This window comes from Podarcis raffonei, chromosome 8 (genome assembly GCF_027172205.1).
Source record: "Podarcis raffonei isolate rPodRaf1 chromosome 8, rPodRaf1.pri, whole genome shotgun sequence".
NCBI lineage: Eukaryota > Metazoa > Chordata > Lepidosauria > Squamata > Lacertidae > Podarcis > Podarcis raffonei.
The window spans coordinates 59169355-59292373 of record NC_070609.1 but is presented as its reverse complement, the minus strand read 5'-3'; the positions used below and the strand labels follow the sequence as shown (position 1 = coordinate 59292373).

The following is a 123019-nucleotide window of genomic DNA, read 5'->3' as shown; positions in this document are numbered from 1 at the left end:
GACTCATGTTTGTAGCTTCGAGAACACTGTCCAACCATCTCGTCCCCTGCCGTCCCCTTCTCCTTGTGCCCTCCATCTTTCCCAACATCAGGGTCTTTTCCAGGGAGTCTTCTCTTCTCATGAGGTGGCCAAAGTATTGGAGCCTCAGCTTCAGGATCTGTCCTTCCAGTGAGCACTCAGGGCTGATTTCCTTCAGAATGGATAGGTTTGATCTTCTTGCAGTCCATGGGACTCTCAAGAGTCTCCTCCAGCACCATAATTCAAAAGCATCAATTCTTCGGCGATCAGCCTTCTTTATGGTCCAGCTCTCACTTCCATACATCACTACTGGGAAAATCATGGCTTTAACTATACGAACCTTTGTTGGCAAGGTGATGTCTCTGCTTTTTAAGATGCTGTCTAGGTTTGCCATCGCCTTTTTCCCAAGGAGCAGTCGTCTTTTAATTTCGTGACTGCTTTCACCATCTGCAGTGATCTTGCCAGTTGCATATATGCTATATGGTAATTTATCGACCTAATAGGCATCTAAAGCCATTTGCACATAACAAAATATGTATTTTATCAAAGTAATTGTTGAACCGAAATACAATTAAGAAGTATATTAATAGTCAAATAATTATTAAGCTCTAACTTAAAATGATGTAGGTTTTATTTTATTTGTTTTTTATCTTATATTTTGGAAATGTACATCCAGGGTTTTTTTCCTTTAAATTTTTTGGGGCCCTAAGCTATAGCTTGTTTAGCTTATTCGTAAATAAGCACTGCTCTTAAGACATAGGAATCTTGAGTAAAGATATCTCTAAAGACAAAATCAATATATATTTTATATGCAACAACAGCAGCAAGAATACTGATAGCCAGCCACTGGAAAGGAAATCATATCCCAACAAAAAGAGAATGGTTAAGTAAACTATGTGAGTACCTGGAGTTAGCTAATTGACAGACCTAATAAGGCAAAAACCCAAATCTATGGTACAGAAACTGGGATTGTTTAAATGAATATTTACATAAACAGGGCTCAGGCACGAAAATTTGGTTGTGTTTAGATTAACCTTATGAGGACTATAAAGAATACAAAGATTTAATGAATTAGGGAAGAACTTAAGGGAAGGAAGTGAAGAACAGAGGTAAAGGTGAACTAGATAATAAAGGACGTGTGGTTTAGGCAGTGGAAGTCTTTTTAAATATTTTAACTAAGATTTGTATTTTGTAATGTGTGTAAGTACAAATTTGGTATTATTGTTTATGGAAAGTATTTTTTCCTTTTTTCTTTTTTCTTTTTTCTTTCTTTTCTTTCTTTATCTTTTTCTATAGTCTTCGTTTGGCAAATATGTAAATAATTATGTGTATATGGATATGTTTGAAATTTGATTTGATATTCTTGTTAATATTAAAAAAATTAATTAAAAAAATTAAAAAGACATACGTTTTTCAGTGGCTTCTAGCCACAATGTCTCTATCACCTCTGCTTTGAGCGGCAGTATGTGCCTCCAAATCCCAGTTGCTGAGAATCACAAGTGGGGAGAGTTGCTGTTGCGCTCAGGTTCTGCTTGTGGGATTCCCAAATGGGCAACTGGTTGGTCATTGGGGAGACAGGGTGGTGGTTTAGATTGGTGCAACAGCAGAGCTCTCCTATGTCCAGCCAAACAGGGAGCAGGGTTGGGTACAACAATATGAATACACACACACGCAAAGTGAAACATAATGCAATAAATAGAATGCAATACAATGTTGGGAGTATATTGTTTATGTATAGTGTTTCTGTTATTTTTTCGTTTGTGTCATTTTATTTCGTTATATATATAGGAAAACATATACATATATAGAGAGAGTGTGTATATATGTGCGCAAAAGAGAGAGAAACTCTCTTTGAACAGAGCATGAAACTCTTAATCTGAAGGTTTGAGCCCCATGTTGGGCAAAAGATTCCTGTATTGCAGGGGGTTGGACTAGATGACTATCGGGGTCCCTTCCAACTGTACAATTCTGTGATACAACAGGACTTACTTCTAAGCAAGTTTTATTTAAATCATTTCAATACTGCTTTATATATTTTTTAAAAATTCAAAGACATTGCCAATTTAAATTAATATATCAAACAAAGCATTACAATATATCAAAATAAAATTATATAGTCGACTAAAGTTTTTTTTAATGATTGCTTTATATGTGTGTGTTTGTTTAGCTGTTCCTATTTTAGTTGTAATCTGTCTTGAGTCTTTGCTATGGAAAAATAAATAAATAAATAAATAGACCAGCAACCAACTAGGCGGCCACCGGATTCCTCATTCCTCCTTATATAGAAATAATCTAAAGGACGCAGCAGAAGTAGGGTTTCGTTAAATGCCTTGCCTTGTGTCTACTCTCAAGCTCACGATGGTAGGGTGCAGCCTCAGTAAGTGGTTTGGCAGGGATAGTTAAAAGAAATCAAGGGCTATAGTCTGTATAGCCTGTAACCTTCCAGGCTGTCTGAAATAGACTAGCTGAGAAGGATTTGGAATTGATTAGAACTGCCACAAGGGGGCAATGTAACATTTCAAATCCTGTTGGAAAACTTGGATTCCAGGGCAATGTCTATCCCACCTATTCTCTTGTCTGTTCCATCTACAAGAAAAAACAGCCATCCTTTGTTTTTCAGCCTGAGAAGGAGAAGCATCAAATTGCACAGCAGCCAATGCTTCTGTTTCAGGGAGCTTATAAGAGGGGAAACACAAACAATGGGAAACTAGGAAGTGTGATTTATTTACAGCGGTGTGAGGTGTGTCCTTTCATTCCAGGAACGACAGGACTCAACCTGGCACATCTCTGCCCCAAGACAAAAGTGTGGCAGGTCTTCATCTGAAAGATGTGTTTGCAGATGGCACAGCCTTGCCAGCACACTCCAAAGAAGCTCTACAGAGGCTCATCAACTGTTTTGCCCAACGCTACAGGGAGTTTGGCCTCACCATCAGCTTGACGAAAACCAACATCCTGGGTGAGGAAGTTGCCAGCACTTTGCACACTCCTGTCTCAGGGTTCAAATCTCCACTCCGCCACGAAGCTCACTGGGTGACCCTGGACCAATCACAGTCTTCTGTCAGCTCATCTCACTGGGTTGTTATGAGGATCAAATGAGATGTTATGTGCTGAGTTGAATAGGATCCAAAATGCAGCAGTCTGATTGGTCCTAGAACAATAGTATCCAAAATGCAGCGATTGGTCCTAGAACAATAGGATTCAGAATGCAGCACTCGGATTGGTCCTAGAACAATGCAGCAGTATGATTGGTTTGCAGGAGCCACCCAATCCGGCTCCAGATGGAAGTGAATCCACAACCTGATTGGCCTACAGGAGAATTAGCCAATCACGTGCAGCCCATTGTGTAAATAATGTATATAAAGCAGATACTTTGAGGGGACATTCATTCCTCCTCACCACTATGAGCTGAATACAGAGCATGAAATCCACTCTCGACTCTGAGTATATTTCACCTGAGGAGAGGAAGAACCATGTGTGCCACCTTGAGCTTGGAGAGGGAAAAGTGGGATATAAATGCAATGCATAAATAATTTTTTTGTGTGTTTTTATATTGTTAAACCACCCTGTCCCCCTCAGATGAATGGCATTATATAAATTTGAAAAATAATAGGAAGAATTAAAACTTTACCCATTTGGTCACCTGGAAAAGATTTACCGTATCTTCACCCCAGGTGACCAGCTGCATCCCTGTTTGCAAGTCCCAGACTTGTTGATCTAGAGATAGGCAGGCCACAGAGAAGATGTCTGATGGGACTACACCTTCAGAAAGAACTTGTGTAACTAAGAGATGGAACTTTGGAAGTGTGTGTATAACTATGGTGCGGAATAGATGTCATTTTTTGTGTTTTGTTTTTGCTAGGTGAGTGACAGCCTGCAGTAAACATATGGTTTTTTTGTTTTTGTTTTAAGTGTCCATTAATGAAGCCCTTGGAAACAGGCACTCTGCTTCCATGGTCAGATTCTTGCCTGGTAATCCATTTTTCGATAAACAACCTTATTAGTTTGATTGCCCACAAACCACAATGCTCTCTGTAATTCTCAGAACAAAATGAGCTGTCTCATTAAGTAGATGCAAGAAGGCACTGCATTCAAATGATTAAAGGATAAATCCTTCCTGAGTTGGAAGTAATAGAGATTTTATTGGTTTTTGTTAGTCTGAGCCTTGCTCTGTTGAGGCTTCACTTTCTGTTACAAGAGGTTTCCTTTGTAAGTACCTAATTTCCACAAAGAGATGTAGCAAACATGATTTAGGCTACAATCCTTTTTGCTCCATGATCTGGGAGAAAATCCAATTGAACTGAATGGGGCTTTCCTCTAACTCATGGGTAGGCAAACTAGGGCCCAGGGGCTGGATCTGGCCCCGTCGCCTTCTATATCCAGCCCGCAGATGGCCTGGGAATCAGCGTGTTTTTACATGAGTAGAATGTGTGCTTTTATTTAAAATGCATCTCTGGGTTATTTGTGGGGCATAGGAATTCGATCATTTCCACCCAAAAAATATATTCCGGGCTCCCCACAAGGTCTGAGGGACAGTGGACTGGCCCCCTGCTGAAAAAGTTTGCTGACCCCTGCTCTAACTGGAAATGTATAAGATTGCACTGTTAAACTGCCATCATAAACATGCTTGCTAGGTTGAATAAGCCCCATTGTGCAATCCCCCTATTACTTCTGTATTTCAAATCTTTATATCCAACCTTTCAGGATACTGATCCTCTGAAGGCAGCTTACTAGCAACACCAATGAAAATGCATAATTAAAAATACAATACAGTAGCATAGATTATATCAGGATCCTTCCCACAAGGCAGATGGTAGCCTTTGTGGGGTGGCGAGGGAGCAGACCAACCAGGAGATGCAACTTTGCAAGCTCTCTTTTTTTAACGCCTTGCATGTATTTTAACAAAACAGCATGTTTTCCTACCTTCCTGGATTATGTTTCAATATGATGCCTATTGCAATGTGCCATATACGTGGGGATGGAAACGTGGCCTGTGTATGGTTTTTTGGATGCCTGCTAGTTCAAGGCTGGCCAGATTAGAGCCCACTAACATCATCTTTTATTAATGCAATTTGGGTTTAGCAACATCAAGGGTCTTGATCTCCCTAGGTCGCCTGAAAGCTTAGCTACCGATGAGAGGCAGGAGGGAGGCAGATTGTCACACATTCTAGCAGGCCAAGAACAGCTAGTTCTTGGGAGATGAAGCAACCATGTGCAAGATGTGCAAGGGTAACCTGCTATTTCTTGACAATCTCTTTCTCTCTTTCTTCCTAACTGAAAGTCTTCTCCAACATTTCCCCAGAGCTCTTGTGGGGGGGGGGGGGATTGATAAAAGAAAGAATTTATTTGGCAACATAAGCCATCACTTCCCCCTTAGTCCTTCAGCTCTCCTATAGAATAAATGTGATCGACACAAAATCACATTGTTTCTGGGATAGGAACACGGTGTTGATTACTTCTTTGAATGAATAATTGGTTTTGCTTTGTACGAATATGTTGCTTATCATCATTAAATGGTCTGTACTGAGAGTGCCGAACCCCCCAATTCAGGGACCTGATGGGGAGCCCTGGGTAATTTTTTATCCCATCCAGGCAGCAGAAACAACAACAACAACAAACAACAACAACAACAACAACAAACCTTTTTAAAGTACAGTATTAACACAACCCTGGGCAATAAATCACAGATTAGCTGTGGGGACAGGGGTTATTGTGTGCCTGGATGTGTCCCATGTATGTGTGTGAGAGAGAATGCCCTGTTTTGAGACTGACTTCTCTCTCTCTTTGCTTCTTGGATTCTGTTGCTGACCCCCTTTTTATTCTGATAACAAAACAGTCTTTAAAAAAGGAATATTTTGGGGAGGGGGTTCCACAGCTACTATCTGGAATAAGGGCTGGCCCTATCATTAGGCAGAGAGAATGTTGTCCTGCTGCCAGTTGCTGGGAAGCAGAAACCTTTCGTGCTCAGGTTCCCCCGCTCCCTGCCCCTGTCCTCTGTAGGTAATAGAGTTGTGTATGCCACACAGACAAAAGGAAGTACTTATTTACTTCCTTATTTAGTCACTACCTCAAGATCTAGCGATGGATGCCAACATAATGGGCACTGAAAGTGGCTTACACAAATTTGTGCAGGCTAAGGCTATTTCCAAAGCCTACTAGTTGTCATCATGATGGCCATGTAGTACCTTCAAGATCAGAGGCAGTATGTCCCTGAAAACTAGTTACTGGGAAACAGAAGAGGGAGAAGGCTGTTCTGCTCATGGGCATCTCTGCTCAGAGGCCTCTGGTTGGCCAACATGAGAATCAGACTAGACAGATATTCCTAAAAAAATTAAAGATCTTATTTTGTATCCAACAGTGGCAGCGAGAGTTCTTATAGCTAGAAGATGGACGAGCGACATAATTCCTTCTAGACAAGAGTGGGTGCGAAAATTGACTGAATATGCTGAATTAGATAGTCTATCTGAAAAAATAAAAAGCAAACTGAGAATTGAATTTGTATCAAAATGGGAGGCCTTCAGAATATATCTTAAACAAAATTATACCATGTTAAACTCTGTAGCAGCTTTTGAGTGATCCCAGCAGTTTTTATTAATTGCTTATATAAATATAAACATTTATAAATTGTGAAAATATTAACATAAATAGTATTTTGATATGGCAGTAAATTTATGCAAAAAGAATTAAGGAATAAATGGGAAGGCAGGTATAAAAGATAATGAGATTTTTTACTTTTATTGTAACATGAAATTGTAATCACAAATTTTTGTCATAATTTTTATCTTAATAACAGATTGTGTAAATTTCCTTTTCTTTCCTTTTCCCTTCCCTCTTAAGTTGTACCCCCTTTTCAGTATTGTTCAGTGAAGTTTTTAATGTGTGGCATTTTGATGTATTTTTAATCTTTGTTGGAAGCCGCCCAGAGTGGCTGGGGAAACCCAGCCAGATGGGCAGGGTACAAATAAATTAATATTATTATTATTATTATTCCCGTTTTTGTATGTAATAAGCATGGAAATAAAATACAAAAAAATAAAAAAGAGAATCAGACTAGACAGGCCTTTGGTCTGATCTCATGTGCTTATCTTATGCTCACTTCTGTGGTGTCCTCATTTATCTTTATATGTGGGTGTTCATCAGTGTCTAAGTATGTGGAAGCATCTGAGGACATCCACTGAATCATATGGTGTGTCAGCTTAATGTCTTCTAGTAATAATGGCTCATAACATGATGTACTATACACCCGATTAGGAAGTCTAAGTGACAGGTTTATTCTAGAAAGTGCAGGGGCTGTTTGCTTGGGCAGTGGAAGCTAAGCCATTGGGGCAAATGGGTAACTGCCCCGCCAGCTTCACACTGCCCTAAACCAGCTCCCACCTGACTGCCTTCTTACTTACTCCTAGAAAGTGGCCCTGCCTGGCAGTTTCCTCCTCCTTTTATGCCTCTTGGACCTTGCATTTAACAGACCCCCGCTGCACAAAAGAGCTGCATTAAAGAATTTCTAACCAAGAAACATGCAAATTGTTTTATGATGTCCCTTGTCTCTCACCTGGTTTAGGTTTCAGTCTCAGCGAGTGGTGAATACGTTCTTAAACTTGCAGTTGCACTTTAGCAGTAGGGAAAGTAGTATCCAGTCTGTGAATGCAGTGGCTGGATCCTTTTCCCCAGCCTTAATATTTAATTGTCTTCTGCAATCACAGAGGTCCTCAAGCTGAAGTTTTACATTGACCTGTGTGCATTTGATTTGATTTACAGCTGTTCTATTCATGATGTTTTGTTCAGAGGCTCCATCTGCTGTTTTTGCTAAGTCCTATAGAGCTTCTGAGAGGCAAGCTGTTTCTTATTTCAGAGGAGTTGTTGTCTTCCACCATTCTTGAAATACATTATTGCTCAATTGTAGAACAAGCCCTGCAAAGGTGCCATAATCTTCTTGAGGTTTTTCTTGCCCTGTCTCCTTAGCCGTCATGTTGGGAACAGAAGAGCTTGAAATATTTTCACTATTTGTGTGACGGAGATAAGGGTCAAGCACCCAATATTTATCACTCTAGGATCCCTGGCTCAGGACCTGTGGTAGCCATTTTGTAAAAAAAAAAAATGTTTAAGAGGGATGCACATTAATTTCTAATAAAAGACCACAGGTAGGAAAGGATAGTAAAATCAGGGCACCATCTTCTCCAAAGACATTACAGTGGTACCTCAGGCTACATACGCTTCAGGTTACATATGCTTCAGGTTACAGACTCCGCTAACCCAGAAATAGTACCTTGGGTTAAGAACTTTGCTTCAGGATGAGAACAGAAATCGTGCTCCAGCGGCGCGGCAGCAGCAGGAGGTCCCATTAGCTAAAGTGGTGCTTCAGGTTAAGAACAGTTTCAGGTTAAGAACAGACCTCCAGAATGAATTAAGTACTTAACCTGAGGTACCACTGTACTGCCTGCCACTACTCAGCTTCTTCCTCCTTGGATTCAATGTTGCCCTTGTACAACTTATAAGGGAGGAGGTCAGTGGGGTCAAAACTAGAATCCGGTGGCTCCAACCATCACTGACACTGGCTCCTCCTACTGTTGCCCCACCTGCTTTTTGCCCTACCAGTCCTAATGGGGACCAGCCTCCACTGCCCATAGCTTTTTCTCAAGCCAAGAGGAAACAGCCACTAGTTATCCCAATGCTTGCTATTGTGAAGGTAATATATAAAGTCTGAACGGGGAAACCGATGCTCTGCATGCCAAACTTCCCAAGATCAATCCAGCATCTATAGTAAGGAACATAGGATGCTGCCTTATGCAGAGTCAGACCATTAAGCCATCGAGCTCAGCATTGCTGAGTGGCAGCAACACTCCAGGGTTCCAGGTGGGAGCTTTTCCCCATCCTACCTGACTGTTAAAGTGCTATAAATTTGCTTTAAATGCATGTTGTGACCAAGGACATCTTGCTTGTGGCACCAAGGCTTTGAGATTCCTAACTGCAGGAGGCTCATTTGGTTCCCTCTATATACATTTTAACATTGAGTTAAGCTGTTTCGTTTTGACTTCCCTTGGGAAGACAACTAAGGTCTCTCCTTTTTCTGTTTGCATATTTTAATTAATGGGTTTTCTTGTCTTGGGTTTGTTTTGGTGCTTTTGCTGCTGATTGCTGCTTGCTTTTTTAAATTAAAATACAAGTTAGGGTCCTGTCAAACTAAATATTACTCAGACTAGACCCATTGAAATTAATGGGCCTGTGTTAGTATTGCCTATTAACTTCAATAGGTTTGCTCTGAGTAGGATTAGCACTAGAATCAACCCTTCATTGCTGGCCATCTTAGGATGGAGGGTTCTACTTTGTGAGGCAGAAAGATGGGCTAGAAATATTTTGCTCAATGATTTTTTTATATTTAAAAATTGCTTATATTGTTATTGCTATTTCTGTCTATTTGAAAGGGATGCTGCTGCTTTTGATGTGGGGGTTGTATACCTTCATTTCCTATTACCTATTTTGTTATACCTAAGTGCTTTGTGAGCTGCCCCTTGGGTACATAACATTTATCTCAAAGGGGTGGAATGTAGAATAAACAAGTCAACCCTTGGTCTATGAAAATGGCAGTGCTGTTCAATAACCATACCTAATCCAGACACTGCTTTTTTATTAAACTAGCTGGAAAGCAGACAGCGAAAAATGTCTGGAAAACATGCTTTCCAGAGCTTCCATAAATATCCTGACTCTTGACAGGATATTTATTTTGTTTTGTTTTGCTTAAGTGGCCTAATAGGGCTCCCAAGGCCGTTCCTTTGCTTTCTTCCTTTGTTGCATGTACAAAAGATGCTTGATTTCCACCTCAAAAGTGTGTCGAACTTCTGTGTTAGCAAGCCTTGATGGGGGTCACAGTTCCTTCATTTATCGTTAGAACACTGTGTCCCTGGTCCAGAGTTTGTTGCTATTTCTGTGGCTTTCACTGAATAGAAGCCGAAGTACATTAGGAAAACATAAATATTCCAAAATAGCAATAGTGGCTTTTTCATTCACACCATACATTTAAAGCAGCATGATACCACTTTAAACAGGCATGGGCTTCTGCCAAAGATTTCTGGGAGCTGTCATTTGTTAAGGGCACTGAGAGTTGTTAGGAGGCCTCTATTCCCCTCCCTGTTGTGTAATAATTAGGCCCTCGTCACAGGAAACTCTGAGAACCATAGATCTGGATGGGGAATAGGGGATATCAGTACTTCAGTGGATCCAGCAAGGCTCTTTTCAAGCCTGGCATGGTGCTTTGAAGTTCAGAGGTTTGGGGAGGAAGGGACTTCAAAGCACCCTATCACCCAATTGACAGGTGGGGCCTGTCCCTACATGTAAATTTAGAGAGTGAGGGGTAAGGGAATGAAGGCAGCAGTGGGTCAATACAGTTCCCACCCCTGGTGTAAACCCCTAATGCAAGAAGACTGGTTTAACGTGCAGGGGGAGGCATCACTGGTGTTGGCTGGGGTAAGGAGAGGGTGCTGTGTAAGACTTAATGCCTAATAAAAGCCATGAGTTGAGAATTCCCTGTGTAGCTTTCCACAAAGCAAGAGGAGGACTGTAGAAACAGGTGCCCCAGCCAGGGGTGTCCAACAGAGTACAGCATAAAATAAATCATGCAACCAAAGTGATGCATAAACAGAGCCAGTCCTACAATTAGACAGACTGAGGCATCCGTCTCAGGCAGTTGATTCAGGGTATCATGAAAGGGCAGGAAATTGTTATTTCTGGCAGCAATTTGGGCTACATAGGCAGCAGCACTTGCAGAGGGAGCAAGTGGAACCTGCAGCAAAATATTGTAGCAGTATTGAAGGGGGGAAAGAAACCAGAAGCTTTCCGTGCCAGTTGGTGGCCATTTATTAGACATATTAATACATCTGGAATTGGAGAACACCATGTCAGCTACATTAGGGCAGTTCTGGACTATCTGATTGCTTTCCCTTTGTTAGAACTATGCTTGTGTGTGTTCTGGTTCCTTTGATTGATGGAGACAGTGATGATATGGGAGCCAATGTGGAATAGCAGTTAGAGGGTTGGACTAGGACCTGGGAGCTCACAGTTCGAATCCCCACTCAGCCATGAAGCTCTCTGGGAGCGCTCTTGGGCCGGTCACTCCGTCTCAGCCTCACCTACCTCACAGGGTGGTTGTGGAATTAAATGAGGAGAAGGAGAACCATGCACATCACCTTGAGCTCCTTGGAGAAACAGGTGAGATATAAATGCAGTAAATAAACAAATAAGATATACAATATGCCTGCTGAAGGAATGGTAAAAATAGACAGTAAACAACCACGAGTGAAGATCATACAATGGAAAACAAGAACACTTCCCTGGCTTCTGGTGTGAGAAGTGGAGAGGAGATGTTTATATTTTCTCATTGTTTATTATGTTCATTTAATGTATATCATTGCAAAATCAATAAGGTTTTTTTTTGAGGGGACTTTTTGAAAATAGCCACTTATTTCTTTTCAGTGTTCCTCCCTTCTCACTGTGATCAAACTTCTCCCTCTTCCATTTCTCAGCTGCCTCGGGTGAGAGAACTAAAGGCTGCAGAGCCCTGAGATAGTCCATTATATGAAGGTTTTTACTCAAATCTGCCATTGTAAAAAGAAAACATACAATTTTCTATTTATACCTTAAACTCTTTTCTGGAAAACAATAGTATGTTCACTGGAGATAACCCTGAGAGAAGCTTCTTTTTGGACTTCCTATGTTTTCATTGTTTTTTTCTTTTGTTCTTTTATTGTTGTAATACCTGAAAATCAATTTTTTAGATTTTTTATACCAAAAAATGCATTTTCCTTTCAATTTACTCCATCCTTGCTTAACTCAAACTCCTGCCATTATTTTAAACCACCATTTCCCCCTTTTGCTCCCCTGCCTTCATGGAAATCCAAGATTGCAATGCAGCACTACAGATCCTCCAATGGGGGCTGTGCGATGGCAACCTTACATTTTTATATGTATAGGGAGATACAATCATGATAGCAGCTGAACAACATGTTCATGCAACACAGGCACAAAACATGACTACTGTAGGAGCAACTTTTATTTTTACAACATGCAGTTCCAGTTCAGCTCCCTCTAAATAACTGCCCTGATATTTTATGAGAGTCTGGTGTGTGAATACTCTTACAAATAAATACAAGAATAAAATAATACTTTTGACGCACAGCCCCTCTGGTTTCTGCACTTCAGCTCACACTCTATTAGTCACCTTTCAATGCTCTTCTATAAGATAACAATACATTCCAGGACAAAAAGATGTTCCTGATCCTAGAGAATTAATATCTCGGACCCACTCCTTTTCAGCTACAACCATGCCTTTCAACACAGTATGGAGAGCATCATGTTCCCGTTAGCTTCTCAATCCAATACGTAGCACAATACATGAGAATTGACATTTCAGCCTTGGTTTTATAACATACTCATTCCTTTGTGATGTGTCATGTTAACCAGTATTGGCTTGCCTGCAGTAGTCTAAGCTAAGCTTCAGCCTTGCCTCTCCTAAAGCTTGTCACTGAAACTGTCAGCTACTTTATGCTAGTTGAGAATATAAATATTGGGAAGTAGAAGCGCATTGTATTGTTCTTGCTGGAGACAGGGTGGCTTCTGTGCCAGGGGTGTCTCGGGATTCAGGTAAAAGGTAGGTAAAGGACCCCTGGATAGTTAAGTCCAGTCAAAGGCGACTATGGGGTTGCAGTGCTCATCTCACCTTCAGGCCGAGGGAGTCAGTGTTTGTCCACAGACAGCTTTCCTGGTCATGTGGCCAGCATGACTAAGCTGCTTCTGGTACAACGGGACAATGTAACGGAAGCCAGATTGCACGGAAACGCTGTTTACCTTCCCGTCGGAGTGGTACCTATTTATCTACTTGCATTGGCATGCTTTCAAACTGCTAGGCTGGCTGGGACAGAGCAACGGGAGCTCACCCCGTTGCAGGGATTCAAACCGCTGACCTTCTGATCGACAAGCCCAAGAGGCTCAGTGGTTTAGACCAGTGTTTTTCAATCACTGTTCCGCGGCACACTAGTGTGCCGCGAGATGTTGCCTGGTGTGCTGTGGGGAAAATTGAAAAATTCGAAAGATTTAAAAATAAAGTATTTTATAATTTTTCATATTTCTGTTTACTTACTATTTCATAATAAAGTAATTATAAAATACTTTCTTTGTGTTTATTTGATTCCTATTCAAGAGAATTACTTTATATATAGTCAATATAGGCACAGTCTTAAATTTTTTAACATTTTCTATTGGTGGTGTGCCTCGTGATTTTTTTCATGAAACAAGTGTGCCTTTGCCCAAAAAAGGTTGAAAAACACTGGTTTAGACCACAGCACCACCTGCGTCGCTTGTGATTCAGAAGAAGAGGTGGTAGTTCTGGGGAGCGACATGGAGAGGACTGGGGAGCAGTTGTGTCAAGAACTGGGGAGTGGATCTATCTCCCCACCAGAGCAACTGACCTTCATCCAAGGCCATGTCAATATGTCCCCCTCCATTTTCTTGGACCTGCTTTATTTCAAAATAGTGATGACAACATAAATGCTATAACAAGGAGTGCTTAAAGGAGCTATTAAACTCTTTAGGTTTACCAAGGCAGAGCGGGCTGTGGATATTCCTCGGGGGCACCTCTGAGCACGGCAAAATAAAATGGAAGCGAGGCTGCATCTTGAATAATTGCAAAATGTGATAGTATTCACAGCTCAGACAATAGGGGAAACAAAGAATTGCAGCTCTCAAAGGCACCAAACACATCCTGCCGCTGCTCCCCTACTGTTTACAGCCCACCCAGAGATTCGCTTGGCAAGGCAATCCGCTGTGATTCAGAACCTCACACTCCTTTTTTTTGCCATTGTCCTGCTGCGATGAAGCAGGTCTTCCCAAAGGGAATGTGTTGATTATGTAAAGGTTACACATCCCACGCAGTGGAGGTTGGGAGAGTAAATTTGCACCTGGCAGCTCTGCGTAGCATCATCAGCCTTCCAAACTCTTGCAATTAGCTGCTATCAACGGAATGCCTATTTATTGCCGTTTCACAATTGGATTGCAGTTCCTATGATTGGAGCCCTTTATGACCTTCAGCATCCCTGAAACACAGGGTTACATTGAGGGGGCACATCTGGACCTCAGGAGAGGGCTAGAAGGAGCTGTCTCCATGGCCAGACCAGGCATCCCCGGGAGGGGGAACCCAGGTACAAACAGCATCCTGTAACCAAGAAAATCCTAGTTGGCAATCCTACTACATCAACTGAGAATTACTATGAATGAAAGAAGAGCTCAGGCCAATAGCCCATCTAGTCAATCAACCCATTCTCACAGTGGCCAACGAGATGTGTGTGAGAAGCCTGCAAGCACTCTTCCCTCCTGTGGTTCCCAGAAACTAGTATTCAGAAGCATTGCTACATCCAAACATGGAGGCAGAGCTTAGCCATCATGCCTAATAACCATCAATAGCCTTCTCCTCCATGCATCTTCTTTTGAAGCCATCTAGGTTGGTGGCCATTACTGCCTCCCACGGGAGTGAGTTCCATAATTTAAGTATGTGCCACAAGAAGGGCTTGCTTTTATCTCTCCAGAATCTTCCAAGTTTCAGCTTCATTGCATGTCCATGAGTTCTAGTGTTCCTGCCTCCCGTTTCCCACAGTGGTTCACCAGATACCTATGGAAAGAGGACAAATGGGAGGAAATGATGGCAATAATCTTGATAGCCATAATCTTCCATTTAACAATGCTGTCCAGGGTTGTAAAGACTGCAGAGAGAATAATTGGGTGCACTCTTCCCACCTTGGATCAAATCTTCGCTTCCAGGAGTCATAAGAAAGCTGCAGAGATAGTGCAGTTTAGTGCGCACCCCAGAAATGATCTCTTTCAGCTTCTGCCTTCTGGAAGAAGGTACAGGGTTATAAAGACTAGGACTAGCCTCCTGAGAAACAGTTTCTATCCAAATGCGATTTTGGTTTTAAATGCAGTGTAAGGTAGTCTCTATGGGAGTATATTGTACTTAATTATAGGGTATCAGAGTTTTTAGGGGGCTAACCAGGCTGAGATAGCAGGGATAGCAGGCTTGTTGGTTTTTGAATGTCTGATGTAGAGTTTTCTCAATTTCGTTGTTTTGTATGGGACAATGACAATAAAGATTATTATATCATATCGTATTCTTTGAACTGCCCTGGGACCTGAGGGTATAGGATGGTATATAAATTCAATAAATAAACAATGCTGTTGTTCTCTAGCAACTGGTAATCTCAAGGACATCGGAAGAGGCTGCTGGATCAATCCAATGGCCCATCTAGTCCAGCATCCGGTTCTCACAGTGGCCTTCCAGGTGTCTCTGGCAAGTGCACAATCCAGACCCAAGCACAAGACCACTCTCTCCTGCATTTTCCTGCAACTAGAATTCAGGAACATCACTGCCTCCAACAATGGAGAGAAGAGCATAGCAGTCAGGTCTAGTTATATCCTCCATGCTACCTCTGATCCTGGAAGTGGTGTAGCCATTGTAAATAATGACACTGCGATTGTTGTTATATAGATGGCTGAATATATGAGCTGTGCCCAGAAACCAGCTGAAAGGTTCATCGCTGATCAGCAAGTGAGCCAACTGCAAGTCCAACACACTGTCCCAGTTAAAACAAGGGTGGGAGGAGTCCTAGCAACAAGGTGTCTAAATCCACATGTTTATTCCATGAATACAGATTGACACAAGAGCCAGGCCTAGTGAGCAAATGTATCAACGTTTCCAGCAGTACAAGGCAAGGTTGCATTGCAATTTGTACAGCAGAAGGCTGTCTGAACAGTTATTGAAATCAAAAGTTAATTGAGGCCAGACTTGAACATCTGAGCTCTTTCATGTCTGTCAAGGACCGTGGAATGAAAATGTCTACAAGGAACAATACATGCGGTGATGGCTAAACTCTTGATTTCGAAAATTTGCCCTCTGCTAAAGCATCCAATATAGAGTGGCCACGTGTCCTACTTTTTTATTTAAAGAGCTGTCAGAGGTAGTCTGACCCAAGCCTAGTTTAAAGACAAAGCTGTCTATTGTAAGGTTACCAGATTTTTTTCGAAAAATCCGGAGACACTTTTTTTAAAAAAGAGGGGAAAAAGTTATTTTTAAAAAGTTGTGTTGTTCTTTTTTTTAAAAAAAGAAGTAATATCTTCTCTTCTGTGGTCTCCTCTGTCGCACAGCCTTCCTCTGGGCCCTGGCCTGCTCTCTTGAAGTCCTAGCCGCCGTGGAGTAGGGCAGGGCCTGGGCTTGGCCATGTGTCCTTGCCCTCCCGGTGCTCTCCTACCTCTCCTCAGCGGCAAGGTCGGGGCTCCCCTCTTTTTTCTCGTTCCTCTTTCTTTCTCTTCCTTCTCCTTCTCCTCTCCTCCTTCTCCCTGCATTGGCTCTGGGGTTTTTCTCGCCCCAGAGTGCCGCTGGGCATTCAGCCGGGTGGCTGGGCGCTCTTGCTCCTGGCTCAATTTGGGTCACAGGGAAGGGGGTCAGCAGTTCCCCCAGCTGATGCGCTGGGTGTCCCTGGTTCCCCCTCGGCACTGGCAGTGGCAGTCTCAGCAGCCCGGAGTCAGCCTGGTAGCACAGTTGGCTCTGGCTGGCTTCAGGAGCTGCTCACTGCCGTGCCACCCGCCATTTTGCCTTGCTGGAAGTCCCCATATGTTGTCTCTTGTGCCATTGAACCAATCATGGAACTTTCATTCCCTACTAATAAATCTACAACACTTAAAAAATAAATCCAGGGACATTAAATGCATTCCGAGGACAGATTTTGTCCAGGGACAGATTTGTAAATCCGGGGACTGTCCCCAGGAAATGGGAACATCTGGTAACCATAGTCTATTGACAGTCGGTTCCTGCACTGGCATACTTTGGTCTTTCAGCAGAGCCCTGTAAGAGCCCCCCACCCCCCGCCACTTGCCTTCCGTTTTGAGTGTGCACTATGTCAAAGTTGCGATGCCCTGCGACACCCCCCTTGGCCCAGCACCCAGTTCAGGGGAACTGGCTGTGCTGCCCTAAATCCACCTCTGGTACCTAAACAGCAGGCTGAGGAAGCACACAGACCACATGGGCACTGTCTTTACCCCGCGTTACAGTGATAACAATTGCCTTTCTATTGAAACAACAGTTTTCTCTAAATTGGCATTGATGCTTATAAATCAGCACTTGCAAATTTTGTGCAAATCTCTGTCTTCTCTTGTAGGGATGCATAAGTGGCCTCCCTAGTCCAGTTGGCAGGCACTGTCTGCCTCCCCCTTCCCCCTCACTTTTGACCTTCGTAAAGATGTCAACAACAGTTCCGTACTGCAGATGCTGAAGGGGCATCTTTGTGAGGTTACGAAGTGGCTAGCCCAAGGCTACAGACAGAGTCCATGGTTAAGCTGCTAGAGTTCCCCAGCTCTTGAGAGCACAGTAGCTACCTGAGTGCACATAGCGACTTTCTCTCATTGGATTGCAAGGCCCATCAATCCCAGGCAGCAAAGTCAATGGGCAGAAGTGATGAAAACTGTAGTTACAGCAGCATTTGGAAGGCCACAGTTTCCTCTCCCCTTCTTTAAGTGAGCTCAGTGCTATTGTGGTCCAAGGTTGCGGCTCAAAGACGAGTTACTCTTCCTGCAGCAGGGTCCCGGCCTGAAACCTCTTAGTTCCATACAATCAGCTTGAAATGGGAGGTTTGGAGTCAATCAGAGTGAAAGGAGTCTAGTGAACCAGTGAGGATTGGCTCCTAGGGTGACGGTCTGGAAAAGGTGTGTAGGAAGAACACCAAGGAGGAGTTGTTCTGTGTGCTCCAAAGTAAACCTGCCAACACAAGGTGCTTCAGTTTCAAGGGAAGAGTATACAAATTCTGTCACATATAATGGAATTTCGCAGAAAACACAACCTAAGTCACGCGGAAGGAAGATATTGGAGCACTCCAAATCACTTGCCCATGTACATACACAGACCATGGTAGGTCTTGCTATAAGGTAGCACATGCATTGTTGCAATGCATCCCTATTTATTATGATTGTTGCACAATCATAAGTTTATTGTATGATCTTAGATGAGGGCATGGCTATGATTATCATAAAGGGACCTTCCATGTCTGAATTTGCCTTAGTGCTTTTCTTAAAAAGCAGAGACATCACCTTGCCGACAAAGGTCCGTATAGTTAAAGCTATCTTTTTCCCAGTAGTGATGTATGGAAGTTAGAGCTGGACCATAAAGAAGGCTGATCGCCAAAGAATTGATGCTTTTGAACCATACGAGATGAATTAGAATGAAACACCATCTCTCTGCTTGAACCGCAACGCTATTAAAAACTAAAAACTCACAAATGATGCCTCCCATTCAGCAAGCAGACATAATTATGTCAATTGTACCGTGCCCAAGAAACAGGAAATATGGGGTCACATTACCATGGAGACTCGGATACTCAATCTCTATTGACAAAGAAGGTAACAAAGACAGAACGCTTCCATAGATGGCATTGCAGCAGTTTGAATAACAAGGAGAAAGAAATGCATGCATCCAACACATCAGCTGACAACAAAGGGAACATTTAGGTGAGGAACTGATGCCTCTCCATATGTCATTAGACTCCAGCTCTCAGAATCCCCAGGCAGCATGGCCAGGAACGGAGAATGCTCTTGCTCTCAGGTCCAGCTTGTGGGTTTCCCAAGTGCCTCCAGTAGGCCTCTGTGAGACAAGGATGCTGGAGTAGATGGGTCATTGGCTTGGCTCTTCTTATGTCCTTACGTTCTTATGATGGGAAACATAGTCCAACAACATCTAGAAGGCCATATGTTCCCCATCCCTTGATTTAGGTGAATTACACCAAGGTTTGAGACAGTGGAGCCTGGTCCCTTAGGGCAAATGGAATGCTGCCCCACCAACTTGATGCTGTCCTCACTCAGCCCTACTCCTTGATTCCCTACCTACTTACATCCAGTAGAAGGGCTGTCAACTTCCTCCTCCTCACTCTCAGCAATGTTCTTTTAGAACTCAGCCAGGAGAATGAAGCAAACAGAACTAGAGGCCCACCTATGAGGCAAGGGGAGGCAACCACCTCAGACGGCAGGCTCCACAGAGGCAGCAGATCTGGCCTCCGAGGAATGCATCACCCGCTGCTGCTGCCATGAAGGCACGCTCTTTGGAGGTCAGATCTGCTGCCCCCACCCAATGCCCCCTCCACAGACAGGACCTGCTAACTGGACTAGGCAGGCCACTTATGCACGCCTACTAGAGAGGCCTCTCTGCACTGCAGCATCTGCTGCCTCGTTCTGCCTAATGGTAGGGCTTGACTCTTCGTACAGAATTCAAACTGAGTTATGCTTAGTGCAGAACCATTGAGCTCAACGGGGCTTACATTACTCTAAGCATGAGCCAAATCTGTAATGTGCAATATATAGATATGAAGAAGAGTGAGGGGCTCAGGCCTGGTGTGATCATTACCTCCTCCACCCTTAAATCAAATATCTGCACAGAGTCATGGTTATTGAGCAATTTAGCAGCTCAAGAACCAGACTTGCTGGATTAAAGCTAAGCATCTTGCGGCACATCTCTGATCCTCCGAAAGCTGATCAAAAGAGCTATGTTGCAAAGTGTTCAGTTTTGATCATACAAATTTAATCCTCCTGCTAAATTTGGAGGAAGGGTGTTGGGTGGAGAGTCTAAATTAGTCTAGATGTCCATTTGTATCAGCAATATTCAATTTTAATGGAAAGGATAAGGTTTGCTAGCTCTTATAATTAAATGTAGCGTCCGTTCACGTTGTGTTTTGTATTCTCATTGTTTCAGCTAATAATTAGCTTGCCATTCTGTCTAATTTCTGTTTGAGAACCCCTACCAGTTCCTCATGATGTTCTAAAGAGCTCTCTAAAGCCCTCCCCGTTTTCCATCCCACTGGTGTGAACAATGATGGGTTATTAATTTCCATTGTTGCCAGGATGAAGTAGGAGCATCTCTCTGCCCCATTCAAATCTCCACCCCATTCCCCCTGCCCTTTTGCCACTCACTAATTATTAAATAACCACCAAGCTTTCAATCATAAATACCTGCCAGGCTTTGAACAGGGTGGGGGGTGTTTCCCAGTTTTAATTAGCTCTTTTAAAAGTTCAGGGAGATGAAATACAGAGAGTACAGAACACAGAATTTAAAAGATGCGAGTGTTCATCCTGATAAGGGTATTATTTTACCATCTTTGTATTTTTATCCTACCAGGTGACCGTGGGCCAGTCACTGCCTCTCAGCCTGACCTACCTCACAGGGTTGTTGTGCAGGTAAGAATGGAGACAGGGAGAAGAGGAAAGGTGAGGTATAAATGTATTCAATCAATCAATCAATTCAGATGAGGTCAACCCTTTGCTGAATGAATGACTTCCTAAGAGCTCCCAGCGGTCATAGCATACTGTGAGCTTTCCAGGGTTTCCGTCTAGTTTTCCTGCACGTGAACGAGCCATGCTACAGTTCCCTTTATCCAACCATTAACCAGAATGGCTCTACTTAGTGTGGCCTTACTGAATGTGAATCTACTCAATGCAACATCACCTGATGTCACTTCCCTTACTGTGACCTGGGGAGTGATGCTGCAATGCGAAAACCGCATTACAATCTTATTATACAGTAAGCTAGTAAGAGAGAGAGATGTAGTCTAGCCGTTTGCTGCCATCATTTCATTATTGGTTTCAATACCTTTTATCATTAGAATGGTGTTATTTTACTTATGTGGATAAATCCCTGTCTCAATTAAAATAAATTGGTTGCCATCTTTTAAAAATGAAAGTTTAAAAAAATAGTTTTCAAAACTCCCTGTTTCAAACTCCTTTTGTCATCTGGGAAATTAAGAGTGTATACACATTCATCCAATGCTGCTCAGCTTTGTTGTTGTTTAGTCGTTTAGTCGTGTCCGACTCTTCGTGACCCCATGGACCAGAGCACGCCAGGCACTCCTGTCTTCCACTGCCTCCCACAGCTTGGTCAAACTCATGTTTGTAGCTTCAAGAACACTGTCTAACCATCTCATCCTCTGTCGTCCCCTTTTCCTTGTGCCCTCAATCTTTCCCAACATCAGAGTCTTTTCCAGTGAGTCTTCTTTTCTCATGAGGTGGCCAAAGTATTGGAGCCTCAGCTTCAGGATCTGTCCTTCCAGTGAGCACTCAGGGCTGATTTCCTTCAGAATGGATAGGTTTGATCTTCTGCTGCTCAGTTAACAAGTGCTAATTAACCCCAAGCACTCAGGAAAATTAGAAGGCTCATCAGTTGTGTTCAGATTTGGTTTTTTAAAATGATATATCCCACTTGAGGCTGCCGGTTTTAGTACTATGAGACATCAACAAGCATGAAATGTACAAAGCAGATAGAGCATGTTCTTATGGGTGAAAGTATGTTTTATGCAAAGGGTATATGTGATCACAGCAACAGATCAGGTGTTCACAAGAGCCTGACTCTTGTTTGAATGGTACCTCACATGGATGTAACAACCACTATATTGTTTTCTTTAGCAACGATCATAGGACGCAATCATGTTTAATAGGAAGCAATACATAAATGAAATGAAATAGATTTCTGCCAATGCACCCTTGCTTCAGCTCCAAATTAGCACCATTCCACTGGAACATATTGGTGCAAGCCTGCCAGAAAAGCAAGCAGACGGGTGTCAGTTCCCTGTCATTTGAGCCAGTGTTCCTGCCATAGTTGGCATACTGAACATGCTGTCAAGAAGATGGAACATTTTCCATTTCAGCTCAGAGTGAGCACTTTACAGAACAATAATTGCCAGTGCTACAGGTGATGGTTTCCCCCAAGGAGCACAGATGTGTGCCAAGGCAAAACAAAGTACCTATTTCTCCCCACAAGATATGGTGATGGAAACTAGGGCTGTGCACAGGCCCATGGATCCAGTTTGGAGTGCAATCTGGTGCCTTGGAGTGGCCTGTTCTGACTCAGGATGTTCCGGGGCTAACCCAACCCAAGCTGAATCTGACTCAGTTCTTTCTCCATGCCAATCCCTGCTCTCCTCACCTCCAGATCACATTGATCCAGCTGAAAATGATCATCAAACATGCAGAAGACACCAAACTGGGAGTAGCAGCTAATACTGCAGAAGGTAGAATCAAAATTCAATATGTCATGAACAGATTGGAGAACTGGGGAAAAACCAACAAAATGAATTTCAGTAGGGACCAATGTAAGGTTCTACAGTTAGGAAGGAATAACCAGAAGCCCAAGTATAGGATGGGGGACACCTGGCTTGACATATACATGTAAAAGGGATATAGCTTAAAACGAGACAACAGTGTGATGCAGCACCAAAAAAAAAGCTAATGCAATTCTAGACTGCATCAAGAGATGCATAAGACCCAGATAAAACAAAGTAAACATACCACTGTATTCTGTCTTGGTTAGACCCCACCTGGAGTCCGGGGTCCAGTTCTGGGCACTGCAAGTTAAGAAGGAATGTGTGCATGGGAGGGTGACAAAGATGATAAAGGGTCTTTGGTTAAGCCATCTTAACCAAAATACAAGTCAAGAGATCTATCAAAATAATAGATCTATGGGTCAGAACATTAAAATTCTGAGTCACTTAAAATGGTGTACAGCCATTGCGTAAATGTAGAGTTGAAAGGGACTCCATTCAAAAGCAGCATTGCTGCTCACCGCTGAAAAGTTTCTGGGGTCCTGTTGGAGGAGGGCTGCAGGTGGCAGCATGGCTGGGTCATGCCAGTGAGGGGCTTTAACTGAATTCTCTCCACAAGTAAACGATTCAGTAATTTGCAGCCAACTCCTCCTGTCATTTCCACTTTACAGTGCAGGCATGTAGAGGAAAGAGTCACTCCTGTAAACAAACTAAGATTTTATTATTTGCCTGGAAATGACCCAAGGGCAGCGGAGATGCTGTAACCACAAATAAATCCATGTGGACGCAAAAATGTTAATTTGTCAAGCGCAGCCAAGTAAGCAGATAGGAAATGAGTGTGATAGATTTTCTCCAGCCACTTAATTAAATTTAGACTTTTCTAATGAAAGCTTTTTGATTTCTCTGGCTGATAAATCGTTGGCTGCAACCTTTCAGAGCTGGGTTGAACTGAAGCACTTTCTTAACTACCAATCTCTAACATTTATAGATCAATCTTCTTAGTGCACCACAGGGAGTCAAAGCTCAAATCTGGCTGTGAATGGTTTGTAGCCTGTGATCAAGTAATTCCTGCCGCCTTACTCTTTTTCATAAAACATCCTCAGACACTTCCAGCCAGCAACATTTGCATGCCGAGGTCCTTTCTACTGAGTCAGACCCCAAGGGTTGCCTTTAATTGTGTCATACTCAGATTAGAAGTATTGAAATTATTAGGCATGATTGACATAGGTCCATTAATCTCAAATGGCCTACTTCTTAGAAGTACAGCAGCAGGGATCATTCCGTTAGTCATGTAAGGGTTAACTCTGTTGACAATTAGTCAGCCAAACAAGGGGAGTGTCAGCCAAGCAGTCAGAATAGCATGATCCTTGCTGAGGTAACTCATGCTCTGGCTTTCTGTGTAGGTCGTAGGGAATTTCCCCCTATATGTTGAAAATCTTCCTGCTACAAACTGGACTTGAACTATTAAGAAGGACAAAAGCTCTCTGTTTATTTCCGCTCATGTTATACCCTGCTTTCGTTCAATTTCCCACAGTAAAGAATTATCGGTTTCTTTTCTCTCTGGACTCCATATGCATTATTGAAGTGATTCTGCTAACACAAGTCTAAGTATGACTGAGCTGAATACAACCCTAATGCAGGGATGAGAACCTAGCAGGTTCCCAGATGTTGCTGGAATACAGTTTTCATGCCTATTCAGCATGCTGTCTGATGGGAGTTGAAGTCCAACAATATCTGAAGGGCTTTAGGTGCCGTCCCCCATCCCCCACCCTAATGGGTCCACCAGTCCAGAATCCCCTGCTCTGACTGGCATCAGCTCTCCAAGATCTTGGATACAGATCATTCCCAGCCCAGCAGTTGTTTTTTGAGATTCTGTGAGCAGAATACACTGAGGATTGAACCCAGGCTCTGTAAACTAAGCTAAAGGTCAATTGCAATAGACACAGGCAATATACATTATACCCTGTAGTATGGCTTGGTTATTGGGCATTCCTGTGAGCCTAGCGTATACTATTATTGCCATTTCTTTGTCTTTTCATTGCTTTTCCAGAGATTTTTTGTTTTCAGGATACATACAGAAATGTTCCTTTTCATGGCCTCAGAGAATTGCAAGTATATATTGTGAATATAGTGCTTTCCAGGGAAAGGCTGCAAAAGGATATTGTGGAGTTGGAAAAGGCAAGTAAAATTATCAAGAGGATGGAGCAACTCCTCTATGAGGAAAGGCTGAAGCATTTGGGATGTTTTAGCTTAGAGGAAAGGCAAGTCAGAGGCGACATGATGGAAGTTTATAAAATAATGCATGACACAAAGCAAGTGGATAGATTAATGTTTTTCTCCCTCTCTCATATCATCACTAGAACTCAAGGGCATCCAGTGAAACTGAATGTTGGAAGATTCAAGTCAGAGAAAAGAAAGCCCTTCTTCACACAGCACATAGTTAAACTGAGGACTTTGGTCCCACAGAAAGCAGTGATAGCCACCAACCTAGATGACTTCAGAAGAGGATTAGACAAATTAATGGAGGAGAGGACTACTGATGGTACTAGCCATGATGGCTATGCTCTGTCTCTACAGGCAACTGGTTGGCCACTGTGAGAACAGGATGCTAGACTAGATGGGCCATTGGCCTGATCCAGCAGGCTCTTCGTATGTTATTACGCAGGCAAACAGCTGAAGGTGCAAATAGACAATCTCCTAACCCCATCTGATCCACAGAGACACCCCAGTACCCCAAAACAGCTTTGAGCCTCCAGCTAGCTTTTTGGCGATCTGTCATATGCTGTATCTGTCTGTGCCTCTGATCCCCAAAATGCTTCCATTGTTCCTTCATATACACACCTGAAGACCAATTCTTAAGCTGGGAGGAGGGTTGTTCTCTTCTGGTTGGAAGTAAAGCAACAGCACTTGCAATAACTTGCCTGGACTAGAGCAGGGGGTGGGGGCAATAGACAGAGAGGTAACATACTCCTCCCTCACAGATTCCTTGTTATGTAACCACCTGTTTTTCCCAGGCTTCACTTCCTTCCTACTCTTCAGTCACTAGTCTTAGACCTGACTTTTGTTAATGTCATGGCACCATGACACCAAGCTTGTATTCAGAATTTCTCTGTCTATCTATCATCTACCTAATTTGTATACTGCCCTTCATCCAAAGGCCGCAGGGTGGTTCACAACATAAAAATACAACAAAGTGTATAACAAAACAAAAATAACTGACTCGTAGTTACATTCTAGATCCCCCCCCCCACAACTGGACAGAAAGGCTGGAGAAAGAGATGGAATCTCTATAGACTACAGCAATTCCCCCTCCCCAACTCTCATCTACCCTGATGCTGCCCTGAGTAGCCAGGTGAGACCAACTCCACTCTGCTCATCCACCCAGTTCTCAGTGATACAGACCAGATCAGCCTCCTCATCCATAATCAAGTCATGGATGAGGGAGGTCCTACTTAGACCCTTACCAGGCCTGCCCAGCTTCCTACACCCTAGCTCCTCCTACCCAGAACCACTGTGATTGGGGACCCCCTGATCTCCCCAGTTCCTCTCTTCCCAGACACATCCCACATCAATTCAACAACAAAAACTCAACTTTAAAACACATGATTTTAAAAAGCAGTTAAAGACGATTGAAAACATTTTAACCAATGGGGAATAATATCAGCAACAAAACCCACTACACAGTACCCCAACTTTAAGCATCAGGGGTTTGCCAGGAGTTCCTTTATAAAGATCCTTTATTCTTTCAACCAGCAGTCTTACCACATTATTTTCTTTCTGTAATACGTTTATATTAAATGTGACTGCATGTCATCTAGCAAATTCAATCTCGCACTTTAAATGCCATTGTACAGCAGCCATCAGATGCTGGCAAGAATGAAATATCACTTCATGGCAGCTACCAAATATTGAACACTATTCTTTGTCCCCTTTTGTCAAACACTAAATCCAAATATTATGGGAAATTTAAATGTTCATGGAATATTTTTGCCAAACAATCAAGTATGCAGGGAGCATGTGGATATACTCAACATCCACATATGCAGAAGAAAAAAATTGGGGAAGTGTTTTTCTTTAAAAAAACAACAACACGTGCACACACAGCGATTTTGTTCTCAGACAGCTGGGGTTGGGAGAGAGACAGAGACTTATTTTCCTCAAGCCATTCTCAATGTTAAACCACTTGAAGACCTCTAGCACGTCTCCTCTTAGTCATCCCTTCTCTAGCCTAGACGTGTCCAGCTCTTTCAACAATTCATTATCAGACTTGGTTTCACCAACCTGGTTGAACTTCTCTGCACCTGCACCAGTTTGTCAGTGAGCTTTGTTGGTGTATGAGTGGCAAAAAAGAGGGAAAAACTGGCTTTGTGGCATCATCCTGTTTCAGAGTTACTTGCCCAGAACAAAGCTTAAGGCAGAAGAAAATGTGTTGCAGTCCAACATCTGGGGTGGAGGCAGCCAAGTTCCCCAAGCCTGATTCACATTGGATCGGCTGCAGTTAGCGTGTTCCTTGGTCACCTGTAGTCTGGCATCATCTGGAGGGCCACACATCCACCTCCTCTGTTCTAGAAACTTGTCCATTTGTGCTGACTTAACCACAATCACTTCGGTTTTTCCAAAAGTTTATAGGATAAGTCTTGTGTGTCCCCCCCCCATTGTCTAGAGGGGAAAGCATGGTCCCCACCCTCTGCAGCTGTAGACATTTTCCGCTGGACAACAGGAGCCATTTTGTACCTTGCAATGCTTTCAATTGAAGTAATATGCTGCAAAGCTCTGGAATCTACAGGGAGGGAGAATCTGGAGGGAAAAGGACCAAAGTCCATATAGTGGGGCCAGGGCTGGATTTAAGACGTTTGGAGTCTCTAAGCACTGAAAAGATTATAGTATCTAACCCCCCCTATGTAATTCAAGCATAACAACAAAATTTTAAAATAACAAAGCATGGATTTATTGCAATGCATGACCAGATTCTTCACGCTATTTTGATCTGCTTTTGTTGGACACCCCCTGGTTTAGGTGGGGATAAATAATAAAAAGAGAACAGAAAAATGTGGGAAGAGTGTGGCGTTGGGAGATAGGACGTGTATCAAAGTTCTGATTTTCCCCTACTGCACTTGGGTGCTCTTTGTTGTCCTTATGTCTTTGTCGTCGTTTGAAATATCAAATTCTTTCTTTTAAAAAAAAAAACTCGCTCTTTTTTCTTTTTTTGCTGGTGACCTAAGCATGTGCTTAGTCTGTTCACTCGGTAGTGCAGCACTAAGCGGGAGAGGGACGCGGACACACACACGCCCCTTCCCCAAGTTTCAAGCGTACAAGGGAATGGCATTGAATTGGATGCAGATTCTGGCAGATGCACTAGGTAGGAAAGCAGGCTGTATCGCCTCTCCATCTCCGCCGCTTCTTTTTCGGATCCCCCGGCCGCGTCCCTCCGTTCATTTTCCGTCCTCCCCCACCAGCCGGAGGGCGGGGGGAGCCCATCGACCGCTGACTCACTCAAGCCGACCAAGTCCCGCGCTCAAGCCAGAAGCTTCACTCGCCCTCCCAAGTAGAGCGTCTCAGTAAAGGGATGAAACCTTCCTTCTCCTCGTTCTTGTAACACGAATACTTTTTTTTTTTTTGAAATCGCGCCCTTACAATTTGGGGGTCCCCGGCCGCCCTGCCTCTTCTTCTCTCCTCCCCTCTCCCTGCAGCTATGGCGGAAGAGCGGCTGGATACCAATTTTTCCAGCGTCTCAGCCTCGCTGGGCAACGGGTGCGCGGCCGGAGAGGAGCGGCACTTTCAGCACCACGGACAGTTCTCCGCGCCCGTCTCCGCCCTACTGGCCTCGCTGATGGGACTCGTGGTTCTGATCACGGTGCTGGGCAACGCGCTGGTCATCTTGGCTTTCGTGGTGGACAAGAGCCTCCGGACCCAAGGGAATTTCTTCTTCCTCAACTTGGCCATTGCTGATCTTTTAGTAGGTGAGTGAAGCCAGGGAGCTCCCCACAAACAACAACTTGAGTTTGGGGCAGGGGCCAGGACAGTATTCTTCACCCTTGGCCGGTTCAGCCAATCGTCATGAGTGATGGGAGTTGGGTCCCCAGATGTTTCTGGGCTACAAGGTTGAAGGACGCTGGGCCAGGGGATCAAGAAAGTTGGATCTGGTGGAGTGAAATCTGGCCCCAAGCTTCCTCTCTTGGCCCCTTTTCCCCATGGGGGACACACTAATAATTATATATGGAAAGCCCCCAAAGTTTAAAGTCAGCCAATGAAACTGTGTTTCAAGTTCCAACTTATTTGGAGGTGTGACTGATTCCTCAAGCAGCAGAAACTTCATGGTTGCAGCCCCAAAGAAGCAGAACACCCTTTGTCATTTTTCACCATCTTTCATATGGCTCCCTAACCAAGTGTGAGCAAACTAGTTTTGCTGGGCTTTTGGAACAGAACCTCTTTTAATAAGTTGCCTATTTCCTGCTGATTGGTGGGGTTTTTAATACTGTTTTTCCTGTGTGCTAGGCTAATTTGATATTTATATTTTTAATTGTTTTAATGCAGTTATTTACTTGGGCACCACTTTGGAAACATTAACTGAAAAAGTGTGTGTGACAAAATCAGTGCAGTGTAGTGGCTGGTATGTCAGATTAAGCCCCAAAAGACCCATATTTCAAATCCTCACTTATCTATGAAACTCACTGGGAGAGGGCCTTCAGCCAGTCACTGTCTCTCAGCTGTACCTACCCAACATGGTTGTTGTGAGGATCAAATTGAAGAGAAGCATGTGGCTCCCTTGAACTCTTTGGAGCAAAGGCAGGGTTTAAATGTGGTGTGTGTGTGTGTGTGTGTGTGTGTGTGTATAACACAACAATAATACACAATGGGGATTTTGGTGAAGGCAAACCCAAGATGAAAGTACTTGGCAAAATGAACCACGCTGTATAAATGATAAACAGTAAACTGCAGCCAAGATGCTTCCATTGAAATGACCTCTACATGGCTTTATCTTTCTCAACCTCAGCCTACCATGTATGTAAGTGGATAGAGGAAGTCACTATGCAGGTGTATTTGTAAGCACAAACAAGATTATTTTTGCATATACATTATACAGATGATCAACAACAGATGGTTGGGTTAATTGTATATGAGCAAATTCATAGTTTGTAGTGTATCAGTAGACATTGCATTAGGTTGCTTCCACCACTTCTCAGTAAGTATTGTTTGCTCTCCAAGGAACTCATGGTGGTGTGTATGGTTCTCCCACTCCTGTCTTCATCCCCACAACATCCCTGCAAAGTAGGTTAGGCTGTGAGGAAGGGACTGGCTCAAAGTCACCCTGTGAGCTTCATGGGCAAGTAGAGATTTGAACCCTGGTCTTCCAGGTCCTAGTCCAGTACTCTAACCACTATACCAGACTGGCTCTTAAAGGTGGCTTTTATTTTTATGCGGCATCTAATCAATTGCAACATCTGGAATAAGGGAGGGCTTTCCACTCAGGAGTGATTATCTTGTAATACCATGCAATATATGAAATCGCTCGTGTATTTGAGCCTACAAACATGTGCTAAACTAAATCTTTAAGGAACCTTTAGTGTACTATTTAGTAGCACTGGCTGTCTGTTTGCAGCAAATGAAAGTCTGGAGAAAGCAGACTGAGAACTGATTTCTGCTGTACAAGCTGTATGATTTTTTTGTGGTATAAGAAAGGTTGCAGAATGTGTTTGTTTCATCTCACTACATACACCAGGAAGACACTGCCATATTGTATTTTTTGACACAGAATGGAAAATAAAATATGTCCTGGAAATGGCATACACCCCCAATGGCATACACCCCCATTCACAAGCATGAATTATTACATATGCACACCATTTATTTAAAGCCCTGCAGTGATGGCATCTGATGTATTGCATAGGAACAGAGTTCCACAAGTGCAGGGCCACCAAAGGAAGACTCCCCCTCTTGTGTCAGCTAACCTCATTGCAGACACAAAACTAGAGCCCCAGCTGGACAACTGGAGTGCAAACAATAATCACCTAGTCCACCCCTGCCTTAAGCATTCTGACAAAATGGAGGTCTCCAACTGATATATGACTGTGCCACCTCCGAATTCATGTTCTGTGTCATGGGGAGGGTGGGATGTATATTTGTTTGAAAGTTCCTCCACATCAAAACCTGTCTGTCTGGTAAGAAAGCTAGGCCAAGACTCCCTCACCAGTGCTGTTTCTTGGTCAATATCCACAGGTGGATTTTGCATCCCTCTGTACATCCCTTACATCCTGACAGGCGAGTGGAAGTTTGGAAAGGGCTTGTGCAAACTCTGGCTGGTGGCCGATTACCTGGTCTGCAGCGCCTCCGTCTTCAACATTGTTCTTATCAGTTTTGACAGATTCATCTCTGTGACAAAGGCGGTAAGGGACATTGCTTTCTACTACTGACACCCTGAGCTTCTTAAGGCCTTCCAAAGTCCCAGGACTTTGGGACTAGGAAGTTGCTTTTGTTTGCTCTCCTGTTACTCCATCAGTGTGTTAATTCCCCTTATCAATGCCTCCCAATTATGAAAAATTGGTTATATGCTGTGTAGCTCCGTTTTTCTCTGTAATTGCTGAGGGCCAAATTCCCTAGGGGTAATCTTTTCAGGGGCTGCATAATATTGGTGGATGAGGCCAGAGTCAAAGTGTGTGGGGACTCTTATCTTTCTTCCGCCTCTTCCCTTTCTATCTCTGTGTGTGTCTTTTATCTCTTTCTCTCTGTGTGTCTTTTATCTCTTTCTCTGCCCTCCCTTCTCCCCTTCCCTCTCTTTTTATGCCACCCTTTTTCTCTTTGTGCCTCTCTGTGTGCCATCCCATTCTCTCTGCCACCCCAATTCCCTTTTCTTTTTGCCATCTCTCTCTTTCCTTTTCTCTATTTCTCCCAACCCTTCCCTTCCTCTCTTCCACCCCTTTCTCATTCACTCTCTCACTCTCTACCTCTCTCTCTCCCTGCCATCCCCTTCTCTCTCTCTCTCTCTTCCACTCCCTTTCCCCTCTTTTCACCTTTCCTCACTACCCACCTGAAATTAGTGCAAGGACCACATAAAATTAGCCTTGGCAGACACATGTGGCCTTAGGACTGCAGGCTGCCCAATCCTGCTCCAGATCTTTGTCGATAGCATTTCAGGACCACACCAGCCAGCGAGCCTTAATAATTTGAGTGACCTTCAGGGAGCTGTGAGAGCTAAATCCGCAGCAAAACCAACTTTATTCTGGACCTCCTTCTATCATTGAGATCACTTTCCCTTTATCAAAGGGCTTGCAGTGAAAGGAAAGTGCTTTTATTGCATTCCTCTTCCCAACGTTTTGTTCGTGGTGCTACCATAATTTCCTCTAGGTATTAATCTCAGCCCTCACTGCCCTATGGTAATCAGATGCACGCTGTGAGGCTTTCACATTCCTTTGGAAAATAAGCTCCCCTCCCCTCCTCTCCTTCTCCACCACCTCTAGCATTGTAAACACAAGCCAGAGTAAAATGCAAAGTGGCTTGAGTGCATCCATTTCATCCACATGCAAGGAGCTTCTTGGTACAAAAGAACAGCCATGAGAAGTCACTTATCAAAGCAAAAATGTACACTCCTGTCATAGCTTGAATATTAGGAAATTTCTTGCATTTGTCTGTTCAAGGACCTGTAGCTAAAATGGATTTCAGAGGTGTGGTATTTACCTCTCCCCACCTCACCTTCTGGGACCCATAGCTGCTCCTCTGCAAAAGAAATAAAACCCCCTCCCAAAGCCCCCCTTTGCCATTCATTTTCTGCCAAGCTGTTCTTCCTCCTGTCCCAATTCCTTTGTGACCTCCCTCCACCCCTGGCTCTCTGGCACCCACTATTGTGATGCACAAGCCACTCTTCCTTATTCTACCCAACTTCATCACATCATTCTAACTCCCACTAAGCATCCCAGCATCCCTGCTGAGCTAATATCACAGTTCCCACCACTTTCCCCTGCTCTAAGCAGAAAACTTTGGGACACCAGCAGCCATCACACAGATCCCAGCCCTCTTCTCCGACCTATTACATTCATTGCCCTAAGGGAGCAGGACAAACCTGTTTTCAACCTTCACACACCTGGCTGCAGAAAGGCTGAAAATTAATTTCAGCCTCCGGCCGAGAGCAGCAGCTAGTGCAGCTATTCCATGAGCACTTCCACAATCCCAGAAACAACATGGGTTTTTTTTAATGGCAATGGGTTTTTAATGGTATAGTCATCACTTGACTCTTCCTCTTACCTTTCCACCTAGGTGAGTTACAGAGCTCAGAAGGGGATGACCAGGAACACAGTGGTAAAAATGGTTATGGTCTGGGTAGCAGCATTTCTCCTTTATGGCCCAGCGATCATCAGCTGGGAATACATTGCACATCGAAGCATCCTGCCCGAGAAAGAGTGCTATGCCGAGTTCTTCTACAATTGGTACTTCCTCATGATTGCCTCCACGATAGAGTTCTTCACTCCTTTCATCAGCGTCTCCTACTTCAACTTAAGCATTTACATCAACATTAGGAAGAGGACCCCCCTGAGGAGGGAGACGCTGCCACTCAGTCACAGAGGCGGCAAAAGTCGCCCCCGAGAGAAGCAAGAACACCCCAACTTTTTTATGAAAGTGAGCCAGAAAAGGAGTAAGGAGAAGACAGCAAGCAGTTCCTCCTTTGCTGAACCCGCGGTCCAGCAGCTCAGCATTGGTCACCTCCAGAGCCAGCCGGCCGATTTTAACGTCAACCAAGACCTTCTGCCCTTGCAAGTGGATCTTCAGACTAAATCCCCATGGGATGGTTTCTACAAAGCTCTGGAGAGTCTTTCCACCACCAAGAGAAAAACAGAGGTTGCCAACACTATGGCTAGCCGGTTCCGGCTTTCCCGGGATAAAAAAGTGGCTAAATCTTTGGCCATCATCGTCTGCATTTTTGCTCTTTGTTGGGCTCCTTACACACTGTTGATGATCATCAGAGCAGCTTGCCATGGGAAATGCATCCCGCATGCTCTCTACGAAGCCTCCTTTTGGCTCCTGTGGTTGAATTCTGCCATTAACCCCATTTTATACCCTTTGTGCCACATGAGCTTCAGAAAAGCTTTTTTCAAACTGTTGTGCCCGGGGAAAGCTAAGATCCACCCCAATATGTTCCTGTGAGAACATTTAAGATGAGAGAACAGGTTTTAAGAGTGATGTGGGTTTTTTTCATTTGAGAAAGAAACATTGATTGTACGCTAGTCTGAAGACCTAAAGACTTGTCTGCATTCGAAAGATGGCCTTGCAACATTCTACCCTCAAACATGTGCTGGATTTTTATATTTTATTTTGCAGTGCTGCAGAAATTTAGAAAATTCAGTGCTGTTTTGAGAAAATACAAGACTTTGCAACTAATATCCTGCAGTGCTAATGTATGCTCAATGAGGACTGATCGATTATTGATATTGTTGTAGGGAAACTCAACTCATACATTGGGCATCTTAAAACTGGAGCCTTAGCTCTTAAGAGTTAGCAGTCAGTGGAATTCTGTCTGCAATGCTATGAACTGCCTATTTAACACTATATGTTTGTGCACTTAACTGCAAAAAATAATAATCAAGGTTTTCATTCAAGCAGGGGTGGGGAATTATGGGATGGGAGGCCAGATGAGGCCCATGGAGCTTTCAATCTACCCCACTGCCTACTTTCTCCCCTTTTCTATTAGAGCCAATGGAAGGCTGTTTCCAAGCCTGATTGCTGCATTGGCTGCAGGGAGCATTTGCATTGCAGAGGGGCAGATGGGGAGGAAAGGCTTAACCCGAGGCAAGCAGGTGTAACAGGGTAGCAAGATTTAACACAGCAGCTTTAACCTGAAAGGTTTTTAGTTAGCTGCAGATTCTAGTGCAGTTGAATTCAAGACCATTCCCAAGATACGTGCTAAAGCAGATGACGAGTTGCCTTCAATAGTTGGATTATTGTGGCTGCCTGTGTATCAAAACAAACCTAAAGACATACATCTCAAGTGTCAAAAGCCAGGTTAAAGACTTACGTCATCTGCATTTTAGAGCTAGTGTGGTGTAAATGGTTAGTGTCAAGACTAGGACATGGGATAGACCAGGCTTCAAATCCTCACTCTGCCATGCAGCTCACTGGGTGACCTTGGTCCAGTTTCTCAGCTGAGCCTCCTTCACAGCATTGTTGTGAGGATAAAATTGGGAGGGGAAAACCATGTACAGCACCTTGAGCTCCTTGGAAGAATTGGTGATATACAAATGTCATCAATCAATTTAATTAAAATTAAATAAATGAATACATATTCTGGGAGCTGTGTACTAAGAAGTACCAGATGTGCCTCTCTGTGGAGGGAGTTCCACAACTTAGGGGCTGCCACAGAGAAGGCCACCTCCCCATGCTTCTGATGGCAGAGGAACACCCTAGAGCAGGCATGTCCGAAGTGTGGCCTGTGGTAAAATCGTAAAACAAGGTCAGGAACTTCAATCCTAAAAAAAGCTCAACAACCTTGGGGTAACATCATAAGAAAGCACAACATCATTCCTTAAAAAAAAGGTCAACAACTTTGTTCAGCCCTCATGCATTTCCACTTCATCAAATCTGGCCCTCTTTGAAAAATGTTTGGACACCCCTGCCCTAGAGGCTCCCGTCTGCCAATCTCAGCACCCAAGAGGGTCTGTAGGGAAGGAGGCAGTCTTTCAGGTTCTTGGGGCCTGCGTCGTTTAGGGTTGGCCATTGGCCATGCTGGTGAGACCTTGTGAGAGCAGAATCACAGCTGGAGGTTCACAGGTTCCTCCACCCCGATGTGTATAGCTATAACGGACAGCAAAACATAGCTTAGCACTGCAAGTTGCTCCAACACAGCAGTTACTGCAGTTCATCGGACTGGGCTGTTACCGCCTGTACATAATTTTCCTACAGATGGAAAGATTAGCAACATGACCCATTCAGGCCTGCTGAAGTTCAGTTCAACAGACTTCCACTTCCTATGTATTTTAGAGATATTTCCTGTAGTCAGTGTCTCTTGGCATCTCCCACCTCAAGAATCCCATGCTTCATTGTATCATAATAAATTGGCATCATGAACCGTGAACTGGTCTAGCCTTTGGTAGGTCAATGGTGCATTTGTATGTATTTCATAAATGTTTTTAATATTGGAGAACTGGGTCAAAAGGAGGTGATTTGCTCAACCTTAGGGAATCCACTTTGATGTTCTAGTCAAAGTCAGCTTATCGGCTTTCATGATTGTTAAGCACCTTTAACATGTTATGGAAATGCTTTAAGGAAGGCACCTTGCTAACTTGGAAAATAAACACAGAAAGCTGCTAAGATGTGGGTTTATTGGCATGAGCTCTGTGCTTAGCAGATGACAAGATCTGCATGCCCAAAGGGGCCCAATTCCATTTCCTACTAAAAGACCTGGAACTTTCTCAGAGTAGCTGCCATGCCAGTGCAAAAATCTCTGCAGATGTTTCATGGACTAAACAACTCCCCTCTCCCTTAATCATTGGTCATGCCTCCTGGGGCCAATGGGAATTGACTCTAACATCTGGAGAGGGCCAGTCCTGAGCTAGATAGGACCATCTTCTAAGAAGGTAAAGGGACCCCTGACCATTAGGTCCAGTCATGGCCGACTCTGGGGTTGTGGCACTCATCTCGCTTTATTGGCCGAGGGAGCCGGCGTACAGCTTCCGGGTCATGTGGCCAGCATGACCAAGCCACTTCTGGCAAATCAGAGCAGCTCACAGAAACATCGTTTACCTTCCAGCTGGGGTGGTACCTATTTATCTACTTGCACTTTGACGTGCTTTCGAACTGCTAGGTTGGCAGGAGCAGGGACCGAGCAATGGGAGCTTACCCCGTCGCGGGGACTGCCAACCTTCTGATCGGCAAGTCCTAGGCTCTGTGGTTTAACCCACAGCGCCACCCGCTCCATGTATATCACAGAAACACATGAAGCTGCCTACCATTTGGTCCATCTAGTTCAGTATTGCCTACATTGACTGGCAGCAGCATCTAGGTAACAGCATCTCCCGGACTCACTAGGAGATGCCATTGGGGATTGAACTGATGTTGGCCTAGGTGGGCCATTGGCCTGATTCAGCAGACTCTTATGTTCTGCACTTCCTGCTGTAGGTTGACAGCTTGGCAGGATCTAAAACAATCAGATGGCAGCCAGCATTCCCAAGGATCAATGACCTTCTAAAACGGCAAGTGGTGAGACATTCCCAGGAGGGAGGGAGAAGATGCTGTACCACAAGCGGGAGTCTTCCAAGAGCAAAAGAGCCTTTCCATTCACGCAAGAGCTGTTTGGATCCAGGCCAGCATCTCCATACCAGAAACCTTTTGGCTCACCACCCTAACAGCGTCGGCATCAAAGCAGCCAAGAGTCACTTGAAAACATGAAGCAGTAGACCAGTCATAGGAATCGCCTCCAGGTGGCACACAGGAGACTAGTTTCTGAGAAGTTCACAGAGTTTGTAGGAGACATCTGCTTTTCAGTGGCCTTTCTGTTTGATCAGTGCTGAATTTTGACATTAAATCCCTGCCCCCAGGGGCCATTTTACATCCATTTAGAATTAAGTTGTGCTACATGTGGTTACTATAATAATTTTTTCTTTATACCCCGCCCATCTGGCTGGGTTTCCCCAGACACTCTGGGCGGCTTCCAACAAAATATTAAAAACACGATAAAACATCAAACATTACTCATTGCAATGGGTCGCTCCCTTCTGACAATGCTGGATTTTTGTATCTTTTCCTCTGGGCTTTACTATCCAATTCTGCTGCTGTTTTAGTTGCCACTTTCAGTGATGGTTTAACAGGGGGTTGCTTTTAGTGTTTCTGCCCCCTTTTTTCTGCAAGTCGCTCCAGGTATCTACGGGTGGAAGAGCCAACTACAACCAAGAGTAACTATAAATATAAACCTGAGGTCATTCGTGGCCATCTGCTTGCTCACACTGAAGACCAGGCATAGTCAAACTCCAGCCCTCCAGATGTTTGGGACTACAATTCCCATCATCCCTAACTAACAGGACCAGTGGTCAGGGATGATGGGAATTGTAGTCCCAAACATCTGGAGGGCCGGAGTTTGCCTATGCCTGCTGTAGACTGACTCCTGGTGCTGAATGAGGTCAGGGTAGGGACAGACGCAAGACAGGTGTTGTTGATGGCCTACAACTCCCATTATGGCCCTGACCATTGGGTCACAAGTTCCCCATCCCTAGGCTTAAGCCAAAAGGCTGTCCTTTCTTGATTTTTTTTTGGGGGGGCATGATGGGACCTTGTTCAAACCTGGGTGGGGGGAGAAATCCAACCTTTAAAACAGAGTGGAGAACCTGTGTCCCTGCCTGGACGTTGTTGGACTAATTCCCATTGGCTCCAGCCAGCATGGCCAACGGGGCAGAGACAATGGGAGCTGTAGTTCAACGGCACCCGCAGGACACCACGATGGCTACCCCTCCGCCTTAGATGCAATGGGAGACATTCAGAGCCAGACTCGTTAATAGCAACTTTATTGGTTTCACTGGTGCAAATTCATGATACGGAGCAGAACTGTGTAATGCGTTCCCCCACCCCTCTAAATTTTACAGTAACGAAGGTTATACATAGAACTATATAGAGACCACAATTCATCTATTACTTTTCTCCACCTCCTCAATACTATGCGGAAATAAAGTTTCCTTGATAAATAGTGCCCTGTGCACAATGACTGGCCCTCCACCGCGGGTCACAGAGCCTCCATATGCAAAATATAAACTTCTGAATTTAATTTTTTAAGCATGGTGCTTTACAACTCCAAAAACATGCATTAATATATTCTAGTTTTTAAGAGGGGTGGGGGAGGGATAGGAGGGAAGAAAAATCTGAGATAACCTCAGGGGGTGGGGAGGGGGAAAAGGGTAGAAGCAGAATCCAACCTATAAAGAAAATGAAAGCTCTCTGTAAAAACTAACCAACACCCCCCCCTACCTATTAACACTTGCAGGTGGAAAGCCAGGTTAGGATATTAAAGGTTTCTGAGCTGGGGGGGGGCAGAGAAGAGAAGTTATCTAAGACAAATTAGAATGCAAGAGAGGGGAGAGAGAGAGAGAGGCAGGGGGAGGCATTGCCACATGGATTTTATTTATTTTATTTTTTAAAAAAGGAAGGAATGACTTCAGCCATGCTAATTTTTCTGGTGGTCTCTACAGAGCTGCTGGTCCAAGAAGTTGGGGGGGGGGGAGAAACCTGGTAGAAGTGGTGAACGCAAGTGCTTGGAAGCAAAGCGCTGAACACGTTGCACATACATGCCAAGTACAGAAACGAAAGCAAAAAAAGGAGAGAGAGAGAGAGAGCGCAGATAGCCTAACTTGGCACTTCCGAAAGGCACAAATCTATGAAAACTCTAGCATTGCCGTAATAAAAACAAAACCCAGGTACTGTGTTGTAAATGGAAAGGTGATCCGGTTGGGTGTGGTGCAAACACACAGGAGGCTCCCCCTCTATATGACCAGCCCTTCGTAGATGGGGCCCTCCGACTCAGGGGACTCTCTCCTCAAGCGCAGGTGCTCCAGCGTGTTGTGAAAGTGTTTGTTGATCTGTTCCGTTTCCTCAGTCGATTCAAGGTTAGGGAGGTCTTCCCGGATTTTCTGTATGAGCTGATTCAAAACCTGAATTGTCACCTGAGAAAGGAAAAGAACCAACGAAGCCCGGCGTGTGAAAAAAACAGGAAGTCAGAAGCTTTGATCAGAAGGAAGAGAGCAATGTACCGTATTTTTCGCTCTATAAGACACACTTTCCCCCCTCCTGAAAAGTAAAGGGAAATGTGTGTGCATCTTATGGAGCGAATGCAGGCAGGAGGCTCTCCTCAGCGCTCCCTTTAAAGAGCCCCGTGGAGCATATGTGCAGCTCTTGGGGGCTTTTCCCCAAGGAGGGGAGCACGGCTCTTGGGGGAGACTTCATCCCACTGCCCGGGAGAGCCTTCGCGTGGCTAAGCCAGAACAGCAAGAGGCTATCCCAGAAGCCAGATCCCTCTTGCTGTTCTGGCTTCTGGGATTCAGAATTTTTTTTTCTTGTTTTCCTCCTCCAAAAACTAGGTGCATCTTATGGTCTGGTGCATCTTATAGAGCGAAAAATATGGTATATAATGAAGGCAGGATGCAGAAGGCAGCTAGTCCATGGAACTAGTCGCCCAACTGAACCATGCAGCAGTTCCTGCCCTGCAATCTGCTTTGAAGAACAGCTCTATAGAAACAGATAAAATAAAAATATTCTGGGTGCTTCCCAGTGAAGAAATCGGTAGCTGCAGATAAGCTACCCTGCAACTATTTTTCCTCGCAGTGCTTGGGACTAAGATGATCAGGGGCAGTATTCAACTACATAATTGTGATAGTGTAAGGATTAGCTCCAACTCCCCCCCCCATGCTCCTCCCCTCCCCCAATGCATGCCCTGCAGTCCCCTAATCTGGCTATGAAGGGTTGGGGGAGCCCCCAGAACAGATTTAGGGGGTGGCACAGGGGGAGGGGACAAGGCTCTGCTGCACATGATGAAATCTGGACACTGGTGTAATATTTTGCCTAGCGCTATGTTGAACACAACTCTAAGTAACTACATAAATCAGGGATAGGGAATATGCAGCCTTCCAGATTGTGCCGGACTCTGACTCCTATCATCCCCAGCAACTGGACACACACACACACAGCACTACTCTGTAGGTCTGCAGCCACACTGCAAAACAGCTCCACAAGGCAGGAACTCGCTGCCAGTGTGGGTGGAGTGTTTAATGCATTCCCTCCATCACAGCTGCTTTTCCCATGCAGGGTCTTCGACCGGCTTGTGAAATACCCAGGATCTCCAAAAGATGGAACGAACTACTTGGATCCGGAGGAAAGGGAGCAGAGGGAAAACTCCACTGCTATTCAGAGGAAAACGTGGAGCTGTTTATCAAGTATTTATTTAGTCTGGGGGGGGGCTGCAGTCTTCCAGATGTTGCTGGACTCCAATGCCCGTCTGTCCTAGCCAGTTTGGAAGGCCAACAGGCAGGGATGATGGGAGTTGTAGTTCAGCAACATCTGGGAGGCCACTGGCATCCAAGCCCAGCCTTCCCCACTGAGAAGACCTCCAAACCCATGTGCTGTTTCGGCACTCTTCCGCTTACCGCATCGTTCTCTTTTTCGTAGAAGTAGATGTATCTGTTGAGAATTTCTATGAAGAGCTGGACTTGGAGAGAGGGGTCCATGCACTGATTTGCTATTTTTAATGCCTTTTTCAAGCACTCCATGACTCTCTTCCCGCCGTGGAGCTAAGCACCAAACAGAAAAGAGCTGGTCAGCATTTCCCATATATCCAAGTCTTACTTTCTTGGGGCACAACATACCCCATTCCTGCCCTCACCCCACTGCAACTGCAACTCAGCCAGCAAGTCCCAACTGCATGCAAATAGCTACACGGTCACTGTCACCACCAACTTGTTTTTCCACCTCCAACCTATGAGTATTTACTCGGCTTAGCCCAGCCGTATTCAACGGGGCTCTTTCGCAAGAAACTATTTCATTTAGTACAGGAGTGGGGATCCTTTCTCAGCTTCAGTGATCACCTCGGCCCATGAAGTTATCCAAAGCCAGAGGGGCCACATTCCTTTCCAAACAACCTGGTGAGAGCCACATTCCAGCACTGGGTGGGACCAGAGGCAAAAGTAGGCAGAGGAACAAAACATAGCTTGGTAGAGTAGGGCGAGCACACACTGCCCTTCTCTAATCCCCCACTGTTCAGGAAAGCCAAAGTTGAGAGCTCAAGGACAACATTCTTCCCAGGCGAAAAACACTCAAGAGGAGAGTGTGGAGGAAGACTGGTGAAAGGTGTAGTCTGGGGAGAGTCCCAATGGCCAGAAAGAAAAGCCACAATAGGCACTTTTGGTTCCCTACCCCTGACTGAAGCACATTTCGATTCCCACCTTGCTTCCATCATGAAACTCAAGGCAGAGAATGTGAGGTTACCAGGCAGTCTATCTTAGGGCTGGGAGAGATACTGATGTATCATCCAAAACTGGTTTGAAGCCCATATTGTGATATGGGTTTTGTAATTTTTGACCGGGGAATATATCATAAATCATGACGTGTGTGTGTGCTATGCAAAATCACGACATGGGGAAAACTGTGAAGCAAGCCAGCACCTCTACACAGCTCCATTCTTATTTCAGACACTGTGATATATCAGTTTATCACAATGTTTAGCTGGTGATATATCGCAATGTTGAATACCAGGAATCACCCAGCCCTAGAGTCTGTTATCCAGGCAAAGATCAGACTCACGCCTGCTTAACTTCAGGAAGTTTGCCTTTAGACCACAAAATCAGAGAACGGCGGAATTGGAAGGGATGCAAGTAGTCACCCATAGTCCAACCCACGCAATGCAGTAATGTCTTGGGACCACGCAGAGGACCACAGCCCTCGGCACATGGACAACCCCTCAAATCCAAGTCAGAATCAGCATCAGCAAGTGGAAAGGCTGGGCAGATTCTGGGACAGTAGCCGACTCCCACCCCACCCCGGAGCAGGGCCAGGCAGCTGCTGTGCTTCCTGGAGCTGATGGAAGAGCTGCGGTCCAAGTCACTCCCTCACCTCCTCTCCGTTCTTGTCCATGTTCCGGCTGGACCAGAAGAGATGGGCACAGGTGCTGACAGCTCGGCACTGATCCGGCTTCTTCAGCAGCTTGGAAGCCGCCAGGGCGCACTGGGTCCTCAGGGGCTCGTGGTTCTCCTCGCCAAAACATTTCATCCGCTCAAATGTCCCAATTATCAAGGTGATTGCAGCCAGCTGGGCTTTTGAGTCACTGATTTCATCTTCATACAGAGAGAACGCCTGATTCAGAAGAGAAATGAGGGAGGGAGGACGGACAGCCGGAAGTTTTGATTACTGGCTTTGTGGCAATTCCTGGCTTTCACAAAAACAAACAAACGAAGAAAGCTAGAGCTCTCAGCTCCCTGGAACACGAGAGAAGGGGATGTTCAAGATGACTTTCTACAGCAGGAATGGGGAATCTCTGGCCCTGCAGTTGTTTTAACTCCCATGATCCCTAGCCAGCAGGAGCAGTGGTCAAGGATGATGGAAACTGTAATCCAAAAACAGCTGGAGACCCAAGTTTGGGAAACCCTGGCCTATATGATCCCCTGACACCACTTTTGTTTAGGACAAGCCTAACTCAGGTGTTTTATAAAGTTGATGCGAGTTCTAATCTGCTTTTAGTCTATTTTTAAAAAAAATTATTAGTCGTAAAGTACTGCTAGTTGTAAAATATTGTCAACTTTTCTTAGTGATTGTGTCATTATATTATCTTTGGTAAACCACTTTTGAGGGTGTTCTCCAATTCAGTGATGTACAAATTTCATGAAATAAATAAAAGTGTTTGCATGGCACTTTGGAGGACGAAGTACTTCTCTGATGTCTTGATGCCATGCTTCTGGCCAGTCTCCTAGCACACTGTCTAGTAGCACATCTTGCTCTGCTTCATAGGATCAACTTCAATTGGATCTCCTCGCCAGGAGTGGGTGGCTATACAGGGTCTTTTGCGCTTTTCAGGGAGAGCGGGGAATGGGTTGAGCACCTGATTCCCATGTGCAAAGTCTCTGCTTCAGTCCCTGAAATCTCTGGGTATTAAAAGGGTCTCAGGCAGCAGAGCTGGGGAAGCCACCTGGCTTAAGAACCAGAAAAGGAGATACCAGTGAAACACTTGAGTTAAGTCAGGCTCACTCAAAGGCATCTTCCTACATTCACTGTATTGAAGTTTATCACACACATTTCCATTCCATAGAAAGGAAGGACCGAGCTATGAAAACCAAATATAGTCCATCAATTGCAGACATCCAATATAGGACTTTGAGAGAACAGGCAAGTAAGGGGTGACATGATAGAAGTTTATAAAATTATGCATGCCATGGAGAAAGTGGATAGATAAAAAAATTATTCCTCTTTCCAGCTAGACTTGTGACTATATAACACCAGTCCTGAAAGACCTACATTGGCTCCCAATACATTTCCAGGCACGATTCAAAGTGTTGGTGCTGACATTTAAAGCCCTAAACGGCCTCGGTCCAGTATACCTGAAGGAGCATTTCCACCCCCATCATCCAGCCCGGACACTGAGGTCCAGCGCCAAGGGCCTTCTGGTGGTTCCCTCTCTGCAAGAAGTGAGGTTACAGGGAACCAGGCAGAGGGCCTTCTCGGTAGTGGCGCCCGCCCTGTGGAATACCCTCCCATCAGATGTCAAGGAAATAAAAAACTATCTGACTTTTAGAAGACATCTGAAGGCAGTCCTGTTTAGGGAAGTTTTTAATGTTTGATGTTTTATTGTGTTTTTAATATTCTGTTGGGAGCCACCCAGCCAGATGGGTGGGGTATAAATAATAAATTATTATTACTATAATTATGTGACACTAGAACTCATGGACATCCAATGAATCTGGGTCTAGAAGATTCAGGACACATAAAAGGAAGTACTTTATGCAGTGCATACTTAATCTACAGAACACCTTCCCACAGGAGGCAGTGAGAGTCACCAACTTGGATGGCTTTAAAAGATAAGAAAATTCATGAAGGGCTATTGACAGCTACTGGTGAGAACAGGGTGCTCTCCAGTAGAACAATAATTAGGTTCTTATTCAGTTAAGGCTCTTGAGCTGGCACAGGGTTCAACCCCATAGAATAAGCATGTGCAACTCTGTTATCAGACCAGTCTACACATCAAATGGGAAGAAAAACCTTTGCCGAGCCCACCTGGGACATGAATTCGTAAGCCACCGTTTCATGGTTCTCAAACCCGATCTCTCCTGCCGCCAGCGCCCCCTGGAGGAACAGCCGCAGAGGGAGCTCTGCCAGCTCAGCCTTGATCAAAGCGCTGATCGTCTGGTGCGCAAACGAGAAGATCTTCTGGCATTTCTTTTCCCATTTGTCATCCTAAAAGCAGGGGGGGGGGAAACCATCCCAAGACATCAAAGGAAAATACTGTGTCAAAAAAGTATGACAGAAAAAAGAAGCAAACTTGGTAGACAGGGCCAAGAAGAGGGCTCCACTTAACATTTCCACATTATCTGCAACAAGAACTGGAATTCTGCAACCTGAACAAATTACGGAAAACCCAAATCTGTGAATATTTATATCCCACCATTCTGCCAAGATGGAACCCAAGATGACAAGGGTTCCAGTCCCATGTAGACAGGCTCAAGGAAACAGCTTTTTGTTGTTGCTCTATTCCATGTGGGGGGCAGTTGCTGAAAGTTTTAAGATACAGTGGTACCTCGGGTTAAGAACTTAATTCGTTCCGGAGGTCCGTTCTTAACCTGAAACTGTTCTTAACCTGAGGTACCACTTTAGCTAATGGGGCCTTCCGCTGCCGCTGCCATACGGTTTTTGTTGTTATCCTGAAGCAAAGTTCTTAACCCAAGGTGCTATTTCTGGGTTAGCGGAGTCTGTAACCTGAAGCGTCTGTAACCCGAGGTACCACTGTGTTTAACCCTTGATCACTGAATATGTCTCTCTCCCTCTCTCTTTAAGCACTTCATTTCTTGCAGCTTGCCATTTTACTGTCCTCTTACTCAACAGTTTCTACCCAAACCCCATCTAATGGAGGATAAAGACCACTGATGGCTTCTAGTCATGATGGCTATGCTCTGCCTCCCTTTTCAGAGGCAGCAATGCTTCTGAATACTAGTTGCTGGAAGCCACAGGTGAAGAGAGTGCTCTGGTACTTGAATCCTGCTTGCAGGCTTCCCAGAAGAAGCCTCTCCCTGCTTGGCCACTGTGAGAACAGGTTGCTGGACTAGATGGGCCACTGGCCTGGTCCAGCAGGCTCTTCTTAGGAAAAACCTGTCGGGATTTGCATCTTGGGCTCGGTTCACTCACCACTTTAGAATTCTCCTTATAGCGGAAAGCGAGCTGGTAGGCAGCAAAGACCAAGGGGGGCAACGTGAAACGGATGCGCTGGTTTCCTCCCGCGCCAAAGTGTTTCCGGGCAGTGTTTAAAATCTAAATCAAGAGAATATTTGTATCACATGATGATATGTCCATAATTGATGGGAGGCAAGATGGCAGGCGCCACCCCCACCCCATCTGAAAAAAACAATCCCCCTGCTTTATGAACTAAATTACAAGCATCAACCTGGGTTTGGAAGATCCCTGCATCGCAGGAGGTTGGACTAGGTTCACCTCCCACCTCTACAATTCCACGATTCTACAAGTCAGCAGGCAATCTTATTTGCCAATGTGCACGGACGAGAGAATGATGGCTACGGAGGAACCACAGTTCAGTAGCAAAGCAGATTCTCTGCATGCAGGTTCAGTCCTCAGCCCTTCCAGTTTAAAAGAAGTTTCAGGTTTACTTCCTTCACACAGCGCAGAGTTAAAACTGTGGGACTCCCTCCCACAGGAGCTAGGGATGGCCACCAACTTGGATGGCAGAAGAACAAGAGGAGGAGGAGGAGGAGTTTGGACTTGATATCTCGCCTTTCATGCCCCTTAAGGCAGCGGTTCTCAACCTGTGGGTCCCCAGATGTTGTTGGACTACAACTCAACATCATCCCTGAGCTCTGGCCTTGCTAGCTAGGGGTGATGGGAGTTGTAGTTCAACATCTGGGGACACACAAGTTGAGAAAGGCTGCCTTAAGGAGTCTCAAAGCGGCTAACAATCTCCTTTCCCTTCCTCCCCCACAACAAACACTCTGTGAGGTGAGTGGGGCTGAGAGACTTCAGAGAAGTGTGACTAGCCCAAGGTCACCCAGCAGCTGCATGCGGAGGAGCGGGGAAGCGAACCCGGTTCACCAGATTACGAGTCCACCGCTCTTAACCACTACACCACACTGGCTCTCTTTAAACAAAGATTTGACCAATCCATGGAGGGGGGGGCTATCAAGGGCTGATGACTATGCTCTGCCTCCACAGTTAGAAGCAGCAACGCTTTTGAATGGCAGTTGCTGGGAATCACAAGTTAGGATACAGTTGCTTTTGCACTCAGGAGTGTAAAGCAAGTGCCACTAGGGTGTGTGGCCAAGGAGGAGGGGTGGCCTGGGGAGGGCCCCAAGTGTCAGAAAGAGTGGTTGGGGGGGCTGCATTCAGCCCTTGGGCCCGAGGTCCCCCACCGCTGAACAGCATCTCTTTGAAGCAGCCCCACTGCAACGCTTTAAAGAAGCCATACCAGGTACTGCTGATCAGGATCGTCGGAACGGAGGAGGTGAATAAACCTGCCCACGAGGCCCTGCTCATCTGCAAAATCCTCGGGATCTGGATCCTCAGCCGGCTGGTCTGGCTGGTCCTGGATCAGCGTCGACACGAGGTTCATGATGGCATCTACCTGCAGGAGGCGGAGGATAAGGGCAGTTAGGCCCAGCTCATGCTCCCTGCAGCTCAGTATGCAACGCATACTGGCCTGGATCAAACAGCCACAAGCCCAAAGGTTTTAGGCAGGCACCAAAAGAAATACAACTAAGGTATTCATGTCAACAGGGAGGGGGCAGTTCTGAAGTACGGGTGCTGCCAACTCCATTACGCTCTTTCCCTACCTGGTCTTGGGAGACGATTTCCGTGTTGTAATCCAGCACATTGCTGAGCACATAACAACTCATGCTCTTCCTGGACTCGTAGTCGAAGTACTCAAAGAGCGGGTGGAAATGTTTCAGTTTCAAGACAGTCAGGACATTGTTGTAGGTGTCGACCGGGATCTTCAAAAGCCTCGTCAGCTCCTTGGATACAGCGCTGCTTGTGGCGATGCTAAAAAAAAAGAAATAAATTAAGAATTAAGCAGGCAACAATGGATTGGCATGTATCAAGTTTCCTAGAGTTTAGGGCACAAGTGAAGCAGAGGAGGGATCGGGATCTGTTGGTAGATTTCTGGGTGATTTTCAGCAGAGCAGCAAAGGATTTCTTGACTCCCAGTTGTTTTCATAACAGGAACAAAGTGACTCCACGCCCCCAAATTATATTACTGAAATAAAGGATGCCTAGGAGTAAACCAGGAGTAAAAACATGAGTATGGAAGGGCTGTGAGCTCTCTGGTACTTTCACAGAATTGTAAAGTTGGAATGGCAGGAATGGCAACTGAATGCAGGAATGGCAACTGAAGTTTCCCTGGCAGATGGCTGTCCAACACCTGCCTTAAAACTGCCAAGGAAGGAGAGTCCACCACCTTCCAAGCTAGTCTGTTCCACTGTCAAACAGCAATTACGCATAGAAAGTCCTTCTTAATGTTTAGTTGGAATCTCTGTTCTTGTCACTGGTTCGGGTTCGACTCTCCGGAGCAGCAGAAAACAAGATTGCTCCATCTTCCCTCAGAGAACCCTTTGTATATTTAAAGATTGCTACAGTACCACCTCTCAGACTCCTTTTCTCCAGGCTAAATATCCCCAGCTCCTTTAAATGTGACCCCATGAGGGCTTGGTTTCCAGACAAGTTTGGTTTCATAAACCAGTTTCCCTAGGCTCAATATTCTTTTCTTTCTTTTCTTTACTTCTACTTCATTTCTTTTGCCGCAGGAACCACTCAAGGGCCCTCTGGCTTCCGGAGAAAAACAACAAATGGATTCTACCCCCTGGCCCCACTTTTGGAAGCTGATATCTCAGGAGAATAGGGAGGGGGACAGCAGAAACAGATCTAGAAGCAAAGTGATATTTGCCCAATGCAAACATTTAGACCTCCTGTTGTCAAGGTTCAGCCATTCAGCAACAATTCATTGTTAGGACAGAACCATCTGCTGCACTTGGAAGAAAAAGAGCCAGGCCAATTTAGCCAGGCAGACTTAATTGGTTTCGGTCCCCTTCCGCCCACCACCCCCAATTAGCAGGGAGCGTGGCCTGCTCTGCCGCGAGCCAGACGGCCTCCACTCACTGCTCCAGGTTCAGCTTGTTAAAGATTTCCACCGTTGTCTCCAGCACTTTGTCGACATAGTCAACACGATCCGGGTAGCACTTCATCGCCAGGTTAATGAGAGAGACTTGAAGCGACACCACGTCCTCCGAAGGCATATCTTGTCTAGACTGGAGTTGCGGACACCGCAGGGAAAATAAAGAGGAGATCTGCATGTCAGGCGGCTGCAGAAAGGGCACTTGCATTTATTACATTTATAATTCACGCACAGACACAGGGCAGCATTGGTGGGGGGGACGGGACAGGTGGTCTCTCCTTCAGACGCTGCTCAGGCCCAGGCTTGTGCAACTTCTGCAAGATGTCTACGTCAAGGGCCTACACGCATCGGGACTGGAAGAGGCACTCGTACGCAGACTCTTTTGGATTCCCAAATGCCTTCTTCACACACACAAGCACTGCTGAGGCACTCAGACAGATGTGAAAGGGTGCAAAATGGGCTGGGGGTGCATAAAGGGAGTCCCAACACCAGCTCCTCCGTCCCAACCTTTCTGCATTAAGCAGTCAGGGACCCTAATTGCAGGGAGGCTTTTCATAGAATCACAGGACTGTGGAATTGGAAGTGCACCAAAGGGTCATCTAGTCCAACCCTCCCCTCGGAACAGTGTTTCCCAAACTTGGGTCTGTTTTTGGACTACAACTCCGACCATCCCTAGCTAGCAGGACCAGTGGCCAGGGATGATGGGAACTGTAGTTCAAAAAACAGCTGGAGACCCAAGTTTGGGAAGCACAGGCTTAGAAGAATCTTTCAGATTTTCCCGTGCAACAGAAGGAAGCTGGGATGGAGCCAATAATAATAATATAATAATAAAAAATCATTACTTATACCCCGCCCATCTGGCTGGGTTTCCCCAGCCACTCTGGGAGGCTTCCAACAAAAGATTAAAAATACATTAAAACATCAGTCATTAAAAACTTCCCTAAATAGGGCTGCCTTCAGATACCCTCGACTCACTTCACTAGGAGCAGGAAACCTGGACTGTGGGCCATATTTGGCCCACCACACCTCCCCATTTGGCCTGTGAAGTTGTTTCAGATAAGCCACACCCACCAGCCCTACACCTGATGTCACGCATGACACCAGAAGTGGGGCCGGTAGGTGCCACTTTGAAGGGTCTCCAAAGCTCACTGCGAGGACCGGGAGGGGACCCAGCCCAGTAGCCACTTTTGACTTGGACTAGCCAATCGTCAGACTCAGCAGCTGCACTTGTGGACTACCCAGGGTAAGTCCGAGTTTTTTAAAAACCGCTGAGGGAAGTGGCCGAACTCTCCACTTACCTGTATGACAGTAGCCACCTGCTGGGAGAAAATGTCGAAGAGCTTAATGTCAGCAGGGATCCCTGGCCCATCCTCTCGGTGAGCAAAGAGCGCAAGCCTAAAGCCGTGGAAAGGAAGTTTGGGGAAATGTGATTTGCAGGCCAATACCCACCAAAGCTCTTTTCCAAGTCAGGGTGCTTGAGGGTTGTGGCATTAGTATCTACTTACTCTCAAAGTAAAATCTAGGTTCCTAGAACGTACAGACATCCTACATTAAAAAAATATCCAATGCCCATTTAAGAGCACATTGCTTCCACCGAAGAATCCTGGGAGCTGTAGTTTATTAAGTGTACTGGGGATTGTCAGTCTATGAGGGGGAACTACACTTCCCAGAATTCTTTGGAGCGGGAAATCAGTGCTTCCAGTGTGTGTTGAATGCACTTTAAATGTATAGTGAGCAGCCGCCTTACAATTCCTAGCCCCTGTGGGCATTACATTAGGAAGCATTACATCAGTACATGTGGCCCTTCAGATTCTTGGACTACAGTTCCCATTATTCCTGACCCATTGTCCCGGATGGCCGAGGCTGATGGGAGTTGGGAGTCCAAAAACGTAAGTGCTCCTGAAGCTTTGGAGAGGTTGAGTCAGAGATGCAAATCTTCCTGTGCTGCTCCTTCTACCGCGGCTTGTATAAAACCTTTATTGAACCCATTTTACCAAATCTGCCAGGACAATCATTTTATGTCCTTCTGCTCGGATCAACATGCATTTGTACCTCTGAATGCAGCCAAATATTCTGCTGCAGTGAGCGAAACCTGCCAGAAACTGATCCCAGACACTTCGTAAACATTTTGCTCTTTGGCTTTTGAGGCAGGATTGCATCTTTTAAGTTGACAATGCCCATCTAACTTTTACTCTAGGTTATTATTTATTTTTCTATTTACTTATCTGTCATTTCACATTTATACACCACTTGACTGAGAGAAAGAAAGAAAGAACATCAAAGAGGTTTACAAAAATGATAAAACAATAAAATCAGTAAGAAAAAAGTACACCAATTAATTTAAGACATTCAAAAAGGTAAAACAACTATCGATTAAAACTCGCATCAACTTTCCAAACATCTGTGTCTAAACAAACGTGTTTTAAGGTAAAAGGTAAAGGACCCCTGGACGGTTAAGTCCAGTCAAAAGCAACTATGGGGTTGCAGCGCTCATCTTGCTTCAGGCCAAGGGAGCTGGTGTTTGTCCACAGACAGCTTTCCGGGTCATGTGGCCAGAATGACTAAACCACTTCTGGTGCAACATAACACAGTGATGGAAACTAGAAAGCATGGAAATGCTGTTTACCTTCCTGCCACAGCAGTACCTATTTATCTACTTGCACTGGTATGCTTTCGAACTGCTAGGTTGACAGGAGCTGGGACAGAGCAACGGGAGCTCACTCCGTTGCGGCGATTCAAACCACCAACCTTCCGATCGGCAAGCCCAAGAGGCTCAGTGGCTTAGACCACAGCGCCACCTGTTTTATCAGGCACCAAAAAGGGTACAGTGAAGGCGGCTTCCTGAGGTCAATAGGCAGTGAGTTACAAAGTGTAAAACTTGAGTTCTTACTTGATTTTGCTCTCTTTTACTCTTGTTATTCACATTTCGATAATGTGCTTTATGTGCTTTCTAGGGTGCTGGTCACTGACCGTTAACGATAAAGATTTGCTTTGCTTCTGTAATGGCACTCAAGGCAGTATGGGAGGGGTCCCCAGGTGGTTTCCCACCTAGGCACTGACCAGGTACAGACCTGCTTAGCTTCAGTCATAGGTGATACAGGGGGAGAGGGGGAATGCCCCCTGCCAACAAGGAGCTCATCCCATCACTTGCCCCCCATTTCTAAACACCTGTCATTAGCATACACTGTTGTTTTAATTTCTTGCCCACCTAGAAATATACTTTGCCCCTCCTGTGCCACCCCAGATTTTTGTTTCCCCCCTGGTGCCGCCACTGACTTCCGAAGGTGGTCAGGTCACAGGACTTCAAAAACCAGATCTGTGCAAACTTATCCACAGATTTAAGCCAGCAAGTCAGTCTCTCCCTGAATTAGATGCCAAAAGGATGAACTGGGAGGGGGGGGGAATCTGTCAAGCGCTGGGCTTTTAACACTGGAATTAGAGAAATAAATGGATGGTTTGCACCCGCATCTCTCGCCATTTCAAGCTGCAGAGAAGACTGGATGTTCCAGAGAAATAACCGGGCAAAACACTCAAGCGAGAGAGTACAAAAAGTCACCCAAAGGTCGCCTGCTTCACGCTGTACAAAGGCTTTTCCCGAAGCAATGCAAACCTGCGTGAGTCAGAGAGGTCGTCAAAGCAAAGCCACCTCCAAACATACAAGCGCTCAGCTCACTCCGAGCAGCTGAATCACCCATTGCTCCCACACAAATGCACAGCTTATCCCTGCCCGCCATGCAAAAGCAAACTTTTGCCAATACTGAAAAGGCAATCAGCTTTATAAACACAGACACCGATGCAACCACACACATTTCTCGGAAAGATGCTGATAACGCTGCCATCCGAGCTTGTATCCAACGCTAGACAGACCTACTTGGAGTAGAAGCGTATGAGCATGACTTAATTGGGGTCCATTCTTTTCAGTAGGTCTACTCTGAGTAAAGCTTAGCTGGATGCAACCAACAACTTAAAAAGAGGTGTCTGATGGATCGGGCCCATGGCTCATTTAGTCCAGCAGCCTAACGGATGCCCGCAATGGGAATCCAGCAAGCTGGACCAGAACACAAGAGCCGTCTCCCCTCCTGAACTGGCATTCAGAAGCATTGTTGCCTCCAACCACAGCTATCCATCTGCAGAAAGGGAACGGAGAAAGGCAAGAGGGAATGGCAGAACTCTGCTTCGACATCTCCCAAACCACCATGCCAAAACCTGCAAAACAGGCATGGCTGGCTAGCTTAACAATCCGTGTGAAATTCAACCTTCCTGTTGCCTCTATGCATCTTATTTCTTCTGCCCTCCAAGCACCCAAACCCAGCAATACCCTTTTCTGACAACAGCACATGCCCCAATCCTGTTAGCAAGCTGTCGGCATGGACAAGAGCCTTTGCTGGCTTGCAGACATCCTTCCCTCCTCCCTATCTTCCTCCCTGCCAACAGCACACAACTGCTACTGCGTAAAGCAGGGGAGGATAACCTTTTGCAGTCTGGGGCCCGAATTATCTTCTGGGTAACCTTTTTGGGGCCACATGCAAACGTGGGCAGAGCAAGGGATATAAATTTTACCCTTGCACAGTAGGCTGGTTTCTGCACACGCCCTCCACACAGGCAAGCGAGAAACATTAGACTTCAAGGGCCCATTTCAGGCAGGCAAAAATACGCATGGAAGATGTGAAGTAAGGGCAGTGAGGGCTGTGGCCTGGGAAGGCTCCCAAGGGCCAGAGAGAGAGATCCAGAGGGCCACATGTGAGCTTGAGAATCCCTATTCTGGTTTGCCAATGCTAGATCTCTTCTGCCCCCTCCAAAAAACAAAAACAAAAATCAGATAAAACCTCATTTCCTCAATTATGATTTTGCAGAGTGGGCTCTTGAAAAGCACACCTGCTCCAGACAACCGTTCCACCTGACCTAACCTCCTGTTTTATAATGGCTATTTAAGCAGTTTTAATTGCCGTGCTGTTTTAATTGGCTTGCTTCTTCACACATTTTAATTGTGGGTGTTTATTCTGATGGAATCGTTATATTGTGTATTTTAAATATGCATCTTCATGCTTTGGTTTTATACTTATAAGCCACCCAGAACTCCCTTTGGGAGTTAAGCGGCATACAGCTTAGCAGCAATATGCATTCCCCCCTTAACAAAACTTTTCCTGCAGCCTTTTTGCCCAGCCTTCACTCTGGCTCCTTCTTCTCAGTCTTCTGTTTACTCTACTCCTGCTTCCGCTTTCTAGTCAAACTCCCAGTCTAACTTTACTTCTTACAAACAAGACCAGCTTTTCTTTTTTAACCCTCAACTGTGTGTTTTAATCCCAACAGAAAGCTACACTGTCTATAAGACTTCCCTGGGTTAACTCTTGCCAGACTTCAAATAAAGGTTGTGAGCATTCCATGACATCACAGGAACTCCACCAATCACTGGAAGGAATTATACCAGTGGGGGCTTTTTTTGCTTAAGATAACAAGACTGCATGGAGCAAAGGACCTGGAAACCATGAAGAGAAATTCATAACCAGGAAAAGATAGATAAGCTGTTCTTTCTGAGTGCCTATCGGTTTCCTCCCCACCTGAAGTGTCATTAAAATGCTTCCGTACGCACCTGTCAATTAAAGCAATGATGATATTCTTCACATTCACATTTTGGTGCAACTCTGCACAGGCTCGTAGAAAAGGGTTCAGGGTCTGGAGGTGAAATTCATCCGGGAAGACCTAGACAGAGCAGTAAGAGTCAGTTGGCTGAGCAGAGCAGGGCAATGGTTTCTCTACGCTTGCCATACTTCCCACAGACTCACCACTATGCCCAGTTGCTTCCTGTTTCCTTGGCCCAGAAGAGTCGAAAGGAAGAAACACCCTGCATGCTGTTATGTACTGGCCATGCCACTTAACCAAAGCCGTCTGTAATCTCCCTCTGCAGGCTCACCTGTATGATGCACTCCATGAGGTATTCCTGAGCTAAGGCATCCCTGCAGTTGACAACTTGCTCCAATATGCCAGGCAAGACAATCTGGTCAGAAGAAGAAAAAGAGCTCTGTGTCAATTCCTTCCCTTGGGCCTTCTGCAAGCTTGCCCGCTTGCTCCCATCTCTAAAATCTATTCCCCACTTAAACACTTCTCCCAGGATGCACGTACCCAGACCCTCCAAGACCCTCATCCGGTGTTTCCCTCCAAGACTTGGAAGGCTGCTTTTTCACTTGTCCACTCCCCTACCACCAACACAGAATGCTTTCTGGAATGAGGCCTGCCTGGTGTCACCACCAAGCTTTCCAACACCAGGTTAGGACTTTCATCTTCACCCCAGCACTCGGACTGAAAGTGATCCGGCTGTGTCAAATTTTTATGTTAGCGTTGCTCAGAGTTGCTGGTTTGTTTGTTTCCTGTGGAGGCTGGTGGTGGTTTTGCTATTGATTTGTTAAATTTGATGGCTGGTGGCTGATGTTTGATTTTGTGTGGTTTTTAAGTTGTATTCTTAGTTGCCTGGAGCAGAGGCTATCAACCTTTCTGAGTCCACGGCTCCCTGGACCAACTACATTCTTTCTGCAATTTCCCCGTTGGGCTCAAGAGCCCAGTTATGTCACCCCTTGCCTGCAGAGCTGGCAGCCCCTCGCCCTTTCTCAAACACCCTCCTTTGTGGAGTGTTCCCTCATTCATCTCCCCTCTCCTTGGGAATCTTCTGAGCAGCTGCAGTTGCTGCCCCTGGTCTCTGAGCTGCCCCGCTGCCGCCCCCCCAAAGAGAAGTGACTCCTCACACTGCCCCATAGGGGCCTGGGAAGCACCCCCTGGCCAGCCACAGAGGCACCATCCACCTGGGGAACCTGCAACCAGGGCTGCTATGACAAACAGCTGTGCAAGCCTTGTGGAGGCAGAAACATGAGAGGGTGTCAGAGGAGGGAGGGAAGGAAAGAGGGACAGAGGCCAGTGTTGCCCGCGGCACCCCTGACCATCATTCAAGGCACCCCAGGGTGCCACGGCACACTGCTTGAAAACCACTGGCCTAGAGAAAACCCTCTGTTAGGTGACTAACAAGCTGAATTAAAAACTATGACTACTGGGGACAAAATAATATAACTTTATTTTCTGCAGCTGTAAGAAACTACAACTAACCAATTCATTTTTATTGTTGCTGTTCTTCTTTTTATTATTAATAGCATATTATCACACTTTTTCATGACAGATTACCCAGAGCAATTTACAAAATAACACAAAAATTAAAACCAAAAGAAAAATCTAAAAACACCTCCATAATGTACGTAAAAAGGCAGGTTTAACACAACCCAATGGCTAAAAGATGAGGAAGAAAGTGACCACAAATTTACATAAATCCCTCCAAATTAAGGACCCAAAGCCTGATTGAAAAGGAATGATTTTGCCTAGAAATAGACACAGTGATGGCACCAGGTGTGCCTGAATACAGAAGATCATTCCACAAGCAGGGAGCCACACTTGAAAAGGCCCACTCAGAACTGGAGTCAAGCCAAGCCAAGAAACCATCTCACCTGCTTATATCTCTCCACATTGACCCCTTCCAGCTGACTCAGCCGAACCAGGTTGGTTCCCACCAGGATTCTCAGCTCCTGCCTCTCGCGCTCCCTCTTCTCTCGGTCACGACTGTGTCCCTGGTGCTGCATTCGCACCCAGAGCTTGTTCATCTCAGCAAAGTTCAGCAGCACAAAGTCCATGGAATCGCTGATGTCCCCGGTCGTTTCTTCACTGTAAAGTCAAGAGAGCAAGCGCTTCCTTTTTACAGGTGTACAGGAGGACAGAGAAGATTTGCTTTCAAGATGAGGGTCAAATCCATTTTTTAAATAAAACAAAGCAGCATCCTCTTTGAACCACAAAGAGAGATGCTTGTTAAAAATAGCCCTCTTTGGGCTAAATATATGCAGCTTGAAGAACCCCTGTCTGGATTTAAACACACGCTGGGAACCACTCCATTTTAAAAGCCTGTGCTGGATTAGGGAGAAAGCCGCACACTGTAACATACAATTTGCATCTCTTCCGAACAAGATTTGAGTGCTCTTTTCATGGACATGAAGCTGTGCTCCTGTACATAGTGTGTCTCTTCCCATAGAAGTACTCAGCTAGGGAGGTTTTGTGCATGACAATGTATCAGGCAATGGGGTGAAGGGGGGGGTCCTTTCCTTTCAAGGAAAAGTAGGCAAATAAATCAATACAAACTTAGCTTTTGTACAGTAGGCTAGTTTCTACACACACACACACACACACCCCTCTCTATCTTCCATCCAGACAAAGAGTCCTTCTTAGAATTCAAGGACACATTCCACCCTGCAGAAAACACTCCAGGAGGGCAAAAGGCAGGGCCAGTGATGGCAGTGCCCTCGGTAAGAGTCCCAAGGTCTACCCCTGGGGCTGCAATAGAAGATCAGCTCATAACTTTGGAGGGCCAAGCTATTTTGTTTCTTAAACAAGGAACGAAAGCGAAAGAATGCAACCAGCTTGCAATGTTCAGCTTCCTGGGAAGCAACTTGCATAGCTGGCAAACGTCCTAAAGCAGAGAGCCAGGTTTCCTCCCCTCCCCTGCCCAACCATGACTTAAGAACATCAGAAAAGCTCTGTGTAAGTGTAGTCTAAAAAATAAGGCTTGAAATGATCCTTGCACAGCTTTGCCCCCAGCAACCGACTTCTCTATTAGACGTGCTCTGAAAGAGGTGGCTGTTACTCTGTCCAGAGCAGACAGGAAGGAAGAATTCTCTGTACATAGTTTTTTACTTTGTTTTCCTTAGACCAGCAGTTGTATAAGTTGTAACACTAACTCTTTAAGTTAAATATTTTAAGCAGAACTAGAATGGGTGAGATGTTCACTCTCACGTTGGAATTTGGCAGCAGATGAGCTGAACTGAGAAAGAAGATCCTGGAAGACTTTCTGGGCCGCTTTGCAGACAGGAAAAGGAACCTCAAATGATTGGCAAACTGCACGGAAACCCTGTTGGATCAGACCAAGGGCCCATCAAACTCAGCATCTTGGGTCTCAAGAGCTGCTGGAGACTGCGACTGTGCTCTGGTCCTGCTTGCCAGCTTTCCATAGGGGCATCAGCTTGGTCCACTGTGAGAACAGGATGCTGGCCTGATCCAGCAGGCTCCTCTTATATTCTTAATATAGCCATGGCAACTAGCAGCCATTGACAGCCTTATCCTCCCATGAATTTGTCTAATCTGCTTAGAAGGCTGCCCAAGTTGGGAGCCATTGCTGTTATCAGAGGTGAAACTGGCAGCTCCTGATTGGACTCTCCATTTACACTCCACCGTCTTCCATCTTGGAACCAAGGCGGTGCACACAGGGGTCTTAGGTGACCTCTCTTCCAGGCACTAATTGCACCTGCTGCTGCTGCCCTCAGGTGACCTCAGCCCATGCCTGGGGACCAGGCAGCTTTGCTCCAGTGTCTGCCTACCAAACACACACAACACACTTAGGAAAGCTCCACTTCCGCCCCACCAGGCTCCTTACTCTGTCTGTTCCCCATCATCAGGCAAGATGTTCCGCGTGCACTGAAGGAGATAGTTGCGCAGAAACAGGCCCCTCAGAGGATGCTGGACACCACGGCACATTTCCACCAGGTCTTTTAAGATATCCTTCCTGGACTGAGGGAAGGACTTCACGTAGACAACCCCAACAGTTATGAGTAAATATCTAGGGGAGGAGAGAGGAGAAAGAGAAACTGTTAAGGATACTTAAGTGAAATCACAGAAGAAAAAGCAACCTTCTCATGCGCTGTACTCTCTGGATGTTTTGGACTACAACTCCCATCGTGTGGTTGTTATGGGTGATGGGAGTTGTAGTCCAAAACATCTGCCCAAGTGAGGCCACTTACTTGCTGCCCACCAAACAATGCTCCCTTCTACCACAGGAAAATTTCAGGTGATATGGAAAAGCTACTGCAGTTGTAGAAAGCAGATTACTGGTCCCAGAACACAATACATCACCCTTGATTCTTAGTTACTTACAGCCGCGGGATGATGTTTCCAGCATACTGCACCAGTTCATAGAGATCCGTCACCTTCCTTCCCTTGGCAAACTCATCTGTCAGGTACACCTCCAGGTAGTGCAGCTCATCGGAGATCGCCATATCTTTTCCTTGTGGTTAAGGATACAGACTAGAGCAGCAGGTAGGTGATGTGCTGTGTGACTACCCAGAAATACCAAGGGAAAATCAGTAGCCCTTGAAGAGTTCAGAATTTAAAGCAGGTGAAGGGGACAGCCGGAAGGAAGGCACTGACATTTTAGAGGGCAAGAAGCTCAAGTCTTCAAGCAGAGATAGCTAGGCAAGAGGAAGAGGGAAAGACTCAATGGTTCAACTGGACTTTGAATAAATGTGCACGTAAATGTTATTATTTGGAATTTTATTATGTTCTTATTATCCCTAGTGAGTCGTGCAGACCGCTGTTCTGAATGCTTTTAATAGGAATGAGGGCACTGGGGATGAGTTTGTGGAACCAAGGGGGCGGTTGCCTGAAAAAGTTTGGGAACCACTGTGCTAACCCAACCTTGAGAAATGTAATAAATAATACAGTTCTGGATTCCCTTGCATAGGAGCAGGGAGTTGGATCATACGATGCGCAAGAAAATCGCTCCCATGGTACTTCCATCTGCAGGTGTTGTTCCAGGTTCCCTCCCTCCCTATCACCATCACCCCAAACAAGACTCAGCTAGCCGCAAGGTAAGTCTCAAGAGGATACAGAGCTCATAATAGCTCTTTGGGGAAAGCATCGAAGTCCGCAGCTCACCAAGCATGTTAGAGGCATGTTTCAGGGCATCCATTAGTTTGTTCTTGTCCTAACAAAACAAAACATTTAAAAGTAAGATTATTGGTCGCACATCTCATTTCCCAATTAGTTCCCCCGCCCCGCCATGCAAGAGTCATACACAGACATGCACCTGGCAGTGATTGCCTTTTGTAACTTTCAGGAATATCCAGTGCTCTGGAGGTCAAGGAGCAACCTGCCAATTCACCCTTCCAGAACAACCCGAAATATATTTTTGATATGACGTCTAGGCCACTATTTTGAATAGGCATCCAAAGGCAGTTTTACAGCAGTAAGATTATATCCAAAGATAAATAAAATTAAAACACAAAACACAAAACGGCAGAAGCTGAAAAGACAATGCCTGTCAGAAATCAATGAATTGAGAAGAATAAGAAATGTAATTTTATGCTTAAAAATGGTTGGAAAGGCAGCCTTGTAGACCCTTTGGGGAAGAGAACTCCGGAGCGTCAGCCTGTGGTGTTCTGCATTCCCTTGCAGAGAAGGGATCCAGGATGGGTCTCCTTGGCAAACCTTAGTAAGTGGTAGCTTCATTGGGGAGATGGCGCTCCTTAACAAACACTGGGCCAGGTGTTGCTGCGCTTCAACACCCATCCTCAACGACCGCTGGCTGAGGATGATGGGAATTGTAGTCCAACAACATCTGGGGGACGACTGAGGTTGAAGAACTCTGGGCCCAAACTATTAAGGGAATCAAGCCCCACAGTTCTTACCAAACACCGCTTCATTTGGAAGGACTGGACCTTGACAGCTTGAATGGCTTCATCCAGGAGCTTCTCTTGCTCATCCTGAGGAGACTGCTGTGTAGTCGGCTAGGAAAAAGGGGTAAGGGAAACAGGTGATTACTTCCTACCAAGAACATAGGAGCAGGAGCTGCTGGGTCAGAGTGATATTCCACCTAGTCCATCACCCCGCTTCCCCCAACCAGAAACCAATCAGAAACCTTCAAGTCCTCCTTGTAGGCTTCTAGGAAGCTACCATTCTCCCCTGCTGTTGCACCCCAGCAATTCATTTCCACTGGCGTGCAATCTTTGAACAACGCAGGATCCCTATACCTCTGCTGCCTGATGGACATCCTTTCATTTGCTTTATTGGGCTTCATTACTGTATGGTTGGGGATCTACACTGCAACCTTGTAGTGAAGGGCAGAAACTTCTTAAATAAGTAGGTCACATGGCTAAATACTGTTTATACAGTTCCATTCCACTTGGAACAACTCTCCTTTCATAATTGTAGCGATTCAATCTCTTCTCATAACTGTATATCATACTGTTGTAACCCCACCTAGAACCTTATGGAAAGGGGCTGGAGGGGCTCTTTTAAGCCAGCAGCTAATCACCCTCTCCTCCCTAAATTCGTCTAATTCTCTTTTAAAATAATCTGAGTTTAGGGGCCCAGGAGCTCATCTCCTGGCAACCAATTTCTTAAGTTAATTATCCATTGTGGGAATAAGCTAATGGTGAGTTCTTGTGGGACCAACACTACTGATCAGTAATGGAGAATGCTTCACTTAGCTGCCCAAGAGTAGGCAAAGACAACCAGAAGCTAGGATCAGCAAGGACCTGGGACTGCAGATGTAAAAGTAGAAAGTCCATTCTGGCCATAGAGAAGCACACTCTCACCCCACCCACCGGCCAAAGAACTGAAGGCTGTGGGGCTGGACGTGCCGTCTTTGTTTGCCCTGTATTGGTGCAATCTGTTGTAAGCCACCTTGAGGATTCCTTGATTGAATGGCAAGACATAAGCACCTCACAGTAAGTAAATAAGGTCCTGCAGAGTGTCAACACATGGGATTTTCTTCCAAGGTAGCACAAGAAAGTCCAGCCTAGAAAGGATTTCACATATCTTGCAAAGTTTCCTTGTTTCCATTTAATGAAATGCCAATACAGCCAACTTTTATAATGGTTTTATTTTTCTTGGTTACCACATTCAATGATTTACCAAAATTCCAGAGGAAATGCATTTATTTTAGTGTAGAAAGCCAATTTCGGTATGTTCCAAGTATATTATTTTGAATAATTGTACTCTGTGAAGTACATTTGCTTTTAGAAGTCCATGCTGTTATATTCTCCCCGCCCCCACCCCCCATATCTTTCAGTAATCTTGAAAAATATATTCTACAGCCATATGTATACTGACAGCTAACAATCATGACTCATTTCCCTCATTTCTTGAAAACACGCCCAACACTCTTAGTTTATATTTTTAAAAGTGCATCATTTAAGACACATTTTCAGGACAACCTGACAATCTAAGTTTTCAAACAATGCAACATAAAACATAAAACACAGTGGAGACCCAAACTGCAAGCTTGTCTCTACTTAAAAAGTAAAGCCCATTTAGTTCACTCAATCTCAGGTGAGTGAGTACAGGGCTGCAATCTAAATATTCTTGTATTCCTCAACTTTGGGTCCCGAGCGGTTGTTAGACTACAATTCCCATCATCCTCAGCTAGCTTAGCCGATCACCAGAGATAATGGGAGTTGTAGTCCAGCAACATCTGGGGACTTAGGGTTGAAGAACACTGTCTTCACCCAGCCTTCACCAAACTGGTACCCTTCTGCACAATCGTGCTGGCTGGAGCGGATGGGAGTTGGGAGTCCAAACTGGTGCCCTCCAGATGTTTTGGTATCCAACTCCCATCAGCCCCTGCTGGCATGGTCCAGCTACTCTATGTCAAGGCCTCTGAATGTCCCCATAAGCAAAAGTGTTTCTAGCCGACACCCAAAGACCATTAACCTGATTTGCTTTATTGTACTTTCATATTCTGGAAGCCACCCTGGGAATTCTGGTGGTGGGGACAAGTATATATCCTGATAAATTAACTATATAAATTACAGTTGGCGCCGGATGAATAGAAATGGGGAGGGTTCCAGAAACGAGGATGCCACCCATGTCACATCTGATGGTGCAGGCACCAAGAGGAAGACCTTCAATGATGGTCATAACAGCCAGCAAGGCAATCAACCACACAGAATAAGCTGACAAATTAATCATCACTCTTGGTCCAGCCATTTCAACAAGCTGCTTGAGTGAAGATGATTTATCCCTGCTCTGATCTGAAGTTTATTCATCCCTACCATTTTCAAACACACTCAGAGCTTTTAAGTTTCTCAGCTCAAGATTCAATAGTGTTCCTGACCTCCAACCATCTACCTCAGTGATGGCCAAACTTGGCCCTCCAGCTGTTTTGAGACTACAACTCCTATCATCCCTAGCTAACAGGACCAGTGGTCAGGGGTGATGGGAATTGTAGTCCCAAAACAGCTGGAGGGCCAAGTTTGGCCATCACTGATCTACCTCAATGCCAGCTTTTCCATACAGCTGCATAATGCAGTCTTCTTCAAAGTGATACTCATCAGATGTTTTGGATTACAAATGCCATCAGCCCCAGCCAGTGCTTCCAAAAGGTGGGGATGGTGGGAGTTGTTGTCCAATAATCTCTGGAAGACTCCATGTTGGCTATCCCAACACCAGAGGAAGAGGTCTCTTTGGGCTCAAAGAAGGCGCCTTTCCAACAAAAGAATGGTACACAAGAAAGCTACCCAAATCTAGGAGTTCCTGTTTGCACAAACTTATGTAGGGCTTTGGGGGGGGTTGCAATTAGCATATATATCAAACCTGGTTGTTGATCGAGGTAACTTTTTCATTGTTCTGATGTTCTAACAATTTTAAAACATTTGCACAGTATTTGACCACTCAGATGCCCAACCGCTGATGCAACACCTAACAAGGTCTTAAGTCACACATGGTAACAAAAAATATAAACGACTCCAAGGCATGAATGGCTCTCTCACGAGCCCATCAAATTCATAACCTTTACTGTTGACCCAGATTTCACATTTGTTCCTCTCTTTTGTATGTTATTTCTGTATCTGCATATGAAGAAGTTTCCATGTACACAAAGCACCCAATGTAAGAGCAGGGAACCTTTGGACTGCCAGGTGTTGCCAGACCCCCATTTCCCATCAGCGCTACCCTAACATCTCAGTATTTTAAGGTGCTGCAAGACTCTGTACTTACTAGGGCACTACTAGATAGTGTGGGGCTTACTTCTGAGTAGGCTCCCACAGGATGGCAGCATTAGTCATGAAGGAAGCCACACCTGGGGCTATTTACTGCTTCTCTTTTCTGGAAAAAGTATTTGCTAGCTAAGCAGGGCCTTTGCAGCTCCACATGAACTTGAGACTTCCTTAATTCAAATGGTCTTTTAATTTAGCAGTTTAAATTACTTTAGTTGTAGAGTGCAATTCTAAGCACATTTCTTGAAGATAATAAACCCCCATTGAGCTCAATAGTAAACATACTTAGGATTGTGCTCAACTTCTTTTTTTGAAGTGTGTATTGTGGGGGTTTAAAAAATAAAATAAATGTTTTATGCTGTACACTGTCCTGAACCTGAAACAATAAAGAGTGGCATTAAAATGTTCAATTATTGTTGGATTTTTAATATTGATGTGTTATATGCTGGTCCCTTTTCAGAGCCAATCCCTTATAAAGCCATGGAGAAAAATGAACATTACAGTACAAAGCACTGAGTGGCCGAAGACAGATGTGTAAGAGATTCTTAAGATCACCAAAATTCTCTTAAGGAAAGGCATTAGTAAGAAGTTTGGCAGACATTCTCAACGCCTGACGTGAAGGGGTCCAAATAAATATTAACCGGAAAACTTCCACAACTGCGAGGCCACCACCAACAAGGTCTTCTGGTGAATGCTAATGAACCTAACCAAATTCTCCAGTCAGTACACAAGCACATATCCAAGTCTTGGATTACAGGCAGTATCACAGGAGTGCAGGCAATCTTAAAGTAATTCATTCCCAACCAATTTAGGGTAGCCTTCCCCAACAATGTGCCCTCCCATCAGTCCAGGTCAGCACAGCTGCGCTACCTGGGAATTACAGCCCAAAACATCTCTAGAGCAACAGCGGGGAACCTGCACTACAACTCCCAAAGCCTTAGCAAGCATGCCCAATGGTCAGAGACCACGGAAGTTATTCTTCAGCAACATCTGGAGGGTCGAAGGTCACCCACACCTGTTCCAGAGGTTGAGGAAAGGTGGGCTTGGGGGGCTTAAAGGTTAATACCAGCCCTTTTGAGTTGCGCTGAGAAACACACCAGCAGTCAGCACAACTAAACACAAAAGTCATGTCGCGTGTTCAAACCTCCCGTCCCGTTCACTTTTAGCGCCCCGACAGCTTCCTTTGGCAGCAACTGAAGTTCCCCAAGCCGTCTTCAAGATGCAGCCCCACGGAAAGCACATTGCAGTAGTCCAGCTCTGCAGTTTCATTCTGACTGCAATGCACCCAAAGAACACTTAACGCTGGCGATATAAATAGACCCAATTAACTGATAAGGCTTAATAGATTTAACTGGGGAGGGGGGTGAATAACCAACAACAGCCAGGCCAACAGCCTTGCCCCATAGAAAGGACTGCAGAGGAGGAGGAGGCCTGAGCAGCCCCTCTTGCCAGGGCGACCCCCACCCCTCTTTACCACCCCCTTCTTTTTTTCTTACTCACCATAGTGGCGCGTCGCTCACTGCAACCCCCGCAGCGCTTGCAACAAACCCCCTCCTAGCTAGGCGCCTGCTCAGCCGCCCCCCCACTTCCCACCACTGTCATGTGACAAAGGAAACCCGCTCGGGACCCCGCCTCTTTTTCTTCTACTCTCGCTCCCCATTGGCCAAAAGCCGAAGAGGGAAGACTCCCTTCCGCTGCAGTGATTGGCTTTCGGGAGCAGCGACGGACGCTCCGCTCCGCCAATAGGGCCTCCACGCTCCTCGGGCTCGTCTTCCTGACTGATTAGGTGCCTCTTCACCAGCCCTTCCTCCTGGACAGCTGTAATAGGACGGAACGGCGCTACGTCACGTTCCGGAGAAGGAAGGAAGGAAGGGAAGGAGTGGGTTGAGGAGAGCCTCCGGCGAGTGACAGCAGAGGAGTGGGTGGAGCCAGGGCGGGAACGTTCGGAGAGGCAGCCGAGCGTTCGAAAGGGGCGCGGCAAGCGTGTCGCAACGTTCCCGGCAGGCTTTGAAGGTGTCGCGTCGTTCCATGCGCGCGCGGGAAAGCAAAGGAGGATCGTAGCAGTGGAGGCGTAGGCTGAGTTTAGCGGGCCGGGAATGGAGCGCGAAGTGATCCAGTGTTTGGCTTCCAAGCTGGGCGTCACTGCGCCCGGAGTTATCAGGTGAATTGGGGGCAGGGGGTTTTATTTTATTTCATTCATTCATTCATTCATTGAATTTTTGTATTTGTTTATTTAAAGGCCTTTGGTATTTTATTATCTGTGGCCTCCTTGAAGTTAGAGGGATGTTTTAATCCTGCCTTAAAAATAACTTTTAGATTTTTCTTTGTTCTCCCCCCCCACCCCTTTTATGCCGGTTCTAATGTATGTGTTCGTTTACGTATTGTCGTTTTGAGTTACGGGGAGGAGGTGGCAGGGAGCGACCAATAAATTAACAATGATGGTTTATTTCTATCCCATCCTTCAAAGGGAGGCAAACAGACACACCGTTATTTAAAAGCAAAGAGAAAAGTTAAGTCCTCTGGGTCCTTTCCCAAATGTTCAGACCTGTATAAACCAGCTGCATTCAAATTGGCACAACACAAAAATATTAATTTCATAATAACCTAAAAGTTTCCCTAAACGCTACAAGGGCCCAGTTGCTGGATCGGACTGAAGGCTCTAGCCTTGTGCACGCTGTACTTTTAAAGCATATCCAAAGTGCTTGCTTTCCCTCAAAGGATTCTGGGTATTGTAGTTCCTTAAAGGCTGCTGGGAATTGCAGCTTCATGAGGTGTTAGCTACAGTGCCCTGGACCCTTTCCAGGAAAGCATGTGGTTTGAAAGTGCTTTAAAGGTATAGGATATATGCAAGTTCTGTTTGGCTGTCCTGGCTGTGAAAATGGAATTAACCGTCTCTTCTCTTGACTGTACCACAGAAAAGCTGAAGAGTATCTGCGCCTGTCTCAAGTGAAATGTGCCACCTTGCTGGCTCAGATGACTGCCACAAGCAAAGCTGTGATCTGCCTGGACTTGGCTGCTGCCTTCACAAAGAACCCCGTGGACAAAGTAATAAATGGTTATACAACCACCTCCACCTCCCCAAGTGCTTTTTTCTTAAGCCATCTCTTTTGACTGCACATGGCAACTAGAAACCTTTGCTTCAAATGCAGGATTGGACAGATCTAGGGAAGGGCTGTGTAGTTCAGTGGCTAGAGCATCCAGAAGGGCCCAGGTTCAAGCCCCAGCATCTTCAAATAGAATGCCTCTTATCTGAAACATTGGGAAGCCACTGCCAGTCATTGTACACAATACTCACCTTAGATGAGGTGCATTGGAGATCATAAAAATGGCAGTGAACTGTGCTTGTAGCCTCCTGGTTCTGTTCTTCCCTTCACAGCACCAGTCCCTAAAGAATATCTTTTTCAGGAAGAAGGGAATTAAGATAAGCCAGTGTCGACCATAGTGGGCCTTCAGGGGCCTGGGGGCAGCAGCCTTTGCCTTCCAGCACCCCAGGCGCTGGCACTCTGCATGCCTGCAGGTTTAGATGGGTTTTAACAGGATATCGGACAAATTGGTAGGAAACAGATCCGTCAATGGCTATTGGACGAGATAGTGAGTAGAATGGATCTTGGTGCACTGCAACTTCCATCAGCCTGAGCTGACATAGTCAATTAAGAACATAAGAATAGCCTGCCGGATCACCTACTCCAGCATCCTCTCATAGTGGCCAACCAGGTGCCTGTGGAAAGCCTGAAAGCAGAACTCAAGCAAAACAGCACTCCCCCTTCCTGTGGTTTCCAGAAACTGGCATTCAGAAGCATTGCTGCCTCTGACTGTGGAGACAGATCATAGCCTTCGTGGCTAGTAGCCATTGACAGTCGCCTTCTCCATGATACCTGTTGCTGAAGCACAAGCTGTTAGAGGGGGTGCCCTCACATCTTACTTGGGGGCTTCTCATGAGCATCTGGTTGGCTGCTTTGAGTAACTGGGCTGGACTAGGTGGATCTTTTTTGCTCTCATCCAGCTGGGCTCTTATGTTCTTACTGCTTTGGACAGTTAAGCCCCTTGTTATTCTAGCTTTAAGGTGTACCAGATGCTTGGATGCTATATGACACAGGGTGGCTCTGTGTTGAACCCACCTGCACGATGAAATCTGTACACGCGGCATTCTCACTCTTAACACTAGAATTGCCCATCTACATTGCAAGTCTGATGCACCAATGTCAGACTTGCGATCAAGTTAGCTGTGGGAAGGATCCCAGGCTTGTAACAAGAGCAGAAAACTCAACAGAAGTTAGTTTCTTGTGTGACACACTACACACATCTATGCAAGACCACCTTCCGTTAAGCTAGTCGCACAGAAGAGATCCTTATTTACCCCCGGGCGACTAGGTAAGAGGCTGTTACTTGCAAGGAGAAATTTTCTCATGGTTTTCTGTGCTTTTCTACTCTCTCAAGGCTTATTTAGTGAAACTTTCTGGCATGAACAAGACTACTTACCAGAGCTGCTTGAGGTCCTTTGAGAGCCTCCTGGGTGTGAACTCCAGCCTTGGCATCCGAGATCTGGCTGTTCAGTTTTGCTGCCTGGAGGCAGTGAATATGGCCTCAAAAATATTGCAAAGGTAGGGAATTTTTAAGGAGATCCTGCAGCACAAGCTTTTACCCTTGCTTTTAGGAAATGTCAGCGGGGCAGGCAACAAAACATTCTGGTTTGTAGTACAGGCAACTCCCAGTTTACTACACTGGGGTTACTTTCCAAGGCACCACATATTTACGTGAAATCACGTATATCTGAAACACCATTGAAAAGCCTGCAAGTCCCTTTTTGTGACACTTCCGGGTTTGGCACAATGTGTTTGTGTGCAGTCACGCACATATCAGATGTGCCTAAAACAATTGCTGCCTATATTCCTGTTCAGAGTTCTAGCCGGAGAGGATACTCTGTATGGATGGTGCTGTTTGGCTGCATCAATTTGCTTTCTGAGAGCTTCACTCCCTTCTAGACAACCTCTGTTAGTGTCGTGACAAAACGGCTGCGGTTTCAGAAAGTGGCTTTGCTCTTTCAGGTATGAATCCAGCCTGCCAGAAGCTCAGAAGATGGATCTCGATTTGTCCAAGTCCTTATTCACCACCGCAGCATTGTTTACTGCTTGCAGGTAAAGTTTGGCCAGGTTCCATTTTGTATTTGGGGTGGGGTTGGTACTAAGAAGTTCTCCTTATGTTCATTCTGCTCAGGTGATGGGCAGGTGGGGATAGCAACTAGGATTCTGCACCAGGAAGAAATGCAGAGATTGTTTAGGGCAGAAGTTAGTAGCCTTTTTGCCCCAGAGGGCCACATGCAGCAGGGAGTAGACACTCAAGGGCCACATGCTCATGGCTGGGGCCTGAGCTGATGGTAAATGGACCCATTCATAGAAGCTTAAGATTGCAGAATTGGAAGGGCTCCAACGGTCACCTAGTCCACCCCCCGCAACACAGGATTTCTCTCTTTCACACTCTCTCTCTCACACACACACACACACATTCCCCATCAATATCATGCTGTCCGCAGCCTGCCCAGCAGCTCACAAACAGAGAGGAGTGCAGTTCAATTGAGAAGACAGTACACAAGGATTGCCTACCTAGGATTGTCCTTTCCATCATAATTTCACTGCAAGGAACTCCAGATGTAGATGAACTACAGCACCCATTGTACCTGGCCATGGGTCATGCTTGCTGGGGCTGATGGGAGTTGTAGTTCAGCAGGATCTTTAGGGCACCATTTTTGGCCACCCCTGCATTTTCTAGATGTCAGGCTTCCTGCAGGCAACTCTTACTTGCTACAGGCAAATGACTGTTTACAATCAGAGCGAAGAGTATGGTGAAATATTCGGTTGGGTGATCCTTTTGAAAATCAGCCTGCCTCTTCTTGCAGGTGTTTGAAACTTAAAGTGGATAAGAACAAAATGGTAGCTGCGTCTGGGGTGAAGAAAACCATATTTGACCGTCTCCATGGCCAGCTAGAGAAGATAAGCCAGCAAATGGGCCGTACGTATTTCTTATTCATCCCTTGTAGCCTCAGTCCTCTCTCCAGCATGTGCAGGTGATAAATTTTACCCATGATCTGAAACAGAGGTGGCAAGCCTGTGAAGCTGCTGAATGCCACCTCCCATCATCCCTGAAAATTGGCTGGATGATGGTAACGACTTCCCACCCTGGTCTAGAAGTCCAGATTTCACATAAACCACACTGAGGAGGTTGTTCTCTCTTCTTCCAAAGGTGAAAGTGTTCCATTGGCCACGGAGGCCTCCAAACCTCAGGAGACCTTGCTGGAAGGCCTTGGCAAGAATGCTGGTAGGTGAAACTTGACTCGCTCGCCTACTGCTTCTGCAGAACAGGGTCCTTTGTTGGAAACTTGGGAGCCAGGCTCTAAGAGCAGCTTCAGTGATAGGAAAGTGTTCTCAGCTGTGTTGGATGAACCAGTTTGGGGCGTCCAAGTCAAAGAGTCATCTTGCTCTTTTTATAGTGATATTTAGAGCAATGTTTTGTTGTTTTTATTAGTCGCTTTCTAAACAACCAATGTGCGGTAAAGATAGTTAAAAACACAAAAACAGCCAATACATTTAAAACCAAACTAAGACCATACAGAGTAGTCCTTGCGGCAGTGACCTTTTCGTCCAGCTGGGAAGGTTTTTCAGAACTAAAACGTCTTCGGTTGTTTCTGGAAAGTACAGAGTGTATCTCCCCAGGAAAGGCTATTCCAGACAACAGGGGCAGCCACACTAAAAGCCCTGCTCCGAGTTACTGTTTGAGCAGGGTTCTGAGATCTTTGGAACTTGCAGGATAAACTCTCCCACAGACCGTAGCAATCTACTATGGGTTAAGATAACCTAGTCCTAAGTTGTAAAGGGCCTTATTATGTTAGTACCAAGACCTTCAACTTGGCAATGTATCAATAGGCATAAAATTGTAATACCCCGATTTTGGCGACATTCCACGACATACCATATTTTATATATTTATAGATAGACCCTGTTATCTTCTGGTCTGTGTAAAGGCCACAGGAGCTGGTGTGTGCATCCATGTGCTGTAGGTGAGGAACAGGCACCACTGGCTAGATTCTTAGCTCCACGCAGACACACATGTGGAACAGCTTTGATAGGTGTGGTTAGCCACCCATCTGTCATGCTGGCATGGTGCTTTGCGAGCATCTGTGATCAGCAGTGCCTGCAAACCATGCAGGAACTACTTTGTTACCTGTTACACAACTGATGCCAGGTACAGGACAGGTGGACGTGGCTTGGCCAAAAAAAAAGGCCCATGGACCAAATAGAGAATTTAATTAGGTTTCAGGGCTGGGGGTTCCCCCATCCCCACGGCTTTTCTAAGCCAACCATCTCCTGCAAGACCTTTGCCCACCCTCACAGTTCATGCTGAGCCCCTGCCTCTGAGTTAATGTCTGCAGCAGGAAACAGGTTCCTCCAGTGATGGACGTGTTTTGCTTTCAAGTCAGACATAACTGTGTTTCTTAAGCAATTGTGCAAAGCCACATTCCAGGCCTGGAAGATTGGGTCCACGTTTTGTCTAAGGCAACCAGATGTGGGAACCTGGCAAAAGCTAAACTAGTCATGATTCGGGCAGTGCCTGGATGGGCTCCATTTTGAATTCTGAAACAGCAGGCAGGATATAAATAAGAGTAAAATAAAAAGGGAAGACAAGGACACACTAGTCATCTTGATTCTCCACAAACATTAGAAATGGGAATTAATCAAGAGAACTCTCTGCCACATCTATTGCTCTCTTTATTTCCAGTGTTGTGCCATTGCTTATCTAGCTAAAGCATTTGCTATCTATCCACAAGAGGGAGGTGTCTGCAAGCTCAAAGGAGCCCCAAGGTTTGCAGACATATAGCAGAAGTGGTGGTAATACTTGTCCTCCATGTTAAATAAGATTGACTGGCCTCCGTGCTGTGGAGCCCTCATCCAACGGAGATTCATCAAGCATTTTCCCTTCTGAATTTCCAGCATCTATTGAAAGCCTTTATTCATGCCAGCAGGCCTATGCAGCTGTCTGAAAGGTCCCTTGAGCAACCAGACCTTTTAATGATTGTTTTGCATTTCTTTTATTACTATTTTAATGTGGTTGCACACTGCCCCGATGCTTTGCAAGAAGGCAGGACTATAAATACTTTCATATGTAAATATATCTTTGGGTGGGGGGAGAACTTGATGACTGAGAGGGTGGAGCAAGTCCTTAGCCAGCTAGAAGTATACTTGATTTGGGTTCTTCCAGACTACTTGTTGTACGAGCATCTTCTCCAGTCTTGTCTCTCTTTTCCACCCCACGACAGCAAATGAAACGGAAGCAGAGGCCCCTCGCAAGCGTCCGAAAATTGAAACGGAGGCAAAAGAAGAGTATGAAGAATGGAAGAGGAGAATTTTGGAAAGTGCGGCTAAATCACAAAGGGACAGTGTTTGACCTGAGCAGGCAGCTCTTCTGGGATTTTTAGAATCAGTGGTATTTTTAGGCCAGCAACCTTAGTGATGATTTTTCTTGGGCACTGGTTTGAGCGCGCACACTTCCCAGCTGGGTGCCGTAGCGCAAAACATGGATTGTGGGAATTGGCCTCTGCTTCCTCCCCTGGAGGCTTCTGGGATGAGTGCAGAAAGCCCACCCTACTGATTGGTTCTCCTTGGTCAGGAGGGCTACACTACTGAAATGGCCCTCAAAATGTGTGGGCTCTTTATTTTGCTGTTAAGGGCCTGTGTGAACTCCGCGTTACATTGTTCAAGGAAGCTTGGGACTGTTTTTTACAGTAAGAAGGAGCTTCTGTGCCGCAGCTCAGATTTTTGGAGGTGGAGGGAACCTTGCGTGTTACAACAAATTCTGGATTTGGCAATCCAGGCATCTCAGCCATAACCATGCTTGCTCAGGCGTAAACCATTATTTGCAATGGAAGTTGCTTCCCCGGAAGACACTTCAAATCAGGGTGCAAAGATTTGGTATCTGAATATGCCTGCTGCCAACTCATTCCCACTTCCAAAATCTTTTTAGACAACACAATTTTTAACTTCACATTTTTACTCTGTCTCTCAGGTTTATTTTTATTGTGGCTTTGTGTAAGACATCACTCCCTTGCAGCAACATCAATAAATACTTTTATTTCTATATTTTTTCTTCTTCTCCTTTTTAGTCTTGTTTTACAAATGACAGAGATCAATATATAAATCAGAGTTAGTGTTGTTTCCCTATCTTACTGCCAGTCAACCGCATTCCAAATTATCATACGCATGCAGAACTCGTCATTGATGAATCCCCTACGTGGAAGTTTAAAATATGCGTGTCTGAGGCTGCTGAAGGAAGTGTAAAAAAAGAAAACCCGCCCTACTGAGAATAGCCAGTTGGTAGTGTAGTGGTTTAGCATGTTGAATGACAGTTTCTCCACTTTGCAAACAGGCCCCAAAAGGTTGATCTCTAATATATCCTGCCTTCCCCACAAAGTGAGACTGCACCTCCCTCCTTAGGTGTCTTGTAATAAGTCGATAATAACTGATGTTATGGATCACAGCAAACATTTGTGTGGATCACCACAAGCAATTGGGGCTTAAACAGGTGTGTCATCAGGATGTAATTTGTAATTACTGATTTGTGGTAGGTCTATCTGCAAGAATTTCCAACTAAGTAAACATAAAGAAAAAGAATTAATTTGCTGTGGTAGCTGGTTGGTTTTTTTCAACTGCTCATCTTGTCCTCACCAAAAGAGAAGTGTTACTTGGTTGCCTTTTGAGTGTCTGCTGGCTGATTTTAAGAATTTGGAGATCAGCTTCTTGATCTGCAGGAACTTTGATGAACATTCACACTTGTCTGTGTAAGTTGTCCCACTGTGAGGCTCGTGTGATGCTTAAGGTAAGTGGTGCTGCCCTCATAGCCACTGTTTTTACACCTGGCTCAGGTGAAGGGACCTCAGTATTATTGTAAAATAGAAAGTAAATCCCGCAAGCCTGAAACATCTCTACCCTCCATCCTGAATTAATATAATTATTTATTGCAACCAGCAGTCGCGACAAAGCGGAAGGAGGCAAATGGGGTCAAGAAGCAGCAGAGGAAGCAAAAGTGTCCAATGGGAAACAAATGTTTGGGAAGATACACAATTTGTTTCATCATACCCACCCAATGTACTAAGCTGAAAGCAAACAGGCTGAAATCAGCTGTAGGCAAGGACACACTGTGTTGCTTTATAGCATACGCCTCACAGTTCTCAAACTACTCAAAGGAAACCAGTCCCACTCAGATAGGGTCACTGCTAAGCACTAAGATATAATTAGAGAAATGAAGGTATTATGAGGCACGACTCATGGTCGCTGTCCCCCTCCACAACAGAACCCATTTCCTCCTTGTATATAGCAAGTCCCGTTCTATCCTATTAGGGCTCAAAGGCAGAAACTTCAGCACGCTTGTGGCTATGGGATAATGGGAGAGGAGGAAATGCATCCTAATTGCCAAAATAGATGAGGGTGGGCCAATGGCTAAAAACCAGAGTCCTTCCGTTTTCGGTCTTCTACAACAGGTTATGCAGGATTCTCAGTCATGCTTGGGAACCTCCTCAGCCTGTTGGCAGCGGCCACCACGTAGAAATGCTTCTGCAAAAGAAAACAAACAACACCGGGATGCTAAGAGTGACAGGATTGCGTGTCGTGTCGCACAGGAAGGAGACGGAGCTGGAAATGGTTTGAATCTTGCTTCATCCTATCGACACTACTGGATCAGGCCAATGGCCCATCTAGCCCAGGATGCAAGCACAAGAGCCTTCTCCCCACCTGCGATTCTCGGCAACTCTCATTCAGAGGCGTATTGGCTCTTGACGAGGGCCTCACATGCATATGCCCTCTTTTGGCTCACGGGGACCTTTTGGACAGCTTCCTACTCCTATCCTTTTTCTGCCCAGTTGCTAGCATACCCAATGCCTGGAGGTACCCTGCTGTTAATTGCAACCATTTGGGGCATGTCAAGGTGTTGACAGGCTCAAAGAAGAAAGCAGCAGCTGCCTCTGGTCTTTGTCACGCAGACAATGCAGAGCGATACCTGAACCCTCCTGGGGAGGCGGGACATGAAATTCTTAATATGAAGATTAAGCAAACGCCTTTTTGCAGTCACTGCCTTTCTTGTGGTTACTCCTCCAGCACTGCAAGCAAGACAGCTCAGATACTGAAGAATAGCAATTGCCATACAGGAGATGTCAGATTCAAATGGATTGGGAACAGAGGGAGTTCCCTTAAACCAGGCATAGGCAAACTCGGCCCTCCAGATGTTTTGAGGCTACAACTCTCATCATCCCTGACCACTGGTCCTGTTAGCTAGGGGTGATGGGAGTTGTAGCCCCAAAACACTTGCAGGGTCGAGTTTGCCTATGCCTGCCTTACACCGAGTCAGGTTCTTGGTTCATCTAGCTCAGTGTTGTCTACACTGACCGGCAGCAGATTCCAGGCAGGGTACTCTCCCAGGCCCACCTGGAGATGCTGGGGATTGAACCTAGAATCTCCTGCGTGCAAAGCAGATGTTCCAGGAAATCTGGTAAGAATGTAAGAAAACTCCTGCTGGATCAATCTGTTGTGTTTAGCATAGTGGCCAAGCAGATGTGTTTTGGAAGCCCACAAATGGTGGGCTGGAAGGCAACGGCCATCTCCTGCAGCTGATACTCAGAAGCACACTGACTGCATAAATGCACCATTGTTGCATCAATTATTATTAATTACAGTGGTACCTCTGGTTACGAACTTAATTCATTTCGGAGGTCCGTTCTTAACCTGAAACCGTTCTTAACCTGAGGTACCACTTTAGCTAATGGGGCCTGCTGCGCCGCCACCATGCAATTCCTGTTCTCATCCTGAGGTAAAGTTCTTAACCCAAGGTACTACTTCCGGAGTTTGTAACCCGGAGTGTTTGTAACCCGAGGTACCACTGTAATTAAATTTGTCACCTTTTTCGCTATGGCAACTCCAAGCGACTTACAATACTTTAAGCAAAAAACAAAACATGAAGCCTACATAAAACATCCCACCCACTCAAAAAGGCCATAGATAGATAAAAGCTAAAGGCCTGATTAAAAAGGGAAGTTTTTGCCTGGTGCCTAAATACATGTTATCATGGTGCCAGGCAAGCCTCACTGACATATTACAGAATATGCTTGCTAGCAGAACAGTTGTCTGAAGGCACCCCTGGTCCCAAGTTGTTTAGGGTTTTCATTTCTGAGTACAGTAACAAGAACTTGAACATGGCCTGGCAAGCTGAGAGACGCAGCCAGTGGGCATCATGGATGACAACCACAATAACCTTGAATGGTGCTTGGAAAAAGAGTCAGAAGTCAAAGCAGAGCTTACTTTCCATTTCCTCTGAGCCATGTAACGCCGTAGTAGCAGCTGAGACCTCAAGCGCACCTTGGACTTCTTGGCTTTGCCAGGCAGGTCTGCCAGCCATTCGTGTTTAAGGCAATTTGCGGCACTTGTTCTGCCACTGTGAAGATACGAGGGAGGGTGGAAGAGAATTTGTGAATGGACACACGAGGGGGAATCTGACCTTCTCTGGAAATGAAACAACAGTCATTCAGCATTAGGCTTGAATGTCTTGTTTGATTATTTTGGAACCAAATGAAAGCAAACAGGTTGCAGGGATGGTCTACATCAGCGGTGGGGAAGCTCTAGCCTGCGGGCCTCTGAATTTGGCCTGCGAGGTCGTTTTGGGCAAATCACACCCACCTGTCAGTCACTGAGATCTGTTATCTATTTTCAAGAAATTTTATTAGTTTTACAAATAAAAAATACAAATAAACACACATCAATAAAGTCATACTGTATGTGGAGATTCTCCAAATCTCGCGACTCCCCCCCCCCCGTCCATAGACTCTTATTTTAAATATCTACAACTGCATATTAGTCTGTACTCCAGTTTAGATATCGAACCATATTATCCGTAATGTTTTTTACGCTATAGTGGTACCTTGGGTTAAGAACTTAATTCGTTCTGGAGGTCCGTTCTTAACCTGAAATTGTTCTTAACCTGAGGTACCACTTTAGCTAATGGGGCCTCCTGCTGCCACCACCGCGCAATTTCTGTTCTCATCCTGAAGCAAAGTTCTTAACCCAAGGTACTATTTCTGGGTTAGCGGAGTCTGTAACCTGAAGCATCTGTAACCCAACGTACCACTGTACAAGTGTGTCAGAATCCTGCTCTTGTTTCCATCTGCTTACAGTGGTCTCCTAGATAACTTACAATTTTTTCCCATTCTTTTATAAAGTTTTTATCCCCTTGGTTTCTGAGTTTTCCAGTCAGCTTTGCCATCTCAGCATAGTCCATCAACTTGGTTTGCCATTATTTTCTGGTAGGGACTTTGTCATCTTTCCAACTCTGGGCCAATCACATCCGCAATATCTGTTATCTGCAATCTGAGCACTGACTGCTAAGACTGGAAGATAAGGGATCTCTTATTACCTGTATTAGCACCACTGGAGACAAGATTCTGCTTCTTTTAAGACATAGCAGGCAGAGACTCATCTCAGATCTTAATGCTGTAGGTAAGAGACAAGCCTGTGCAGGAATTCTGAATCTGATGCATGCCCTGCCATGCATCAGAAATGACCCACAGAGAGTGCACCAGTCCTGGATTCATCCTTTGGTTTGAGAAAGATTCCATATCTCAGTATACATGCAGACCATAGAAGCCCATTCCCCTCCATGGCTTTGGTGTGCAACAGATGGGAAGCAGGTTCACTGGGCACAAGGACAGAGGAGGATTCAGCTGGGCTGAGAATTTTCAAGGGAATCTGCCAGGCTGGGTGACTGTATCCAAGTCAAGGGGTGGCAACAAGAATTATTAGGAATAAATTGCTTTTTCAAACGAGAGGCACTGTACCTTTTCTCCTTTATCAGGAGCCTGGAAACAAAGTCTTTTGCTTCTTCCGACACTTGTTCAAACGCTTCCGCATCAAAATCCCAGCTGCAATTGACAATGTAATTCATGGTCTCCGTGTCAGTTTCTCCCAAGAAGGGCGACAAACCGCTCACACTGAAACAGGAAACCAAGTGTCATATGGAGACACTCCTGCCTCTTTGCATGTCAGGTGCCTCTCTACCTGGGAGAAAAGTTTTCCAAGAGGCTGTGCAATCTGTCTAGTCTGATGCAGTGGAAGAACAGCACAGTGTGCAGGGCCTTCTCAGGGGCTGCTCCAACTCTCTGGAACATTCTGCAAGGGGGCGGCAATCCAGCCTATAGAGATGGGTAATCCGCAGCACTCCAGTTGTTGCTGGACTACAAGTCCCATCATCAGCTTCCCTGAATACTGGCCATTCTGGCTGAGGCTGATGAAGTTAGACTGCAACAACATCTGGAGAGCCAATAAATTTAATAAATAATAAGAAGATAAATAAATAAAATGTGCCAATGCGCTCCAACTAGTGCTGCTTTGGTGCTATGGTCTGAGTGTAAATATAGCTGCGTCACAAGGGGTTTTCCCTCTTTTGCTATGTGACACCACTCCTCTTTTCCACATCTATCATCCCCACGCTGGAGGATAATGCAATGATCAGCTCCCTGGTGGCCCACAAAGGCCCGGCAGAAGTTGTGCATCCTGACCTTACAAAATGCCACTCGGTGGCCTTTTCTACAGAGCAAATGTTCTCCAGAGGGTTTACTCACAGCATGTATGCTATGACGCCCACGCTCCACATGTCCGTCGGGAACGACACAAAGTCATAGTTCACCACTTCGGGAGCCAAAAACTCCGGCGTGCCAAAATTAACTTTCAGCTTCTCGCGGGGCTTGTACCTTGATGAACAATGAGGAAAAAGAAAGAGAGAGGTGCAGATTTGTCATCGATGATGTGGTGCTCCAGTAGGCAGGCGCATGGACCATGCATAGATGATGAACCTGCCAGTGGTTGTTGGACTACAACTCCCATCATGCTTGACCATTGGCTGCATTGACTGGGGCTGATGGGAGCTGGAGGTTTCCGGCTGTACTATACTGCATAGCTAAACACTCTATCGTGCCATTGAAAACACGCAGGCTTCGCCTTTCCATTGCAAGGAGAGGAATTCGGCATCATGCTGTTATGATATCAGCTCAAGCATTTCAGCTTGCTGAATGGAACAATCCCCCCTACCCCCCTCCACTCTGTGCACTGTTCAAGGTGTTTTTCCAACACCCCCTCAAGAGCCAAGGGGTGTGGGGTCAGGGGAAGAAGAAAGGGGAAAACCTGTTGCATTAGCGGGTCTTATTGCGTGAACTCCCAAACATGGATATAAAATATTAGATGAAAGAAAGCATTAGCAGCCAAAAGAAGTGGGGGGTGGGGTGGGGAGGCTTACCTCCTTGCTAATCCAAAATCAATTATTTTAATCTGGTTTCCTGTGCGATTCACACACAGTATGTTCTCAGGCTGCAGAGGAAGAAGAAAGCATGCGTAGATTAATCTGAGAAGTCGTCATCTGCAATCTTTGTATGTGATTATAATGAATTCTTTTGCAAAGCTCATCTGTGTAAAATTATGTTTCAGCATGGCGAGGGGAAAGCCCCAAGTTCAAATGCTATTTGCACAGGCACCAAAACATGATGAATTTTACCCACTGGGTTTTAGCTTTGGATGCCTGACTTTGATATTTCAAATGAAGTGTTGTGATTAGCATGTTGGACCAGGACCAGACAGACCTGGGTTGAAATCCTCACTAAGCCATGAAGCTTACCAGCTGACCTTGGCATCACAGATATCAACAAATTATCATAAATTATGATAAAGATGTGTTTTTAAAACAAACAAAAAACCTGTTTTTTTAAAGTAAGTAAAGTATAAAAAGATCGGGGGGGAAATGGTGCCACCATTCTCACTGGATTGTGAATGGGAGGTGTTACTGAATTTTAACAATACAATAAATATTGATTGTTCATAGCCATAAGTCAATGCAATAAATAAAAATGCACAAACAAAGAAGTCTCCTATAATCTCTGGTTAAAACTGAATCAAATTTAAAATCAACTTTGGAACTTCTTGGGGTTGTTCTTACGGGGGTTTGGTTCAAAATTCTTGCTCAGATTTTCTTTGATGCAATTGCATAAGCTGCAATTATTTGGGCTATAAATTGGCATGGAGTAGAAATTTCCATCACCTTCAGATCCAGATGAAGGATGTACTGTTGGTGCAGGTAATAGATGCCCTCACATATTTGTTTGGTGAAAAGGATAGCGTCTAGTTCAGTGAGGTTGTAGTTTTCATCTGTGATCCGGTCAAACAGTTCTCCACCATCAACACTAATAGGGAGACAGAACAGAACATGGAAGGGAGATGGGTATCCTCTTTTCAGCTCAATTGATTTACATACATTAGATCCCAACTTCAGCAGACATCAGTCGTAGGTTCATAAGTGTTGGAAGGACATCAAAAGTTATCTAGCCAACTATCCCAACTGAGCCATCCAGCCTAAGCCCACTATTTTCCAAAGCAGCCTATTCCACTGTCAGAAAGCTTGCACCACCAAGAAGTTCTTCCTAATCTTTAGTGAAAATCCCTTGTCTTGCAGTTTGAACCTGGTGGATCAGGCAGTGGCGGTACCTGCTGGAACAACTGGAGCAGAAGGCAGGGCAGCTAGGAGGTGGAGCCCAAGTCAATGACAGGCAGAGCCACTGATAGCCCCATCCACAATATGCATTTAAAACAGTAAAGGTAAAGGACCCCTGACAGTTAAGTCCAGTCGCGAACGACTCTGGAGTTGCGGTGCTCATCTCGCTTTACTGGCCAAGGGAGCCGATGTTTGTCCGCAGACAGTTTTTCTGGGACACGTGGCCAGCATGACTAAATCGCTTCTGGCAAAACCAGAGCAGCGCACGGAAACGCCGTTTACCTTCCCGCCAGAGCGCTACCTATTTATCTACTTGCACTTTCACATACTTTTGAACTGCTAGGTTGGCAGGAGCTGGGACCGAGCAACGGGAGCTCACCCCGTCGCGGGTATGCAAGCCGCCGATCTTCCGATCAGCAAGCCCAAGGCTCAGTGGTTTAGACCACAGCGCCACCTGCGTCCCTATTTAAAACAGTACCATACCACTGCTTCCCACCCACCCCGAAAGAATCCCAGGAACTGTAGTTTGTTAAGGGTGCTGAGAGGTGTGGGCAGACCTCAGAAAGCTACAGTCCCCAGAGCCCCTTGGGAAGAGGGATTGGTGATAAAACCACCGTGGGAATTGTAGCTCTGTGAGAGGGAACAGGAGTGGAACTCAGTAGAACTCATCCTGTAGTTAGTGTGCACAGGATCACAGGTTTAGCTGATTTATCAATAGATCAGCAAGGTTCAATTTCAATTGGTAAAGTTGGGAATAAAGGGCAACCCAAGCTGTTTTATATATTATATATTATTTTGTTTGCTCAAACCTTTGCCAGCCTTGTGCCCTTAACTACAACTGCCACCAGCCCCAGCCAGTCTGGCCAGTGATCGAGGATGATGGGAGTTGTAGTTCAAAACATCTGGAAGACACCTGGCGGGGAGAGCAGGTTTATGCAATGTTATAATGGACAAGTTCTGTAGCGTTTCTCCTGAAGCTGCTTACACAAGACACTCAAAAGATATTTTATGACTCACTATTCCATGATTAAGGTGAGGTTGTTCTTGCACTCAAAAGCATCATAGAGCTGGATCAAATTCACATGGTTTAGCTGGTTCATGATGTTGATCTCGTTTTTCACCTCCTCCTGAAATATTAGAGATTAAGAGTATTGTGAGCATTAGCAGCAGTCTCCAGAAGTTGCGTTTCAGTGGGGTGGGGTGGTTTAGAAGGCACACAGCAGGAGCAGCCTGAGACAAAACAGAAAGCTGATGCCCCCCCACACACACCTGTTGCAGGCCACACACACACACACACACCCCGCTGAAGCCTCCCTTAGCTGGGTAACATGGCAGTGCCCACAAAGGCACAGCGAAAGCGGTTCCAGTGTTCCAGTGAGATTTCTATGACCCAAAATTGACTTATTTGTCCATTGCTAGGGCTCTGGGTGATCCTGAACTGCTAAGGTGGCTTTCTGTCAGAAACCAGGCTGAGGAGTACAACTCTGATGAGGAATGGTGGAGCCCACCCCACCCTACCCCCCGCTCATGGCCAGGATCCTGAAACTCCACAGGAGCAGTGGAGTCGTGTTGATTTGGAACAATGGTTTGCTGAGGGGCACAGTTCGGAAGACAATAGTTGGACAGAACTGGGAGGTGAACAGCAAGAGGAAGAACGGGAAGAGAGTCAGCTAGCCGACTCTCTCTCACTGGGAGATGTGCAGCCTCTCAGTCCCAAGGCTGGGAGATTAGATAAGGTGGCTGAGCAAAAGACTCAATGGCCGAAAGATCAGGTGGCTAGGAGACGAGAGGACGGAAGTGACTAGAGGGAAGTAGGGGGAACCTTAACTGGGAGCACCTGCACTTCGAGAATGGTCACTTGTTCTTTTGCTGCATTCATTAAACATTTCTGTTACTGGTAAGAGACTGCTTTGTACTGCTTATCTACAGCCAAGGGAGGGAGGAAGCCAAGCCCCGAATCCTGACACTTTCCCATGAACAATAGCCTGCTTGGGAGTAAGCTGTATCCCAAAATGCAAGCAGCCTGGAAGTGTGATTTGCTGATTTCAATGGAGTCTAGCTTCCAGTTAAAAAGTCTTTGGGTCGCACCAACAAACTGCCCACCACAAACCAAGTGCATAGCCTAGAAGGAATCAATATTCACTGTTGTGCATTTGCAGGCCTGGATCTGCTATTTGTGGTCAAATCTGCAAACCTGTGTACTGTGTACCTGCGTACCATTCCTGATCTCTTCTCCCAAACCCCAATTAGTCCCAGGATCTAACCCCACTGGCTTTAGATTGTGGGAAGAACTATCCAGTCCTTCTAACAGCAAACTCGACTGGCAAGTGTTGCCAAGTTTGTAACCAAAACAGATTCAGCTGAGAGAGGAGGTTAGTATCACCATGCTTGGGGAAACCTCAGGGTTTGCAAAAATGCAGAAAAAAAGCTTTAAAAAAAGCTTTTTAAAAAAAAATCCAAATTGCAGAAGAGCCCTAGAACAGCCTAATAAGGACTGAGGATGCTCTGTAGCCATGGGGTTTAGAGAGAAGGCTAGAAAGGGAGAGTAGGATATCTTGCTTGGAGGCAATGGCTAGATGTGGCTTGAAAGAAAAGGTCCCCACTCTTTGCCTTGCTTTTTTATTTTTAACGAGGATATAATTACCCTTTCTTTTGCTACTTTCACTTTGATGATCTTGGCTGCCAGGCAGAGTCCCGTTGACTTTTCGGTGCACTTGTGAACTTGACCAAAACGCCCCCTGTTGATGGACAGAGAAGACAAAGCAGTGAAGCCCGGAGGGGAAGCGGCTTAGAGGCCCACTCACTGCAGACGCCTCCGGAGACAAACTATTCTTATCGTCAATTAAAAATAACTTGGTACAAAGGGAACGGAATCGTGGAGGTCGGGAGGTCTAAGGGCTCTTCTTTCTCCCAGCTTAGGGGGGGATTAGGCTTGATCTTTCCAGCCAGTTGTCCAGTGCTTACGTTAAAATATTACACCCCATTTGTATTCCTCGTTTTCACCGTGGAATGACAACCTGACGGTGGTCTGCGTTGGGTTCCGTAACTGGACACGCCTGGTCTCTGTCCTTTAGCAACACATTACCGAAGCTTCCTTTGAGTGGATATTTCTGTGCTAAATCTGTTTGTTTCTAAATGATGCCAGAGTCAATAGCTACGGGCGGGCATTCTCAATTTCTACATTACAACCTCAGTCCAGATGTTGGGAAATGTCAACCTAACATTGTAGGGTTTTCTCCACTAAGTCCTACCCAGAATAGACCCATTGACATGAAAGGACCTGAGTAAGGCCCCATCTGCACGATGTGTTTAAAGCAGTATCATAGCACTTTAAACAGGCATGGCTCCACCCCAAAGAATCCTGGGAACTCTGGTTTGTTAAGGGTTATGAGAATTGTTAGGAGACCCATACGGCTACACAGTTTCCAGAGTCTCCTAGGAAAAGAGACTAGTTGTTAAACCACTGTGGGAATTAAAAGGGCATTATTCAGAACTGCGGTTTGCACAACACACTAAGGAAGACCATCTTAGCTGCCTTTTAGTGCAGACCCAGGTCATCAAGCCCAAACTTCCACAGCCACAGCCTAACATGAACCAACATTGGCAAGACTGATAGCAACAGCAGCATCATTGGTCCATGCTTAAGATAATACTTTATTCTCTCACCAATTATGTTGTTTTAAATGTGCATTTTACATTTGACTTCCTATATAATGTTTTCCTTTGAAATGTTAAGATAATTGGTTTTGAGTTTGTCGCTGTTGTTAACTCTGCTGCGTTAAATGTATTCTGTACTTCACCTCCTTGGCAATGTTTTGTTTTGAAATTGTTTCAGGTAGTATTTCAGGTTCCCGTTAATCAAGTTGCTTTGAATGTACTCTATTTTATACTTGCCTTTCTTCTGTAAGGTTTTATTCTGGATTGTTTCATTTGATGCTTTATTGCAAACCACTTTTAGATTATTTTTTAATATATATAAAGTGGTATAGAAATGAAATGAATAATAATGATAATTATAAAGATAAATGATAAAAAAATAGAAACAGTAACAATTAATTTCCCATGTATTCAAAATCCAATTAAAATGATGTAGTTGAATTAATTCAACAGAACTGATGGACTTGATCCGGTGGTACTAGCTTTTCAAAGTCTGATAGTCATTTACGTCTCCAGTGCCCCGCTGCCACCCCCTTGCTTAGGAGTCAACTCTGAGGCGTCTTCAGCCCCACAATAAAATATTTGAGGGGGCCAGGCTCCCCCTAAGTTGATGGGGGAGCCTGGTGTGCATGAACCACATCATGTGATCGCTTATGCAGGATATGGTTTACCTGGGCCTCCTTCCAATATTTTATTAAAGTTCGCACCCCTGCTTGCTTAGGTAACCCCACCAACCCCCAGCGGCCACTACTGCCCACTTTGGGCAACACTGATCTTCCCTCCTCTTCTGGCTTGGCAACTGTATCCAGTCTCTCACCCCTGAGTTTAGATGTTATCATACCTGGTATGATTTTTAAATATATAAAAATAATAATGAGGGCGTTTTAGTGGGACTCACCCTCCCAAGACTTCGTGATGGCACACGGAGTAACACGCCGTCAGCTCAGTTTGCTTGATGCTCACGATCCGATGTTCAAAAGGAGCAGGAGGCGGAGGGCTGTCGTCTGAAGCAGAAACAAACCGTGCTGATTGCACTAATTTTTCTTGCGTGCACATGTAGTCAAAATCCAACTAAAACTATTTAGTTTAAATAAATCAACAAAATGTATTAAATCAACAATTTATTAACTTGATCCGATCATAACTGGTTATGGTGCGTACGCTCAGCTAATTATTCCATGCAGCCTATAGGTCTTCGAGTGCTTCTGAAATCTGCCCAACCAGTTTGACATTAGGCTGTTAAAATGTCAAGAGTGTCTGTACACTATAGGCAATTATGCCTATATTGTGTGATGTCCCACCCACTTGAAAATCATTGTCTTCCTCACAGTTTTGCCATGCCTTTCACCAGCCAAGGGAATGTATGTACTGGGGTTAAAGTGTGCATACAAAATGCATATATTGGGATGCAAAAATGCATTGCATTAGGAACCTCTTTACAAAAATTGTGCATGTTAGGCAAAGTGGCATACAAAATTAACACTAAGATACCAGTGAATTTTCATCGGGACTTTTTTTTTTAATGCAAAGTAAAGTGGAAATGAAAGGAATGGAATTTAAGACTGGAAAAATGAGAAACTGAGGGGAGCCAGAATTGACCAATTCATCTCAATGACCTATTTGCAAATTAAGCCCCTACTGTTCCCCCTCCTCTGGTCTGAAAGCCCTCCCTTGCTGGACCTAAACAGGTCTTGGTCTGGTCAGTGGGGGGATAGGAACCTGCTAATGAAACTCTTTAAGGGAAAGGGCCAAAGCTCACTGGAGGAGTATCTGCTTGGCATGCACAAGGTCCCAGATTCAACTCCTGGCATCTCCAGGTAGGACCACAAGAACCCCCTTCTTGATATCCTGGAGAGCTGCTGCCAGTCAGTGTGGACAATACTGCACTCAATGGACATAGTGTCCAACCCCCTCCTCAATGCCACTGAATCAGTTTCAAAATATTTTAGATTTGTAGTGTCCATGTGACCCAGGCGTGTCTGGGTAGCACATGCCCTGTTTCTTACCAATGATGACCTCCTCCACTTTACCGGCTGCTAAAGACGCAGCATCTTCAGTCGGTTTCGTGGCAACCTGACTGGGTCTTCTTCTCTCTTCCCTTTCTGCAGTTGAGCTATCTGATTCCACAGTCTCCAATCTGCTGTCTTTCACAGAGTCTTTCGTTATCCTTGCTGTTTCCTTGGGAGCTTTCACTTTACCTCCTGGATCTTTCCCAGAGTCCCTTGCCACTGAATTTGGGCATGGAGCCATTTTGCATTTGACCTCTGCTCTCCCTTCGGTCTTCTTAAATGGTGATGGAGGAGGAGGACCCATCAGTTTGGGCGCTTGCTCAGATTGCTTATCCGAAGACTTTGCCCCTCTTGGTTCTTGGGCTGGCTCAGCCCTGCTGTTCTTCGAGGGCTGCTTAGCTTTACAAGAGTCTGGCAAGCATTTTGTTCCTTCACCTTTTGATAGCGGTGGGCAAATTGCTGATGCTCCGTTGCTGTTGCCTCCCTGGCTTCCAACACCAGCTTCTTTCCCCTTCAATGCTTTGTCCTGAGCATCACTCATTTCCATGTTGATCGAAAGCCTGCAGAGCAAACACTTTTCAGTTTCAGATGTTTCCTTGTGAATTTTTAACTCTGTGGTTCCCAAAGTTATTTGGACCACTTCCCCCTTGGTTCCACAAACTCATCCTCAGTGCTCCCTATCCTACCCTATTAAAAGCATTGTTCACAATCGCATTCTGCACAACCCACTAAAGAAGATAATATGACAATAACGTTCAAAGCAGTAACAATTAATTGCACATTTAGTCAAAATCCAATTAAAACTATTTAGTTAGATAATCCCACTGCCCCCTTTGGGAGCCACTGTTTTAGCTGGCCCTAATGAAGGTATTACCTTTGTGGGTTTTTTCTTCCTATTGGAAATATGTTTCAGATCAGCTGTGCCAGCTGAGGCTGATGGGAGTTGTAGTTCCAAACACCTAGAGGTTGCGGAAGGCTGACCTACCCTAATTACTGTATTTTTCGCCCTATAAGACGCACTTTCCCCCTCCAAAAATGAAGGGGAAATGTGTGTGCGTCCTATGGGGTGAATGCAGGCTTTCGCTGAAGCCTGGAGAGCAAGAGGGGTTGGTGCGCACCGACCCCTCTCGCTCTCCAGGCTTTAGGAAGCTCTCAGCAAGCCTTGGGAGCCCGGGGGAGTTCCCGTCGGGCTCCCTAGGCTTGCAGATAGCAGCCTGCATCTCGAAGCCTGGGGCGCGCTGCACAGCACGCCCCGGGCTTCAGTTCCCCGACCTGGTTTGGAGGCTGGTGGCGGGGAGAAGCGCGCTTCTCCCTGCCGCCAGCCCCACAACCTTGGGGGACAGCGGGGAGGCGCAGCGCACATTCCCGCTGTCCCCCGACATGGTTTGAAGGCTGGCGGCGGGTAGAAGCGCACTTCTCCCCGCTGCCAGCCCCGCAAGCTCGGGGGACAGCAGGGAGTGCAGCGCCGCCATCCCGCTGTTCCCCGACCTGGTTTGGGCTTCAGGCAGATATCCGCAAGCAGTAGGAGCCCAGTGGGAAGTTGTGCCGGTCTCCCAAGGCTTACGGAGAGCTGCCTGTTCTGGGGGCTGGGGTCGGGGGAAGCTCGGGCTTCCCCTGCCCCAGCCCCACGCCTGGGGGGGAAATAATTTTTTTTCTTTATTTCCCCCTCCAAAACTAGGTGCGTCCTATGGGCCGGTGCATCCCATAGGGCGAAAAATACGGTATGTCTGCAGAATATTTCCTTCACTTAAGACTATTGCAAGTTAAAACTTCAGCTTTTGCCATTACTATGTCCGTATAACTATGCCATTACTATACTGTGCCATTACCTTGTCCGTATAACTTCACCACCAGGCTTAGAGGCAGATGACACAGTTTTCACAGAAGGAGCACCAAGCCAGGAAACCTCGTTTTCATTTCCCTTCGCTTTTTGATTGACATGCTTCTTAAGAGGATCTTCCAGGCCAGAGGTTTTGTCTGTCTTCTGGCATCCAGCTGGATTGCCGCTGCTTACGCAGGAGAGGCCATTGTTCTGGAGCACGGCACTGACCCCAGCAGCGTCCTTTTGCTTTGGGCAAGCTTTGGGGTCACCTGCCTGTCCCTGAGCTTCTTTTTTTTCCAACTGGGCTGCCTGCTGTTCCGTATGTGGACTGCAGTCAACTTTGGAAAGGACCGGACCAGCCACGTTCACCTTTTCACATGCTCCATCACCGCCATCCAACTTTTTCTCCCTTTTGTTTCCTAAGGACAGAAATGATACCAACAGAGAAAGCATTGGATGAACCATTAGTGGAAGGCAGTATATATGGGGTGGAGGACCCACTTTGCAAAAGAAAAAAAGATGGGAGAGCACTGCCTAAGGCTTCATTTGTACTGTACATTTAAAGCAGCACCACACCATTTCAAGCAGTTATTACTTCTCCCATAGAATCTTAAAAATGATGTTCCCTGTATCAGTTGCGTGGAATGTCCCAAATAAGACTAAGGTTTGATAGGTGTGTCTTCATTGTAAAAACTTTTGGGAGCCTCTGAATAAGGATGTATATTCTCTGGGGGGAAGTATTAGAATCATCGAATTTTAGAGTTGGAAGGGACACTGCCATGCAGGAATCGAACCTGCAGCCTGGGAACTGTAGTCTGTTAAGGGTGCTGAGAGTTTTTTGGAGGCCCCCTATTTGGAGGCCCTATGACCTTAGAGCTACAATTCCCAGAGTTCCCTGGGAAGAGGGATCAACTCTTAAACCACTCTGAAAATTGTAGCTCTGGGAGGAAAGTAAGAGTCACTGAACACTATTTTTTTAAAAAAGAGAAACAGATACAAATGCAGTTCCCAGGATTTTTTGGGAGCAGCTATTGTAAAGTAGTATCAGGGGTAGACTCTGGTCTTTCAAAATTCAGCGGTGACCTGTGCGAGGCCAAAATTGGGTGCCATACCACATCGCGCCTTCCATTCTGTGTGTGCACTACATTATTATTAATCATCATCATCATCATCATCATCATCATCATAATCTATTTGTATACCACCTTATACCCACAGGTCTCTGGGCAGTTCACAAGATAAAATCACAATAAAAACAAAAACAACCCAATAACTCCACACACACATTTTAAAAGGGCACTGGATGTCAATCACCCAAAGGCCTAGTTAAAGAGAAATGTTTTTGCCTGGCACCTAAAGGTTGTATAACGAATACTGTACTTGAAATCAAGAAATAAAATAAACATTTAGCTCATTTGTTGCATTTCTTATCTTATTAAGACCCCAACTTGAGTGAATGTCCTGATATTGGCCAAAGTGCCATGAAATTTCTCAGCAATGGACTCTGTGCCCGCTCTGCAAATCTGTTCAGTGTGATGCATTTGTAGATACCTTTCAAGGAGTACTTGCCTTCTGCCTGGATTCCTTTGCTGCTAGGTGCATGCTTCCCTTTTGCACCTTTTTCTTCTGGTTTATCTTTAGTCTAAAAGGGGGGGAAGGGAAAGTCCAGTCAATGTAAGAAGAGCCTGCTGGATCAGGGCCAATAGCCCATCTAGTCCCATATTCTGTTCTCACAGGGGCCAACAAGATGCCTCAATGGGAGGACTGCAAGCAGCCAATGTGTGCAAGAGCAGGACTAGTAGCTCTTGACAAGTCTTAGCCTTTGTCTTATCCCTCCCTCCCTCAAGCCATGCAAGTTGGTGGCCATCCCAAAATCTTGTGGTTGGGGATGAGCAAAGAAACATTAGAAGAACTCTGCCTACAAGAAGCCCAAAACAACACCTGAGGGCATCTGCACTCTCCCCATTTGTGATTCCCAGCTGCTGGGTATTCAGTGGGATACTTCATCCAGTAATGGAGGGGGAACATAGCCATTGCAGCTAATAGCCACCCACTTGCCACGATTAACTTGCAAAGGTTAAATAACCTTTCCCCTCATTTACTTCCCTTGGTGTCATTTTCAGATTCGGCTTGGGAAGAGTGGCCTCAGTATCCTTGCCACGGAAATCAATGCTCCTTCCCTTGCCCTCTCCCTCTGGACCCAATCCATATCACTGCACAGCAAGTAAGAGGAGGCGGTTTCTCGACCTCCTTGCTCCACCACTTCGATGTGTGCAATGAACATTTCTGCAAGGCTGTTTGTTCTGCCTGCATTCAGAGTTGCATTGGTGTAGCAGCACCAGTGCTTTGAAACTCCCTGCGCAACACACAAACACACACACACACAAATCACTTTACTACAATAGACATATTAGAAACTACTACAGTTTACATGACCCAAGTACTTAAAGCATCCAGAGTGAGGCGAGGAGGAAGGGCGGGGGGGGGGGAATGCACATCTCTTTGCCGTAGTGCCATGAGAACTAGAAGCTTCTCTTGCCATTTGATCTCGCCGTGACAGCTGCAGCACATTGCCACACGCATATATGTCATGCACTCTATAGTCTCCAGCAGTCTTCCTTCATACCGCCTTGCCATTTCTCCTACTACTCAGCTCCCAGCTCTTGTCTAAACTCGCGACCTTACACAGATAACTGGAGACATATTTCTGGGGTGATTTTTGTGCGTGCGCACATGCACACCAGGCCTGCACCCCCTTGCTAATGCTGTTACACTTGATAATACTGACGCCGTCTCCTGCTACAAATGAATCTCAACAGGTCTATCCGGACAAAAGAACTTAAGGAGAGATCGGCTGGATCGGGGGGCGGAAACCATCTGGTCCAGCCCTCTTGGTAATGACTTACCAAAATTTAGACAACACATAACAAAGGCAAAACAGATAAAATTAACTGAACACATAAACAAATACAATGAAACAGTGGTGCTATGTGTCAAGACAGCTCTTTTAGCAATTCATAGAGACAAAAAAAAAAAGAGTATAAAGGCTTATAGAATATGTCTGCCTGAAAACTTAGAATTTATTTCTCTTTCAGGAAGTATAATCAGATGAAAGGATGGGCAGAATACCATGACAGAGAGAATGCTAAACTTAGCATTGAATCCTACAGTTTCAGGGCACAAACAATTTTATTCAAAAACTATCAACATTACATCCAGTTTCTCTCAGTGGTCAGCCAGCTGCCCATGGGAAATATTAATCCAGCAAATATTGAAAATATGTTCCTTAGTTATGTATACTTGGTTTTCTATTTTAATATTTTAATATTTTTTTACCACTTCAAGGTCCTGACTCGTCAGCTGAAGACCAGTTGTCTGGAATATAAAATCATACACAGTGGGAGGGGATCTAAAGCATATTGTTGGACCACAGCTCCCAACATCGCTGGCCATTGATCATGCTAGCTGGGACTGATAGAGGCCAACACCACCTGGAGGGTCATGGGTTCCCCATCCCACTAAATCAATGTGATAAGATTTCTACTAATGCAGGAGGTCTTGAACAAGCAAGGTGGGGAGAGGGGGACTCACCTCTTCTGCGGTTTCAACCAGGCTCCCTTTCTGCCAAGGGACAACACCCTTCAGGATAAAATCCACCACCTTTGAGTTTTTGAAAGTCTCCCCCAAACATTTCACAACCTTGTCCACCGAGTCCACCATTTTCTCCATCTTCTCCAGCCTCTCCCTGTACTTTGAAGCATCTTGATGGGTCACTTTTATAAGCTTCAGGATCTCGGTACATGTGCTTTGGGTGTCCATTTGGTGAACCCCATCTTCAAATTTCAGGCCCCTTTTTACTCCACCGATCTGGTCGGCAGGCGTCCGTGAGACAGTGAGCCTGTGAAGGCCTTTCCCCAAATCATCGATCCCTTGGTTAACCTTCTGAAGCTTTCCCGTCATGTCTTCTTGAAAATTCAGCAGTTTGTCTACCTTCTCGTTGAGAAGGTTCAGTTTTTGGTCCATTGTGCTTAAACTGTTCCCTTTCGTAACCCGTGACTTATTTACAAACTCTTCGTCGATCTCCTGGTTGCTTTCAGACATCGTGGCAAAAAAAAAAAAAAGGATTAGGCAGGTAGCCCCATTACTTGTTGAAATTAGAGGATAGCTCTATGAAATTCCATCTCGAGTTGGAAAGGAAGGAAAATTCTAGAACACTTTGTGAGGGCGTCACTAATTAGCTGCTATGTAAGATATTCCTCCTGCAGGCTTATAATGATGATCTTAACTTGGCGGTGGGCTTGAGGGATGTCTCCCCCTCCCTCTTGGCCTTCTGACGTCACAGAATCGTTTAAAATTCTTTCCTTGAGAGGCTGTTGATAACCAAGCATGTTGAGAATTGGCAATGGTCATGTAACAGACATCCCCACCCAGAGAAAGGAGAGGGCAAGAATGTTTTGCTGTTTTCCCCCTACTCCTTGGGGAAGGCCAGCGGTGTGCACTGAAACCACATAAAATGCTTTGCTTCGTCCCAAAAGGAAAGGATGGAATTGAGCTGGGTACAAAATGGTATGGCCCAAAAGAAGCAGGCATTGTGAAAACAGAAACGCACGCACAATGATCAAAACACATACATGCCTTCCGCGCCCAAACTTGGCTGGCAGTTGAAATTTAAAAATAGACCGTCATGACAGCGATATGGAGTATATATCTACTGCCAGCATGCCTTTGTCAACTGAAACAACTCAAACTGAATTCTTCATTCGGTGCCAAGAGAGCCCCCAGTGTAAAAAGAAAAGGGGGGGAGAGAAAATCTCCGCAGAATGGCATGTCAACATTGTTTCCACAATTAACGGTAAAATAATTAGCCCTCAAAAATGATTTCCCCACAAAAATTACTGAGGCTCTAATGCTGGAAATGTTTACAGCACCTGAATCTCGCTGAAATCATTGGGCCAGGCTAATTCTTACAAGCTTTTGATTATGTGTTTGTTTCGGCAGTTCCATCTGTACCGAGGTGTGTGTGTGTGTGTGTGCGTGTGTGTGTGTGTGTGAGAGAGAGAGAGAGAGAGAGAGAGAGAGAGAGAGAATCTTCTTTCCATTAGCAGTAACTGGAGTATTTCCTGGAGGGGCAGGGACAACTCCCAGCCACCACACCAACCATGGGAATAGCTCCCCAAGCAGTCCCTTTTGATACCCGGGTCTCCCACAACCTTCCTCTCAGTGTGTGCTCTCTGGCACATGCTCACCTGCCAACTTAGATCTCTGTGACATTTTCATTTGACGTCAGTCGCACGTACAAGAATAATTTATCGGTTGAAGCTTAGGCTCAGCAGTTCCAAATGCAAATACAAACGCAAATGCACAATAAATAAATAGAATAAGTTAATACAAATATAAAGAGCAAAAACCACCAGAAGCACCATCAATCATATTGAAAATACATACATGAGCCACATTCATACTGTCACCAGAGATACAGCTCCTTAGCATCTACCTCTCGTGTAGAAGTCACGTTGACTCACATCTTTGCACCTGCTTCTCTCTATCACCCAGGAGCAAGCCCATCCTCAGAACCATCATCAAAGGGAATGTTCTCAGCCTCACCATATCCCAAAGGAGATACCCAAAAGGGATAAACTCTTTTGAAGTCTTCCTTTTGTTGTCTCCCCACTTGGAGCCACATTACCAGGGCTGGTCTGCCAGCAGCAACTGACCACCTACAGAATGGTGAATGAATCAACTTGCCTCTAAAAGCAGCTACAGGCCTGGCAAAATCCCTGAGTTCCCTGCGAAGGGGGGTCGATTTGTAAACCACACTGGAAGCTGTAGTTCTGTGCAGGGAACAGAGGTCTCCTAACAATTCTCAGCACCTTTAACAAACAACAGTTCCCATGGTTCTTTGAGGGAACCTATGACCGTTTAAAGTCATACGAAGATACTTAAAATGTAACGTGCAGGTGGGGCCCATGAGCCTGGATTCAGAGTACATGTGGAGCAAAACTTTGACTTAGCTCAGCATGATGTAGGAGTAAAAAGTTATGGAAGGAGCAACGAGGCTGCAAGTGACTCTCTAGGAAGCTGTATTCATGTGGTCCCAGGTAAACCATGGTTTGGCTTACCATTCGCATGAGTTAGGCCATTAATGGTCCCTTCAGATGCCTTTCCATTGTGCATCCATGATTATTTGTATTGGGGCAGTTATACATGATGTGTTTTCTTTTTTTCTTTTTAAAATAATATTTATTAAATTTTCCATTTTAACAATCCTATAAAAACCACATTAAAACATTATGATACAATCAAAAAAGCCAAATATTCAATGCCAAATTATATATCTTTTGGATGACTTCCCATGCTCTGAAGTTTTCAATACTGTTCGCACCTGCAAAAACTTCATGGGAGACATACTGTTTCACTTCCAATCAACTCCTTTCCAAAATTCTGTAACTTTTTATACCACAAATATTCCTGTCTACTTTATTTCTTACCTACCCACAAGCAGGCCCCCACTGCAAGAGCCCCCTCCCCTCCTGTGGTTTCCCACAACTGGTAGTCAGAAGCATGGCTACCTCCAACAGCTGGGGCAGAGCCAAGCCATTGTGGCTAGCAGCCATTGATTGCATTATCCTCCATGACTTTGTCCAACCCTCTTTTAAAGCTATCCAAGTTGGTGGCCATCTAACAATCAACACATTTGCTTGGAAATAAGCCCTCATTCTGATGTAGAAAAGTATGAAAAATTTTCAAGGTGAAAACAGTAAGAGGAGCACCTGTAACTACCATAACCTCTCTATAGTTGGCTGGTTGCCTGTCAATTATAAAATGACGGTGATGGAGGCAACAGAAGGGAATTCTATGATATCAGTGCCAAGTAAGGTGCTGATATGGAGCCTGTTTGCAACTGCCACACCATCTGCCTTTAACCAGGTGGTCATTTGTGGGTGGAGCAGGGAAGGGCTGTGGGGCCTAGAACGTCAGCACCAAAGTCCAGCCCTAGCCGCATCGCTGTTCTTCACTGAAAATCAATTGTGGATTAAAGGGATTAGAAAAATTGTGGACAACTTTAGGCCTCCACTGCAACTCTCACTTCTAGATTTACTGGCTGGTTCTGATGAGTGATGGAGCTCAACAACATCTGGAGTGTCACAGGGTCCCCAGTCCCAGGATTAGAGGAAAGCACATTTAAAAGCAAAGGTTTCTATCCTTTAAGTAAACCACCAAGGTTATTACTAATCCCCCATCCCTCAGAAACTCCCTCTCCCTGCCATCTCTGATAAATGATTAAGTGACATACTCAGAGAAAAACTAGAAACGAAGAATCTAGCTATGTTGCTTGCTTTCTTTCTTTCCCCCCCAAAAAAAATTTATTCATTTTATAACACAAATAAAAAACACAAACAGAAAAGACAAACAATACGAACAAATTCTTGTCATATCCTTATTTTTCTAAACATTGTTAAGTGGGCTTCCCCATGTCCCACCTATCTGATTTTCATTTTATGCTATGTTGCTTTCTTGGGCAAAAAGAAGAATAACTGAACAGTTTTCAGCAGGAAACTCCTTGAAGTTCATCCCTCTCTTTGCATGATTTGTGACACTTTTCCAGTGAAACCATTCCAGACCTTACCCCGCAACCTCCAATGATGATATATTATTAACACATATAGGACAGGACAGAGGAAAACAACAACACAATGGTGCTAAGATTTGAAAGAAAAGCAGAACAAAATGAAAATAATTTAAATAGGATCCATTCTGGACAAACACACACACAGATCCCTTGTTGTATTTATGACTTTTTATTCATTATTATCATAATCTGGTCCTCATCAGACAGGACTGCAGCATAGCATGCATCAAAACAGTGCACATCAATGTGATTTACAAAAAAAAAAAAAAGGTAGAATACAATTAAAACCAAAACCAGCACACATCTCTAGGTTAGCTGCAACAGCCTCAGCTAACTTGGAAAGGGTCTGGATATATCTGAGACAAAATGCGACACAGTCAATTAGACCTTACATACAAGCAGTTTTAAAAGTTACTTTAAAAATATATATATTTACAAATATATAAATATACATATTTGCTTACCGCAAACTTCTTTATGTAATCGGAAACGCAAGACCCTCCCATGCTCAAGCGAAGCGTCTTATGCAACGGGGATCCTTGATACAGCGTCCCCATTCCCTCCCCCTTTGGCCTTGTTGCTGGGCCAAACCACCAAGGCGCCCTGCAGCTATTGACTGCATTAAGAAACAAAGCCTCTGTGGACATTGCCATAACAGGCATTCCGCTTTATCTGCCACTACACAAGGCATTTCAGCCACTTCCTTATCTCCGAAGCCCTGGCTTTTATCTGTATTCCTACAGCTCACTTCCTGGGTCACTGATAAAGTCTGTGGGTGCAAAAACAGAGGATGCTGTTAATTTGAAGTCCCCCCAAGAGGGCACCCTCCCCCCTCCACATTGTTACCCCTTGTAATTTGGCTATTGGATGAGCAAAAAAATAAATAAATGTGTGAAAGGTAGAAGGATGAGCAAGAAGCAACTTGGTTGGCTTTAAAAGAGGATTAGACAAATTCATGGAGGAGAAGGGGGGTTATTGGGTTTTTATTTTGATTATATATTTTGTAGATTTGTATTTTGATTTTGTTCTGTGAACCGCCCTGAGACCTCCATGTATAGGGCGGTATATAAATTCAATAAATAATAATAATAAAATAATGTTGATGGCTACTCAGCATGGCTGTGCTCTGCCTCCACAGTCAGAGACAGCAATGTGTCTGAATACCAGTTGCTGGAAACTTGTGAAGCTTATGAATCTGTCTTGTTTTCATCAACCATAGTTATGGTTAAGCACAGATGAGGGTTCAGGCAACGCACTAAACAGAAGGGAAAGCTTCTGATCTCTTTTTGACTACACGGGAGGAAGGGAAGTGTGAGCCCAGCGGGAGGCTATGCCCATTCTTGTAACACCAAACTATGGTTTGCTGTGCCATCACTGTACAGAATCCATTGAGTTGGCCAGAAATTCTCTTGGTCCTCATCGCCAACAATGAGGATCTAGCTTTTGAATAATGGTGTGAATCCACTAGACCATATCCCTCCATCCCCAATACTCCTCTCTCCTTTTCACAATGCTTATTTGCCCTTGAGGGTGGGGGATGGGCTTCCTTTTGCCTGTGAAACACAGTGCATAGGACTGAATAGGCTGATTGACAATACAAGTGCTCAACAGGAATAGTCACGAGGCCTCAAAACACAGGGTGGGCTGATTCTCCCTGCCCGCCCCCCACATGATGCCCCGAGTTGGGAGGTGGGGAGACTTACCTCAAACTACCTGGAGTGCTTGTCTCTGAGGCAGTTTTAATTCACTGGGCCAGGCTAGCTTGTTTGTCCTAGGGCAACTATGTCAATCTCAGTTTCTCTTAGTATCTCATGTGCAACTCTTGAAGGAGGGCTATGTCATTTTGGAAAGGTATATTGTTTCAGAAAGTATGAACTCGGCAAGTGCACCATTAAATTAAAACTGAATTTAATTTCTCATAAGAAGAGCCTGCTGGATCAGGCCAAAGGCCCATGTAGTACAGCAGTCCTGTTCACACAATAGCCAAGCAGATGCTTCCAGATGTGGAGGCACAGCATAGCCATCATGGCTAGTAGCCACTGATAGCCCTCCCCACCCCATGAACTATGGCTTGAGGTCACCTTGTTTCCACTAACCACAGCTAAGATGAACCTCTGTCTGATTGAGATTAAATGACAAATAAACAAATAGAAACCTGAAGTGAATGTTCCCAGAAGGCTCTTCACAGCTGCATGCAAAAGGTCCCAGGTTCAAGAACCAGCATATCTAGCTAGTGCTGGAAAAGGCCCCTGTCTGAAACCCTGGAGAGCCATTCCCTGTGATTGTATCAGTGTTTCCCGAACTTGTGTCTCCAGCTATTTTTGGACTACAACTCCCATAACCCCAAGCTAGCAGGACCAGCGGGCAGGGATGATGGGTATTGTAGTCCAAAAGCAGCTGGAGACCCAAGTTTGGGGAACCCTGGTTTAGATAGTATTGAACAAAATGGAACAATGGTCTGTTTTGCTACAAACCAGCTTCCTGCCGCTCTCAGCTGAAGCTATGTGCATCAGTCTCATCCCCTAGCGACAGAGGCAAATCGCAGACAGTGAACTTTCTGGATCATTGATCTTCGCCATTAAGCTCCACCCACAGAGAAAAAGAGCTTATTGAAGGAAGTGATGCAAATGTGATAAACACTCATGTCTAGATAGAGGCACTTGAGGCAAGTCAATATTTTTGTTTGCAAATAACACTATTATCCTGTGCTTTGCTGAGGGGAGGCGTACACATAGCGGCAAATGCACGTAGAACTAGCGAGTGCCAAAGAAGAAAAAGGACAAGGCTTGCGTGATCGAGTGGGTCCCCATTAGGAAATTTGGCAGCCAGGCTGGAACAAACACACTCACCACCCTGCCACCCTCCATTAGCGGCTCTAAATAGAGAATGCTAGTGTAAAAGGACACCTCGCCCGTCCTGCATTGTCTTCAATCAATGCATGTCTTACATGCAATTCGTGGAGATAATTCCACTGATCGATCAGCTTCTCTGAGCCATTCTGCATTATCTTCTGCAAGCCAGAATATGTTGTTCCTCTTCATATTTCTCAGATTCAAAAAGAGGCAGGCAGGGAGAAAGCAAACGTGTTTGGGATTTGGGAGGAAAAGTCAAATGGCCAGCATGTTCTTCATTTGGCGTTACAAATCTGTTAACCCTAACTGTTCCCAAGAGAATATTGGAAGCGGGAACATGGCTGTGAGAGAACTGCTTCCAAGAGAGTTTTGCAGCACAGATCATTTCAGATACTGAATTTTTTTAAAAACGTCTTATGCCACCTACTCTAAACAGAACGGTTCCCAAACACTAGACTTTAATAACATTTCAAAAATATGCACCAGCAAATTCGAGCCATCAAATTCCCAAGACAAAGCCTAGTCCATAGTTTGGTGCTACACAAAGGTACCTGGAAGTCTAAAGCTCATAAACAGCTTCCTTCTCCTTTTGTACCACTTCCTGGTTTGCTGCAAACCATAGTTTGTCATTACATCTGAATTGCCAAGCTGTAGTTTACAACTGTCCTGCAAATCAGAATTGCAAACCGGTGTCTGGTTATGGTTTGAAACCCATAGACTCGGATATCCAAACAAGAGAGCCATTCCATTTGCAGAAGAGGCTGCAATCCAACAGAGACTTACACAGATATTTCACTGCTGCCTGCAGCCCCCTTGCCATTTCCCATAAAAATGGCTGTACCACACACACACACACACACACACACGGCACCCTTCCACTTGCAGGAGATGAAGGGACACTGGTTCATGAGCAGACTTCCGTTTAGGGATCTCTGGACCCAACCCATAGTTTCCTGTTTCGACGTAACAACCAGCTATGGTTTTTTAAAACCCAGGAAGCAGCCAATTACTCTGAGGATGTGAGGGGAGGGGGGGTGCCTCTTTCAAGCCTTGCTTTCATAGCTCCGAGCTACATTTTGCCATTTTGTCTGAACTGAGTCAAATAGCACTGTCAGTCAAGCAGCTGACAATTTTCAATATTATGCAAGAAATCAAGAAAACATAACAAGAAAATGTGCCCCGTTCCCGCAAGAGAACATATACTGCTCCTGTTACAATGAGACAGCGTGACGGTTGAATTCAAAGAGTGGAACTAGATGGGAATAAGAGACACATGATTTGTGCTGACATTCAGGGCAGAGAGATGCAATCCCACTTTGCCTACTCTTTGTGCCTGCAAATGTTTCAGGGTAGACAGACTGCTTCATTTGCAATCATTGTGTGTCCTATAACTTCCTGAGAAAATCCTCTAACTTTTCATACTGCCAGTGTTCTGGGGTTATTGTTTTGTTGCTCTGTGGAACAAGAGTGTCCCTCCAGATGGCAATAATGCAATAACATTGAGGTATTACAAAACATTATATTGTGGTTGTTACTGATTTATTAATCATCTTCTAAACCACCACTACAAGGAGGTTTACACATAAGATGGTTAAAAAGAGTTGCAAACACAGAACCATATATATTTAAATCAAGACAGAAGAACCCACACTTTGGAACTCCCTGCCTATTGATACCAGGCAGGTGCCTTCACTGTACTCTTTTGAGCTTCTGCTTAAAGAATTTTTCTTTAAACCAGCCTACCAAGATAGTCAGAATGATCATACTTGTTTCAATCTGTTCTTAGTTTATTACTGCTTTAAATTTGTTCAATTGTTTTAAGTTATTGTTGTCCGTTGTTCTTACTGAAAAAAAATTATCATTTTATCCTTTTTGATCAAACTGCTTTGATCCTGGGAAAGATTGTCAGAACAAGCATGTCTTCAATTGTTTCCAGGAAGTACAGATAGCCTGCACCTGTCACATCTCAACAGGAATGCTAAGAAAGCAGCACAATGTGTGGACGGCCCGGGATAATTCCACCACTAATCCATTACAATTGCAGAAAAACACCAGCCTGGAAGGGGCCCCCCGGGTACAACTTCACATTCATGATTCGCAAGAAATATGCCTGAAAGCGCCACAAATACAAAGAAAAGCCAGCATTGCCCACTCCACCGGTACCTACCCTTTCATTCGTCTTCCATCCGTGCACCAAAGCCGCATTGGATACCAGCATATAGCACTTCCGAGGAACAGCAGCAGGGGAGACGAAGGAATGCAGCACAACACTGAAAACCTGGAAGATGGGCTGGGAGGGCAGAAGCCTTAAATAACAAAACAAAGATGTAAAAGGACCGCTGCAAACTGTTATGGGGGAAAGGGGGGAAAGGGAAACAAACACTTATGGATCTGTCAAGGTCTCCAGCAGAAGAGGCATCATGCAGCAGCCCAAGCTACACTGACTGTCCTGCCTTGGCACAAACATATTTCAATAGGGTGCTCCGCTCCAAATGGATTAGAGCAAAAGGTCAGGGAGCCACAAGGCTCTCTCCACAGCTAATTAGTATCTATTTGTCTCCTGCATCTCTTAACACACAGGGAGGAAATCACCCCAGGACCAAAGGCCTTCCATTTTTAAACCTTCCCCCAAAAGGCTGATCACATACATATACGTCCTGGCAACATTACCAGGGACAGGACACTTCTCCCGGCTGTTTCTCATTTTTGAGGTAGGCTACATGAGGCTGGGGAGAAAATCAGGGCTTGTTCCTTGTTTATAAAATGCAGTTTGCCAGTGTAGGTTGCCCTCTGGAGACGAGTTTGGGCCATGGCCTCTTTTTAAAGAAAAAGAAAGCGTGTTTGTTTGTGTGTGTGTGCGTCTGTGTGTGTGTATTTATTACAGTGAGTAGAAAACAGAAAATTTAATTTCTTAAAGCAAAACATGTTGGCTTCCACCTTCATCGGTTGCTCTAATAAAATGATGCTGTTTCCAAGTGTTATAAGAAAATACTGCTCCTTTTCCCTTATGAGGTATCCAAGAGCCCAAATAGAGTCCTTAAGTAAGAGGCCAACCAGAGAATATTAAGAAGCAAAGCAGCAAGTAAGCATGATCATTATTAAACTGTTACAAAAGCTGACCACACGCAGGGAGGGAGGAGAGGAACCCCAAACAGTGGTGTGCAAGCTCTTATATAGACTTTTTAAATTGCATCCCCTGTAGCTCAAGAAAACCACCCCCCCAAGACCACCATCAGGATACCTGATAATGGTCAATCATTGCTCAACCTGGGCACTCTGGCCATTCTTTTGTGATGGTAAATACTTTAGTTCCTGAACCTCTTACATATATTGATAGTTTGCTCAGCTTAACAGATACTTGCCAGACTGTATTTGCAAAGGGGGGTGTAAGCCCCTACAGTCCAAAGAAAACTGGAAAGCTTTTCCCATTACCTTCCTCCTTGCAGATAAATATTTGAGGTCAATGTGGGAGAGTCAAAATGGCTTCAGGGTTGCTCTCCTGTACTGTTTCAGACACTGTACTTGTGTGTGTGTGTGTTTGCCTTGTACATTTATGAACATTTATTCTATATACTGTATATCATATGCAAAAACCGCCTTCTTGACCCAATGGTCTCCTCCTCTCTATCTGCCAGAGGGGCACGCAGGGCATGTTTCTACTCAACACCACCACCATCAAGCCCCAGGGTGCCCACTTAGGCTTCACCAAAAAGAAGAGGAAATGCATAATGAAAGGAGACGTAAAATAGTGGAGGGTTTCCAGCATAATGGCCACTTTTCCATCCAGGCAACCTTCCACAGTGATGGATGAGGTGCTTAAAAAATAAACAGCTCACCAGCATGGGCCTGGAGCGTCCCAGCAGTAAAAGTATTGGGTGTGGGCCAGAAAGCAGTTTCAGCTGAAAGCATGTGGCAAAGAAAGGGTAAGGCACAGCCTTCTTCGTATTTCTCAGATGCAAATCGCTCCCTCCCGAGGGTGCTTTGCAAATAAAAAGGGGCAGCCAGGGCTACCAGGCAGCTGCATGGCATGCCCTTTGCTTCTAATGGCCAAATAGCCACAGTACAGCAGAATATGGGGTATGTTTTTTCTCTTGGGAATATACTGCCACCTAGCCGTAGAAGTTGCCATGTATCTCCCCCCCCCCAAGTCAGGCTTTAAAGCAAGAGAATGTCATGGGGCTCCCCCTCCAGGCCAGCCTGCTAAATGAGCAGCTGTCCTGACCTTTTTTTGCATAAAGCTTACACAGTTTTTTAATTATTATGCCTGGGGTTTGACAAGCATTTGCTCCGATTTATTGTTAATCATGATGTTTATCTTTCCTGCGTGCATCTGGAATGTTGTCTGAAAGAATGCAAATCATGTGTACATCATTGAGCTCCGCAGTTTTGCTTTCATCTCTGATTTCTTTGAACAAGAAGTGTAGAACGGGGAAAGAGAAACCACCTCTTCCTCAATAGGTGCCAAACATGAATAACTGCTAGATAAAGTCCCAAATACATCCTCCAGATGAGCATTGATCCCAATTCGCAAAGCATTGATCTTCATTTTGTTGGCAGTGTGGTTTATTCAGCAATGTGCATCCTTCCTGAAAGGCTTGCAGGGTGTTTATGAGAGGATCAGTTAATTTGGATCTCTGTTTCTCATTCTTAAATTCTGTTTTCTACATTTTGCACCAATTCTATCTTCACAAAGAAATCCGCATGAAAATTCAGCATTTACTTTATGGCAAAATTTTCCCAATAAACACTTTTTATATTGTTTTGACAGTTTTGCAAGCTATTTTCCCGAATATACAGCATATTTGCACGTTATAGTCACTGATATTTTCATTTCCATATGCGCTTTCCCCTAATATATGCATTTTTGTGAATGCTGGAGAACCTTGTTAGAAAATTCAGGTAAGTGCGAATTTCAAATGATAGCTATGTTTCGGTTTGCATATTTTCAAAAGGCAAATTTGATAGTTTTGGATTTAAATGCATAGTCCATTTTTCCTCCATTCCTAGTGTTTCTGCATCTTTCTGTTAATCAGATGTTGACCTCACACTGGCTGAAGCTGTTGGGAGTCCAACAACCACCTGGAAAGACACAAGCTTCACACGTATGCCACCCATGGTGGCATGATCGGAAGTTTCTAAAATTATGCATGGCATGTAAAAAAATGGATAGGAAAGTTTTTCTCCCTGTCTCATAACGGCAGAACTAGTCGGCATCCAATGAAGCTGAATGTTGGAAGATTCAAGACAGAGAAAAGTCCCCCTTCATGCAGCAGTTAAAGTATGGATGCAGTGATGGCCACCAACCTAGCTTTAAAAGATTGGAAAAAATAATGGGAGAGAAGGCTATTGGTGGCTACTAGCCACAATGGCTAAGCTCTACCTCCACAGTCAGATACATCTTGCCTCTGAATGCCACTTGCTGGTATACACAGTGTGCTGCTCTGCTCAGGTCCAGCTTGCCGGCTTCCCACCAGCATCTGGCTGGTCGCAGTGAGAACAGGTTGCTGGGCTAGATGGATCACTGGCCTGATCCAGCAGGGCACTTCTTATGCTCTTACATTCCAAATTGCTGCTGTTCACAGACCAGAATGTCAATTAATACAATGTTGGTGGTTTTCCAAAGTTGTTCCAAGTTGTCCATATGGGTATTGGTTTGGGGGGGGGGGGGTAGGGAGAGACACACATCTTATTAGTTCTACAATCCTATTTCCATAATTGCTCCTGGCCTCAAGTACTTAAAGCAATGGCAAGCTTGTGCGCTTGCTGTAAATAAGCACCCGAAGTCCAGCTTTCCAACTCCAGCTTTCAAGGGCTCAAAGACAACTCAGCGCCAATGTTCTCCATGCACAACGAATTAAAAATGTAGAGGCACAGCCTACAATTTGAAGAGCTAGAGAACTGGGCAGGAAGGTAAGGGGCGGTGAGAGAAACCACACAACAGAAACAAAGGCTCCCCACAATGTTATAAATTATAGGCTTTGCTTGCAGGAAGTGAAATGATTTTCCAGTGAAGTCGAGAGTTATTTTTAATCGCATTTGAAATTAAAGAGGCAACAGCTTATTTTTTTCCCTGCGCAGAGGTTGGTTTCTTGAGAGGGTTTCCCAAAAGACAAGATATATGCTTTACCAAAGAAATTTGTTTCCATTTTTTTAAAGGAGATCTTCATATATATATATATATATATATATATATATATATATATATATATATATAATTGCATTCTGAAAGATGTTGGGAATTTTGTTTTCTCCATTCGACTGTCAACAGCTTTTAGTGGGCTGTTCTGCTTATCCTCATTAGAAAGCCCTTCAAGGCACTCACTTAGCCCACTCAGTCGCAAGGGTCCATGATGCCCCCTGGAAAAAGGAATTCTTATCATCAGCATGCAAAAGGAAAGCATTTCAAGTAAGCTAAATGCACTGGCAGTACCAGGATTGAACCAGTAGGTGGCTCACGGCCCAAACTTGGCCTCTGACGGAATTGTGGCGGCCCCAGGCTGTGGGCTCTGAGCAAGCTCAGTGGCCATGGAATGACTGTTGGAGGGGGCAGGCATAAAATTAAGAGGGGATGTAACAGAGTGTCCTGGAAAAGGGCAGTGTGTCTGCTAGCCGGCTAGAAACAGCACTCCATACTGTTGCCTTTTTTTGCAGGCCCAGCTGGCTCCCTCTATTTTCAATGTCCAAGTATGAGTGTTGTTGACAATGTATCCAAAATGGGACCACCTGCAGATAAGCTATGGAAATACTTCTATAAATAAAACAAACAAGGTTTGCACAAGTGCAAATCATCTCTAGGGAAAAAACAGCCCAACATGGAATCTATACAATCCCCTTCCGGAAGATTTCCTAGCAAGATTTCAGGTCTTCCCTGTTAAAAACCCTTTTAGTCTTACAGCAAAAGTATGGGTTGTCGTCGGTCCCCGTCCCCCCCCCCCCCCACGCTTCAAAGCTGCTGTTTTCGTCACATGTAGATGTATGCATATTAATCAAACTAGTTTGATTCTGCAGCTGAGATTAAAGGGGTGACAGTCCAACACAAATGCATCAATGCTTCTGGAAAAAAAGAGGAATAATTGATATTCACTTTATTGCCCATATATCACACTTCTGCTCTGTGCACAAATGATCTGTACGCTGACTTAAGAAGCGTTTATTCAGACTCTCTTAAACCGGAAGTAAAAACACGCTATGGCTCCCAGATCAATTCAGCAGATTAATAAAAACAAACACCAGAATATTGATTTATTAAGAAGTTAGCTTAACTATGTACATGTAAGCTTCAATAAAGCTGCAAAATCTGAACTCTATGGTGAAGGAGATTTAAATTAATTAAAACATTGCATTTTAATTGCAGAAGTGTTCAAAAGAACAGTTTTTAACAACTCTGTTGAGTTCTTCAAGATGCCACGTTCATCAGATTTTGATTTCTCCCCCCCCCCCAAGCAAAGTGCTAGTCGTCTTCCTTCTTGACAATTAGCTGGAACAAGAAGTCTGCATAATCCAAACAGCAGCAGCCGCAGCAGAAGGTCAGCAAGGAAAAGAGACATACAGCCTTCACTAAGGCAGACAGCGGCATTCCTTGCTTTAGAGGCCACCGACAGTTCGAAATCCACTGCCTGGCTTAAACACCATAGCATGCATAGGTCCTGGGCCAGGCAATCACAGAATAAGCCTCTGGTTGATTATTTTTCTGTTTATTTCTGCCAAGGCCACGGAAAATACGAAAGCCTTTTCGTCAGATAGGTTTGCATACATGTCAACTTCTTTCTCTTGTTTCTCTGCAGAGAAAGAAAAGGCATTGCATGAGCCAAGTATTATTTCAGCTACTTTTAAAAAGCAGGAATTGGACACGCAGACGAACACTCTTTTGCTGTGTTGGTCTAAATATATTTAGCCACATTCCCCCCATGAAGAAAAACGGTTTGTATAAAACCTGACAGCGGTCAATAATCGCTCTGTTGATTTAAGCCATGCAATTAATTATGCTGTGCACTTTGCCAATATGAAGATTATGTGAAGACAGATACCTTCCTATAAAAGAATGACCCTAGTTTAGGTCATTTCAGTAATTCTAGTTATATACAGCCATGTCTCATAGAGATAAAATGAAAAGATTGTGACTCAAATGTATACACCATGAAAAAGGAGGTTTTAACAGTTAATGGCATTAATGTGTCAGGTATTTTTAATATATAATTTTCAAGGCTTTATTATGAAGTGAAAGTAACAATCAAGTAAGAAATATGAACTATTTTTAAAATTAAAAAACTGTACAAAACAAACGGGGTTCACAGCCATTATCTCATAAAATAAAGTACATTCTCAAGAGACTACACATTGGATTAAAAAACCAACCAGATATACAGAAAAGACAAAACAACTGTTATGAACACTCATGATCGGCCTGTCTTAAGAAACACAGTTGCCAAAGAGAGGCAGAATCCATATGTTTAGTTACACGCCAAGATCCCCTTAATTTATGAGCCAACTTTTCAGAAATGAGAACAAACATTACTTTAATGAACCAAGTAGTTAAAGAAAAACAGAAATTTTACCAAAACAGACCCCTGTAATTTTTGAGACAACCTAAACCTGAAGAAAGGAAAAGCTAGGAGGTATGTTTTAGGTGGCCGGGGGGAGGGGGCAGGATATATTATAAACTGCACTTCAAGTCAGAAATCTTTGAAGTGCTGTAACTCAGCAATTTCTTAGCAGGCTTTCTTTTATTTGTCCTACTTACTGCACTCACAATGGGAGCTCCCCATGGCAAATTATGACAGCTGGGACTGCCTTGATTTTATAATCATCATAATGACTTCATTTGCATGCCACTGTAAGCCAAACTATGGCTTACCATAGACGGACATGTATGCAGGGTGCACAGGGCGACGACTGTAGCTGCTTCACTCCTCTCCCACTCCTGCTGCGCTATGAGTTAAGACGCGGCCTAGCTTAGCAATGCATCTGAACCCAGGCTTGTGGTTTGTTTGGAACATGCCAAGGAAAAAACATGGTTTGTTCAGAATGAGACAAGCCATGAGCCCAGGTTTGAATGAAACACTAAGCCAAACCATGGCTAGTGTGGTGGCAGCAGTAGGACTTGAGGAAGAGCAAAACAGCCACAGTGGCACAAGCAGGCTGTCTCATTCACGACAAACCACAGTTTACCACTGGCAAACCACATCAGTGTTTAAGCTTGATCCTCAGCGGTCCACTATTCTGACTGGCGGTTTGCTGTGGCCACCAGGATCCTGCCCTGTGCTAATAATGTGACTTTGCATCGTGCCTCACATGAGGCTGGTGACAGTATCCTGCTCCCCCACTCCCTGACCTGCCCAATCTAGATTTGACACTGGAAATGTGATGGGGTGTTTGATGTTTTGACCTCTTCCATTTCCCACCCAGTGATTATCTCTGCAAGTAAGAGGCAGCCTCAGAAGCAAAGGCTGGGTAGGTTCACAAGGCAGCCCTGTAAGCATAGCTTATAAAACAACTCTAATTTCCTCAGAAGGAAGGATGTTTGCCTTCCCTACCACAACACTCCCCAGTCCGTTCGACCAAAACGAGGAAATCATCACAAAGGCAAAAACGAAGCTCCCCTCCCCTTCTTCCTCGTGTGTGTGGGGGAAAGAAACTCACAGACCCTCATATGCTTGTGGCCTCTACAGCATGCTAAGATCAGCAAGCAGCAGCTCTCTGCCTTTTATACCTCTTTCCTCCTCGTGTTTTTTCGCTGAGGTGGTCTTTGGTCGTCCTCTTCCTCTTCTACTGTGATCCGAATGGCTGTTTGATCTGGATCTTCTCCTGTTTTCTAAATCTTTATTTACCACGGAGTTTATCCTCTCTCTTGTGACTCTCTCTGTCCGTCTCCTCTTAGCTTCACTTCTGCTTTCTGTTTCAACACATTATCACCACCATTATTATGATACTGTACATTTTAAGATCTACTTCTCTGACATTGCTCAATGTGAGCCCTTTGACTCCACCATAGCGTTTATCTGCACCACCCCAGCCTCTTCACCCAGCTTTTTTTTAAAGAGATATTATTCACAAAGCATAAATGTCAAAATGAAATTGCCTCTATAACCAGGGATGCTTTTCTTTCCAAATTCAATGCTTCAAAAGATCACGTAACCAAACAGTTTCGCCTTTTTCTTGCCACAATCTGCACAATTAATAATACCCAAATTGCTGAACCAGAAAGAAAACAGGAGCGGAGGTGTACAGGAAGTAAGAGCAGCTTTTGCCAAGCTGGTGGCACCCTCCAAATGCTTAGAACTACAATTCCCATCAGAAGGCTGATGGGAAATGCAGTCTAAAGCATCTGAAGGGCAACAGGTTGACGGAAACTGGTTAAAAATCAAAAGGCTGGAAAGAAAGAAAGAAAGAAAGAAAGAAAGAAAGAAAGAGAACTCATCAAACAGGCAGGATTTGGCATAAATGAAAAGGAGTACAAGAGATAGAGAAGAAAGTAAAGGAAGGAGGTAGGGAAAGGGTTGGGTAAACAAAGCCAGAGGCAGAAAACATTTCTGAACCTCTGTGTCAAAAGAAAACCCACATTTTGCCCAACTGATATGTCAGCAGCAGAATACCCATTACAGCACCTGAACAAAACATTATATAGCAGAGATGTATAGCAGTCTTGGTCTGTGCCAGGAACCAGCAGTGGAAGCTGGCACCCAGGGATATCCTGGGGGGTGGGGACACTACTTAATCCTTCCCCTTCAGCTGTACTCTTTTAAAACCACGGCAATCTAAGCAAAGCCATCAAATAGAAAAGTACCTGAGGACGGCAGCCTTTCAGAACGTTTAGCATGCAAGAGTTTTCGACTGATAAATATATAGCCACACGGACAGGATTTGCATGCAACAGGAACCTGGAAGAGAGACAAAAGAGAAAATGACTACATTTCAAAAGAACTGACAAATATCAGGTTAAAAACTGCCCCAGGTCTGCACTGCTTTACACAGGAACATGAGAAGTTGCCTTACACTGAGTGAGGCCATGGGTCCATCTGTTGGAAAATCCATTACTGATCAAAGAAAGTACTTCTTCACGCAACACTCACTCCCACAGGAGGCAGGGACGGCCACCAACTTGCATGGCTTCAAAAGAGGACTAGACAAATTCATGCAGGAAAAGGCTATTGACGGCTACCGGCCCATAATGACTCTGCTCTGCCCCCCACAGTAGCAGAAATGCTTTTGAATACCAGTTGCTGGAAACCACGGGAGGGAAGGACACTCTTGTGCTTAACTCCTACTTGGTTGGCCACTGTGAGAACAGGATGTTGGACTAGATGGGCCACTGGTCTGATCCAGGAGCCTCTTAGGTCCTTATCTAGCACAGCCTTGTCTATATACTGACTGTCAGCAGCTCTCCGGGGATTCAGGCAGCCATATGCTAGGAACTGAACCCAGGATCTTTACCGTGCAAGGATTATGCACTAGCACTGAGCTATAGCAATTTCCCCCATATATTTTAGAGTGCAATTATGTGTGGTCCAAATGCTTACTCCAGCCCCCATTGACCATGACCATTGGCCATGCTGGCTGTGACTGATGAGAGCTTTCACCCAACAATATCTGGATTACAACAGTTTGGGGAAGGCTGGCTGGCGGGGGGGGGGCGGGGCGGGGAGGAGACAATCTCTTCAATTTTTTTTAATGGGTGAACGCTCCAATGTTCAACTACCATCTATGGCTACACAGTCCAAGGAACAATTATATGACATCATCTGTGGTTTGTGCAGAATACCTGTTGGTGATACTGATACTTGGGGAGTTTAAGGTTACAACTCCACTTTCCTGAGAGTAAGCCATATTGAACTCAGTGGGACTTCCTTCTGAGTAGACATGGGCAAAGGCTGTGAGATCAGTGGCCAAGCATCCACTTTGAATGAAGGAGGCCTCAAGTTCGATCCCTGGCATCTCCAGGTATGGCTGGGAATGTCCTCCATCTGAAACTCTGGACAGCTGTTGCTGCTACTCAGTGTAGACCATCCTGAGCTAGATGGACCAATGGCCCGGTTCAAAATGTAAGGCAACCTCCCCCCATGTTCCCAAGCGTGGGATTCCACTGTAAATGATCTACTCAACTCATTCTGATTCATAATGTCATTATCTTAACGATAAACGAACCGTGCAATAAAGAGGTTGTGCCACGGGAAATGTTAACAAAACAGCATCGTGGCAGAAGGACCTGCTGCCCAGTTATCACACCTGTTACTAACAGGCCAGGTATTGATTACGTGTTCTACGTCTGGCACAACGAGCACATCGCGAATCTACGCCTGCCAGCTGCCATAGCGCTCGTCATTGTGCCTGCAGTTAGTCCCGATAAATTTTAATTTTTATTATATTTATTTATACCATGCCCTTTCCCCAGACCAGGGCTGAAGGCGGCTTACAGGCAAAAAGTACGAAAACAGAGATAAAATGGAAACCGCTAAAACAAAGAAAAAGTAATTAAGCAGTAATGGATTTAAAACAATATATTAAGAATATTGATTAAAAATACATATTATAACAACAGTACCCCTTTCATTAAAAACATGGTCTTTCAGATAGCTTTGCTAAAACAGCATAGACCCAGGCTAAATTAGAATGAAACCTTGAAGCTGTCCCAACCACACATGGGTTTCCCTTTCATGAGCTAATATTAGAAGAACAAATGGTATTCAGCCTCTGCATTTCTTTGAAAAGGGGCAAGAATATTCCTACTGTATGCATCACACTGAGTTATTAGTGCCACCAGAGGTAGGGCTCCATTTCCTGTGCAACCCCACATGCAGATGCAAGTTTACGAGCAGACAGCCCTCATACAGCAGATTATTGCTCTTCCTGGGTCGTGCATTATCTGCCAAGGCTCTGCGTTATTCACAATGGGCCCCATTCATGATGCACTTGGAGGTAATGAATTGGATCAAAAAACCCCAAGGCAACCTTCATTGATAATCTCATTCACGTAATTTTTATGAATAAGCCCATTTGAAAAACAAAAATGAGAAAGGCATTCTTCCAGAACACCACTCACACGCAATCTTAAGACTGCAGTGGTATTTATTACTGCTGCTTCCCTTGCAAGAGCCAGAAGTCATGGAGCTTCCACATCCAGTGAAGAAAACAGGAAGATGCGTCCCACCCCCACAACAATTTTCAGAAGCAGTTTCCGAGGCAGCACAAAGTTGCTATTCAGAGAAAGGAAGGAGTTCCATTGCTCATGAAGCGATCTATGCTTGCATACAAAAAGGCTCGCTTCAGTGGAAACACAGATTCCTTAATCGTCAACCGTCTATTCTGCCATTTCCAGGAAAACGTCAGCAACCCCTTTTAAGTTAACACCCTGCAGTTCTTTCGGTTGCATTGGCTAGTTTTGATTACAGCCTAGCATGCAGCTATGGTTAAGCACCCGACTAATATTAAAGCTTCTGTCATCATACAGAAGACACAAAACACATTTGCCACTCTCTCAAGAGATCCCCACGCGTGAATGGCCTTCTGTGCATTTTGATATAATGTGGAGAGTGGTGCTCTGTCCGAACCCACATTTGTTGGATGTGTCTTCTCACACCAGTGGGCTTGGCAATCAACCCAGTTAAATACGTGCAGCAGAGGTGGAGAGCCTCAAGTCTCTTAATCTGGATGTGGCCCTCATGTCTCTTAATCTGGCTCCTCTAGGCTTCACACCTCAAGTGTCTTTGCCTGGCTGGAATAGGTCCTTAAACTCCGTCTCGGGCCTTGTCCGCATGGAAGAGACAGAGGAACATGTGTGTGTCAAAACCTATTGTAGGTTGTACAGCGTATTGTAGAAAGGTAGAATTCACATTTCTGGTTCCGCCCACTTTTGCCTCTGGCTCGGGCTACCACTGGCATATGGCCTTCAGAAAGTTGCCCAGAATGCAGTCCTCAGGCTAAGAAAAGTAAAGGATTGCAACCTGAGGAATGTGCTTTTTTACATGTGGCGGAGGATTAAAAATGGGTGCTACTTTTGTTAACATTTCATCAGAGGCACTCTATTCAACAGCCAATTTATATTCCTACCCAAATCTGTATGTCAGCATCTCATAGAGAACTCATACAAATCAGACTTTTCTCCCTTTGGTAAGGACCCCCAAAGTTTCCACCAAAGAACTTGAGAAAAGACACTCTGAGTAGCTGTAAATATTAACCTACAAATTCAAAATAATTAGTGAAGGACCGTATGAAAACAAATAAAACCCAAACTCCTCAAAAACACATTTATGGCACAGAAGATTCTCTGCGATTTTTGCTTTTGTCCTGGGCCCAAAAGATGAGAATTTAACTTGTTTAGCTCAGGAAACTATGTCATGCTTAGCTGAACTTGTCAGTGTCAGCAAAGGCCTGCAGACTTAAAGCATGAAAGAGGCCAGGCCACAAAACCTAACTGTATAAAGCTAAAAAAAGGTAACGGCACCACAGTACAATCCTAAACATGCTCATTCAGAAACAAGGACCTCTTCTTCCAGTGGGTCTTACACCTAGGCACGCCTGTTTAGGGTGGCAGCTTGAAAGATTTGCATTAGATTATTGTAAATGTCAATGGGAAGCCTTCACTCAAAGCAGAGGCATGCTGAAATCAGCCTTGATGTAAAAACCTAATTATTGGAAATGCAAAGACTAGCAGCCTCCTCCAAACAGCAGCAGACTGTCAGAATTAAGAAGATGCACACAACTCCAGGCACTCCTGGATGCAACTGTTAATTTGGATCTGTTTCAGCTTGGCCTAGTTTCAATACAGAAGCCATCTTGGACACCCTGACTGATGACTTGCTAACCAGCAGGACAATGTGTTAACCAGCAGGAGTGTGCCCTGCTAATTTTCCTGGATCTCTCAGAGGCTTCTGATAACATCAGCCATGGCACCCTTCAGTATAAGCTCTCTGGTTTTCATCCAATATTAGTCCTACTAAGAGGAGACCTACTGAAATTAACCAAAGAATCATAGAGTTGGAAAGGACCACAAGAATCATCTAGTCCAACCCTCTGCAATGCAGGAATCTTTCACCCAACATGGGGCTGGAACCCACTGCCCTGAGATTAAGTCTCATGTTCTACCAACTGAGCTACCTGGCCGTGACTAACTTGCATTCACCGACTTCAATGGGCCTACTCCGGATATTACTCGTTTAGATTTGACCCTCTGAATAGGGAGTTGAAAAAACAGTGTTTGAGTGATCTTCCACCTCTCTGGAGGGCCCTTTTCAGAATATGATACTAAAAGACTAGAGTTCAGCTCTCTGGCATCCCCCTCCCACTTTTTACAACCACAGAATGAGATGTCTTCTGAAGGTGGACGGCATTAATATTTTCAGAATTCCCTCCCCTTTCTCTCACATTCATGTGAGGAAGTGCCGAGTCATTCTCAGAATCAGTTGTGGACTGGATGTCAGCCAATAAATTAAAGCTCACCCTGACAACAAAGAACATAAGAACAGTCTTCTGGATCAGGCCAATGGCCCATCTAGTCCAGCATCCTATTCTCATAGTGGCCAGCCAGGTGCCTCTTTTGGGAAACCTTCAAGCACACTCTCTTCCTGTTGTTTCCGGCAACTAGCCTTCGGACGCATTACTGCTGCCAACTGTGGCAGCACGGCATCATGGCCAGTAGACACTGGGAGCCCTCTTCTCCATGAATTTATTTGCCTAATTCTCTTTTAAGCCATTCAAGGTTGTGGCCATCACCACCTCCTGTGGGACTTCCACAGTTTAACAATGTGCTGCATGAAGAAGTACTTCCTTTTAGTATTTGTCCTGATGTGCTGTCAAGAGATGGTTCATCTGTCCAACCTGTTTTCGATGGGGCTGCAATCCTGTCAAGGATCAGGAACGCAGTCTCTGATCCAGCTTTGTTATGGAGGTCCTGGTGATGTTGGATACCTTTCACCAATTGAGTTCATGCACCAGCTTGCAACCCCACCTGGACAGCAGTAGCCTGGCTATAGTTAGCCAAGCTCTGGCACTAACCTCCAGGTTAGGAGACCCTTATTCAACCTCACAGAGCTACAATTCCCTAGGGAGAAGGGGTGCTTCTTAATCCACTCTTGAGAATTGTATCTCCGTGAGGGCAATGGGGTCTCTCCTGTTAGGCAGGTTAGGCTGAGAGATTGTCAAACTGAGGTGCCGCCACAAGCCCTTTTATCAGGGCACTAACACAACACAGCATGTACGTAATATTAAAAAATTACAGCCGTGAAATGACTAAGCAGCAAGCTGGCCGGGTGGTGTGTTTAAATGCTAAAGATCAGAAGCTGTTTTATAATAAGCTCTCTTTCTTTTTTTAGTTTCTGATTCTTCACAGCTGTGTGCCACTAGGCCTTGTGGGGGGGGGGGGGCGATTTATTCGGCACAACTCTGCCAGAGCACGATGACTACCTCCCTATTACACATTCAGCAAACCCCCTCAGAACACGAAAAAGTGTGGTAAGAGTGAATGGAGCATATGGAAAGAACTGGAGCACAGGCAGAGACAGCAATAGCTATGCAGAATCCCCCACAATTGAGTCAGGCTCCTTCTTGGGTGGTAAGGACAGATTGCACAGAGCAAACTCCTTCCAAAGGCAATCTCTAGGATGGGAAAAAAGGAAACCGAGTTGGCCTGCTTTCACAAGGTTGAAGATCAAGACACGGACGCCAGACACAACTGCATAAACTCCAACATATCCAGAGACAGCTGTTTGCGATGCAGGAGTCTTAGAGGGTAAAATAAACTCTGAGCAGATTCTCACTGGGGCAAGCGAAACAAGGCCTTATAGGGCCACAAGACATCCCATAAGCTACTTACAAACTTGTACTCTCAGAATAACTTTTCCATGCTGCATAGAATACACCCATCTGACAAAATAGGAACCCTTGGTTTGTGAGGAACTGCGTAGCATTGAGAAGTTGCGTCAGGAAAATGCCATAATTAAAAGCAGCTCCACACTTTACATGGAAAATGTATCTGTTGCACATACGGTGGTGATTCCTAAAGCATACGCATAAACTGGGGGAGAAAGGGAGCATCTAGGAAACCTGACTGAGATGGATTTCCCCAAAGGGCATATTGAGGCCTTCAAAGACGCGTCACCCACACTTTACATGTTTGCTACAGTAAACACCCAGTTTACATGCAGCAACATGTTTGTCACATGAAGTGTGGAGCTAAAGCTAGTTAAGTAGTTTCAAACCCAGCTTAAACCCATTAAGCATTGTGGGGAGACGAATTGATCCAACAGATTTGAGCTTGAGAGATTCTGGGCCTACTCAGATCAACTAAATCAACTTGAAGCTTAAAAGACGAATGCTACCATAATCCAATCAACAGTAATTAATGTGCCCAATAGAGAAACCAGGGAGCCCCAAGACAAATCCCTACTGAGCTGTGGATGAGCTTGGACCAGTCAGTCTCGCTCAGCATAACCTACTTCACAGGGTTGTTGTGAGGATTAAATGGGGGGGGCGCTCATGGCACCCCTGAGCAACTTGGGGAAAATGAAAGATTGAAATTAATAAATCAGTAAATAAAAGGTCATAGTGGCAGCAACATGTACCAGCTCTGTCCACAGACATAACATTTCTAAGAGTCAACAACAGTGTTCTGCTAGTATTGACCCCCACCAAGGCAACTTCCAGTATTTTATAATCTCAGTTTTAAGGAGAAAATTGCACTAAGAATCTCCTCAAACAAAACAGATTAAGGACAGAGGAAAATGACAATTAAATATAGCATCTGGGGATTGGAAAAAGAAAAACACAAGCTTCTTTCTTCAATATAATTAAAGTTTCTGTGTTATTTCAACAAGATATGAAACACACAATAATTTTTACCATACCAATGCTGTGGGGTATATAATTATTTGAGTTTCATGAACCTTTTCACCCAGCAGAATGAAGAACAGCCGATTCTCAACTGCAACACAAGGTGTCAAATGTAAGGATGTTTAGCCACTGAGTGACCTGGTCACAACAGTACCTGTGTGTATATATTTCCAGCTCAAACATAATAGGGCAGCAGTGGGCTACATACAGTTGTAACACCTCAAAACCTCTGCTACATCTTTTGAAGGGAATAGTAGCAGAGTCAAACTTGACTGATAAAATCTCAAAACATTGGCAAGAACAAACACCATCATTTACAGGAAGTAGCACAGCAGTATTTTTAAAAGACTAAAATCAATATATGAGTGTACATAAGTCTCCAGTCTCATTTTCAGCTCCTAAGGCTGCAATCTTATACATACTTCCCTGGGAATATGCCCTGATTAAATCAGTAAGACATTCTTCTGAGCAGACGTGCATAGGAGTGCATTGCCAATCCCTAATCCTGTTCATCAGGAAATATTAATATTGCAAGTTCAACAGCCTTATTATTCTTCCATCTGTCACCTCTTCCAGATAACTCTTCAAGAGAACATACTGAATGTATTTATTCAGAACACTCGCAGCGCCACAAAATTATATAGGGCAGGGGCTAAAAGCACAGGATTCCTTTATTTAAAGCTTCACAAATCACCAATCCAAACCTCCTCTTGTCCTCTTGCCAAGGAACTGCAGCTGCCAACAATACAATGCAATGACATTTGCAGCAAATACTTTGGGGGGTGTAAAGCAAAATATTTGTTTTTAAATGCATTCTACAAATGTAACAGACTTATTCAGTGCAGGATTTCAGGCTAAGCCTTTTGCGGGGAGGGGGGGAGGAGTGCCATCCTCATCCTCGACATGCCTATGTGGGCATGCAATGTAATGCAATGCAACACACCTGGATGCTTAAGGTAAGCTGTTAAACTCAGGATGGAGAAAAAGCACTTGGGGCATTTCGATGAGTCCTTCTTTACCCACAACCTGAGCCAGGGAGGACGTGGTCCACGTTTTCGGGTCGATCTCCTTATTCACACTACTAAAGCCTTACCTGCTGGTCGCACTCTGGGCAGGACTTGGTGGCCATCTTCACTTTCTTGGCCCTGCCTGCAGACATGCTCCTTGCCTGGTCTCGCGCACAGCAGCAGATGCTGCTTACTGCTCAGCTTGCAAAGGAGACACAGGGAGAGACCGAGAGCGAGCCGCCCCTCCCACCTGGATGGAACTAAGCCCTCGCGCCAATCACAGCCCGTAGCAGTCGCCGCCGCCGCCACGCGCGCGCGCCTGCCCACACTCACCCCTCCCTCCCCTTCTGTGCGCGCGCGCGGGCTGGACCTCCAAAGCTCCGCCGGCGGCCCGACCACTGCCAAACCCTGGGGACGCTCGTGCGTGCGTGTGCGCGCGCGCGGGCACAACGGAGGCTTTTCAAAGCCGAAACAGGAAACCGTTTTCCTACTGCCAAAAGCCACACCTCTTTATCAGTTGCGAGAGGTAAAGAGGCGGAGCTAATGAAATGACAAGGCTCGTTTTCACTCTGGGATTGGTGGAATTAGATATGAGAGACGGTGCCGAGGGTGGGGGCGGGAGAGTCGCCTCAGTGACGGTTTGGGGGGGGTTAATGGAGCAGAAGGGGAGGGGATACGCCTGAGGAGGAAAAGGCGGGAAATACATCAAATAAAAGAAGCAGGCACGGATTAGAAACGGGGAAGGGACGACGACGACATTTTTTTTAAAAAAAGTTAATATTCAATTTTGGATTATTATTATTATTCAAAATTCAGAAATGTTCGGCAAACTCACATGGATCATACTTGTGCAAATCATATCAACACTGAATATACAATATCTTAAAAATAAAAGGAGTAGCATCTATTTACAAAGGCAGCAAAGAAAAACATAATTCAACTTATTCTCTTATTTCTTTTCCATTTGGCCCAAGCCCTACTCCCACAGTTCTCTCAGATTCGTGCACATTACCAGTTAACAGCGCCATCCTGAGTGCCTGCTCAAAAGCGTCCCATTTATCCATTATAAACACATTTTACTATACATATTGTTATTATCATTAGGTGCATTTATAGACTGCTTAGTATCTGGAGGTCTCAAAGATAGAAAAAAGAAACAGGAGGAGCACACTTTTTCTTTTCTTTTTTTTACACCCCTCAGTCATTTGATTCTAGCTAGGGGATTTTATGTTATAAAAAAGAGGTGCTTATTCAGTTTTCAAAAACAACAACATACAAACAAGACTATAATTTTTAGAAATGACCACATGGAGTGCATTATTGAAGTTAGAATAAAATAAACAGAAGAGCCATACAATAAAATAGATTATGCGAAGGGACAATTTTGAATAAGTGTCACATATTGATATGGTAAGCTTGCCACATAGAGACGTGTTGTTGGGCGCCCATGCAGCACCATATTTTTTGTCTCAAAAACATACAAATGGAAACAATACAACATCAAAATGGTCGTTTCATAACTCAGGGAAGGCAATGCCCCACACCCTCTCAAACCTAGGGATGTTAGGGGGTAACTAATCCTTGCTGAGTGCCCTTAAAGACAAAACTTGAAAGCCTGGTGATTAAATTGTTATTGGTTCCACTCCTGCTCTCTTTGGGCAAGGTCCATAGTTCCATGGTAGGGGATTTGCACTGAATCCAGGTCATCCCATTTTCAATCTTTGGCACCTCCAGATTCGGCCAGGAATGTCTCCTGTCTGAAACTGGAGAGCTGCTGCCAGTCAGAGTAGACAATACTGAGCTAGATGGCCAGACTCAATACAAGGCAGCTTCCTATGAATGCTTGCAGGGGTGGGGGTGGGGAGGCTGCATGGCCTTTTGTACAGTACTAGCAATCCAGAGTGTCTGTAATGGCAAGGTTTGTAAATGAACTCCTGCTGGAAACAGCACACTTCCAAAGCCTCAAGGGGAAAGGAAGTTATAAATTGGGTGAGTCGTCAAATATAGAACCATGGGGTTAATTCTTATGGCTTCAACTATCTGAATCAAGGAGATACTCAAACTACACTCTGCAAAATATAGTATGTTACACAGGGCTGCCATACGTCCGGATTTTCCTGGACATTACAGGGATTTCAAAGGCGGAATTGACATCTGGGGGGAATTTCCAAAAGGTGGCACTTTGCCCTGGATCTTAGGCAAGTCAATTTTCTACAACTTTTGGGGTGTCCTAGTTTTTACATTTTGAAATTTCCACACAATGCTATTCACAAAATGGTATCATAATTGGTTCACACAGGACAGATTCCAAAGACTCAGAGCATAGACACTGTTCAAACAGGCTTCCAGCTCAAAGCAAAGGTTGTAACTAGGGATGGATGAACCTGTCACTTTTGTTTCTCTACATTTCTCATTTTTCCAATCTTAAATCCATTCTTCACATTTCTGTAACAATTTAAAATAAAAACAACACATGAAAATTAGTCAACACTTCAGGGCAAATTTCTCCTAATAAACACATTTTTATATGTAATTTTTATAAACATTCTTGTAAACAGTTTGCCCTAATACAAAGGCAAACTGTATGTTATTTTTGTACAAATTTGTATGTTATTTTCACTAGCGTGTTTTATGTACATTAACCTCCAATCTATACATTTTTGCATATATTGTTTGGTTGGAGAACTGCATCACAAAATTTGGAGAAGTGTAAATTTTGAAGGATAGCTGTGTTTCAATTCATACATTGGTTCAAGTGCAAATTACGTAATAATAATAATAATAATTTTTATTTATACCCCGCCCTCCCCAGCCAAGGCCGGGCTCAAGCGGCTTACAAGGAATAATAAAAACAAGTTGAATGATTATAACTTAAAAACAAAATTAAAATACAACATTAAAATATTTAAACATTAAAATATTAAAATCTAGCCTCCTCACGGGAGGAGAAGGAAAAGAACAAAGAAAGAGAGGGAGGGAATCAAATTGGTTCCAAGCCAAAGGCCAGGCGGAACAACTCTGTCTTACAGGCCCTGCGGAAAGAAATCAGATCCTGCAGGGCCCTGGTCTCATGAGGCAGAGTGTTCCACCAGGCCGGAGCCAGAGTTGAAAAGACCCTGGCTCTGGTTGAAGCTAATCTAACTTCCTTAGGGCCCGGGACCAATAGGGTGTTGCTATTTATGGATCTTGAGGCTCTCCGTGGGGCATACCGGGAGAGGCGGTCCTGTAGGTACGAGGGTCCTAGGCCGTGAAGGGCTTTAAAGGTCAAAAGCAGCACCTTAAATCTGACCATGTACTCCACCGGGAGCCAGTGCAGCTTGAAAAGCACTGGATGAATATGCTCCCATGGCAGAGACCCCGTGAGGAGCCTCGCTGCAGCATTCTGCACCCGCTGGAGTTTCTGGGACAGCTTCAAGGGCAGCCCTGCGTAGAGCGAATTACAGTAGTCAAGCCTGGAGATGACCGTCGCATGGATCACTGTGGCCAGGTCGGGGCAGGAAAGGTAAGGGACCAACTGCTTGATGCGGCGAAGGTGGAAAAATGTCGCCTTGGCTGTTGCTGTAACTTGCGCCTCCATGGAAAGGGAGGCGTCAAGGATTACACCCAAACTCTTAACAGAAGACAGTGGCACTAATTGGGCCACCGCAAGAGAAGGGAGTTGGTCCCTCATCCCCATGCCATCCCGACCCAGCCATAGGACCTCTGTCTTTGAAGGATTTAGTTTCAATCGGCTCCCACGAAACCATCTAGCCACAGCTTCTAAGCATCTAGTCAGTGTGTTCGGGGCCGAGTCAGTGTGGCCATCCATCAACAGATAGAGCTGAGTGTCATCAGCATATTGGTGACAGCCCAGCCCAAAGCTCTGGATAATCTGGGCAAGGGGGCACATAAAGATGTTAAAAAGCATCGGGGAGAGAATTGTGCCCTGCGGCACTCCACACACCAAGGGGTGGCGCGACGACATTTCCCTCCCTAGTGCCACCCTCTGTCCCCGACCAGAGATAAAAGAGCACAGCCAGTTACGGGCTATGCCCTATATCCCCATGTCGGCAAGGCGGTGGTCCAGAAGATCATGATCGACCATGTCAAAGGCTGCTGACAAATCTAAAAGGATCACCAGTCCTGACCCGCCTCGATCCAGTTGTCTACGGAGATCATCTGTTAGGGCAACCATAGCCGTCTCGGTCCCAAAACCAGGACAGAAACCGGACTGAAATGGATCTAAAGCCGATGTTTCCTCCAGAACCCTACCAAGCTGTTTGGCAACCGCTCTCTCAGTTACCTTAACCAGATATGGAAGATTTGAAACTGGGCGGTAATTGGATAGGTCTAAGGGATCTAATGAAGTTTTCTTTAAGAGTGGACACACCACTGCTTCCTTCAGTTCCCCTGGGAATGTCCCCGTGTCAGGGGGGGTTCACTTTACAATGCAAAAGAAAAATACATTTTCCTCCATCCCTAGTTAATTTGAAGATATTTCTCACAGACCCATGTTTTCTCATATGTATTCAACAGAGACCCACAGAGACATTCTTCTGCCTGGTATTTGCTATTGCCATATTCTTGTGCTCTTCAACAAGAAGCATTTTAGTTTGCTGCTGAAATGATATGGGTGAATGCCAATAGAAGTGAAGTCCTTCACTTAAAATGGAAAAAATAAACAGCTCAAGCAAAAACATCTGCCAAAGTAAAGCAAGTTTAATCTTGTCTCTTCTGCGTAGCTTCCAAATGATTTCCTCATACATTCAGGTACTATACTTGCTGCAGGGGCCTAGCAAAGAGGTTTTCTTCACAAGTCCTTGTAGCGAGGCTGTCTTCCTGATTTGTCTCTGAAAACAAATGTGGTGTTATTCAAGGACAATGACTTTTACACATTAACCACTTTCACAGCTGACTGCTCTATAAAAATGCAAAGTGATCACAAAAATAAAGGAAATTAAGAAGACACTTTAAACTTTAGGACAGAGATGAGTAAAAAAGATGATAGTGATAGAATTTTGATAACCTCTGTTGTTTTCATAAAACAAGCAGACCTTCTAGTCTACGTAATTGAGTAAAGAATTCAGAATCCATCACCTCTCTGCCCACAAGATAAAGAATCAGGGCAAAAGAAGCATTTAATGGGCAAAACAGCCATATCTGAGGATTATAAACCTATATTTGTCATGTCTGGCTCTACCATTTGTATTAAACTCCTCTCCCATTTTTTCAGTGTTAATACTATTATTTTGTTAGTAAAGGGTAAAGGGACCCCTGACCATTAGGTCCAGTCGTGGCCGACTCTGGGGTTGCGGCGCTCATCTCGCTTTATTGGCCAAGGGAGCCGGCGTACAGCTTCCGGGTCATGTGGCCAGCATGACTAAGCCGCTTCTGGCGAACCAGAGCAGCACACGTAAACGCCGTTTACCTTCCCGCCGGAGCGGTACCTATTTATCTACTTGCACTTTGCCGTGCTTTCGAACTGCTAGGTGGGCAGGAGCTGGGACCGAGCAACAGGAGCTCACCCCGTCGTGGGGATTCGAACCGCTGACCTTCTGATTGGCAAGCCCTAGGCTCTGTGGTTTAACCCACAGTGCCACCCAGATATTTAAAAATTCCTACATATTACATCTTTTCCCACACCCTGCCTGGGTAGCTCAGTTGGTTAGAGCATGCTGCTGAAAACACCAGGGTTGCAGATTTGATCCCCATATGGGATAGCTGCATATTTTTGCACTGCAGGGGGCTGGACTAGATGATCCCCAGTGTCCCTTCAAACTCTAAAATTCTATTATTTTAATACTTTGCCCCTGAGAATACATATTTATTTTATACAGTACATCTTTTTACAATGAAGACCTTAGTCATATCTGGGAACAACCTACTAATTCCATGCACCTGACACAGGGAACATCATATTTAAGAGGGGAAATTCCAACTTACAATTATGCAATGTTCTTATTTTGAACAAAATGTTAATTCATTTCTTCTTATTCAGTTTCCACACTTTGATTTCATAATGCATCCAGGAGGATGAGGTCTCCGGGCAGGGGAATCTCTCTGAAGATTATTGCTTTAGACAGCCCATAGACCTGTCAACATTATTACAAAGATGTACTTGCAATGCTGTCTTTTCCAGTGTAGGCAGCATACAATAATCTTGGCTCTAGAAGTGATGTAACTCATAGGAGCTGCTTCCAGTGGCAGACTTCAAGCACCATTAAAGGACTGAAGATTTCATGCTACTTAATGTATTAGTATATATTTATCATTAAGGAAAAACATAAATCAGACTTTATACATTGGCACCAAAATATATTGGAAAGGCCCTTCCCTTTACTTATTTAGTTACATAAAGTTATCCCTTCTCATGATCTTGATTTCTTGATCACTGTCTAATTTTACTGTGCCAGCATTAGTATCTTATTTTCTTTTTATCTTTTTTAAACTTAGTAACATTTCAGAAATATTGTCAGAAGCAGTGCCTAATAATTTCAGCTATCCTCTTTGCACTTATATATAGCCTTCGTTTATAGTTCTTGCTTGAACTTAACTCTCTCCATCCTAGATGGGAAAGCAAAAAACAAGGGCATAGTTTCTCCACACCTGCAGAATGCTAAATGCTTATTACTGTACTGTATTTGCACAATGCATTTATTAAGTTCTCTAGTGCTTCACATTTCACAGTGCAGACAGTACAGAAGAGAAGTATTTTCCTGCTGAAGGTTTTGCTAACTGCAGCTGTTTGAAAACATAGGTGCGAATGTGCCCTGAATAATATTCACAAATGGCTTGTCTTCAGATTAAAATGAGATGCTAAGGCTAAGAAATATGGCATATAAAGCCATCTAGGAAGTTCCCATATGAGCTGTGGGTTGGACCAGGGACCTTGCAATGCATACCTTTTAATAAAGAACACTCCAATTATGCACCTAGTTA

The 123019-nt window shown here is 44.8% G+C and overlaps 5 protein-coding genes and 1 long non-coding RNA gene across 11 annotated transcripts; 3 read left to right on the top strand and 3 right to left on the bottom strand.

The window, feature by feature from the left end:
- The first annotated feature begins 27760 nt into the window (after positions 1–27760).
- LOC128419495 (histamine H3 receptor-like) lies at positions 27761–34520 on the top strand. Its single transcript, XM_053400250.1, has 3 exons — positions 27761–28078; positions 30336–30502; positions 32367–34520. The coding sequence occupies exons 1-3, from the start codon at positions 27811–27813 to the stop codon at positions 33249–33251; spliced, it is 1320 nt and encodes a 439-aa protein (XP_053256225.1). The 5' UTR covers positions 27761–27810; the 3' UTR covers positions 33252–34520.
- Positions 34521–37581: 3061 nt separating this feature from the next.
- VPS35 (VPS35 retromer complex component) lies at positions 37582–64360 on the bottom strand. Its single transcript, XM_053400249.1, has 17 exons — positions 64242–64360; positions 59433–59531; positions 58633–58729; positions 57901–58024; positions 57404–57586; positions 55434–55647; positions 53861–53944; positions 53540–53649; positions 49248–49344; positions 47934–48082; positions 46613–46820; positions 46249–46404; positions 44961–45083; positions 43836–44015; positions 41685–41924; positions 40223–40366; positions 37582–38746 (listed from the first exon to the last, which is right to left on the bottom strand). Exons 1-17 carry the CDS (start codon positions 64242–64244, stop codon positions 38567–38569), a joined length of 2391 nt encoding a protein of 796 aa, XP_053256224.1. The 5' UTR covers positions 64245–64360; the 3' UTR covers positions 37582–38566.
- Positions 64361–64817: 457 nt separating this feature from the next.
- On the top strand, positions 64818–71867 carry ORC6 (origin recognition complex subunit 6). Its single transcript, XM_053400248.1, has 7 exons — positions 64818–64902; positions 65657–65786; positions 67179–67342; positions 67787–67876; positions 68635–68747; positions 68979–69053; positions 71050–71867. Exons 1-7 carry the CDS (start codon positions 64838–64840, stop codon positions 71175–71177), a joined length of 765 nt encoding a protein of 254 aa, XP_053256223.1. The 5' UTR covers positions 64818–64837; the 3' UTR covers positions 71178–71867.
- Positions 71868–72723: 856 nt separating this feature from the next.
- Positions 72724–100038, bottom strand: MYLK3 (myosin light chain kinase 3). Of its 6 annotated transcripts, none has more exons than XM_053400246.1 (13): positions 99442–100038; positions 88344–88434; positions 86800–87211; positions 84968–85530; positions 83860–83965; positions 81949–82042; positions 80322–80431; positions 78855–78996; positions 78060–78130; positions 77389–77517; positions 76606–76758; positions 75077–75209; positions 72724–73339 (listed from the first exon to the last, which is right to left on the bottom strand). In XM_053400246.1, exons 1-13 carry the CDS (start codon positions 99490–99492, stop codon positions 73268–73270), a joined length of 2127 nt encoding a protein of 708 aa, XP_053256221.1. In that variant the 5' UTR covers positions 99493–100038; the 3' UTR covers positions 72724–73267. The 6 variants fall into 6 exon arrangements, with proteins under 6 accessions (XP_053256221.1, XP_053256222.1, XP_053256218.1 ...); XM_053400247.1 differs by having other exon boundaries at positions 88362–88434; positions 99442–100026; XM_053400243.1 differs by lacking the exon at positions 99442–100038 and adding an exon at positions 94887–95153.
- A 4453-nt stretch (positions 100039–104491) lies between these two features.
- On the bottom strand, positions 104492–116425 carry C8H16orf87 (chromosome 8 C16orf87 homolog). Its single transcript, XM_053400240.1, has 4 exons — positions 116188–116425; positions 108058–108151; positions 106984–107166; positions 104492–105052 (listed from the first exon to the last, which is right to left on the bottom strand). Exons 1-4 carry the CDS (start codon positions 116251–116253, stop codon positions 104934–104936), a joined length of 462 nt encoding a protein of 153 aa, XP_053256215.1. The 5' UTR covers positions 116254–116425; the 3' UTR covers positions 104492–104933.
- A 73-nt stretch (positions 116426–116498) lies between these two features.
- On the top strand, positions 116499–120810 carry LOC128419491 (uncharacterized). The gene is made up of 2 exons (XR_008331861.1): positions 116499–116627; positions 120617–120810. It is a non-coding gene; the product is annotated as an uncharacterized LOC128419491 (long non-coding RNA).
- The last annotated feature ends 2209 nt before the right edge of the window (positions 120811–123019 follow it).

What these genes read in the sequence shown, in the direction of transcription:
- C8H16orf87 (XM_053400240.1), bottom strand. Translation starts at nt 116,253, where the DNA reads ATGTCTGCAGGCAGGGCCAAGAAAGTGAAGATGGCCACCAAGTCCTGC. An exon ending in TGAAAGGCTGCCGTCCTCAG is followed by an intron (nt 107,167 to 108,057) that starts GTACTTTTCTAT and finishes GTGTTGAAACAG; the next exon opens with AAAGCAGAAGTGAAGCTAAG. An exon ending in AAAACACGAGGAGGAAAGAG is followed by an intron (nt 105,053 to 106,983) that starts GTATAAAAGGCA and finishes CTTTCTCTGCAG; the next exon opens with AGAAACAAGAGAAAGAAGTT.
- MYLK3 (XM_053400241.1), bottom strand. Translation starts at nt 90,893, where the DNA reads ATGTCTGAAAGCAACCAGGAGATCGACGAAGAGTTTGTAAATAAGTCA. An exon ending in TGAAAGTAGCAAAAGAAAGG is followed by an intron (nt 80,432 to 81,948) that starts GTAATTATATCC and finishes CTAATATTTCAG; the next exon opens with GAGGAGGTGAAAAACGAGAT. An exon ending in TCCTTCATCTGGATCTGAAG is followed by an intron (nt 78,131 to 78,854) that starts GTGATGGAAATT and finishes CTTCCTCTGCAG; the next exon opens with CCTGAGAACATACTGTGTGT.
- ORC6 (XM_053400248.1), top strand. Translation starts at nt 64,838, where the DNA reads ATGGAGCGCGAAGTGATCCAGTGTTTGGCTTCCAAGCTGGGCGTCACT. An exon ending in GCCTCAAAAATATTGCAAAG is followed by an intron (nt 67,343 to 67,786) that starts GTAGGGAATTTT and finishes TTGCTCTTTCAG; the next exon opens with GTATGAATCCAGCCTGCCAG. An exon ending in GATAAGCCAGCAAATGGGCC is followed by an intron (nt 68,748 to 68,978) that starts GTACGTATTTCT and finishes CTTCTTCCAAAG; the next exon opens with GTGAAAGTGTTCCATTGGCC.
- VPS35 (XM_053400249.1), bottom strand. An exon ending in GGAAACATCATCCCGCGGCT is followed by an intron (nt 57,587 to 57,900) that starts GTAAGTAACTAA and finishes CTCCTCCCCTAG; the next exon opens with ATATTTACTCATAACTGTTG. An exon ending in GATGATGGGGAACAGACAGA is followed by an intron (nt 55,648 to 57,403) that starts GTAAGGAGCCTG and finishes TTGACTTTACAG; the next exon opens with TGAAGAAACGACCGGGGACA.
- LOC128419495 (XM_053400250.1), top strand. Translation starts at nt 27,811, where the DNA reads ATGGCGGAAGAGCGGCTGGATACCAATTTTTCCAGCGTCTCAGCCTCG. An exon ending in CATTGCTGATCTTTTAGTAG is followed by an intron (nt 28,079 to 30,335) that starts GTGAGTGAAGCC and finishes CAATATCCACAG; the next exon opens with GTGGATTTTGCATCCCTCTG. An exon ending in TCATCTCTGTGACAAAGGCG is followed by an intron (nt 30,503 to 32,366) that starts GTAAGGGACATT and finishes CTTTCCACCTAG; the next exon opens with GTGAGTTACAGAGCTCAGAA.